The sequence below is a fragment of the Orcinus orca genome, chromosome 2 (genome assembly GCF_937001465.1).
Source record: "Orcinus orca chromosome 2, mOrcOrc1.1, whole genome shotgun sequence".
NCBI lineage: Eukaryota > Metazoa > Chordata > Mammalia > Artiodactyla > Delphinidae > Orcinus > Orcinus orca.
Genome location: NC_064560.1, coordinates 175,445,062 through 175,588,745, shown reverse-complemented (window position 1 = coordinate 175,588,745; position 143,684 = coordinate 175,445,062). Strand labels below are relative to the sequence as shown.

The 143,684-nt window shown below is 49.8% G+C and overlaps 1 protein-coding gene across 2 annotated transcripts; it reads right to left on the bottom strand.

The window, feature by feature from the left end:
* Positions 1 to 30,158: 30,158 nt before the first annotated feature.
* Positions 30,159 to 136,761, bottom strand: ESRRB (estrogen related receptor beta). 2 transcript variants are annotated; one of them, XM_033425398.2, is made up of 7 exons: positions 136,712 to 136,761; positions 82,417 to 82,826; positions 63,860 to 63,976; positions 47,196 to 47,306; positions 46,233 to 46,394; positions 37,791 to 38,060; positions 30,159 to 32,218 (listed from the first exon to the last, which is right to left on the bottom strand). In XM_033425398.2, the coding sequence occupies exons 1-7, from the start codon at positions 136,759 to 136,761 to the stop codon at positions 31,974 to 31,976; spliced, it is 1,365 nt and encodes a 454-aa protein (XP_033281289.1). In that variant the 3' UTR covers positions 30,159 to 31,973. The 2 variants fall into 2 exon arrangements, with proteins under 2 accessions (XP_033281289.1, XP_004262313.1); XM_004262265.2 differs by lacking the exon at positions 136,712 to 136,761 and adding an exon at positions 106,502 to 106,532.
* Between the last annotated feature and the right edge of the window lie 6,923 nt (positions 136,762 to 143,684).

Genomic DNA, 143,684 nt, shown 5'->3' with positions numbered 1-143,684 from the left:
GGTCGAAGCTGCAAGGGATGCAAGTAATAGAAACTCTGCCTTGAACAACAAAGAAACTTATCTCACATGGAGGAAGTAGAGAGGTAGGGTTAGCTTCAGGCACAGAGCGATCAGGGCTCTGGCTTGGTTTCTTTGCCATTTGTTGGCTCTGCCCTCTCCCACATGTTAGTGTTGTCCTCAGGCTGGCTTTCCTCCAGATTGGAAAATGGCTGGGATGGGGTGAATGGTGGCCCCCCAAAAGATATGTCTATGCCCCAGAACCTGTGAATATGACCTTATTTGGAAAAAGGGTCTTTTCAGATGTAATTAAGTTAGGGATCTTGGGATGAGATCATCCTGGATTGGCCTGCTGAGTCCTAAATCCAATGACAATTATCCTTGTAACAGACAGAAGAGGACTTAGGCACAGAGGAGAAGGCCACGTGAAGACAGAGGCACAGACTGAATTATTCAGCCACAATCCAAGGAACGGCTGGAGCCACCGGAAGCTGGAAGAGGCAAGGAGAATTCTCCCCTAGAGCCTTCCAATCCTGCCAGTGCCTTGATGTTGGACTTCTGGCCCCTGAACTGTAAGAGAATACATTTCTATTCTTTTTTTTAAGCCACCGGTTTGTGGTCATTTGTTACAGAAGTCTCAGGAAATGAATGCAATGCCCGCTAGGGAGCGGCGTGGCTTTGTTCTCGAACAGACTAGCTTTGTGTGGCCGTCTGGTGAGACTGAAGTTCTTTTCCCGTGATCCCCAAGCAAGCCTCTCCCCACATCTCACTGGCTGACATTAGCCCAGCCTTGTCCCTGAATCAGTCACAGGCAAGGGGCTGAGACCATGTCGCATGGCTTCCACTCACCAGCTGGGTGGAATGGGCGACACCCAGTGACTACCTTCAAGATGATGGAGCCTCGCAGCCAGCGTCTCCTGTGAGGGTGACGTGGAGCAGAAACTATCGTTCTCTGTGATGAACATGTGACGTATGTGAGAAAGAACCCTTTCCTATGAACCCACATGTCACCGAGATCTGGGGGCTATTTGTTACTGAGGCCAACCTGACTAACACAGAGGGGAAGATTATTGATGTTACCTGGAAGAACTGGCAGAATTTTGACAGGAAGATATGAGAGACAGTCCAGGCAGGCAGAACTGCATGAGCAAGAGATGAGGGGCCAGTGTATTCAGGGAAAGATGGATGAGGAAACAAGTGCTAGAAAGGAAGAATAGGGCCCTGTCAGGGAGGGACGAAGGCTCCCAGTACAGAATTTGTATGTGAAAAGGAGGGAATACCGGGGTGACAAGATAAATTTAGGAAGCTGTTGCCAAAATCCAAAGGTGCTAAGGACCTGACCCAAAGAGGGGCAGTGAAAACAATAGTAGTAGCAATATTGTAGTAACAGCAGTAATAGCTACCACTTATTAAAGCCTCGTTATGTTCGGGGCACGGTGCTAAGTGCTTTATCTTCATACCCTAATGGAAAGGAGGGTTAGGGTTGAGGTGGAGGCAGCCAATGCAGATCCGACACAGGTTAGCCCCGAACTAGCCAGGCCCAGTGCCCTGGGCCGCAGTACCTCCACTTTGTCTCCGTAGAGCTCCCACCGCTAGGCCTGCAGACAAGGAGAGTTGCCCTGTTCTCTAGGCTGGGGACCCACTGGGGAGGAGACAGACAGGTCCGGGGGGCAGCAAGCCCAGGGCCACAGAATCACAATCCAGGGAGGTGAGCCCTCTCTTGTCTTGATCAGAGATGCACTGTTCAGAGGTGAGGAGGAAGAGTGTGCTTCTCTCTCCAGGGGCTGCTGGGCTGTCGCGTTTTTGTGCACTCGGCCACCTTGGAAGCGGCAGACCCAGTGAGACAGCACAAGAAACTCCCGGTGTCCTTTGAAGACAGTCACCTCCGCTGGGGTCATGAGAAGCACAACGTTGTAAGCAAACTAAGGGTTTTATCAGCTCATGTCATGGAAAGGTCCATGGGTAGGTGTGCCTTCTTGCAGAGCTGGGACCTGGGTGCTTTCATCCCTCCCACCGTCTCTCAGCCTTCTTGGCCTTGGTCTTTCTCTACTTGGTGATGAGGCTGAATCTGGGAGCTGCAGGCCTTCCTGGTCTTTGTGGCCAGTGACCCCAGTGAAAAAGGCTGTCCCCTTTTCCATACGCTATCAGCAAAAGTCACAGGGATGACCCTAGCCCCTGCCTTGAGTCAGCTCCACCTGAAATGCATGAACAAAGGATGGTGAAAAAGTGAAGTCTTTGGCTGGGTTCCCCCAAAGACCCTGAGACAAGGGTCTGAGTGCAGGTGTTTTAATTGGGAGGTGGTCCCAGAAAGCATCATTAGGGGCATGGGAAAGGGAGACAGGGAGAAACAATTGAAGTGCATTAACAGGCAGGTTACATGATGGGCAACTGGGGCTCAGCTCCACCGAGGCCCTTGGGAGACTGTGTGGAAGCAGATTTGAAGTTGTCACACCCGAGGGCTGAGGAAGTGGGGCATTTACCCACCACTGCACAATTTATCTTTAGTTGAGGATTGTTCCTGGGGACATTAACTCCCCAGCACGTCTTACCTGCTCCATGCACGTGGGCTGAACATGCTTCTGGGGACAGAGAGCCCTCTGGCAAGTGCTCACAGTGAGAAGTCACCAGTGTGTTTGGGAAAATTGGTACTCTCTGTTGCAATTGGTCCCCAAGGGGAAGTAAGAGGCTATTACCAAAAACAGAGGATGGGGATGCAGGGCAGGCATAAAGAGCAGATATCCATTGTAGCCAAGCTCCTGACAGAATGTACTCTGACAAGGCAGGGAAGCTGATTTATGACACTGCCTCCCCCCAGATTTGTGCATGTTTCTGGACAGAACATCCATAGATTTCATCAGACTCTCAAAGAAGGTCTGGTCTTAATTCCAGAAATATTAAGAACCATTTCTCTAAGGGATAACCTGATAAAACTGAAGGTATCACCACTCCCAAAGGATTCATACTAATAAAGAATGATGATAGATCCAAACAAGTACATCACTAATGGTAGAATTTCAGACTCCACAAAGTTGTTTACAGTGGAGAGATTCTAGGTGAGGTCCTTAGCATTGATACCCCACAGGAGGTCATCCTCCATGGCTAATTAGACATAAGGTGATAGGACCACAGCTAATAACAATCATCACTAACCTTGTTTAGCTCTTTTAATAATCTCTGAGGCAGAAGGAATAAGTATTATCCCACACAGAAAATTGAGGCTCAAAGAGGTCACACAGCAGAGCAAGACTCTAACCTGGCTCATCTAACTCCAGCTGATTCCCCCCTTGCTGTCCCACAGGTGACAAAGGGCACTGGCAGGAAAGTGTTTGCAAATGGGGCGTTATGCTCCAACTCAAAGCACATTCCTTTAAGACTCTTCCCTGTGGTCCTAAGCCTTCCCCCAAATCCAGACTCCACATGGGGGCTGAGTCAGAATGGGACGAAAGCATGGGGCCCCCTGGAGCCAAGTGTAGAAGAAAACTCAAAAGAACACCATATAATAATAATGGCAACCCACGTTAGACTAGGAAGACAGGAGAACAAAGGTCTCAGAGTCTCTAAAAGCATCCAATTATGGATTTTGCAGTCACTTGATTGAGCATTTTTGCCCTGTCTGTGCCCTCTGATATATGCACAAAGCAAAGTTCTCACGTGTTCCAGAAAGCATTATCTTTCTTGGTAACTGCTGCACCCTCTGGGCACTCGTGCCAGCAAATTGTGCCCCACCCTAGCCCATACCGTCCAAAGCGCTCAGATCAACTCTCCAATGTTGGTATTCACAGTACAGACACACCTCAGCTAGAGAAAAATAACTTACAACACTCGTGTACGCCCAGGAGGGTTTGCTGGTGTCCTGTGCACCTTTGTGTGTTATAGCAGAGGTCCAGAACGCTTGGCTCTGAAGCTAGACTATCTGAGTGTGGATCCTCGCTCTGGTGTGTCTAGGTTTTGTGATCTTGGGCAAGATTCTCAACTTCTCTTATTTCCTTAAAAGGCGGATAATAACAACACATACCTCTTAGATTGTTTGGAGGATTAATTGAATATATATATGTATATATATATTGCTTATATTTTTAAAATTTATTTTAGAGATTTTTAAAAATTAATTTATTTATTTTATTTTTGGCTGTGTTGAGTCTTCCTTGCTGTGCACGGGCTTTCTCTAGGTGTGGCGAGTAGGGGCTACTCTTCGTTGCGGTGTGCGGGCTTCTCATTGCAGTGGCTTCTGTTATTGCGGAGCACGGGCTCTAGGTGCACGGGCTTCAGTAGTTGTGGCACGCGGGCTCAGTAGTTGTGGCTCACGGGCTTAGTTGCTCCGCGACATGTGGGATCTTCCCGGGCCAGGGCTCGAACCCGTGTCTCCTGCATTGGCAGGTGGATTCTTAACCTCTGCGCCACCAGGGAAGGTATTCAACAAATGTTAGCTATTTGGATCATTGATAAGTGAGTGAGGATGTGAGAGGCATCTAGCCCTGGAATAGAGCTGCTATTTGCAGGAGGGGTGTTCCGTGAGGGTCCCTTACAACTTCTAAGGTGTCCTTATTCTTGCACCATCAACGTTAGGTGAGCTGCCTGTAAGAAACATCACCTCTGTTTTCCTGCCCAGCAGCTCTCCTGGCGAAGAGGCACCAGGATGTGGAGTGGCTGTCTTGCATAGAGAAGCTTTAGATTTGCTTGAATTTCACTCCTAAAAGGAAAGAGGGCAGGCACCCTCCCTTAGTTCAGTGGGGGATATTAGACAGAAGACCATGGCCAGCTACTACCCCACCTCCAAGAACTTGTAGAGAGGAAACTGCCCTGACGTGAGGATAGACGTAGGTTAGTTATTGGATCAGGCATATTTCGAGGTCTCCTTCCTGAGAGTCTTGAAGGTGAGTGTTGGCTGCCTGTCTGCACTGGGGACAGCCAGTTTTATTGCCAGGACCACTGCCCTTCCTAACTCTACTCACCCCCCAGAATTTTTTTTTTTTTTTTTTTTTGGCTGTCCCTCGAGGCTTATAGGATCTTAGTTCCCTGACCAGGGATTGAACCCAGGCCCTCGGCAGTGAGAGCACGGAGTCCTAACCACCAGACCTCCGGGGAATTCCCACCCACCCTGAATCTTGCTTGGCCGATTTTTTTCCAGGGCAGAAGTATCTCACTATTTTATTTGATCTTCACAATAGTCCTCACGAGGTAGGTATAATTTTGTCTCTATTCTAGAGTTAAAGAAACAGAAACACAGAGACGTTAAGTAACTTGCCCAAGGTCACACAGCTATGAAGTAGAAAAGTCAGGTTTCAAACCCAGGTCTCTGAATCCTATTCCAGAACTTATGCTCTGAACTACTGCCTGCAGTTGCCAAGGAGAAGAATGTCTGTAACTCCTTTCAGTGCAGCCGTCAGTGATCTGCTCTAAGCAATTAGGACATGAGCTGCCTCATTTAGATCCCTAACCCTTGGCTGCTCTGGTTCTGCCCTTGTGTGTTGCAATGATGTATAACACCCGCAGAAGAAAGGAGGCTCCAAGGTTCCTGCGTTCTGTTAATGGGAGAAGAGATCAAAGAGGTTCCCCCCAAAGTTCCTAGCTGGATGACCCAGAGATGGTGGCAGTGCCATGGAGGGGAGAATCAAATTCAGAAAGGGGAAGCCAGAGGCACAAAAAGCAAACTTCCCACAAATTCTCAGTTTGCCAAAGACTGGCTCCGCCTGGCACTTTCCTTCCCAGGCATCCCTTCTGGCCTCCCCAGCCTCCCTTTCTGGCCTCCCCAGCCCCCAGCCCCTGATCGGGATGCAGCATCATAGTGGGCTGTTTTTAATCCTTGCTTGATCTCTTTTATTTTTTTCCCCCTTTGCCAGCCTTGCTGGGCTGTAATTTTTCCCTCTGTGTCATCCATCACAGACACAACGTCGCTTGTGCAAATTAAAATGCACCTCAGAATAATAAAAAAGGGGCCTTCTTTCCCCCCTCCTTTTCCTTCCCAGCAGCAACTCCTCAACACAAAACATTTGTCTCTGGGCAAGAGCCCGAGCATTAACCCTGCACGTGCCATCACCAGGCCCATATAGTCCCAGCAGCCTCGTGTAACCAGTGATCAGGGCCAGGGGACGGCTGGAGAACCGAAGAGCCTGGTTCCCACCACTTCACTGTGTGCTGACTGTGTACCAGGCACTGTTCATACATTGCCTCTTTAGTCCTTACTATAACCCGATAGGGCAGGAGCTACGCTGTCTTCATTTTACAAATGCAGAAACTGAGGGGGGTGTTTAGCGACGTGCCTAGTTAGTTGGAGCCAGAGCTGGTATTTGAACACTGTCTGACTCCAAAGTCCATATTGTACCCTTGTTACTCAAAGTGTGGTCCGTGGACTGGTAGCACCACGGGCATCACTTGAGAGCTTGTTAGAAATGCAGAATCTTGGGTCCTATTCCAGACCTACTGAATAAGAATCTGCATTTTAACAAGATGCCCTGGTGATTCACATGCACATGAAAATTTAAGAAGTGCTGCTCTAAACTATTTTGCTATCCTTGCTCTCACCTGCTCCCCACTCCCACAGCTTTGATGTCCCCACCTTGACCTGCCAAGAAAGGGCCATTTCTAGGGATGGGCCAGGAGCTCCAGTGGACTCAGCTCAAGCATCTCCTCCTCCATGAAGCCAGGCCCCAGGAGAATTTGACCAGATCTCTTTACCTGGGCCTATTTCTATCACAGCAAGTGTAACAGGTATTGTACTTACTTACCTATGTGCTCGCTTCAACCCTCCAGGCTGAGCTCCTTGAGACTGGAGTTGTGCCTTATTTTGTTCTGTCCCTGTAGTGCCAGTACAGTGCCTGGCAGCTAACCAAGAGGCTGACAATGAACCTTGATGTGCCTGTGTCTTTTTTTTTTAATTAAAAAAAATTTTTTTTGGCTGCGCCAAGTGTCAGGCAGAATCTTAGTTCACCAAGCAGGGAGTGAACCCCTGGCCCCTGCAGTGGAAGCGTGAGGTCTTAACCACTGGACGCCAGGGAGGTCCAATGTACCTGTATCCTAACGCTCCCAAACACACTGACACAGGCACACACACACCCGTATACACTCACTGTTTTTTCTAATTTTAAAAGTCATGCAGTAGGACTTTTGCCTCTGGGAAGCTGGAATAGACATACTTTCCCCTATTACTTCCACTAAGTAAAACTAGAAACCCTGGACATCCCGTATAAAACAACCAGTAAAAGGCTCTGAAAGGTGAAGAGAAGATGGAAGACCAGGTAGGGATGTCGAGGCCCAAGGAACAACATGCTGGTGCATTCTCTGTGTTTTCTTTTTGCCTCATAAGCCCCCAAATTGAAGCTGAAGAAACTCGCAACGTGAAACACCAATAAGCACAGATTTTTAAAAGCCCAGACAAAAGCCTGCTCTCCCCATCCAAAGGATCAGGAAAGGCAAGACAGAAAACTTACAGACGATAACTACTCTAGCCAAATACCACCGAAAAAAATGAGGCCACATCCCCTCCCAGCAGCAAAGACAAAGTGCGAAGCCTAGATTTCCATCCTTGCCAGGTTGTGATGAGGTACCCTGCCCCTCAGGGTAGTGTCGGAGAAGGCCATGTAGGGAGCTGGGAATTTTACCCCATCAGTTGGTAATGAGGCCACTCCCTCACTCTGTGGTGTCAGTGAGGCCACATGGAGAGCAGTAACGAGGCACTCCTACTCCTCCCAGCCAGGGAGGTGTCAGTGGACGGCTGGTGAGGAGCCAGAGCTCCCACCCCCCACCCAGGAGTAATAAGAAGCACTGTCTTCGGGCTTCCCTGGTGGCGCAGTGGTTGAGAGTCTGCCTGCCGGTGCAGGGGACGCGGGTTCGTGCCCCGGTCCGGGAAGATCCCACATGCCGCCGAGCAGCTGGGCCCGTGAGCCATGGCCGCTGAGCCTGCACCTCCAGAGCCTGTGCTCCTCAACGGGAGAGGCCACAACAGTGAGAGGCCCGCGTACTGCAAGAAAAAAAAAAAGAAGCACTGTCTTCTACCCTCACCTAGCAGTACAAGGCTGCACCCCCTCACTCCCTGCTGGAGTGGAGTCAAAAGAAAAGTAGCTAAAAGAGAAGGCTTAAATAAGATCCAGAGTTTCATAATATAATACCAAGTTTTAATGAAAAATTATCATACCAAGGTTCAGGAAGATCTCAAACTGAAAAGAAAAAGACAATCAATAGATGTCAGTGTCAAGATGACAGAGATGTTAGAATTAGATGACAAAGATTTTAAAGCAGCTATCATTAAAAGGCTTCAATAAGTAACAAACATGCTTGGAATAAATGAAAGAAAAACAGTCTCAGAAAAGTAATAGAAAATATAAATTTAAAAAGTGGACATTTTAGAACTGAAAAGTTCAATAACCAAAATAAAAAAAAAAGACAAAATTCAATGGATGGGCTCAGTAGCAGAGTGGAGAGGGCAGAGGAAAGAATCAGTAAACTTGAAAATAGAACAACAATAGACTTTAAAAATGAACAGTCACAGGAATCTTTGGACTATAACAAAAGATCTAACATTTGTGTCATCAGAGTTCTAGAAGGAGAGAAGGAGGGTGTGGTTGAAAAGTACTCAACGAAATAATGCTGAAAACTCCCCAAATTTGACAAGAGACATAAACCTACAGGTTCAAAAGTTAAGCAAATCACAAACAGGATGAACCTAAAGAAATCCACACCAACACACATGATAGTCAAACTTTTGAAAACTAATGACAAAGAAAAAATCTTGAAAGCAACAAGAGAAATGACACCTTACTTATAGGTGAAAAATAATTTAAATAGCAGCAGGTTTTTCATTAGAAGCCATGGGGCCAGAAGGAGGTGGCACAACAGTTTTCAAGTGCTCAAAGAAAAGCACCATCAACCAAGAATCCTATAACCAGAAAAAATATCCTTCAGGAATAAAGGAGGAAATCAGGACATTCCCAGAAGAAGGAAAGCTGAGATAAGTCATTGCCATTAGAGCTAACCTTGAAAGAATGACTAAGGGACTTTAGTTAAACAGAAAGAATAAAAGAAGGAACTTTGAAACACAAGGAAGAAAGAGAGAATACAGTAAGCAGAAATTCGGGTAAATACAACAGACCTTCCTTCTCCTCTTAGTTTTTCTAAATTACATTTGACAGTTGAAGAAAAATTATAACACAGTCTGATGTGGCTCTAAATTGTGTAGAAGAAATATTTAAGAAAATTATATAATAGAGGAGGGTAAAGGAATATAAAGGGGAGTAAAGTTTCTACAATTCATTTGAACTTATAAAATGATGATACCAGTAGATTGTGATTTGTACATATAATGTAATCTCTAGAGCAACCATTAACAAAGCAATACAAAGAGAAATACTCAAAAAATAGATGAATAAAAATGAAATTCTAAAAAATGTTCAAGGAACCCAGAGGAAGTCAGGAAAAAGAAAATACAGAAACGAAACACAGAGAGAACACAAAGAAAAAAACCTCTAGCATATCTATAATTATATTAAATATAAATGACTCAAAGATACTACTTAAAAGAGAATGGGGACTTCCCTGTGGTCCAGTGGTTAAGAATCTGCCTGCTAATGCAGGGGACACGGGTTCAATCCCTAGTCTATGTGCCACAACTACTGAGCCCGTGCTCTAGAGCCCACAAGCAGCAATTACTTAGCCCGCGCACCTCAACTACTGAGCCCGTGCACCAAAACTACTGAAGTCTGTGTGCTCTAGAGCACATGTACCACAACCACTGAAGCCCACGCACTCTAGGGCCTGCAGGCCACAACTGCTGAGACCGAGTGCTACAACTACTGATGCCCGTGTGCCTAGAGCCCGCACTCTGCAACAAGAGAATCCACCACAATGAGAAGCCTGTGCACTGCAATGAAGAGTAACACCTGCTCACCGCAACTATAGAAAGCCCACGCACAGTAACAAAGCTCAGCCAAAAATAAATAAATAAAATTTTTAAAAAAATAAAATAAAAGAGATCGGATAAAATAACATGACCCAACTGTCTTAGCTCAAGCTACTATAACAAAATACCATAAATTTGGTGACGTAAACAACAGAAGTTTATTTCTCACAGTTTTGGAGGCTGGCCATCCAAGATCAGGGTGCCAGCATGGTTGGGTTGCCTCTTCTGAGTTGCAGACATCTGACTTCTTTTATTCTCAAAAGGCAGAGAGAGCTAGCTAGCTCTCTGGCCTCTTCTTACAGAGGCCCTAATCTTATTAACGACCTCATTACCTCCAAAAAGCCCCACCTCCAGATATCATCACATTGGAATAGGGTTTTGACATATAAATTTGGAGGGGGGACCCAAATATTCAGTCCATGACACCAACTATATGCCATCTACAAGATATTCACTTTATATGTAACAATATAGGTAGGTTGAAAGTAAAAGGATGGAAAAGATATGTCTTGCAAATACAAATCTGGAGAAAAGAGAAATGTCTATATCAATAACAGACAAAGTAAATTTCAGAGCAAAGAAAACTATTGGTGACAAAGAAGTACTTTACATAATGATAAAAGTGTCAATCCACCAAGAACATCTAGCAATCCTAAAAGTGTATGCACCAAACAACAGAGCTGCAAAATATTGATAAAAATGCAAAAGTTGATAAAACTGGAAGGAGACATAGGGAAATCCATAATTAATGTTGGAGACTTCAATACCCCTCTCTTAGTAATTGATAGAACTAAACAGAAAACCAGCAAGAGTATAGAAAAATTTGACAACACCATAAACCAATAGAATCTAATCCACTCCACTCCACAAAGCAGAATACACATTCTTTTCAAGTGCCCATGGAACGTATATCAAGACAGATCATATTTGGGGCCATAAACTAAATCTCAACAAATTGAAAAGAGTTGGAGTCATTCAGGGTGGTTTATCTGACCAAAATGGAATCAAACTAGAAATCAATAACAGAAATATAATAGAAAAATCTCCAAATATTTGGAAATGAACCATTACAATTCCATGCAATTCCATGTAATCTATAGGTCAAAGAGGAAAGTCTAAAGGGAAATTTTAAAAAAATCAAACTGAATGAAAATGAAAGTGGTTAAAACTTGTGGTTTTGCAGGTAAAGCCATGTTGAGAAGGAAATTTATAACATTAAGTGCTTATACCAGAAAAGAGGAAGAGTCTTAAATCAATAATCTAAGCTCCCACCTCAAGATCTTAGAAAAATAAGATCAAAATAAATGCAAAGCAAGGAAATAAGAAAGATGGACCCAAAATCAGTGAAATTAAAAACAGGCAAAAAATTTAAATCAATGGAAAACAGAGCTGGTTCTTTGAAAATATCAATAAAATTGACAAACCTCTAGCAAGACTGACAAAGAATAAGAAGAGAAAATGCAAATTACCAATATCAGAAATGAAACAAGGGGTAACACTATAGACGCTGCAGATATTTTTTTTAAGTAAAAGGATACTACAAACAATTCTACACATAAATTTGACAACTTAGATGAAATGAACTCATTCCTCAAAAAATACCAACTACCACAGCTCACCCAATATGAAGTAAGTAATTTGAATAATCCTATACTTCTGAAGAAATTGAATTTGTAATTTAAAAACTCCCATATTAGAAACTCCTGGTCCAGAAACCTTCACTGGAGCATTCTATCAAATGTTTAAAGAAGAATTAACACCAGTTCTACAGTAATCAAAACTGTATGGAATTTGGCAGATGGATAGACACATGGATCAATAGAACATAATTTTTACAAAACAGAAACAGACCTCCCATAAACATGCCTACCCTTAATTCTCCTTTGTTATATAACGTAACCCCCCAGGAATTAGGACATGGGCATCTTTGGGACGCCGTTATTCTGCCTACCACAAATATATCTAGAGAAATAAGTTTGAAGTAAGAGCAAGGAGTATGAGAATATAAAGAACAACTTAAATAGCTGGAAATAAAACAAAAGGAACTTGTAGAAGTGGGAACATAATAATTAAACTTAGAATGTCAATGAAAGGATCAAACAAAAAATTAGACACAACTGAAGAGAAAAATACTAATAATATGAAAGATAGATTTAAACATTTTCCAGAATTTAGTTCAAAGAGACAAAGACGTGTAAAATATGAGAGAGATGTTAAAGAGGCATGGAGGGTGGAGTGAGAAGATCTAAGATACACCTGTTTTGAGCCCCAAAAGGAGAGAAGCAGAATGAAGAGCCAATGCTTGATGAAATAATGCCTGAGGATTTCCCGGAGTTGTTGAAAGACATCCTCACATCCTGGATGTCCAATAAACTCTAAGTATAATAAATCAAAACACATTCATTCCAAATAAATCAGAGTAAAATTGCAAAACATCAAAGAAAAAGGGATTTAAAAAATAGCCAGAGAGGGCTTCCCTGGTGGCTCAGTGGTTAAGGATCCGCCTGCCAATGCAGGGGACACGGGTTCAAGCCCTGGTCCGGGAAGATCCCACATGCTGCGGAGCAACTAAGCCCGTGCACCACAACTACTGAGCCCGCGTGCCACAACTACTGAGCCCGCGTGCCACAACTACTGAAGCCTGAGTGCCTAGAGCCTGTGCTCTGCAACAAGAGAAGTCCGCGCACTGCAACGAAGAGTAGGCCCCTCGCCGCAACTAGAGAAAGCCCGTGCACAGCAACAAAGACCCAATGCAGCCAAAAAAAAAAAAAAAGCCAGAGAGAAAAGACAGATCACTTAAAAAGGAACTGCAACTGGGTGATGGCTCACTTATCAATAGCACTAATGGAAACTAGAAGACAGTGATGATATTATCTTCAAAATGTCAACCTAAGATCTATACCCAATGAAACTATCTTTGAAAAACTGAAGTTAAGTAATACATTTCATATGAATAAATTCTCGGTTTACCTCCAATTAATATTTTATTAAGTACCTACTATGTGCTAGGCACTCTGTGTGAGCCATCAGTCTGATGAGGTAAGCATGATCATTCCCATTTTAAGTATAGAAAAACTGAGGCTCAGAGAGGCTAAGAGACTTTCCCAGATCCTTCTGATTCCAGAGTCCATGTTCTTTACCCCACACCAAGGAGGTGCATCTTACATTGACAGTGGACTTTCCAGGATCATCCTATTTCCAGGCTGGATATAGGATGGACATTTTGAAGACAGGAAGCCACCTATTTGAGGAAGTGAAGCTTCAGACTCCCAGATCTCAAAGAGTTTACCACTTGCATCCAGCAAATCTGGGTAAGTCTGTGCAAACAAGCGATCAGGGCTTGGGTGGAAGAACTTTCTACACGTGGTGGTTGTGTGTGCGTGTGCGTGTGTGTGTGTGTGTGTGTGTGATGCTGCGGGGGGAGGGCTCTGGGAAGAGCAGTTCAGCTCCATTCTCCCTTTTCTCTCCTCTGCTTTGCCCTCTCATACCCACCTTGCAGGTCCAATGTTCCCCAGCTTGGACAGTCCTCATGATAGTTATAATATCATTTACCCTTGGTTGCCATGAAAACTAAGTGAGCAAATGTCCAGGAGAGCAACTCCCAATGTGTACACCCCGTCAACGTCACTCTCCTCCTCTCTGTCCTGTCCCCATCCCCATCAGCAACATTTGATGCCATGTTCCGTAACTGGCACTGAGAATCCAGTGACAAAAATGCCAGAATGGGATGAGAATCACCATCATCACCCAGCCAGCATCTTCCCAGTCCCCAGGGGAAAGAAGAAAGTCAAGCGAAAATTCATAAGGAAGCAAACATGTAGCCTTTCTGTGGGAGGAGAGGAAAAGGAGATGGGGAAGGGAAGTGGAAATCACCATTATTCTTAATCATTACATGGGGCATTAGAATAATATGATTATGCACTGGCATTCTAATTGGGCTTAATGGGTATGAGAGAAGACCTGGAACATACATGGTTTTATATGCTGTACATACTCCCCTGCCAGGGAAGCACAGGACCTCACATCAGGACCCCAGGACTCAGAGGCTAGAACAAGATGGCGCCCAACCATAACTCCCTACATGTGTGGCTGATGGCATTGGTATCTGGGGAACCATGATACCAATGTGTTCAAGAACAGACAGCCCATTTCCCTGGTGGTCCAGTGGGTAAGACTCCACACTCTCAATACAAGGGGCCCAGGTTCCATCCCTGGTCGGTGAACTAGATCCCAAATGCCGCAACTAAGAAGTCCACATGCTGCAACTAAAAGATAACGCACGCTGCAGTGAAGATCCCACATGCTGCAACTAAGACCTGGCACAGACAAAATAAATAAATATTAAAAAAGAAAGAACAGGGTGGGGACTAGCAGAGGGCCATTTTGTGAGCTGTGAATGTTATGGACACTGGCTGAAGGCAAGCTGGTAGGTGGCATGGGTGTGATATTGTGTGAGTTGTGACCTCCTCCCCCCTCAGGGTGTGTATACCTACCTATAAAGGGTGTCTCAGGGTACATATGAGTTAGGAGTGGGATGAGGGTCAGATTTAGAGGGTAAACGCACTGTGAGTTTTAAGGATCCCCAAATAACTGGCTATATAGAGGACAGAGAGGAAAACTACCCAGCTACCCCTTTGCTGTCTGAGGGTGGGCTGGGCTGTCTTTATGGCAGTGAACTCACTATGGACTTCACAGTTCTTTTTTTTTTTTTTTTTGTGGTACGCGGGCCTCTCACTGTTGTGGCCTCTCCCGTTGCAGAGCACAGGCTCCAGACACACAGGCTCAGCGGCCATGGCTCACGGGCCCAGCCACTCCACGGCATGTGGGATCTTCCCGGACCGGGGCACGAACCCGTGTCCCCTGCATCGGCAGGCGGACTCTCAACCACTGTGCCACCAGGGAAGCCCTGGACTTCACAGTGCTTGAGGCCATGTCTCCCAAGTGGCCATTCAGCTGGGTTCCTGGTTAATGGTATGATGGCTTTCCTTCCTTCCTCCCTCCCTTCCCTCCCCCCTTCCTTCCTTCCTTCCTTCTTGTTTCTGGGTGAGAGGGGGCTGGTTAGGCAAGGGTCAGCATGAGCAGTGAACTAGACCAGAATGAAGATAGAAGGATAGAATATAGTTTAGATTAAGTCCTTTGGGCCCCAGGGGCTACATGGCTGTGTTAGTTGTGATAGGTAACGCTGGTTAAACAAAAAAAAATCAGAAACTTACTGTAACAAAGGCTTATTCTCATTTATCCCACATGTTAATCACAGGTCAGCGGGGGGCTCTACTTGGCATTGTAGGCACTCTAGGATTCCGTCTGATGGAGAAGCCACCATCTGGATCATTGCAGGTTTTCAGAGCAGAGGGAGGGAGAGCTCTGGCATTAAATGCTTCAGCCTAAAAGTGACTCTTGGTAATTCTGCTTATAACTCATTGACCAGAATAATCACATGGTCCCCACCATGTGGGGGGCTACAGGGGGGCCAGGGAGTGCAATCCTACTGTGTGCTGAGCAGGTGGGAAGTTAGAACTACTTGGTGGATAGCACTAATGAGTTTAAGAGGCTCCATGGTTCCAAGCCCCTTTGTCATGAGCTTTCCCAGGACTGTGGCCATCAGCTACTCAGTTGTCAAATATTTGCTGAGGGCCTATTCTCAGTCCATCATTGGGCTGGGTTCTGGAAATATAAAAGTGAATAAGCTGGGCTTCCCTGGTGGCACAGTGGTTAAGAATCCGCCTGTCAATGCAGGGGACACGGGTATGAACCCTGGTCTCGGAAGATCCCACATGCTGCGGAGCAACTAAGCCTGTGTGCCACAACTACTGAGCCTGCGCTCTAGAGCCCGTGAGCCAGAACTACTGAGCCCACGTGCCACAACTACTGAACCCCACGCGCCTACAGCCCGTGATCCGCAACATGAGAAGCCACCGCAATGAGAAGCCCGCGCACCGCAACGAAGAGTAGCCCCCGCTCGCCGCAACTAGAGAAAGCCGGCGCACAGCAACAAAGACCCAACACAGCCAAAAATAAATAATAAATAAATAAATTTTTAGAAAAAGGTGAATAAGCCATGGATCCTGCCTTCAAAGACTGAGGATTTATGAGGCAGGTGGACAAACAAACAACTGGGACTTATTATTGTAAGTACTAGGATGAGTAAGGGCAGGTGCTGTGGGAACATGAAACCCAAATTGAAAAGTCTGGGCTGGCTTCTTGAAGGAGGAGAAGCTTCAGTGGATCCTGAGGATTGAGGAGGAGTGAGGCAGAAGAAGAAAGGGAAGGGCAATTCAAGCAGAGGGATTGGTGTGTGCAAAGGCCCAGACGCATGGTGCTTTCAGGGAAAACTACAACATGGCTGATGAGTGGGGTAGGGAATGCAATTGGGAAGAGATAATGTTGGAGAGCTAGACAGAGGCCAGGTCACGAAAGGCCTTGTCTATCATTCTAAAGACTGTGAGTTCAACCTGTGAGCAGCAGGAAGCCATCAGGGGGTGGAGCTGCATTTTGGAAACAATCCATTGGCTGTTGGGTGAAAAAAATGGCTTAGATGTGGTAAGACTGGAGACAGGGATAGTAGTCAGGAGATAGCAACAAACAATATTTCAGGTGAGAAATATTGGTGGCCTGACCCAGGCAGTAGCAATGGGGATGGATGGCAGTAGACAGAAGGGGTGGTTTTAAGCTACTTATCGAGTGGTTGGGATTGGTTGACCAGTTGGACAGGATAAGCGTGCTGTGAAAAAGGGCTAGAATTTGTGTCTTGCTTTGTTTCTGTGCACGTCTACTCTGTGTCGTCTGCTTTAATTGTTTTCTAGAGCAAGGCAGGGCATAAAACTATTATTCAATCTGTCAGTACTTCCCATTTGCTGGCTGTGCACTAGACACAGAGGAGTCAATGTGAACGAAGCTTAGCCCGTGCCTGGAGGAGCTCACAGACTCAAGATAGGTTCCTCACCCAGCCACGCAGAGGCAGAGACGTTGGCTGGAGGTGGCGAGGGGGCGGGGCAGGAAGTGGGGGGAGGCTCAGAGCTTCTCTTACACAAGTGCTGCCCAACTTCAGTTACTCCAGCTCCACCTTCGCAAAGGTCACCAAATCCATATCCCACTTATACTGTTACCTACTTGATATCTTTATTCAGACGAACTCACTTTTTAGCCTTATGGACTTACTTTAGCTTCTTCCTAAGCAAAATATCTGTGGATCGTATTTGGATAGGTTAGTAATATTTTCTCTAATACACATTAAAATAAAATAAAGCAAAACAAAATTTAAAAATAAAATTTCTTTTTTGGCCACACCATGTGGCATGTGGGATCTTTGTTCCCTGACCAGGGATCGAACCCGTGTTCCCTGCATTGGAAGTGCAGAGTCTTAACCACTGGACAGCCAGGGAAGTCCCAATGAAAATGTTTTAAATGTCCAAGCGTCATGAGAAAATGTTTCATAATCACACTTTGAGAAACGCTGTCCTATAGAGAAGAACTAGAAAGTCCAAAATAGAGTTCCTTTTCAGGTCTGCTCCCTAGGTGGCCAGGAGACCTCCCTTCATCATTCTTTTTTTTTTTTTTTTTTTTGCGGTATGCGGGCCTCTCACTGTTGTGGCCTCTCCCGTTGCGGAGCACAGGCTCTGGATGCGCAGGCTCAGCGGCCGTGGCTCACGGGCCCAGCCGCTCCGCGGCATGTGGGATCTTCCCGGACCGGGGCACGAACCCGTGTCCCCTGCATCGGCAGGCGAACTCAACCACTGCGCCACCAGGGAAGCCCCCTTCATCATTCTTATTTAGCAAAGATGAAGTCCCTGACCTCCACTCTTGCTCCAGTTCTTTTCCTTCCAGCTACCTAAGGTTTCAGACGTTCGACAGCACACTTGTTCAGGGCTTCTTGTAAGGCCAGCTCTATAAGCCCATGGAGGGCACTCAGTGGCTCCTTCCTTGTTGACTTGTTAAATGCTATCGGGCAGTGTTGGGTCAGGGGCAGTTGCTGAGGTTATGTGAACTGCTGACTTACCTGGCCTGGCCTGTTGGAAGCATCATTCAGGTCACAGGTGCACCCATGTCTGGGCTCAGGCACAGAGGAATACCCTGGGTGGGAAATGCCAAAAGACACTGGCATATATGGCATTCTCTCAGGGAGCCTCAGAGTTTTCTCAGAATTCTCCAAGGGATCCCCAGTTGCTGAATAGGCACCCTTTTCTCTCAGGAGCAGACAGTAAAACTTAACAAGATTACTCCCTGTTTCTCTATTAAAAGTCTCCCCAGCCGGGAGGCAGCTTTATTGACAATTCAATCTGCCATCTCCAGTCACTTTCTGATCCTGGATTCAGGATTCTAACAATTTATCATCAAGGTCACTGATTGTAAACACCAGACATTGACCCTGGAGAAAAAGGGATTTTATTGGAGCAACACTGGAGAGTTTGAAGAGATGGACAATCTGACCTCAGGCAGGGCAGGAACTGGGGCAGCTGGGTAGCTGGACCCACAGCAGGTCCCTTGGGGGGGCTGCCGACACGTGACCCTGTCCCAGAGTCTGATTGGCCGAGTTTGGATCCTGGCCCCACCCCTTGTTGGGGAGGGCAGGATGGTTGACAGCCTGGCCAGGACTATGTGGAAAGGGAATGGTGAAGTGGGGTGCTGTTATCATAAAGACAGAAATGGGTTGAGAACACCACAGATGCCCACTGCTGAGTTGCACAGGAATAACAGAATAAGAAAATAGGAAGGTAACTCGGGGTTCATTTACTCAACCCAACAAGTTAGGGATTAGGAAATCAAGACTCAGAGACGTGAAATAACTTTTCCATGGCAAAGCCAGACCCCGAATCCAGGCAGGTTTCCTGACTGTCAGAACAAGGCTTCTTCCACTTCACACCCTACTGTGGACAAAGGAAGAAAATATGCCACAGTTAAGTCTCTGGGATCTTCTCATCACCCCCAGCAGGTGGTTTCAGTTTGCTTATTCTTGGAGCATTTTTACTTTAATATTTTAGTGCTCCATAAAGAGGGTGGGACAAATGCCCTGCAACACGCATGGGAGCCAACACCATCTGGTTGACCCCAGGCAAGGAAAGGACCAGTAGGGTCACATGAGACCACTACTGCCCGGGAAGGGGACGTTGAAGAGGACAGCTGGCTCAGGTTGACTTCCTTCCATCTCACCAACCCCAGGATACACATCTCCCCCCAGTTTCAGAAGACACCCCAAGGAAGACGAGCAGAAGGGGACTGAGAGTCTGTGCCTGTTCCGAAAGCAAGGCACTGCCAGGTGCCCGCGTCTTGGAATGTGTTGGCTTCATTGCTCTGACAGCATGAAAGATGTTTGGTTTTGTTCCCAGCGCTGCTATCATTTATCATCCTCTTATAAAAGCTGGCACCCTCTGCCTGTTCCCCCTTCCTTCCCTCTCTCTCCCCACCCCCATCTCCAATCCAACCTCCTCATTCTGCCACTGAGGGGAGCCCTCTCACATTTACCCCAGAGGAAATTCTCTCACATTTGTTCCCAGAAGTGTCCCAAGAGACACCCCAATTGAATTCAACTCATAAATATGTACTGAGCGATTCCTCTGGGCAGAGTAATGTGCTTGGGGCTTTGGGTGGTAGAACATAAGACAAGTCCCTGACTTCAAGGACCTTGCATTCAAGCAAGGAAATAACATGATGTCCCAGGCAGCAGAACACAGACCTGTGCAGAGGGTGAGGGAGAAGAACCACATGTTTAGGAAGTCTGGGAAAGGCGGTACTGATTGCCTTTCAAAGAGCAGAGGCCATTGGGTGGAAGATGGCAGAAGACAGAAGGCATGCGTGAGGAGTGAATCAGGAGGGAAACAATGAAGACATCAATATCTTCAGAACAGAACAGCTAAGAGCACAAAGGAAGAGATGAAAGTCACAGCTGGAAGAGGAGCTATCAAGTTTGAGCTAGTTTGAAGGTGAAAGAGGAGGAGCCAGTGGAATGGGCAAGGTTGAAAGTACAAGACAGAGGAAATAATTGATGAAGCAAAGGCCCCAAAGGGGCTGGGGGGAGGGCTGGCTATGGAGGGAAGTCAGAACAGATTTCAAGAACAAAGGAAAGGAAGAAATTGGTGTGTGACCACGGGAGGAAACTTGGTAATAAAAGGAAGTGTGTTGCCTCCATCTTCTTAGTGAATCAGGAGGTGAGGTCACCTGCTAAAGGATGAGATTGGCTTGGGATCTTAAGAATACTGGAAGTCAGAATATCCACTGAAGATAAAAATAAAAATATAAAATAAAAATTCTGGGCAATGAAAGAGTTGGCTAACATTAAGCCCCACTGCTGAGATTCATTCTTACCCCAGGGCCTTTGCACATGCTGTTTTCACTATTTAGAACATACTTCCACTCACTCTGCACAGTTAACATTGTCTCATCTTTCAGAGCTTGGCTTTAATGTCATCTCTTCAGAGTGACCCTCCCCAATAATCCCACCTAAAGTAGCTTTCCTCCCCATCCCATAGTTCTCCATCTCAGCTTCCTTATTCCTTTCTATCCCTCACACTTATAATTACTTTATTAGCTGCTGCTACTTCTTTTTTAAAAAATCTGTCTAACCCAAGTAGCATGGAAGCCCCAGCGAAGCAGAGACCACAATCGTCTTTTGTACTACTGGATCCTCAGTGTCTACCCATGTGTCAGACACATAGCATGAACTCAACAAACAGTTGTTGAGTAGAGGAATGAATATTGAAGACAGTGTGTTTGGAGTGGAGCTCACAGCAAAGCTGAGCGGTTTTTCCCCAGGGTTGAGGACCACAGGCAGAGGCTAAGATGGGGTTGGGAGTGCAGGACATTTATGGGTGGGGGGAAGTGGGGGGAACCTGTGAAAGATAAAGGGAAGGAAGTAAAGTTGTTGCATGTGGTCTGGAAGGCAGAACCGGGATGGGCTGGGATGCGTAGGAATAACGAGAAGGCAGAGGTGGGCTCAACCCATGACTTAGTGATTAGATATGTGCAGAAATGGAATGGATCGTCCAGGCTGTAGGGTTGCCAGATTTAACAAGTAAAAATACAGGACACTGAGTTACATTTGAATTTCAGGTAAACGACAAAAATCTCATGCAATATTTTGGGCATGCTTATACTAGAAAATTATTCCTTATTTATCTGAAATTCAAATTTAACTGAGCATCTAGGATTTTACCTGGTAATCCTGCCAGGCTAAGTTTTTTCACTGAAGTTATACAAGCCGAGTCTGGAACACCATGATGAGAGCAGGTACGGTGATTGGCTGAGATATCAGATGGTGGGTTTGAGTTTAAGAGCTCCACCCCACCCCTAACCAGGCCTTCGATTTCCCCAGTTTTCCCGGGGCAGAGTGTTCAGGCAAGGGGCATCCTCCCCGCTCACCCATAAGGATTTAATTCACTGTCCCTGAGCCTGTCAGCTCCTTGTTTAGAGCTCTGTCCTTCTATCACCTGCAGCAGCATCCCATGCCCCGCATCCCCATCCAAGAGCAGCTCGCCTGGGGCGGGGGGTGGGCGGTGTGCGCAGGTGGCAAAGCTATCATCCCTACTGCTGGGGATCCACAGACACCCCGACCCCATGCCCAGGGCTGGGCTCCCTCCTCCCACCCCCTTATCCAGCCCACCCTTGTACTGCTCCCGCGGCCTGCCGTCACCACACGCACTCGATTAGGGGATCCGAGTGACTTACAGGGGCTCCTCTTCCCCAGGGTCTGTATTTGCATAGGGTGATGGATGCTAAGATGTCATCTAAACACATCTGCACTTTGCATTTTAAACAAAGCAATTTCCAGAGGAAGCTGGGGGAGCTTTGTCTCCTTCCAGGCACATTGCCTCTGAGTCAAATTCTCTCTCTCTCTTTTTCTGTTGGCCAGCTTTTCACATCTGTCTCAGGTCCCTCTCCTCTACTGGCCTCCTACTCACTCCCCACACCCACCCCACCCTCATGGTAGTGATCTCAGTGTGGAGCAGGGGGTTACACGTGCCGTAGGATGAAGAGGGCGTAGGACCTGGCCAGGGACAGGCAGGGATCGCCCATCCCCTCCTCTGTGCTGGACACTTGTACCCCCTCCCCATGTACACTCTGCAGGAGACCTGTGACTAAGAAAGTGACCTTAGGCAGAACCAACCACCTACCAGACATGGTTTGAGGGACACAAAATACCTGCCCCAGGCATCCCTGTCTACCTCCACCTCCCAGGGTACCCTACGATCCTCCGTGTTTTATATGGGGACAGAGGATCCCTTCTATCTAAGCTCTGACCTCTGGTAGCCTATAACTGAGGCTTTTCCTCTTAATGAGTCTATGCCTTCCATCCAGGGACCTTTCAGATGATGACAGAAATGTCATCACAATATTGGCCCATGAGGCAAGGCTGAAAGTTTTCAAAGACAAGTGGGTAAGAATAAGGTATGGAGATCCTGGAATTTTGTCCCCAGTAATGTGGTCTGAAGGCCAGCGGCGTCACCCCAGCTACCTGCAAGGGGCATGACTTTGGGTAAAGTCACTTAACTGGCACAGCAAGACCCCCTCCAGAGGCCCCTTTGCGATCGTGCACATGAGCTGACCTGGATGGGCGGCAAGCTGGCCCTGGCAGGGGTGGGAGCAGACATCTGTGGCTTGGGGTGGCTCCTGTGAGGCCATGTGGCCCCCTGCTGTGGGAGGAGATCTGGGAAAGGAACGGACACTTGCTGAGTGCCTACTGTGTGCCTGGCCCTTAAATAATTAGTCTGAAATGTGGTGTGGTGGCTAAGAGAAGAGAGTTTAATTGAACTCATACAGATCTGGATTCAAATTTGAGCTCTGTGACCTTATGCAAGTTGGTTAACCTTTCTGAGCTTTAGTCACCCATCAAAGGAAGACAGCAGCATTCGTGTCACACACTCATCATGAGGAACGAATGGGATAATATGTGTAAAGTGTCTGGGATGTAGCTGGGGTCCCACGAGTATGTAACTTGTTAGCATCTTTACAGGGTATGGTAAGCTCCATTGTGCAGATGGAAAGGGAGGTGCCTGGCCTTGGCCAGTGAGGGCAAAGCAGGGACTTCTGAGTCTAGGCCGGTCTGAACCCAAAACCTGTGCTTCATGACCGGAGCCAGTCCATGGAGGACAGAAAGCTTGACCCACTATCTCTAGGTGGGAGAGACGGATCTGACTATGTCCCTTCCCTGTTTAAAACTCTGCCAGGCTTTCCCATTTGTTCTGGGATAGAAAGCAATGTCCTCAACAAGGCTGACCAATCCCTACCCAGTCTGGCCCCTCTGACTTCCAGCCTTCTCTCCTCTTCCACCCCTCTGCCACCGACCAACCAATCAAATGGTCTTCTTCCAGTTTCTTGAGCAAGCCTGGAGCACATCATCCTCTGTGTGTGTGTGTCTCTCCTCTCTCTATTCTGGAAATTCTCTCCCCAAGGCTCACCTGGCTTCCTCCTCTCCTACAGGTCTCAGCCTCCACCTGCTCCCAAAAGATGGTTACTTGCACACACCCCACTCCCCCAAATACCAGGTTGGTTGCCCTGTTACACATGCCCATATGTTGCTGAAAGTCTCCTGGATAAGATGACCTCATAAACCGCTAGTTCGCCATCTATCTTCTCTGCTAAATCAGGAGCTCTCACCATACCCCCAGATCTAGCCCCATGCCGGGTGATGAATGTATGAGTAAAGAGAGCAGGCCAAAGTGACTAGAATTAGCAAGGAAAAAGAGGGCTTACTGGGAAGAGACAGCACATCCTGGATCGGAAAAGATTTGCCTTTCTGGGTGTTTCCCTAAAACAGCTGCCAGCCTTTGAGCCTGGAGGTGGGTTCCTGGATGGGCACGTCCTGGTTCTGTGGGACTTCAGTCTGCACGGCAGAGCCTCGGGGCAGGTAAGGGGCAGCTCTCTGGGATTCCAGGTAGCATCTGCTCCTTTGGGGGCGAAGTGAATTTGCATCAGAGGCAAAATAAAATATGTGAGGTGGTGAGGTTTTCAGTCTTCTTCTACTGCCCCCACCCCAAGCCCTCTGCTCAAGAAGAGATTTTGCTTCCTGGGTCAGCTTCTAACTCCTCTTTAGCTTGTGCAGAAAACTGAAAGAAGCTGGGGAGGCTGAGCTGATCTAGGCAGCAAAGAGCCGAATCAGGGATGCGGCAGCGGAGAAGGGGCGCCCAGAAGACTGCGTTAGGGGGAGCTGGGACGGTATGGAGATGCACAAGAGAGGTTTCCAGGAGCAGGTGCTGCCTGGGAGAGAGAGATGTAAAAAGAGGTTCCTGATGAAGCTTTGCTGTACATTGATAATTTAACATCCCACTGGTGGTGTTAAGGGTATGCTAAGGATAAGACTACAGTCACTTTTAGTTATTTTGTGGTTGCTGGACTGTTGTTTCTTTGGAAGGGACCAGCTGGGCATTGAATGTGGTATTGCGGCTTTACCTGGAACATGTATTTAACGAGGGGCCTTGAGAACGGGGTCTAGTGCAGTCCGTGTGGCCCATGGGTTGCTCCGGAGTCTTCTCTCCTTTATGCCAGCCCCTGTCCCAGCCTTGCTCCAAGCTTGACTGTAGGGCTTGTCACGTGCGTGTGTGGGAGGAAGTGACGGGAGGCTCTGGTGTTCCTTCTTCTCCGCAGGGGAGGTGGGGAGACTCTTCAGTACCCAACTGAGAGCCACAGTGCCCTCGCTTTGACTTGAAACAGCTGCCAATGGGATCTTTGCACAGATGGGCTGGGCATTTGGTCTGAGAACGGGGGGATGACTGCAGAAGTGAGACCAACTTCCTGGAAAAAGTAAATTGGAAAAAAAGGTCTCCTGTAGAGAAGAAGGCTCGGCATCTGACCATCGGACACGGGATTTTGAAAGGCTAAGCCCCAGGTTCCCTGCCCATCCCAGGCCAGCGAGGGAAATGATGAGAAAAAACTCACAGATGGAGCTGAACTTGTAGGGACAGTCATGGGAGGGCCACTTGAGGCCTAGAGGAGGTGGAGGCACCTTCATTCTCAGCACCTTAAACAGGGAGCACAGGGTTTGCCAGCAAGGCTCTCCACTTCTTCCAGACAGGAAGCCACAGGTGTGATCTTGCTTCCCCAAACCAAAAGTTTACATGTAAAAGGAAACCAGATCGGCCTGACTGCAGTACCGGCCCCCTCTCTCCTCGTACCGCTAGGTCGAGTCTAAGTAGGAATCGTTCACGTAGAGCGTGGGACGTCTGCCCCCGACAGATGTGTCGGGGCCAGAGCAAGACCAGGTGAGGCAGAGGTGGCGTCTAGTGGTGGGAGGGGCTTGGTAAGGTGAGTTGACACCCCCAAATTCTGTTCCCTGGAACTCAGAGTGGGGGGTTTCCTTGATAATGCCCAGAATGTGTGTAAATTAGGGTTTTTCAACCTCAGTGCTGTTGGCATTTGAGGTCAGATTATTCTTTGTTGTGGGGCCTGGTCTCCACCCACTAGATGCCAGTAGCGCCCCCCTTTGTGACAGCAAAAGATGTCTCCAGACGTTGCCAGTGTACCCCTGGGGACAAAGTCGTCCCCATTTGAGAACTTCTGGTCTAAATCAAGTCAAGCAGCTGTGCATGCCTGAGTCCAGCACCCCGCACTGTTTTTGAGAATCAAGGGTGAGGTTAGAGTTTAGGCTCATTTCTCACAACTGTCAAATAGGGATATAAAACGGTAGTTGCTAAGCCCCTTCTGATCCAAAAATCTGTGTTTCTAAGATGAATCTACTTTACTGCCTTAGAGAGCAACGGCTGCTGTTGGCTGGATGTGAGAAGGAATCCACAGCCGCTGAAGATGGTCAGTGCTAACATCTGCTCTCCAGGGATGCTCTCATTCCCTGGTCCCCATTTAGCAGGCCCCACACCTGCTGTCTTCTTGGTGTCTCCGCTGGACTTTCAATAGCTTCTCAAACGTAACACAGTTGATTGCCCCCCTCTGGCTCCCAGAGCTGCCTTCTCTGAGTCTTCCCACCTCAGTGGATGACAACCCTAGACCAGTTGTCGGGGCCAAAATCTTTGAAATCCCATATGTCTCCTTTTTTCCCTCACATTCCACATCCAATCTATCAGCAGATCCTGATGGTTTCGAAACTGATCCAGGACTCAAGCACTTCTTAACCCCTGCTCTTCCCTGACCCCGGTCTAACCCACTGTCACCTTACCTGTGGTCTCCTAATTGGTCTTCCTGCTTCCATCCTTGTCCTTCTATGGCCTGTTATTAACACATCAGCCAAAGGCTCCCACTGAGACATGAGATCATAGGACTCCTTTATTCAAAATCTTCCACTTAAAGTGAAAGCCACACTTACTGTGGCCTCAAGCCCCCTTGTGATTTCCCCACTCCCCCTCGCGTTACCAATTCCACTTCGGCCACATTTGTTCCCTTGATGTTCACTGAACGCACCAGGCATACTCCTACCTCAGGGACTTTGTACGGGCTGATCCCTCTACTTGGAGAATTTTTCCTCCAGACACTCACATGACCCTCACTTTTTCAACTTACTGTTCAATGAAACAGTCTCATTGAGGCTGCTCTGACCACTCCTTTAAAAATTGTTTTTGTGTTTGTTTGTTTTTGCGGTACGCGGGCCTCTCACTGTTGTGGCCTCTCCCGTTGCGGAGCACAGGCTCCGGACGCGCAGGCTCAGCGGCCATGGCTCACGGGCCCAGCTGCTCCGCGGCACGTGGGATCCTCCCGGACCGGGGCACGAACCCGTGTCCCCTGCATCGGCAGGCGGACTCTCAACCACTGTGCCACCAGGGAAGCCCTAAAAATTGTTTTTTTAATTAATTAATTTATTTGGCTGCGCTGGGTCTTAGCTGTGGAATCTTTAATTGCAGCATGCTGGATCTAGTTCCCTGACCAGGGATTGAACCCGGGCCCCCTGCATTGGGAGCATGGAGTCTTAACCACTAGACCACCAGGGAAGTCCCTCCTTTTAAAATTATATCCCAACCCCCCCATTCTTGATCCCCCGTATCCTGCTTTTTTCCCCTCATGGAACTTATCACATTCTAACAAACTATATAATCTGGTTATTTATTGTGCTCATTGTCTCTCTCTTTCTCCCACTAGACTGTGTGTCCATGAAGACAGAGACTGTGCTTGTTCTCTTTACTGATATAGTCTAGTCTCTCTGCCCTGGCACAGGGCAGACGCTCAGTAAATATTTGTTGAATGAATGAATGACCCTCAGTTGTGTTTTTTCCCCTTTCTTTGAAGCTTCAATTCTTTTGCTAACATGAAGGGGGGAATATTTGGAGAACGAACAAAGAGATAAAGAAATGGATAAGGGTTAAGCCTTTGAAAAAATGAGCTATTAGCTAGTCTGATCACAATTATCTAGACAAATTGAAGACGTAGTACAGAAAATCCTAAAATAGAGTCCAATAAAAATTTCTGTTTTGATTGCATTATATGATGCTCTGGTTGACTCTTTCCTAATTATTTTTTCTTAAGGTAGTAGCATGAATACCAGCTGTGTGTTTGTGTACACACATGTACACATGCACCAGATGTAGGTGAATTGGGAATTTACCTAAAATAATCCACAGACCAGGTACTTTCATTCCCACAAACAGTTTATGTATCAAGTGCACAATACTTGCTAGGTATTGAGTTCAAAGACTGCCATGTGGATCTTCTCTTCCAAGAGCTTCAGGAAACTTACAAAGAGCCCACTGAAAGTTGACCAGACCTTGAGTCGTCTAGGTGTGTGGGTTCTGTGGGCATCATGATTGGTTGGTCACCTCCTAGACTTTCAACCTAACCCTTTTTGTGTAGCAGCTAGACTGATGTGTGGGACTGGTCCCACCCCCAGGTGGTCACAGTGGTCCATTAACGGATAGGCACAAAAGCCGCTAGGATTTGGAATGAAGCTCTCAGATATTTTCCATGGTTGTAGGAAGAGATTTTTTTCTCTCTCCCCATGATGTTAAATAAAAATCTGGCAGCCTTCTTGCTACTATGAAAGAGGCTAGTTTGAGGACAAAGCATACAGACAGAAGAGGGCAGAACTGAGAGAATCACAAATGTAGAGCCAGAGCCCTACTGATTTTGTGAACCTCTGGATCAAACCCTGCCTGAAGCCTGATCCACTTTTAGACTTCACATATCTCCAAGGCAATAAGCCCAGTAAGCCTTATAAGCTCTGGTGTCTTTAACTTGCAACAAAAAAAATCCTGATATAGTCCTCTCGATTTCTTTCAGGCCCTCCCTTCTGCCTCTCACAGGTCCTTAGTGTGTCCTGGTACAACACGTGGGCTTTCTGCACTGTCTGCGTCACGTGCGTGCATACACAGATGCATTTCAAAATCCTTAGGCCATGAAATGTTTTTGGTTCACATATACTTGATGCTCCATTTCTCTGACATTAATGAAAATAATAAAGGGCCTCACCATTAATACTAAAAGTCTGAAAAGAAGAAGTGGTTCTCAGACCTGTATCACACTGCTCAAGTTACGTCCCTGAGTTTTGCTGCTGAATACACATTTTAATGCTCACTTGAATCCCCAGAGGACTCTGAGGCTGAGGTGGTTCTCCTGACGGTCTCTTCTAGCATCAACCTGAGACCTGAGGGCAGTGCTGTCCAGGGGACAGCCAGCCAGCAAAGATAATGTGTGAAGAAACTCTCCGATAGGCCGTTCCTTATTTATTAGATTCCAGATACATGGGACCCGGATGGAAGCATCCTAGGGTGTTTGGGAGAACATATACAGAGGTGGAAGTACGTACAGGTGGGTGATGCAATGAGGGACCGCCATTTTAAAAAATATATACATCTTAAGAAGCCATTCCAGCCATATTATCATTATTAGAAAATAAAACAATCTCCACATAGTGCTTTTCTTTGGTGCTCTTCCGTGGGCATGGGCCCCTCTGTCTTCTGGTCACGAGTTTGTCACTACCTCCCCTCGCCACAACCCCCCTCCACCTTCGCCAACTGCGCAGGGGGAGGGGAGAGTCTGGAGGGAAGGGAGACCCCTGACACAGGGGTGGGTGCAGATTCCGGCTCCTCTAAGGCCCTGCCATGGCCTCCCACCCAACATCCTACTCTGGTCTTCCTACTCGGTTCTTAAATTGTGCCCTGGGAAACCACTGAAGTTTCCCCTATGCCCAAACCGGGAGCTTCATCAAGGTTCACATGAGACGAAACCAGTCTAGAATCTTTAGAAAGGGTGGGGACATGGGGACCAAACAAAACCCAGCCAATACCACCTTCTCCATGGTTGGATTTTCTTCATTTTATTTCTTGGTTCATTTCAATGACCTGTATCATGAGAGTACAACTGAGAAGGGCTATTTCCTCTTTACAGATTTTCCAGGAAGAGCGGATTTGTGGGTAAACTTCAGTTTTGCTCTGTTTGGGGGGATGGGGTGTCCTAAACTCTCCTTGCTCCACTGTCTTCCACTAAGTCAGGCCCCCCCCGCCTTCCCAGGGAGGTCCCAAAGCTGGCTAGACTTCCAACTAAAAAGCTGGCTCGACTTCCAACTAAGAAGCTGCCTCCTGAACTTTTTCTCTGAACGCCAATGGAGCCTTCAAGTACACACCAGGCCCTTTCCCATTGGACAGAATTCTCATCATTACGGATACATTTCCTGTCGCCGTTGGCGTTTTTTAAGTGTAAAAGCAGCAGCAGCAGCTGGAGGATCCACCTCCTTAGCACCAGGCCATCAGGACCACGGCCCCCTCTTTGCTTTAAAGGGGCTCTGATGCCGGGACACTTGCAGATGTGTGTGATCCGGCGAGGCGAAGCTGCCCTGCGTACAGAACACCCACCCACCGCAAACCAGTTGTTGCACTGTTAGCCAGAGATGCTTTTTCTAGAAAAGATGGACTGCAAAGGCCAGCTGTGCACAAGTCCCTGCCGCAGCTCACAGCTTGGGTCCTCATGCTTGAGCAGGGACGCTACAGACAGCGGGGGGATGAGGTGCGACTCTCTGCCCCACCTCCTCGAGCACACAGCACAGTGAGGGGCTAGGGGAGGCTCCCGCACAGCAGACCCCAAGTTCTCGCACCGTGCCATCTCCCTAGTCCAGACTTCATGGCATGGTCCCCAGTGGCTAGGTTAGGCCTGGGTTTTACCCCTGGTCCCTTAGAGGCACCTGTGCGTCTGTCCGCCCAGATTGGAGACTGCACAGAGAGCTAGGGCTGAAGCATCCCGGATCATCCCAATGCTGACTGACAAGTGACTGTGGCAAAAGGGGGGGGGGCACACTTTGCTGGTCTGTGAAGTCTCTTGGAACCCCTGACATTTTCTATGTGAAGGTATCTGAGAGCAGCTGCTATGATTTAGCCAACCCTCCTGCCTGGGGTGACCTCAGCACGTCCCAGCAAAAGTTCAGAAGGAGCGGTCTCTGGGGGTGGAGAGCTGGAGCCAGCGGTCGCTGCTTCCCTTGGAAAGCTGCGAGGCTGTGGCGGAGGGCGCCTGGCCTCCTGGTCCTAGCGACGGGTGGGTGGGATCTGCCTGCCTCTCCAAGTGACTAGAGGTCCGGTTAGAATGTGTGTGTGTGGATTCCCCAGGGATGTGCCCCAGGGGGGATGCTCTTATCCCTGCTTTAGAAGGCAGCCGATTGGAAGCAGCTTCTCCATAACGCTCAAAACCATTCATCCTCGGGCGATCCCCTGAGCGGCCCTCAGCCAACCCCGTGAGCACCGGATGGCATGTTCAAGGCTGCCCCCGACCTACCACAAGTGGGTGAGAACAAACTTTCAGAGCCACTCGCAGAAATGGGTGACCAACTGTCCCCATTTGGGCAGGACTGAGGGGTTTCCTGGGAAATGGACTTTCAGTGCCAGAACCGGTCCTGGGCAAACTGGGGTGGTTGTCACCTTACACAGCAGCCTGGAGGACTGATGGGGCGCCGGAGTGGTTGTCCTGCCAGAAAGCTGGTCTTCTAAGTGCACCAGGGAGCTACGCTACACCTCCTTAGGCCAAGGATGGCAGGAGCAACCCCTCCTGTGGCGCTGATTCACCCAGCCCTTGGGATGCAGGGGCGGGGGCTTCGGTGTCCACTGCCCCTGGATACCAGGAAAGATCAGGTGGGCTGGTGACCTCCACTGAGCCTCTGTCTTCAGGGTTCCCCCGCCTGCTCATCTCTGCTTCCGGGCCTTTCTGTGCTCGGCAAAGATTGGTTTGGGCTCTCCCTACCATCCTGACCCGGTCCTTCCAGGGCTGCCAGAATCAAGTGCCCAGGGTGCCCTCAGACGGGGTCAGGCCCCTGCATCTCCCTCGCTTCCCAAGGCCTAGCTGCTCTGGACCTGCCCCCGGGGAGTGGGAGAAGCCAGAAGAAGGGGGAGCGCTGGGGAGTGTTGCCTGGCCCCTGCTCTTCTCCGAGCCAGCACCAGTCCCACCCACGGGCCCTGAGGTCTTGGCTGGCTGAACCCACTGTGGGAGTGAGCTCTGAGGTAGGGCAGGAAGTAGCAGCAGGACTCCTGGGGGAGAGAGGGGGAGGATAGGCCCTGGGGCCGTGGTGACAGGCGGGCGGGGGGCGCACCGAGGGGTGGGGTCACCAGGGAAACGCATGAGTTCTGGCGCTACTCTCCTGATGGTGAGCCGGGCCTGGGAGCTTAGAGGAAGGATGGAGGGAGGGAGCCGTCTGGACTGTGGAAGGCGTAGGGCCTCTTGAGGGGCCCCATAGAAGCCCAGAGTAGGCAGCACCCCTGCAAGAAAGTTAACTGCACTCTGGGAGAGGGAAACCTCCAGAAGGTACCCCACTTGAGTATGCTGGGCGCTACGCACTGCCCACGCAGGCCACGGACAGAGGACAGGGGTCGGGCATGGGGTTAGGAAGTGTGTTCTGCTAGTGCTGCCTCTTGGTGGTTTGGCAGGGAGAGGGGGCACTTCCTCGGTGGTCTCCAGCCTCAGGGGAGTCAGCTCTGGCCCAGGCCTCAGCGTTGCCCGTGGCGGAGGAAAAACATACCAAAGAAAAAGCCAGTTATAGATGAGCCCCGCGCCCTGCCCTCCCATCCCCGTTCCCTACCCCACAGCACCCAGGGCTCTGCACACAGCCAGGAGGCCAGGAGCCCCTTCCCCTGGGACTGCTCGCGGCCATGATACAGGACTTGAATGTTGAGGCTGGTGGCTGTGGAGGTCTCCCCGTCGGTTTGTCTGTCCTTGGGCGGGACTCGGTCCTTGGGCCAGGCCATCAGACCTTGGCCTCCAGCATCTCCAGGAAGAGTTTGTGCATGGGCACCTTGCCTTGCAGTTTGAGGCTGTGGAAGTGCTGCACGGCCTTGGCAGCCGTCTGCCGAAGCAGGGGCAGCGTCAGCAGCAACTTGCCCGTCCTCCGCGGCTCCTCGTGGCGCTGGCTCAGCTCGTAGTCCTGCAGCGCCTCATGCAGCAGGTCCTGCAGCTTCTGGACCGCCTCCAGATCCTCGATATACATGGAATCTGCGGACACAAGGCAGAGCATCAGCGGGCGTGGCCGGAGAGCACTGCCCTGGGCGTGGGGGCCACCCCGGGGTCCTTGATCTCTGCTTTGGAGCCTTCCAAATCCTCACTCTACAGAGAGAGAAACCCAGGCTCAGAGAGGTTAAGGTGCCAGTCTGAAGTCACAGAGGCCAATGACGGAGCTGTGGTTCACACCCAAGGAGAGATCTGTATCCATGGAGGACTTTTCTTGAGAACCCACCAAGAGGTGGCAGTGGAGACCCTGAAGGGCTTAAACACGAGCAGACCTGTCATTGTCCTGCAGATGCCAGGTGGACTCTGGACCCAAACTGGTGGAATTGTAATCTTGCGTCCCTCACCTGCTAGCTCTGTGACTTTAGACAAGTTATTTAATTTCTCTGTACCTCATTGTCCTAATTTTTGAAGAGATAATAGCCATACCTACATCTCAAGAGGTTAAGTGAGTTAATATAGATCAAGGGCTTAAAACAGTACTTGTCACAAAATAAGTGCCCAGCTAGTGGTATCATCATCACCATCACCACCACCACCACCACCAGCATCATCATTAACACCATCACCATCATCATCTTTTCACCACCATCATCACCGTCAATCATCATCAATACCACCACCACCATCACCTTCATCATCATCGCCATCGCCACCATCATAACCGTCATGACCGTGACGACCTTCACCATGATTATTATTGTTACTGCTGCCACTAGGCACCAGCTCAAGTCTTCAGCGCATTCACTAACCTTACAAAATAGCTGTTACAGTATACATACACCGATAAAGGGGCTGAGCTCTGTGTCTGCGTGCCATGTGGTGGGGGATATGGGGGCGCTAAGAGAGCATGGCTGGACACATGGGGCACAGTGATGGAAGATGCTCTTGGGAGTTCTACAGAATCCTGGGGAAGGCTTTGGGCTCAGGCCATGAACTGCAAATGAAATTTACCTAAATCCCAGAGGGGCAGGGAGGTGCCTGCTGACAGCTGGGTCTGAGCGGAAGCAAAGTAGAACCCACTTCATGGCCTTGGGGAAAATAACCAGCCCTCTGCTGATGTGCCTGAACTGCAGCCCCCAGGGCCTGCCAAAGGTGGGAGGGGATGGGTGCATGTGAATCAAGGGAACTTGAAGCTCTGGGTGGGTTGTCAAGGAAGACTGGGCAAGTTTCCTGAATTCTTCAAAAAAAAAAGCAGGGCAATTCCTTTGCATGCTGGGTTGGTTTAGATGCCAGACTGCCAAGGGCAGTTGTACCAACTGGCTAAGCCCAGTAATTCCCTCTGACATTTTGGATCTATACTCAGCCCATGCCTCCAAGGGTCCTGTCTCTTTTTCTTAGGAGAATAGCAGTAGAATGAGGTGGGTAAGACTCTGGAGTTTCAGATGCTGTGTGACTTTGGCCAAGTTACTTAGGCTCTCTGAGATTGTTTCCTGTCTGTGAAATGGAGCAAACGAGAGTGCCTACCTCACAGGGTAGTGGTGAGGGTTAAATGAACTAGCACGTCATCAGGCACTAATAAATGTTGTTATTATCATTACTGTGAAAACTCAGACTGCAGGAGAGTGCTCTCGCAGGGCCGGCCCCATACCTAAGACTCCTCCACATTTTTCTGCTCCTTGTTACCAAGGCGGTGAGGACTCTTCCTTTGCCAGCTGGGGATGAAGCGTGGCTCCATTCCTACACTCTTGGCTGATTCCAGAGCGTGCAGCCAAGATGCACTAGTCCCTGTAAGGCTGGGACCTGGCCGTCCAGATTCCTTTCCTTCCTGCCGGTTTCCTCTCCCCACCACCCCACGCTCCCCAAGGAGGCCAAAACTGGCAGCTGCCTTCGACCAAAACTGAAATAAAATAACATTGGAAGATTAATTCCTTTGCAATCCATCAGCGAGTCTGTATCGATGGCATTGATAAACTGTTAATTACAAAATCAATGGCTATGAATTTTTTCTGCTGTCAGGGAGCCTTGGAGAGGCCGGGAGGTGGGGTGAAGACAGCCAGCAGGCTCCGAGGGGGCGTGGTTTGGGGCCAAAGCCTCTGACCTGCCACCGCCCACTCAGCCTCCGCAGTGGCACCCGTGGTGGCCCTCGGGGCTGCCACCAGCACCACTCCAGTGATCTCCTAGCCCCTGTCTCTCCTGCAGCTAACACGCTGTCTGCCTGGGTGACTGTCCTACCTCGCTGCTGGGGACAGGTCGTTCCTCCACAACCTTTCACGGCTCCCTATACTGACCCTATTCCACCCCACTCCCTTCAGAGTCCTGGAGCCTCTGGTCTGACACCAACAGCTCTTCTAGCCTAACCTCCAAACAGGCCTGTTCTCTCTCTGTTTCCTGCCTGCATCTGATTGCTCCATGACGTAGCCAAGGCCTGAGGCATCACAAACTCCTCTTTTAACACTTGGAGCTCTTGAACCTGCACAGAGCTGCAGGATGGCCTGGTAAATGCCACTGGGGCAAGAAGTCCAGGTTCCCGGCACTTTGTCTCTCATGGCAAAGCACCTACTCCGGCAAAGCTTGATGCTAGCGGCAGCTCCTGCCGGGCTCCGTCAGTCCTCAGGTGTTTTATATTTGTATGTGTGTATGTCTGTGTGTGCGCATGTGCATGCGTGCATGTCTGTATGTATTGAGATCTAAGGCCAGAGCAGCTGGCAGAGCTAAAGAGTCCTCTGAAAGCTTGGCGTTGAGGAGTGGGTGGAGGCGACAGCTGAGTGGCCTCCTACCTCCTCACGTTCCTCTCCTGGCCTGGGCAAGCGTGAGCTCCGGGTCTTGTGAGAAGTGGTCAGGAGAGTCCAACATCCAGGAGGTGCCCTCCAGGGTCTGGGCAGCCTTGCTGCATCTCGCTGTGCTTGCGCTGTGTCCTCTGATTTCACTGGTTCCCTCTCCTCCTCGGCCCACCCAAACCCCCAGCCCCTCTACAACCGCTGATGACAATGCTTCCCTTGGAATAGCAGAGCGCAGGGAACTGTGACGGTGTGAAACTATTCTGCATGATATGTGATGACGGAGATTTGTCGTGCATTTGTCAAAACTGATAGAACCAGACAACACAAAGAGTAAGCTCTGAAGGCAACTGTGGACTTTGTTAATAATAGTGTATCAGTATTGGCTCATTGGGCTTCCATGCTGGCTCAGTGGTTAAGAATCTGCCTGCCAATGCAGGGGACATGGGTTCGAGCCTTGGTCTGGGAAGATCGCACATGCCACGGAGCAACTAAGCCCGTGTGCCACAACTACTGAAGCCCGCGCACCTAGAGCCCGTGCTCCGCAACAAAAGAAGCCACTGCAGTGAGAAGCCCGCGCGCCACAACAAAGAGCAGCCTCCGCTCGCTGCAACTAGAGAAAGCCAGCGCGCAGCAATGAAGACCCAACGCAGCCAAAAATAAACAAATAAACGAAACTAAAAAAAAAAAAAGCCGTCAGATTAAAAAAAAAAATTGGCTCATTAATTGCAACAAATTACCAGACTAACGCAAGATGTTAATGGGAATTGTGTACAGGGGCTGGGGAATGAAGGTGGGATGGTGTATGGAACTCTATATACTATCTGCTCAGTTATTCTGTCAATCTGAAACTGTACCAGAAAGAAACCAACAGCGTTAGCATTCTCTAACAGACTACATTACAATTTTGGAATCAAGGTGTGTGTAAATGGTCTCTATAGAAGTATGTAAAATGTTTAACTCTTTTTTTGCATTAGTTTTTTAATAAAAGGGATTTGAACTAAAAAAAAAACCTTCCTTCTGTCTATTAGGTCATATTCCCTGGAAGCAGAGCCTGAGATGGGGGTTCGGGTGCATGGGATTTGTGGCGAGTGTGCTTTCAGGAGAAAGGAAGGTGAGGAGGCGGGATAGGGCGAGGGCGGGGCAAGCACGGTAAGGATGCACGCAGCCTGGCTTGCGCCTGATCCCACTCCAGGAGTCCAGCCTTTGGCTCCCCTGTGTGGGTCCGCTTTTGGCTGAAGGTGAGAAGGGGGTCGGGGGTTGGATATGTAACCCTCCAAGCAAGGCAGGTGAGGGTAGGTCTCTGGCGAAGGGGGCAGTTGTGTGCTATCAGCAGCAAAATTCAGCAGCTGGGGCACGGATGCACTAACCCAGTAAAGGGGGTCTGAGTGGGGCAGTGACAGCATCCCCTGTATTCTCTGTGAAGCCATTTGTTAGGGGACCAACTGTCTCAGTTTTACGGGGATTGAGGTTTCCCAGGACATGGAACTTCCAGTGAAAGTGTGACAGCATTAAGCAAACTGGCTGGTTCCCCTATTTGTACTGTCTCCATCTGGAACCAGCTCTCTCTCTTCCATACACTGATAACACTTGTTTTCTCTAATATTAATAATAATGATAATAATTAATATTTATTGAACATTTCCTCTAGGCCAGGCACTGGGCTAAGCGTGTTATCTTCAGTCAATCATTTAAAAAAGTGCTTGGAGGAGGGATGGGGACATCCCAACTTTACACACAGGACAGAGCTACGGAAGGTTGCCAACTTGCCCAAGGTCACACTGCTACGAAGTATCAGAGCTAGAATTTGAACTTGAGTCCACTTTGAACTTGACTGAGATCTGAGCAATTGACTACTGCATGCGCCCAGCAGCAGAATTATGTGTCTGCGTGCCTGACACTCTCTCTTTAGGACAGGGACCCTGCCTTTCTCCTTCTTCTGCAATCCCCACCACAACCCCTGCACCTGGCCTGGTACCTGCAGAGTGTGGACACAGGTTACATTGAAGCTCACTCACCTGAGTTACCAATGCCCGGCCCCTCTCCCCAGGTAGTCTAGCTAGAAGTTGGTGGGCGCTAAAAGAAATGGAGTGAAGCCTCCTTTTTAATGCCAGGAAAGTTTTCTCTCTTGGGCCTAAGCAATTTGAGTGGGAGATTCAAGGAGTGTGTATAAGCTTGGAGTTGACTTTGGAATCAGAGGACCTTGGTTTGGGTCCTAGCTCTGTCTGACACTCTTTAACTGTGCGACCCTGGGCAATTTGCTTCACCTTTCCAAGCCCCAGTTTCCCCATCTGTAAAATGGGGTTAAAATAATAACTTTGCTCATAGGGTTGACTGTAAGATGAAATCAGTTCATGGCTAATTGATTTAACAGACTGAGTACTTATTATATGCCAAGCATAGTGTAAGCATAACTATATATAAATAAATCCCTTCCATAGTCTTCTGGACTGTTTGTTGTTCCCATTATACTGATGAAGAAACTGAGGCACAGAGTAAAGTGCAGCACAGACTTGCCCAAGTGGCAGGAGCAGGACTTGACTCTTAGCAACCTGCCTCTGAAATCTGTGCCCTTAACCCTGTGCTGACCTTCATGGCAAGGGCCCAGCAGGATGCCCTGCAAATCAAGGCCTTAGGAAATACTCAGCCAATGCCAGCCTCCATCACCATCTCTTTGACTCCAGGCCACCCCTTGCACAATCTTTGGTGACAAGAAGCTCTGGCGTCCTCACACCATTCCTGCCCCTTACAGAGGTCCTGCTCACAGGCCCCAGAGCTGTGCTCCCCAGGCCCAGAAGACCTCCTGGAGCTCCCCCTGGACGCCCCACACCCGCCCGTACCTGAGTTGGCCAGGGCCAGGGCCTTGAGCGTCACAAACTCCTCCTTCTCCACCTTGAGCTTCTTGTACCTGCGCACCAGCTGTAGGATGGCCCGGTAGAGCTCCAGCAGGCCTGCGAGGCGGGAGCGCTCCTCGTCCATGATGTAGTCCTCAGCGTACACCAGCTTGTCGTCGTAGGGCAGCGAGCGGTACACGATGCCCAGGATGAGGATCTCCATCCAGGCACTCTGCAGCAGACTCATCTGGTCCCCCAGAGAGAGGCTGGAGAAGCCTGCAGGAAGAGGGCGCAAGCAGGGCAGCGGAGGTCAGGGGGCCTCCCTGGCGCTGGTGGGGAACCTCTGGACCCTGCCCCTCCCTTTTACCTGCTGGTCTCATTGTCCTTCCCTTGGTGAATGAGTCAGACATGGAATTCATGGAAAAGACTTAACAAAGCAAGAGCTCAGTCAATGTTGACGGTTGTTATTATCATTATTATTGTTAGTTCTATGGCATTTTTCGAATGTGCAGAGAGGCTTTTTGATGAATGAAATGCATTTGTAATTTAAGGAGTTACTGAATTCATAGTAGAATCAGGAGGTGGCAGTATAGGGTGCCTTCCGCTCAGAGGAGTTTCCATATCCCCCTCTCTGCTCAGTGTAGGGGACGCTTTAGTGCTTTCGAGTGACGCCTGACCTCAATGCAGTCTCAGCTGTGCCGAGACCCAGGGGCCCAACCAGGAAGAAGGAGGAATCAGCTGTTCCCGGCCAGTGACCACAGCCTGGGGCTGCTAAGAGCTCAAGAGTGCCCAGGGTCAGGGGGCACTTTCTCACAGGCAGCCTGTCCTCCCAGAGGTCAGACCCCCCCCTGGCCTGGCCATCACTCTCCACCTAACAATGACCCAAGCAGTCCTGTATTCTGGGAGCTTGGATCAGGGGCGTTTCCCCCTCCCTACTAGCAAGGAGGCTGAGTTCAGAGTGAAAGAAGGATGGGGGCAGGGGCGGCTCCAGAGTTATGACACTGTCTTGTTCAGGGTGCTCTGCAGGTTGCCTGGGCTTGAATCCCGACTCTGCATTTACTACCTGTAGGCTGACCTTGTAAGAGCTGTGCTACTTCCCCAAACCTCAGCTTCCCCATCTGTGAAATGGGTATAACAGTAGTGCCTGCTTCAGAGAGTCACTGTGAGGTCTAAATGAGACCATGATTACAAAACATACATTTACTGAGCTCTTACTATTATTATTAATGATGAGAAGAAAGTCTTCATCTGCAAAATGAGAATGACGCGCTGGAACTGTATTATATATGCACTTAACTTAGGTAAAGTCAATGAACATCTTGATTTAAGAGAAAGAAAAAAAAAAAGGAAGGAAGGAAGGGAGAGTGAGGGAAGCAGGGAGGGAGGAGGAGAGTTGATTTTCAAATATCTTGGTCACTAAACACAAGGCAGTAACTTCAACCAGAAACTCAGTGATGGGTGCCACGACTGACCACACCCGATGTGCCAAAAAGGAAAGGTAGCCACAAAGCCATTGCACTATGCACCCGTCACGGACAACTGAAATTAAGGGAGCTCCATGGGTAATTTTGCTTATGTAGGACTCTTTACTTGCTGACCTAGAACCTAACCCCACTTAGATGCAGTGTTCTGACTCAGGGTGCGGTGAGGATGAAAAGAGATGGCTGCGGGAAGCACCTAACACCTCCCCCTGCACACAACTGGTGCTCAGTACACGTGAACGAGGAAGGTAGGTACTATTACTGTTGTTGTTGTTGTTGTTAGCACGCTATTGACGTGATTCTTCTCCCCCACCCCCAGACTGGAGGCCCGGGGCGGTCCCAAGCCTCTGGATTGGCCCATCTCTCTGGGTTTTCTTGGAGTCTATTCCACCCTCATCTGCTGTCCTCTGTCTCTAAAAGCCACTGTCCCTCCCTGTTTTCCAACCAGCGCAACAACCAGTGTCCAACTGTAAGGGGCATCCAGGGGAGGAAGCCCCCCTTCGCTCAGCAGGTACCCCTTTCCCAGTAAACACCCTTTTTAGTCTGACTATCACAGTTCTCAGGCCGATCTGTACCACCCGGACCTGGGATCACCACCCGGCTGCTGGCATCCCCGGGTGATCGCCCACAGAGCTGGAGCGATTATACTGCCGACACGGGGTGAGCGTGGATTGATGCGTCTTCTCGGGGGAGAGGCTGTGGCACAGGGGGGTCAGGTGCTCGTGTGTTGTCGTCCAGATCCCAGAGTGGGAGCGGGTGTGGGCTGCCCGTGGTGGCGGGGAGAGCCGGGTGGTAATGAAAGATAGATAGAAATGGACATCCAATTTCCCTTATCGGGCCTCTGAGCAGGAGAGGCCTGGGGCGACATTAATTAACAGATAGCAATCAGCCAGCACGGGGGGTGTGTGTACGTAGGGACGTGTGGGACTGCACTGGGGGTGCGGGTCTGAAGGCAGACAGACTGGGAGGGAAGATGTAGGAGGTGGACGGGGCAAAATTAATAGACAATTGAACTGGAAGGTGGCAGAGAGGGAGGGTGGGGTAGGAGCTAGGCTTCTGGAAACGAAAGACAAAAGATTCACGAGAGGCTCACGGCTAGGAGAACATGGGCAACACGCTCTGCCCCCTCGTTCACGCCCCACATACTTTCTGAGCACCTACTAAGTGCCAGGCACCAGGGACAGAATGGCCAGCTGGAACCAGAGCCGATCCCTGCCTTCCAGAGCTCAGTCAAGAGGGAAAGCCACACCCCAAGTTACGGCGTGTCCCCATGAGGTTACAGCTGTAAGAAGAGCTCCAGTGAGATGAAGGGCTGAGAACATGCAACGGGGGAATGTGGCCCAAATGAGAGAGTCCGGGGGACTCTGCAGAAGAGGAGACTTTGGGGCTGAGCTCTGAGGGGCGAGGTGGAGCCCTGAAGGGGTGTGTCTGCACGGACCGCAGTCACTCCTGTGCCCCGGGCTCCCGGGAGCACAGGCACCAAGCCGCTCACCTTCCGAGCCCCACTGCCAAGTGCCCAGCCTGGTGCAAAGGGGCCCCACAAACATTCCTGGCACAGAGGCAAGAATGGACAGATGCCACCGGGCCTCGACTCCTGGGTGACGAGAAGATGGGCCAGAAGAACATAGTTGGACCCTCTTAGTCCTCTAGACATGAGTCCGGATTTAGCTGCCTTTCTTATCATGCCTGAGTCAGAGGCAGGCCTACAGGGCAGGTCGGTGGCAGAGGGTGCGGTGGAGGGGGGGATGGAGCAACTTGGGGTTGTGGGACCACCACCTGAGGGTGTCCTGAGGCCTGTGTGCACCCCCCTTGCTAGGCTGGTTTGAGGAGTGACTCAGCCCCTGACTCTTCTCTTCTTCCTTGAGCTTCTTCAGAAGGATCTAGAAATAGCTTTGAAAATCCAGGTGCACACCCCAAAGTGCTGCACAGCGGATAGAGGCTGCTTGGTTTTGTGCAAGGTCAGGGGGGAAATATTGGATATTTTCTAATGTTTGAAATAGCTCCAATATTTTCTAATGTTTGACAAAAGAAACACAAGAAGGAAAAATGAGAAATAAAAATTATCTCTAGGAGAAAGGAGGGGGAGGGGATGGGGATGGAGGTGAGAGTTCTGCCTACGCGTTTTTGTCTCGTTCTGGCTTTTGAACCTGTCCGTGTTGAAGAAGTGACATTAAATCAAGCATGACACAAAAGGCATTCTCCCTTCAACCTAGCAACCTCACCGCTAGGAATTTCTCCTAGAAAGAAAGTATGCATAAACATAAAAAGATAAATGTGAAAAGGCTGTTTGTTTGATCTGTTTGTAACGACCCAAAGCAGGCGACCACCTGAATGTAACCAATGTACTATATGTACTTATTATATAAATGTAATAAAATGTAATTATTAGCTGGGTGAATGGAACAGTAGAAGCCACTAGAGAGAATAAGGAAGAACCATGAATGTGGATGTAGAAAGATACTCACTGCCCAAGAGAGATGTTAACTATGAAGGGCACAGATGCCAGAGCCAGCCTGTCTGTTGGAATCCTAGCTCTGCTGACCACTGGCTGTGACCCTGGGCACGTCTTCTGTGCCCCAGTTTCCTCATCTGTAAAATGGGAATAATAATAGTACTTACCTCATTGGGTTGTTTGGATTAAATGAGCTAACGTGTGGACCGCTTAGAACACGGCTTAGCATATAGTAAATGCTACTATTTCATATAACTAAATGAAAAAAGCAGAGTGTAAAGCAGTGTTATAGTATGAACGATGGCAGGGAGGGGACACACACACAGTGGCTATACACATACACAAATTCCCAGAATGAGGCTTAAGAAAGATGGGTATTTGGAACACATCACTTCCACCCCTCTGCCACATCTTTACTGGAAGCACGTATTCTTTCTTTTATTAAACCCAAACAAAGGAACTGAAGCACTCCTCCCTGCCCTTCAGCAATGCACCCTTCACTTCTGCGTTCCTGTGCTGGGCTGAGTCTCCTCCATCAACTGATCAGCAATTCTGGGGCAGAGGGGCTGCTGGGAGAGGCTACGTGTGGCCCGTGCCCCTGGGGCTCTCCCAGCTGGCTGCCTACTCCCACCTCTCCCACCTTGAGCTCTGCTGCCCCCGGAAAGTTGCTTTATCTGCACCAACTGATCTAATAACATTCGGGCTCTTCCCAAGCCCCCATCCCCCAGTGATTTGACAGCATGAGCTTCTAGAATTTAAAAAAAAAAAAAAAAGAGCACATAATTTGTGGCAAGTGGAGTTCATAATCTGTTAATTTATTATCGTTTCTGTCGACCTGGAGGGCCATTAGCAGAGGTAATAAAGGGAGATGTAATTATAGGATCTGAGGCCACTCCAGACACAGCTGCTGTCACTCGTCAGCCCATATTTCATCGGCCGCTGGTGTTCTTCTTTCCCCTGTGTGAGCCAGACAGTGGCTTCCTGGTAGCAGGGTCTCTGAGGGACCCTCTGCTAGGAGGCCCCTGGGGGGTGTCCCCTGCAGAGGCCGTGCACATGTCAGCCTGGGCTGGGCAGGGCCAGCTGGAGGAGGCTGTCCTGGCTGGGGCACCCTCGGGGCTGCCTGGGCTGGGAGGGTAACACCTAATAACATCTGCAGGCTGCAATTCATCAAGTGATACCCACTGCCTGTGAATGTTTGTTGCCTCTTGTTCTAATCTCCTGCTCATGGGGAATAAGAGGCGGACACTCTAAAGACTTGGGCTTGTTCTCTGGGCAGCCCAATACTTGGAAAATTCAACTCAAGGGAAAAGCCTGTGCTGGGGGGGGCAACTTCAGACTGACTCAAACGAAAGAGTGGCTGCTGCTCTGGGGGAATCACAAGCAGCCTCAGCTTTCCCACGGAACTCACCCTTGCAGAAGTATCCTGTGTGTTCAGTAATATGGGGAAAAGGGAGGGGAGTGCTGGGAATGAGTTCGTGCTCAAATGAGCCTTCCTTCCAGCTAAGCTGACCACTCAGTGCCCGCATGAATATGTCCGCTTCTGTGCACAGCACTTAATGTCCCTCTGGACTTTTCTTCCATGGTCACTTGCCCATCAATCCTGAAGGCCTCACTCTTGTTCTACTCTCTCCCCCCAAGCCCGTGGCATCCCTCCTGCCTCTGCGCTCCATCCTGTGGTTCTTCCTGCTGCATTCTAACTAAGCATCTGCCTTCTCACGTCTGAGATACAGGAGGTGGGAAATGGGTGGGTAGAGAGGAAACAAGATTGGCAGTTGAGGGGATAACTGTTGAAGCAGGGTAATGGGGAGGTTCATCATATTCTTTGGTCTACCTTTGTTTGAAATTTTCCATGAAAAAAGGTTTTTGTTTTGTTTTTTTTTAATTATCTAACTTATTCCCAAATGAGATCCTTAGGGCAGCAATTAATCTAATTCTTTAGATGGGCCACAACTCCTAGCAAGAGAGTTTACATACAGTTAGTGCTCAATAAATGCATGCAAAAGCAAGTAGGAAGCACCCTCTGTGTGCCAGGCTCTGGATTAGACAATACTGACGCATGAAATGTGGTATCCTGTGCTTAATTCAGGGCAGTGGCTTGGGCTCCTCTCCAGAGCTCTAACCTGAGCCGTCTGAAGAAGCCAAGCCAGTCCTTCTGTCTGTCCAGGGACCAAGACGGACAGTTGCTGACAAAAGTCCCAGGGTGGGGCCCTGGCTTGTATCCTCCCTACTCAACCTGCCCTGTTTCTCATTCTCTTTCTCATTCTCTGACCAGGTCTTCAGATAAGTTTTCCATCTAATCTGAGATGGGATTAAGTCAATTAGTTTAACTATATCAGGCACTGGATTATGTCATCACCCTTAATATGAGGTTTACATGCAGTAGCAGGAGACCCTATTAATTAATTTTACCTTAAACACTAGAAGGTCAGGCCCAAATAATTCAGCATGCAAATGTATGCAAAATAGGCAAATTAGCATCTGAGACAGACAAATGAGCCCCTATGTTTATTTTTTAAGCAAAAAGAATTCAGCTTTGGACAAGTAGAAATGATGATGTGAAAGGAGGCTTTTAATACTATTAGCAATGACAACGACCATGGTCACAGTCTCTGCCATTTATCAGGTGCCCACGCTGTGCGGGGCCTGGGCTAAGCGAGCCAGGTCCTCCCAGCAACCCAGTGAGGGAGGCGCTACTACTCACAGGTGGGGACCCTGACGCACAGAAAAATGAAGCAGCTCGCACAGAGCCAGTAAGGACGGAGCTGGGATGAGAGGCCAGGTCTGCCTGAATCCGAAGTCTGTGCCCTCAGCAACCATTCTGCTCTGCCCACTGCCCTCTTGGTTGGGCACAGACGGGAGGTGGGCTGGCAGATGAGAAGGAAAATGGGTGCAAGGGAGGCACTGCCTCCTGGTTCTACTCTACCCCCTGGGGGTTACTGTGGGCACGAGGTGGTAGAAGAAGCGGGCAGTGACCCACGGGCCCGCCAGGAGCCACTCCTGAGCCGTGGCTGCGATGCAGTATCTGCTCAGCCTGGAAGAGGCGTGTGTGATGGGAAGGGGGTGTGTGCAGGCGGAGCTGTGCCTAACCTGGCCCTGGGTTAGTGGAGCAATCCAGGCTGAGGTGTCTTAAGCAGTGGCCTGACCCCACAGTGGTGCTGAATCAGCGCAGGGCAGATTCAAAAACTACTGAGTGTGTAATCCCAAGAGGCTGAGCTCCTTAGTAAGGGCGCTCCAGCCCAGATCCCCAGGGAGCCCACCCGTGAGTCAGGGAGTCCCTGTGGAAGGAATTCTAGGCTTCCTGCCAGCTAAGTGACACCAGCACCCCCTCTGAGCCGTTGTCCGCAGGAAGGCTCCTTCCTGTAAGCTGTGCCCATAACATCTTATATGAGGACTTTCTGACTTGCCCCAATCAACTGTGGGCCTTGGCATCTAAAGTTTCGGACACCTTTGCTACATAACCATGCATGCAGTATTCATCTTTCAGAGCCGGTGGCAAACACAAAAAGGATCTAGAGACAGGAAGATAAACTGTCCCACATTACAAATCTAGGAAGAATCTGAGTCCATGGTAGGTCACTGCCAGAGAAGAACAGGACGTCTCCCCGACAGTATGAGCCAAGCCGTTAGGACCGCAAAGGAATAAGCTGCACAGACTTTAGAAAGCCCCCCAAGAAGGGTGTGATGCAGAATGTGTGGGTATCGGAGTCTACAAAAACGAATTAAAAATCAGCTCCCTCCCTCCATCCAGAATGAAAAAGACTGAAAGAGGGGTTTGGGGCCACACGCAACGAGGAGAAGTCCGGATCACCCAAAACACATTCGTAACATGTTCTTTTCATGCCAGAAATGATCTTAAAAATCACAGAATCCCAACTGAGAGACAGGCCTCCCGTAAGATCAGGCAAATGGCAAGAGCGAGCACGCAGCTGACGTCAGGATGTGCCAAGCATCGTACACACGCTCGCATTTCAGCCCCACGTCAAAGCCCACGAAGGAGGTACTGCTGGTGTTTCCTGTTTGCAGAGAGGTCGGGCGACCTGCCTTGGGTTACACAGCTAGCAAGTTGCAGACCCAGAACCTGAATCCTAGTCTGATTCCAAAGCGCATGTCCTTAACCACTCCACTTCACCTGCCTCTAGTAGGAAACAAGAGTCAATCCCTCTTCTGTGTTGTTTTCCAGTATACAGCCAATAAGATTTAGGATAAAACCCTGTTCTTTGGCCTTTAAGGATTCAAAGAACCTGCTCTGATTATTACCTATTGTAGAAGCAGTCATACCCCTGCTAGAATGACAATCCGTTCTGAAGAGCCCCCAGCAGTTCAGGAACATCACTGGACCTTCCAAACAACGGCTCGCCTCCAATCCCACAAAGAGAAAGGAGACCAGAGAAAAATAGTTTTGCCAAGATTCCACAGGGCTCCTGGGTCACGGGCTCCCATGCATCAGGACCAGAGCCACGGAGAGAGCGGCTGTGAGCCTCTGACTACACTCTCCCCCAGTCCTCTGGGACTCACCTGGGATGTGCTTGGCCCAGCCAATAATGACCACGAGCTCCCTGTCTGCCAGGTCACAGAGAGTGGTCAGAGCCTTGATGTCGCCCTCTGGCATGCCAGGGGGTGGCATGGCGTAGAGTTTGTCCGGCTCAGCCACCAGCAGGTAGGAGACGATTTTAGTCACTGCAACAACAAAACGGAGAAGGTAAATGCCTGGGAAAAGAGGAAAGGGGCCAAGGTGGAATCTGAGATGGCTCAGGAAGAAAAGTCGGGTTCCCAGGAGCCCCAGGAAGCTCAAACATGGCTAAAACCCCCCCTCCATTCCTCCCTCCCTCTTTCTTTCTCTCTTTCTTTCTTCCTCTCTCTTCCTTTCTCTCTCTTTCTTCTTTCTTTCTTTCTTTCCTTCTATTTTATTGGTGATAGTTGATTTATGATGTTTTAATTTCTGCTATATAGCAAAGTGACTCAGTTATACATATACACATTCTTTTTTATATTCTTTTCCATTATGGTTTATCCCAGAACATTGACTATAGTTCCCTGTGCTATACAGTAGGACCTTGGTGTCCATCCATTCTATATGTAATAGTTTGCATCTGCTAACCCAAAACTCCCAGTCCATCCCTTTCTGACTCCACAGACTTGCTGGCAGTGATGGTTTGGGCTCTTGGGAGATATCCCAACAAGGGAAGTTGCCTGGTGAATTCTCCTGAGATGAACGTGATTCGAGTGGGAGGTGAGGGATGCTGGGCCTGTGCCCTCTTAGGATCATGCTGCATTTGGAGCTACATTCTGTAAATGCCACAGGAAAGGTCTTCTGAATGAAGCCTGAAGTACCCGATACCAATGCCAGACACTGATGCCCCTCCCCGTGACCCTCAGTGCCCCATAACCCAGCAGTGTGAAGATGGCATTTCCCCAAAGGGACGCCAGATGTTCCAGGAACAGATGCTGGCAAGAGGGGCAGGGATGCCCTGCACTCACATGGCTTTTTAGCAGGAGGAGAAATCTGTAAGCTCAGGTACGGGCTGCTCTCTGAGTCCAGCCGTCGCTTGTATTTCTGGCGGCCTCCACGCACTCGATCAAGGCGCACACCTTTTGGGGAGGAAAGGGAGAAGGTCTCAGAGTTGTTCAACGTCACCAGGGGTGTTAGCGCTGACTTTGGAATTTCAGCAATGGCTGAATCTTCAGGGCTACGCGCCGATGGCCTTTTTTTACAGCTGCCACATGGCCAGCCTCAGGCCAGGTGATTGGACAATCCTAAGATAACTGTCTTCACAGTAATAATGGCCCATCCGGGTTGCCCTAGGCCTGGTCCTGCCTCTCTGGAGTCAACATCCTCCTGAAATCCATCCCAAGCAACCTTCAGCTCTTGAGTCTTTCTGTCTCCAAAAGACAAAGCACAACAAACACACTCCTCCAACGGCTGGGGAAAGAAGACACATCATTTTAGATCTGCCGTGAATCCAGGCAGGACTGAGTTAGCTTCACCAAGAGAGGAAAGGAATCCCTGCCATGTGCGGCCCCTCCAAAGAGCTATAACAAAGACTTGCAAACTGCTCACATAAAAAGCATCTAGATGGGCACTCGTTACAGATGTCAGTTTCTGGATCCTTCCCTCAGAGATTCTAGGATTCAGTTCTGTCTGTCTATACGAACGCCCCACGGGATGAGCATGCTGTTTGTCCTGGCCACACCAGGAACACCGGTGCCCGGAAGGCTCTCAACAGCAGGTACGAAAGCAGCTGTGGCCATTCCACCCTGACGTCCCTTTCCAGGAGTGAGGCCCTATCCTAGGGAGACAGACCCCTTATCGTCACTGGGTCCATACCACCTTCAAGAGTGCTGCCCACCCACAGCTCCTGCTGTCTGGACAGAGCTGTTGGTACCATTTGACAGCCCCACCATTAGGCAGGGTGGACAGGACCTCCAGGGGGGGTCCTCACCCAAGGCTACACAAGCCTGTGTGTAGCCACCAACCTATGTGACCTGACATGAAAAGATGGATGGGACACATCGACTGAGCTCCAAGTGAGAACGAACACAGAAAGCAGAGCGGCTCTCCTTTCCTTACCATGAAATGGACCTTGACTAAAACACATAAGAAGTCAGAGACAGAGCCAGCGTCCCCAGAGGGAGCAAGCTCGGTGGCTTCAACTCCTCCTCCTTTCCCCAAAGGTCAAGAGCGTCACGGGCACAGAGCCCCAGTCAGGTGATCTTCGGGGCCCTGTCTTTCCCCGGCACTTCCTCCTGCTGGTCCTACCTTCTTCCATCTTCCTAGCTCACAGGGGTGCTCGGAGGGCCAGGAGGATGCTGTAAGCACACCCAGCCAGACTGCCTGAGGGGACTGTCTTTTGGGGGCCAATCAGTGCTCGCCCTTTCACCAGCAGCATCCTTTTTACCCCACAACCTGGCACTTTTGTGTTTGATGCTGAACATGGCTGTAGTGAACTCTTTTCCCCAGGCAAGGGTCTACCCAGCATCCCACCCCTGCTTCCTATTTCAAGGCAATTCCCCTGTTGTGAGTCATCTTACTGGGGAGGGTAGCAGTAGTGCTGTCAGCCGCAGGGGTGTGGGCAGCCCTGGGCCAGACTCTCCTGATGACTGCATCTCCCGTGCCTGGGCTCTCAGGGGCTTCCCTTGGTCCTTGTCTGGCTAAGTGTGGTCCTTGAGCCTCCTGACGGGTGTGCAATGAATTCCCCTTCTGCTTCGAGAGTCAGAATGGGTTGCAAATGACCACCTCTACAGTGGGTTCTCTGGGACAAGACACTGCGATAAGGACATGAATGTAGGCACGTTTATTCTGGAGGCGTTCTCAGGAAGAAAGTCAATAACGACCACCGCTTCCTAGCGGATGTGGCTGTATCATCCACGTCCATCAGTACCTCGGACCTTGAAGGGGCAGCGGAATCCCATCCAGCACAAGACCACACTCACGTGCTGATGGGACTCTGGCTCACCCCTCCCGGCCCCTTCTGTGAGGGCAGAAGGAGCAGGCACATAAGGGCAGGAAGGAGGACAGTTCCTCCCTTTGGGGAAAAGGTTTTTGGGGAGAAGTGCCCTGTTTGCAAGAGTCTTCTTGACCCCATCCTGTGACAGAGCCACAAAGCAGCTCAGCCCTGCCTACTACACCCGAGGCGAGTCAAACCCTCCACCAAGCTTCTCCCCCTGGAAAGCTGGCAAGACCAAGAGTGAAAATGCCAAGCGTCAGGCATAAAGGGCCGTGAGGACCCCAGTTTCCTGAGCACCTACTGTATGCCAGGGTCTGACTTGGAGTCCAAGATGAACCCCTTCCCCGCTTCACTGACTCTGTCTGCTAGATGCCAGTCGCATGCTGCCTGATCCCAGACAGATGTCAGCAGGAGAGTGAACTGCTCCACAAAAGTAAAAAGAGGCGCCCATCCCTCAGCAAGGCGAGAAGATGGGCAGATGCCACCTCTGTCGCGGCATCCATGTGAAATACTCTCTGTCCTGATACAGGGCCTGGCTCTTCGTGGGTGTTCAAGAAAGTCTTGACACATACAGGAAGGGATATGCCTCCACCCAGGCTGGGTGCTTCTTCCTGGGCTCCAATAACACATCGGGCTTCCCCTCACGACTAGGCGCCCCTTACAGCCAGAGGCTGCTCACCGTGCTACTCCAGGGACTGTCGTGGCACCCGACATGCCACGTGTTTGCTTAGAAAATGTGAGCTGTTACTATGATCGTCGCTGTCATCATTATTATTGCTCTTCCCCTGTGCTGCGTACAACCCTCTGGTAAGTCACATTGATAATGACAATGAGAACAGCCTAACTTACGGAGGACTTTCTGTATGCGTCGCCCTATTTAAGCCACAGCATATAAAGCAGGTGCTATTATCCCCATTTTACAAACGAGAAAAATTGAGACTCACAGAGATTTAGCAAGTTGCCCAATAAATGAGCCAATATCCAAGCTCTTTGCCATTCCAGGGTATGACCTCCCAGGGCACAACAGGTATAAACTCTCTAAATTTTCTCCACCAGATCTTTATAGCACAATGGTCAATAGCGCCAATCAATAAGTGTATCAATTAACAGGTTATTCTGTTTAAAAAAAAGAGTAGCCTGTTGCGTTTGATTATGCACAAATTGATACCTGGTATGAGGTGTGTTTGTCCTCCTTGCTACCTGTCTGCTTTCCAAGTCCTACTCTGAACACAAACCCAAGGCACTCAAGCCCACGGGATCCAGTGATCAAGGTCCCTTATGAGTTGTGTGGCCTTAGCCAAGCTGGCGCTCGTGGCCTTGGTCTGGGATACAGCGGAGGGGGCAGTGGTAGTAACAACTCTGCTCACCGCATGTGGCTGTTGTGACAAATGACATCATAGTGGGAAAATTATTGGTAAATTGGGAATTGGCTTCAGTAGCCAGGTGAGACCATCACTCCCATGGCTCTGTGCTCTGACACCCACCTGGTACTCCACATGCCACCTCCAATTCAGTGGGCTCTTGGAGGACAGGGCCCAGGTCTGCCCCATTTTCTGAGTTCTCCCTTCCCCCCCTACACTGCCCCACAGTCAGGGTTTATCAAAGACCATTTAGGGTAGAGGGGTCCTGGGGCATAGACCCAGGCTGGGGTTGGGCCAATGGGCCCCCACCTAAGTGACCTGCCCATACCATCAAAGGTACCCTTGAAGGCCCCGTTCAACTATTATCTCTACCGGGAAACCTTTCCAGACTCCCCTGGCAGAGCTGGCCACGCCATTCTTGGGCTCCCTTTGTTCTTTCTCTATACAGCAACCAAGGTCAAAACAACTCTTCACCATCATGCACTATGTGCCCATCTCCCTGGCGGACTGTGGGCAACTTCTGGACAAGGACTTTCATTTATCGTTGCAGCCCAAGCTCAGCACACAGCCTGTGGTCAGTAACCAAGTGTCTGAGTAAAATGACGTGCCCAGTTAAAATGAAGCTCTTCAGAGTTAAGAAACGAAAGAATCTCAGGGTCTGATCCTTGCCCCAGCTTCCATTTGTCCCTCCAGCCTCCAGAAATTCATTCTCTCAAGGCAGCCTATTCCTCATGAAACTTTCTGCTTGTATTGAGCTAAATTCTTTCTCCAGATCACTCCTTACCCTGCATCCCATCCAACAAGGCCACCTCCCTTCCATAAGACAACCCTTTATGGACTTGAACATCCTTGGGCATCCACCTTCCATGCTTAAGTACCCTTTATGTTCTACATTTGTACAGTGTCTTAGGCCAGCCCCCTCCTCGCCTTCCACACATTTGTCTGTACTGATGAGACCTGATGCGAGAAACGTCAGCCCCTCAAGGGCAGAGACAGTGGACAGAGGTCTGAATTCCTTTGCACTCTGCCTAAACAGACATTGGTCTATGTTTATACTTATTATCTGCCAATGTGTGTTTTTGGGGGGACTTCCCTGGTGGCACAGTGGTTAAGAATCCGCCTGCCCACGCAGGGGACACTGGTTCCAGCCCTGGTCCGGGAAGATCCCACATGCCACGGAACAACCAATCTCGTGCGCCACAACAACTGAGCCTCTCCTCTAGAGCCCACGAGCCGCAACTACTGAGCCTGCGTGCTACAGCTACTGAAGCCCGTGTGCCTAGAGCCCGTGCTCCACAACAAGAGAAGCCACCGCAATGAGAAGCCCGCACACCGCAGCAAAGAGTAGCCCCCGCTTGTTGCAACTAGAGAAAGCCAGTGCGCAGCAATGAAGACCTAAAGCAGCCAAAAATAAATAAATAAATTTATTAAAAAAAAAGAAAGAAAGAAACAGCCCCTCCCCAAGAGGTAATACAGCAAGACGTTGTATCATGAATCCTTTAGAAGTGCATCACCAAATATTAACAGTTGGATCTGGCAGACATTATTAGTTTCCCACCCAATTTCATTCCATTCCCCCTCTTCCATGCTAACAGAGACTGGATTTTCTTCATAGGCACATAGGGCTTTCTTCATAGAGAGCCCTAGCCAGTCCCAGCATTCCTGTTGCCCACTTTCCCAGTTTCCCTGGTAACCAAGGCTGGTCATATGACCTGGTTCTGGCCAATGGGATGTAAGGTGAAGTCCATGGTGGGGGCTTCTGGGAATGGTTTTGTTTTTCTGATAAAAGAGACAGACATAAAAAAAAAAAGAGAGAGACAGACATAGTTGGTGCAGCTCTTTTTGCCCTTCTACTGCCCTGACCTGGAAGATGAAGCCTAGAGCTGTGGCAACCACCTTGTAACAATGAGGCAGCCATGTGAGGATACCAGAGAAGAAAGGCAGAGCCTGAGCCCTTGATGCTGTGGCTGAGAAGCCTGTGCAACTGGCCATTTCTGGTCTTCTTAGGTGGGGCAATCAATCTCATTTATCGATGCTTAAGCCACTAGCAGTCAAGTTCTCTGTAACTTGCAGCAGAAAGCAATTTTCACTGATAAAATGGGCAATTACTTTTTAAATTAGGATGCTTAAGTCTTACAAACAGCAAATGGAAAAAAATAAAGGCGGGGACTTGAACCTGAAATAAGAGTTGCCTTATTGTTGGTGTTCTTATGTTAGTGAAATATCTAAAAAAGTAGGCTCAGGGAGCATATTAAAATACTAATTAACTTAAAATTGCTGTCCAGGATTATTAGATTATATCATCTTATTGATACTTTCTGAATTTAAAAAAGCATCAATAATATTCTCATGTAAAGTATACCAGAGCTCCAAATACTATAATAAATACTTATCCTTTGTTTTAACTACAGTTCAACACTGTGTCACCTTTTAACATGTGCAGGCCAAAAATTTAAGTATTCATAAGTGTGTCATGAATACATAGTGAGTGCTCAATAAATGTTAGCCAATGTAATTCTTATTAAAAATATCAATACTTCACCCTTGAAACTGTTCCGTATCTTGACTGTATCAAAGCAAATATTCTGGCTGTGATATTGTACTATAGCTTAGCAAGATGTTACCATTGGGAGTAACTGGGTAAAGGGTACATGAGATCTCTCTGTATTATTTCTTACAACTGCATATGAATCTACAATTATATCAAAATTTAAAAGGTTAATTAAAAATTTGTTTCACTACTTGTGGAAATGTAACCCAGCGATTCCACTCCTAGGTCTATACTCGAAAGAATTGAAATCAGGACCTCGAACAGATACTCATCCGCAAATGCTCATGGCAGTATTATTCACAATAGCCAAAAGGTAGAAGCAACACAAGTATCCTTTCTTTTTTTTTCAAAGGTCCTTTTAAAATTTTCTTTAATTTTAAGGTTTTTTTTGGCTGAGCTGTGTGGCTTGTGGGATCTTAGTTTCCCGACCAGGGATCGAACCCAGGCCCTGGCAGTGAAAGTGCCAAGTCCTAACCACTGGACCACCAGGGAATTCCCCAACCTAAGTATCCATCGACACACAATGTGGAATTATACACACAATGGAATATTACTCAGTCATGAAGAAAGAATGAAGTTCTGACACATGCTATGGCATGGATGAACCTTGAAAACATTATGCTAAGTGAAATAAGCCAGACACAACAGGAGAGATGTTGTGGGATTTCATTTATAAGAAATAACTCGAATAGACAGAAAGTAGATTGGAGGATCCCGGGGTGGGGGGTGGGGGAGAAATGGGAGTTATAGTATAGTTTCTATTTGGGATGATGAAGAAGTGTCGGAAACAGGTAGTGGTGATGGTTGCAAAACACTGAACGTGCTTAATGCCACTGAATTTTATGTACACTTAAAAATGATTTTTAGGGAATTCCCTGGTGGTCCAGTGATTAGGACTCAGCACTTTCACTGCCATGGCCCAGGTTCAATCCCTGGTTGGGGAACTAGGATCCCACAGTCACACAGCTCAGCCGGGAAAAATTAAAAGTTTTTAAAAGGTGAATTTTGTTGAATCTGTTTTGCCACAATTAAAAAAAATGTAATATACCTAAAACCACTGGATTGTACAGTTTAAATGGGTGAATTATATCTCAATAAAGCTATTAAAAGATTTTTAAAAATACTTCACTTTTCTCTGATTAGTGGAATTAAATAACATAAAATGTATGAAACATAGTAGTGTGCTTAGTACACAGTAGGCCCTCAATAGTCATCTCTTTCCTCTCATCTGCCTATGAAAGTGGTAGTGTCTGCCTTAAACTGCTAGCTTTCTTCATGGGAAGAGAGAGAAACACACCCCTTTAGTTATAACTACCGTAGGTCAGATGTGTTAAACAAAACTCTCAAGAAACTAAGGTTCAGAGAGGTTGGGTATTGTGCCCAGGGGCACACAGCACCAACACAGGTATTCTCTTGAATATGCTCCGCTGCAGCCATATAGTCCCCAACCCCCAGCGGTCTCATCACTAGGCGGGTGGCCCTCTATCTACAGCGTCCAATCCCACTTCCCAGCTCAGGGCACAGGAAAGAGCAAAGAAGCTGCTGGGCTGCTCTGAGGAAGAAACTGCCTGCGGGGAGGGGAGTGGGGCTCCCCCAAGCTCCTGCCCCATCTACTGACCTATCCACACTGCAGGCACGTCAGAGCAGTCAGAGCCTGCGGCTGCCGTGTCCTGGATCACATGTCCACTTGCTGACTTGATAAGATGAGGCTTCTGACTTTTTTCTTAATGGAAGTAAAATAATTCCTGCTTCCCTCCAACTCCCCCCTTTCCCCTCGGTCACCCGCCCCCCCACTAAGCTGGATGAGATCCCAGCCTTTCCGAAGTAAAAATAGCAGAGTGTGCAGGGGCGGCAGCAGCGTGGGGGCAGTTTTAAGTTTCTTTCTTTTATCCCAGGCACTAAAAATAACCGGTTAAAGCTCAGAAAAGCCTGGCCCTACACCTGGCCCCCAGCCTGTCCCAGGTGCTGCCCCATCACATTTCTCTTCCCACAGGAAAGGCTCAGACAAGGCAGAGAGGGAGAGGTTCTGAGCCTGTGTCCTTCTCCTGCCTCCTCTGCAGAGCTGCCGTCCTGACACTGCAAAGCTGTCATGGTCAAGACTCTTCTCTTCCCCTTACCTAGAAACCCGCCCCCACACACACACACAATTTAATGTCCTTGGTTTATGAAGGATGTGTGCAATGCTTTACAGTTTACAAAGCTATTTCCATATGTCATTTGATCTGTGTACCAAAATTGAGGGAGGGAGAACACATGATGATGATTATTATTCCCATGTGAAAACTGAGGCTCAGAAAGGGCAGGTGACTTTCTCAGGGCCACTTTCTCAGCCAGGAAAGGTCTGAGGGAGGATCTGAACCTTAATCTCTAAGTCTTATCTCCTTTGCCCTGAACTTGAGACCACCTACCCTGTATGATTGTCAGAATGCCCCGAAAGCCTTTGAACTACACAGACCTTAAGGACTTACCCACTTCGAGGTTCTAAGTCAACAGGGGAGATGTACAGGAATGGATAATTTTGCAGTGCTCCTCTAATGATTCTTACTATCTACCAGGTCTGGGGAGCATGCACTAAACCTATTTTATGCAGTACTTTTGTCTAACCAGTGTTCCTTCCAGGAGACTTAGGTGTTGACTCTCTACCTATAAGTTCTACCAAACTATAGCTGACCCATCTCCAGAAAGAGGAGCAAATCACACAAAAGGTGAGAGGAGTACTCTGGGCTCCTGAGGGCCCAGGGGCTGTGGGTCACGTGGACACACTGATGGACACCCCAGCCCAGCAGAATGCCCTCCTAAACACTCACCTACACCCCCCGCACGATCTGAGCTCCCTTCGACCACCCTGTCAGGCAGGAGGTCCTGGGTGACAGGTGAGCTCACCTGGCTGCCTCCGACAGGACAGCTATCTCGGGCTGCCCCTCACCCTGGTGCTATATCATAATGGTGAAGAGTGCCTCACTCCTGACTCACTATAAGCCGAGAGAGCCTTGCGGGCGGGTAAACACACATGCCACCTAATATTCCAGGGCTTGTGCCAGCTGCTCCAGGATGGGTAAGATGGTACTGGGTGATGAGACCCTGGCCTTCGGCTTATTAAGGAAGTGTCCGCTCTCCTGCTGCTCTCTCCTCTGGACCCTTCTCACCCAGGGCACTGTGTCCCCAAGGACATTTCAGTAGGGCTGTGCTATCCTTGCATTCCCAGCTGCCAGAAAGTCTCTAAAACTGAACACCTCACCAGGAAAGACTATTTCAGCTCAGCCTCCCTTTCCACTCCCTTCCTCTTTTTCCCACTTTGAGGAAGGGCTACAGACTTTGCTACTGGCCAAGGCATCTCAATGAGTTGGATTGGGCTTCTTAGAAGGAATTCTTGTATAACCAAGGAGACTAGATTCCACCCAGCTCTGTTATTTACTAGCCACGTGGCCTTGGGCAAATCACTTAAACTCAGTTGCACTAGATCAGTCGTGGCAAAAAGCTGTCAGCTGTGCCACCACCCTCCATTTCCTAGTCTGTGGCAGACATTGCTAATCAGTCACAGCACTCTTGCCTACTGATCCCAGGCACTGCCTAAGAAGCCTTCCAATCATGCATTCTAGGCGGCTGCTCCCCACCCTACAGTTGACAGTCCAGCTGAAAGCAATTTGCCATCCTGGAGCCAGCTCATTGTACTCAAAAGTCAAGTCCAGCAGGATCCAAGACCAACATGGGTAAGGCAGATTAGGAAAGCATCTTTACAGTAGCAGGTTAAGTAGATAAATAATATATATTTTAATGACACAGAAGTGCAAACATAAAGGAAAAGACTGATACATTCAATTTATTAGAATTACTAACTTCTGTTCATCAAAGGATGCCATAAAGAGAAGGAAGCTACAAATGAGATTTTTACACCACCAGCTACTGAGAACATGACTCATAAAAATGACCAGAACATATAAAGATTTCTAAATGAAGCAGAAAATCTGAGGAAAGGCTCAGACAAGTACCTCACAGAATACAGCTCTGTTTACTCCTCTACGTACTGTCTGTGGCCACTTTCACATTACAAACAGCAGATTTAAATAGTTAAAAGCATTTTAACTTTAAAAGTATAGTTAAAAGTATTTTAACTTTAAAGTATTTTAACTTTACTTTAAAATACTTTAAAATACTTATAAGTATTTTAATACTTTTAAATACTTTAAAATACTTTACTTTAAAATACTTTAAAAGTATTTTAACTTTAAATCGTTAAAAGTATTTTCACTTTTGGCCCACAAAGCCTAAAATATGTATCTGGCTGACTCCTGTAATACAGAAATGAAAATAAATGAATGATAGCACCATGCAACAGGAAGCATTCATCTCGGAAATACTGATTAAAATAATTAAGATGCAGAAGAATATGTTTAGTATAATTTCATTTAAAACTGAAAAATATGATATGATTTGGGATACAAATATATGATAAAACCATAAAGAACGGCAAGGGGAAATAATGTGGAATCAGGATGGTAGCTGCCCCTGAAAGTAATGAATGCGGCTCAGGCACAGAGGGAAGCTCAAAAGTAAGGGTAAAATTTCTTTTTCTTAGACTGGGTGGAACGTTATCAATATTCTTCCTACTTCACATATATTTTTGGCAAATGACAATGCCTGTCCTTTAAAATACGTTATTCTTTTCCCATCCCAACATAGTTTTAGCTGGACACATGGCATCCCAGCTAAAGACTACAATTCCCAGACATCCTTGCAAAGACGTGTGGCCAAGTGACTAGATTCCACCAATGGGCTGTGAATGGAAGGAACTTGTACTACTCTGGGTCCTGCCCTTCGAGGGATCGGATACAGGCTTGTCTTCCTTTTGGCTGTCTCGGAGATGGGTCCACAAGTGGAAACCACTTGCTAAGGATGGCAAAGCCGCCAACCAGTCCTGGATCACCTTAGACATATTGGACTGTTATATGAGAGATGAGAGAGAATTAAAGTTCTATCTTGCTTAGGTTTGAGTTTTTTGCTTTGAGGGAGGGAGTCTCTTTGTACAGAAGTTTAGCCTTACCCTAACTAATATAACATACTATAAATATTTTTCTGGATCTACTTGATGCTTACTTAAAAAAAAAATTATTTATTTATTTTGGCTGCGCTGGGTGTTAGTTGTGGCACGCAGGATCTCTTAGTTGCGGCATGCGGGTTCTTAGTTGCGGCACGCATGTGGGATCTAGTTCTCTGACCAGGGATTGAACCTGGGCCCCCCGCATTGGGAGCACGAAATCCCACCGACTGGACCACCAGGGAAGTCCCTCAATGCTTACTTTTTAAGGAAGTGTTTTGTTTGTTTTCATTTTTATTTTTAAAGTGGATAGATATATAGTAAGTGCTGTCAACCCTTTAGGAAAGTTTTGTTGAGAAACGGAGCAGGGTAAGGTAGCAGCAGCTGAACAGAGATAAAGTTTGGATCAAAATACACTTGTGGGTGTTTTAAATTAAATTCTGTTTGAGTGCTGATGAAAATGATCCAGCAGTGAGGAAGGGTTTGATGGGGTTGGAAGCAGACATGATACTATAGGAGTGAAGTCCCTAATAAAGAAAGAGGAATGCGATTCAGCGCAGAGATGGGGAGACTGGCTTTTGATAGGAACAGAAATACCTCTAACGAGAGTGAAGACAGAAAACAAGTAGGTAGGTTTGTGGATTCAACAGCAGGAGGTTTAGAAATTCCCCACTTGACTGTTTCTATTTTCTCAAGCAAATATGAAGCAAGGTCATCGGCCAAGGAGCAGGGAAAGAGGCTACAGGAGATTCACAACTGCCTTCTGAAACACAGAAGAAACCAGTGATGTAACATGATGCAGAGTATCTTAAATCGGTGACTAACATTTTACTCTGTGGTACAACTCCAGGGGTTTTCCCTGGTGAATCAGGAGTAAGACGAAACAGCAACTAACTACTATCATTCCCATTTTACAGAGAAGGAAAGGGAGGCTTCAAGAAGTTAGTAAATCACCCAAGGAGCTTATACGTGGTGCCGCTGGGGTTTTACCGGGTCTGTGTGACCACTGAACCTGTTATCCAATGTCTGATGAGCCAGAAGCCCTGAATGGACAGTAATAAGGGCTCAGCACAGACGAGACCCTCTCCTGTGACTTCATTCAATTAACACTTCCCCAACCAGAGGTCATCAGATCATCGTGCCTGAGTGGCCCAAGGCGTGAGGCCACATGGGAAGATCTTGTGAGGCGTCAGATGTGTGTGCGTGAGCATGTGTGTGTGTAGGGTGGAAGGTGGTTCAGGGGATGCAAACAGCCATCAGAGTTCTTGGGCTCTAGTTCAAAACTATTCTTTGAAGTGCTCGAGAGTTGTTTTGTTTCAGAACACTAATGTATTTTGGAAAAGAAAAAGAATTTTTAAAGGCAAGTCATCTCTCATCCTCTTTCTTCATTCACAGGGCCAGAAAAGTGGTATTTCTGGCATGGGCTAGAGGCGGGATACTCTATAAATACAAAGCCATTAAATCCCATGCAGCGGGAACCTGATCAGGGCCTCCTTTTAATTTCCTGACATGAGCTGGCCACTAACCCAATTACCCAGAATCCCCGGAGGAGCCCTCCGCCTTCCCAACAAGCACAAAGAGATTGAGAGCGTATTGCATGGATGTCAGCCCAGCTTTCACTGAAATCAAATATCTTTTAGAAAACACTTGGGGAAAGGCAGACCAGGGGCTGAGGGGAGGAGGAAATGAAGCGGGCCCGGGAGGCTGGTGGCCTGAGGGAGGTAAAGTGAGGTGAGCAGAAGAAGTTTGCGGGGACAGTCTGTGCGGGAAGATCTGCCGAATTCCCGGATGCACGGGTGCCCCCTGTGACATGCAGCAAATGGTCTTCCAGGTTCTCCTGGCTTAGAGGCTATCAGGCCACACCCTCACCTATCTGGGGAGGGCTTCTCCATGGTCCTCCCAAGGGACCCTCTCATCCTCATTTTAGACCCCAGACGGGGTCAGCCTAAGGCGATGCCACCTCTAGGTCTCCCACCAGCCAATCCAGGAGGAAACTCAAGGCAGCTGGACACTAGTAGGCCCCACCTAACACAATGGGCGCAAACGAGAGCATCTTTGAATCCAATACTACTTTAACACGCCCAGGAAGCTGACATTTTAAAGCGGTCCCACAGCAGATCTTACCAAGGAGTCGTCCCATCCGGTCCTCACCTTGACCTAGTGATAGAGAGCAGGTTTCAACACCCCTGCTCCACAGGTGAAGAAATGCAGGCCCAGGCTCGTAAGTGAGAAATCATAGACAAAGCAAGGATACCTAAGAGCCAGGAGGGGACACAGGCACCGACACCCAGCCCAGAGCAGATTTTGTATTCAGTTTCCTATAAAGAGAATCATCACTCTTTTCTCTGAAAATACAGATTTTCATACACGGGATTTGCGTGAAGCAAGACAGACCCTTGGACATCACCTGTGCTCCACAGCCGACGCTTCCAGAACTGACAGCAGCCTCGAGGCAGAGGCTGAGCCAAAGAAAGCCCCACTTCTGACCTTTTCCCTGGCAGCTGCTGGGCCCCCAAATCGCGTGGCGCTCTCTCAGGTTATTTTACTTAAGAAAGGAAAGACCGAATAAGGCATCCAGAGCTGCTGGACAGAAGAGGGAAGCAGCGTTCTGATGTGCAGGTGAGATGCGGAGGAGGGGAGGCTGGCCTTCCATTCTCCCCTTCTCCATCCCCCTCCCCCAGAAGACCCAGGACCCCAGCCCCTGGCTCCCCCGATGTCGAGGAGCCTTGAAGATGGGGTGCGGGGGGGCACCTGGGGAAGGCTAGGGTCTGCATTTCAGAGTCAGGTCAGAGTCTGAGGGAGACAGAGGGAGGCTGGGTGCCTGCACATGACGGGGGGTGGGGGGACGGGCACCTAAACAAAAGCAGAAGCCAGGGCAGCTCCCTGGCAGGGACACAGGCTTCTCAAGGAGGCGCGCTCCTCTTAAGGGGCCGGTCCCTGGGGAGCTTCAGAGCCCGGGATCTTGCCAAGGCTCTGTACTGCGGGGACGACCTAAGCGAAGGCGCTGGGAGCCTTTGTGTCATCTTCCCCCGTCAGCAGCGGGGGCAGGGCAGAGCGGGGGGAGGGAGCGTTCTGGGGACTGCCCTTCTCCTGGGGCAGAGCTCCTGAGGGCTGAGCCCCCGGGAAGTTCACCTCAGCACACCTGCCTGGCTCCCGCCAACAGCCTCAGACGCCCACCACGCGTGTGCTCCCCACCTGAGGCTCTCGTTCCCCCAGCAGCCCACACCATCATCCTGGGACACAGCGTCCATCTCGCTCCTTTTAAGTAGCTGGCGGGGTGCCTGGCCTGCTGCTGCCAATGGATTGCGCCCCTGGCCACCTGCTTCCCTGCCTCTGTGGATCCCCTCATCATTCTGCCTTTCTGGGGCGCCACTGGGAAGTACCTCTGCTCTCTTCCCAGCACTGGGTAACTCCTCAAGAGACTCTGCTCAAAGGTTGCAAGGTGGTCCCGGGATGTCAAGTGGCGGTCCCCACTTTTTCCTTCTCTCTCCCTCCCTGCTCATAACCCTGGGGGGAGGGCGAGGTGGCCTGGGCTTAGAAGCCTCCCCACCCCTGACCTGGGCCACGCGGAGCAGACACAGCACAGCAGGGAGAAGCTCCAGGCTCTGGGACCAGCTCCCCTCAAACCAGCGTGAGTCGCTGCAGGACTCAGTTTTGTCTCCCTTCAAATTCGGGAGTATATTGATAACCATCAGCTTCTTCTGTTCCAAGCTCCTCAGACGCTGTGAAGTAAGCCAGGAAGGCTACACGCTCCAACCAGGAAAGGCTGTTGGACAGCTGGCCCCTGCCCGAGTCAGGGCCCTCACCCCTGGCTTCCCAGAACATCCTTACACACTTAAGAGCAGAGTCTCTCCAAGGCTGACAAAGCCTTCGGTTGCTTCTCAGCAGCAGGCAAAGGGGGGATCAGGAGACCAGCGCTGAGGCACGCTTCTGAGGGCCTCTGTGCCTCAGTTTCCTCATCTGTGCACCCCAGGATGCTCTGGAGGAGCAGAAAGAACCCGGTACAGAAGACAGAGGACCTGGTTCAGCCACTAGCTGGGGTCACACCCTACACGGGGGTAGACCAAAATTGGGGAGAATCAAAATGAACAGACACAGTCTTTCAGCAGGTCCAGCACAGCCTGTTTCTAATCTAGAAAGAGAGCTGTTTCTTCAGTTGGTTCTCCCGGTGGAGCAGCTGGCATGTGAATAAGAGCTGAGGGGCCTCCTCCACGTCAAAAGGGTTGCATGAAACAACTAGTAAGAAACGCAGTTTAAGGGTCAATGTGCCATGTTGACACAGGGGCGGTGGAGGAACCGGGCTCAGCGGAGGTGAAGGGGGCGCCCGGAATGGAAAACGGACGGAGTCCCCGACTTCCACATCACAACAACGTCCAAGTCGTCCTACTAACAAAGCACCTTAGATTCGGGCCCTCTTCCCAGAGGGCGCCTGGAAGCCAGGATGGGAGGAGGGCCTCGGGCTCTTAAAGGCTGGGCTGGGCTCCAGAAGCGCCCCCCAGTGAGGGCCTGCATTCCAGTCCTGCCCCTTCCTCTCCTCTCCCAGCCCCTCTGGATCCCATAATCTGATCACCAGCACACACCTCTTTTCCTGACTCCTCTCATTTCTGGAAGGATCCCAGGGCCCAGAATCATAAAAGCTGATCTGTAGAAATTGTCACTGGCTCCCCTTGAAAGCAGGGGAAGGGGAGAAACACACACACACACAGACACACACACACACAGACACACACACACACACACACACACACTACCCGTCTCCAAAAATGGCACTAAACGAGGTTCGTCAGCCTGAGCAGATCAACAGGGAAGGCGGTGCGGGAGACCGAGAGCCGTGCTGTCCTGATAACGAGAGCCACAGGTCACTTACAATTCTCTAGTAGCCACGCTAAAGAAGGTAAAAAGAAGCTGTGGTATCAATGTCATAATACGTTTTGTTTAATCCAATATGTCCAGAATATCATCATCTCAACATGTAATCATTTAAAAAATTATCACCACAATATTTTACACTCCTTTTTATCATCCTAGTAAGTCCTCAAAATCTGGTGTGTATTTTACACTTAGAAGACGTGGCTCACGCTGCCGTGTTGGATGGCAGGCTCTAGAGGAGAAAGAGAGGCAAAAGGTAGAGAAAGGAAAGGGAAGAGAGAGGATGGGGGTGGGGGCAGGGGACAGGAGGAGGAAAACACTGGCCAGGTGACAGCCATGTCCTGTGCACCTGCTGGAAAACAGAGGTTGACCTTGGCAGGTGAAGGGTACGTGACGTGTCATTCTGGGCCTCAATGTCTCTGCTCTCTGCATGCCCACACTCCATGGGCCACCGAGAGGTAATAAGGCATCCCAAGGCTTCCTTCCCAGGGTGGAGAGGGTTCTTGGCCCCGACGAGGGCCTTCCCCAGAGCGCCAAGCCAGCTTTTCTAAGGCCCAAGTGGGGTCATGATTCCCCAAAGGATCTTTAATGGAGAACTTCCAACTCCTGTTGCCCAGCAGCGTCCCGAGAGCGCGGAGAGCTTTAGCTGCCCACGGGGACTGGAGGCTGCACACCTGCCTGCAGGGTGTGTGAGACAGGCAGCCCGGGGGGCAGGGCCTTCACCCGGGCTACGGGGAGAGACCTGTTCCCGTGCGCCGCTCAGGGAGAAGGTCCTGAGCTTGCTGGCATTTCCCGGGGGTCTGAGACTTCCCGTGGGAAGAAGAGCTTGCCCAGGACCCAGGCTTCGGTTCCGCCTCGCATGGCCAAGCGGGGCCTCTTACCTTCCTTCAGCATCCCCACTTTGAGGCATTTCATGAAGCGACAGGCCTGGCAGGACTTGCGCCTCCGTTTCGTGATCTCACACTCGTTGGTGGCCGGGCAGCTGTACTCAATGTTCCCTGTAAGCAGACACAGAAGGGTTGCCAGGTACTGCCCCCATCTGCCAGCCACAGGCTGCATGGGGATTCAGCGACCAAATCACTACTCTCCAGCCCCGAGGTTCCCACAGGGCAGCGGTTCTCAAAGTAGGAGGTGCTCCAAGACACATGTCAGGGTGTTTCCTACTCTCCTAAATACAGAGATCCCAGTGCCAGAGGTCAGGTCGGCCAGGCAGCCACAGCTTTGAAGCCACCACTGAACTGGGACATCAAAACTCACTGAGCTGACATTTTATCCCAAGCAGAGAAATTTTATCCCACTGCTGACCAAAACGTCAGTGTGGCCCACCGGCCCTATGCCCTCCAGCCTGGGCCCCAACTCATGGGAAAAACCTCTTGGCAGCTCTGAGCCCTCAGGGACCAGGGCCTGCATCCCACATCCCACGGCAGAGGCCCAGGCCACCCAGCTTGGCTGACCTTGAGAAAATCACTTTCCTCTCACTGAGTTGCAGTTTCCTCATCTGCAAAATAGTGTGATATCTGCTAGATGAAGGATTAGCAAGATCAGGTATATAAGATTGCTTTAAAAATTGTAAAGCACGATTTGAAGTGAGCTGGTGATTTTATAAGCACAGTTCATTACTGCAGAGGGAAACTGTGATTAATTTTCCATGTCACCCCTTAACTGGGTGATAATAATGGCTTCCGTGAACCTGACCCCATGCTCCTAGTAGGCTGTGAGCACCACGAAGGCAAGAGGTTCATCACATCATCTCTATTGCAACCCCTGCTGCACAGAAGGCGTGCAAGACAAACCTGCTGAATAAAAAATCTACCAAATCCTCATAGCAACTCCATGAAGTAGGTACTGACACCATCCCCATTTTACAGATGATAAACCTGAGGTTTACAGAGTGGTTTACAGTCTTATTCAGGATGAGCTGATCTTCGAATGCTCTGGGGAGGCCATTGTCCCTTTGCAGGGCCTCTTCCTGGGAGGGCTGACAGCACGGTCGGGAGAGGCTGCAGCTGCCTTTCTAACGTAGGGGCACAGCATCTGCCCTGAGTGCTCTTACGTGTCTGCACTCATGTCACAAATGTGCACTGTGCAGCTATAACAAGCCTGGAGGCCAAAGGAAAGGCAGTGGGAGGGGGAAAGGGACTGGAATTGTTGGGGGTGGGCGGAGAGACAGGCAATAGAAAGATACAAGTGCAGGACAGCGGACCACTGTGCCGTTTTGGATTTTATCATGTCTCCTCGGCCCCCGTCCCAGTCAGTGCAGTCTGCTTGAGTCTGTGGTTTTCAGAGAACAGACTCTGAACTACTGCAAACCTTTCATCCCAACACCCATCCAGCTGCCACCTTCTCAGGGAGCAGGGACAAGTGATGCCCAGCAAGCCGCTTGCCCGGATTCCCCTCCTGGGCCCAGCTCACCCAACAAGGACACTGCCTGGCACGGAGCAGCCTCCAAAAGGCCACTCCCAGCCCTGCACCGTGCTAGAAAGGGCAGCTCCAGGCCTGCCTGTGCCCAGAACCCCCCCCCCCACACACACACACACAACCCATCCACTTTAGCAGCAATAAGAGCCACCTTCATTGTGCACCTGCTAGGAGCGTGACCTGCCTCAGATCCCTCCATCCTCACGGCAACCCTCTGGGACCCACCAGTGCCCCATTTTACAGACCAAGAAACTGAGAGTCAGGGAGCTGAAGTGAGTTACCCGAGGCCACACAGAGCCGCTGTGCCACCCCTGCACCCCGCAAGAAGCTTGGGGACTTCAGACAGGCCCCTATGCTAACCCAGCTACTGAGGTGGTCTAGAGGAAGGGGAGAGGGGCTGTCCTCAGGTGACCCTGTGCCTCAGCCTCCCCAGGTAGCATTTGGATTTTCTGAGAACAAGCATGAACCAGGTTCCACCACTGACAAAAGTGTTTTGAAGCACTGAAATTATTGAGCCCTGATTACAAGATGCCTAATTACACTGAGTACTCACAACGTCCCAGTGAGGATTCCGATCCTCATTTTGTACAGGTGAGAAAACTGAGGCTCACAGAGGTCGATTTGGCCGGAGCACCTTACAGATCTCTCTCTCTCTCTCTCTCTCTCAAGTCCAGCCGGCACCATCCTTCTGTGGGGAGGGGGGTCAGAAGCCATCCTCTGTGCTGGAGGATGGGAGGTAAGAGGAAAGGGGAGGAATAAAGATTCCGTGTGCCCCTCCTTCCTATTACCTGACCCTAACCATTTCTTAGGTCACTCTCTTTGTGACTTCTTGGGAAATAATTTCAATATTCACATAAGCATGGTAAGATTAAAAAGAGAAACAGGGGAGGGATAAATTAGGAGCTTGGGATATACAAATAAACACTATTATATATAAAATAGATTAACAGGGCCTTCCCTGGTGGTGCAGTGCTTGAGAGTCCGCCTGCCGATGCAGGGGACACGAGTTCATGCCCCGGTCCGGGAAGATCCCACGTGCCGCGGAGCGGCTGGGCCCGTGAGCCATGGCCGCTGGGCCTGCGCATCCGGAGCCTGTGCTCCGCAGCGGCAGAGGCCACAACAGCGAGAGGCCCGCGTACCGCAAAAAAAAAAAAAAAAAAAAAAACAGATAAACAACGAGGGCCTATGTATAGCACAGGGAACTATATTCAATACCCTATAATAACCTATTATAGAAAAGAATCTGAAAAAGAATAGATATATATGTATAACTGAATCACTTTGCTGTACACCAGAAACTAACACAACATTGTAAAGAAAGAGAGAGAGAGAGAGAGAGAAACAGAAAGGAGGAAATCCCATAGGTAAGCTAGTTCATCCAGGTCTATCCCGGCTTAGAAGGTTCTGTAGAATTTGGCCCCGGCCTCCACCCCACTCCCCTCCTCTCTCTCCAGCCTCACCTTCCCCATTGCTCTGCATAACTAACAGTTCCTGGAACTCAGTGACCTCCTAGGCTCCCAGGCCTTTGCTGCTTAGGACAAGGCCACTCTGCTCCCTCCGCCTCCTGGCCTGGCCTGCCCACACCTCCTGGTCCCCCTTGGGAAGGTGACCCTTCTTTCCATCACCCGGTCGCCACTGTGTGTCTCCTCCTCCCAAATCAGCTTTTCTCTGTAGTCCCAGTGCCTGGCACACAGTAGGTGCTCAATACACACTGAGAGCTAACACTGACGAGAGCTTGTTATGAAGCAGCTGCGGTTCTACTTTTCTTATGTTGAATCTTTAATTTTCCCAACAACACTGGAGGTAAACATCTTCCTCTCCATCTTACAGATGAGAAAGGTAAGCAGAGTCCAGGACAAGGCAGAGCAAGGACTTGAAACCAGGGGGTCTGGCTCTGCTCTGCTCCCCTGGGCGGTGAGTTTACAGGGCCTGGGGCCTGGGGACTCGGGCCGCCTTGGGATGCCTCTTGCAGGTGGCTAACTCTTCACGTTCACTGGTCTCAGCCCCCCAGCCAGCCTGTCAATCCCTTGAAGGACAGATCTTAGGTTGTCACTCCAGCAGGGGGTCCATAAGTATCTGTTGATTTGGCACTGCTGCTCTCCCAGGACAAGAGACTGAGCATTAACAAGAACCTAGGGATGTTCTTGACTCTGTGGGTGTGGCTGTGTGTGTGTGTGAGAGGGAGAGAGATCTAATTTTATTTATTTTTGTTCCTTTCAATTTGTTTTATGGCCCCAGCGGCTGACTGCCAGCAAAGCCAGGCTGGTGGCCCTGCCTTGTAATTTCTGTAAGTGCCTCCTTGATAAAGTGATGAGATTAATTCATCAGAATTCCTGTGGTCTCTGGAGGGCAGTCTAGGAGAGCACAGGAGCAGGGAGGGGCGTGTATACACACACACACACACACACACACACACACACACACACACACACTCACTCACCAGGGGCTGAGGGGTGGCAGGGTTGGGGATGGGCTCTCACAGGACAAGGACACAGCCAACATCTAGCATAAATTCAGAGTTCTAACCTGGGAGTGTGCCCAGTATAGACATATGCAGACTCTACCTCAGGCAAATCACCCAACTTCTCTGGGCCCCAGCTTCCTCATCTGTAAAATGGGCACAATATGTTCCCAACTATACAGTCCTGCGGATTCAGCACATAAAGGGCTTAGTGAAGTGCATGCACTGGGTGGCAAGCAATCAAAGTGAACATGCTTATTTTTACATGCATCAGGGCTGCCAGGGTACATATAGCCAGAAGACCCCAGGGTAAGTCCTTTCCAGGTGTCAGACCTGAGGCCAGCCACCCATTCTGCCATTTAAGAACATTAGGACCAGGCCTCCCATAGACAGACCTCAGAGCTGATGCTGCCTGTGGGAGGGAGGGAGTCAGGAATGATCTGGATTTCAGTGTGACCTCAAGGCACAGGGGAAATCCCCACCATCAACTCTCTTCAATCCTGTGCCCCAGGAGAAGGAAAGCCCAGGGGCGTCCCCATCAGCTGTCCTGAAAGAGCTGCAGGAAAGTGGGCAGTCCCCGCCCTGGGGCTCAGGGATGGGGGCTGCAGAGCTTAGATAAACAGCTCGTGAGGAATTTATGGGCTCAGGGGCTGCTGGCTAACATTCTGAATGGCCACCATTTTTAGCTCTGGAGTGATAGGGCTGGGCTGGGAGTCACTTGGTTCCACTCCCTTATTTATCTCACTCCTGGAGGAGAGAGACTCTCCCTTTCATCTCTGCACGGTCCGCTGTCCTCCGCTCTCCACCCTTCCCTCCTCCTTACCCTCCAGCTGATGATCTCATTCATGCCACTGGCTTCAGCTTATGTAATTGGCAAGGACGGGCAGCAAGAGGCACTGTCTGTGCTTCAAACCCTTATATCCATCTGCCTGCTGGCTACTTCCACCTGGAATTCCCTTGGGTTCTTCATACTTCCTCCACTTGAACCCATCCTCACCCAGACGTTCTCTTACTGTGTTCCTTGTCTCAGCAAAGCCATCACTAAGCCACCCGCCACCTGGGTCAGAAACCGAGGTGGCATCGTAGATTCATGCCTCTCCTTTACTTCTAAGGTCCTTTTCATCCCACCTGCCTGATATTTCCACCCTCCTTCCCCTCCTGCCGCAGCTAGTTCCCACGCCCGTCGTCTCTTCCCTCTCCTCTAATGCACTTGCTTCCTCTTGTCACCATTGCCCTTTCCAATCAGTCTACCCTCCACAGCGCCCCTGGAGAGACGTGAATAACTCCTGTGCAAACTGCCTCAATGGATCACCCACTTCTGTCTGCATGCCTTCCCAGGAGCCCACCAAAGGGCAGCAAGGGAGTGAGAACAGTCACGGAAGAATGAAGGAAGTCAAAACCAAAGTAACCGGAGGGGATTCCAGATAAGAAATAAGCCCTTGTACCGCAGAACCTCAAAAAGCCTCAGGTGTTGAAGACACAGTAGAAGATGGAGTGAGGTATGGGAGTAAAAATGGGAATTTGCTGGAAGTCTGTATTTAAGGAGTACTTAGCTGCCACAACAGGTGGCCACCAAGGATCTCCCCACAGCCTGCACAAGAGAAGCCAACTTCATCTCTGGAGAGTCTAAGCAAGTGAATCCGGACTCAGGGGCCCCAGGCTCAGCTGAGGGCAGAAGGGAAGCTGAAGTTTCCGAATACTGCACACCAAAGAGCGAGACCGCCCAGCCCCACTCCCCAAGCTCACCCCCAAAATTCTAGCAGGCAGACATCTACTCCACACCCTCACTCCCACCCTCCACTCTCCACTCCCCTAGCCTGAAGATGGGAATTTGTAGCAATCTTCTCTGGAAAAACAAATGGCATCAGAGAAAAGACCAGCAGGTATAGGGGCAGGACAGGAATAAAGACACAGACGTAGAGAATGGACTTGAGGACACGGGGGAGGGGGAAGGGTAAGCTGGGACGAAGTGAGAGAGTGGCATGGACATATATACACCACCAAATGTAAAATAGATAGCTAGTGGGAAGCAGCCACATAGCACAGGGAGATCAGCTCGGTGCTTTGTGACCACCTAGAGGGGTGGGATAGGGAGGGTGGGAGGGAGGGAGACGCAAGAGGGAAGAGATATGGAGATGTATGTATATGTATAGCTGATTCACTTTGTTATAAAGCAGAAGCTAACACACCATTGTGAAGCAATTATACTCCAGTAAAGATGTTAAAAAAAAAAAAAAAGACCAGCAGATAAAAAATAAGCCAAAGGAAAGCTCCTTCTATGCTTTTTATCCCTGTTTGCATTTAAGACAGCCAAGGGTTATCACTACATCTGTGAAAAGCTTCAATATAAAAACTAACCAAGATAAACAGGGGAAAATTATGTGGGAAGAAACCAGGACAAAGCAAGAAGGAGAAATAAACCTCCACAAGCAATACTCAGTATACTGTTGACTTGAGAAGATAAAAATACTGCATTCATGAAACAAGAACAGCATGCAATAAAAATAAAGTATAAAATGGAGCTCAGGGACTTCCCTGGTGGTGCAGTGGTTAAGAATCCACCTGCCAATGCAGGGGACATGGGTTTGAGACCCGGTCCGGGAAGATCCCACATGCCGCAGAGCAACTAAACCCGTGCGCCACAACTACGGAGCCTGTGCTCTAGAGCCTGTGAGCCACAACTACTGAAGCCTGCACGCCACAACTGCTGAAGTCCGTGCACCTAGAGCCCGTGCTCCATAGCAAGAGAAGCCACAGCAATGAGAAGCCTGCACACCTCAACCAAGAGTAGCCCCCACTCGCCACAACTAGAGAAAGCCCGTGTGCAGCAACAAAGACCAATGCAGCCAAAACTAAATACATAAATTTATTTTTTAAAAAATGGAGCTCATAGAAATTAAAAATACAAAAAAATTCCAAAGAATCAACTAAGCAGCTACTCTAAAATAGAACAAAAAATCAAAGAGATGGACAATAAGCCAGAAAAGAGGTAAGAACTAGAAGATTGGTCCTGGAAACTCAATATCCAACCCTGAGGAGTTTTTGAAAGAGAAAACAGTGGAGAGGAAGTTATCACCAAGGGAGAAAGGGAAGGCGAGAAGAGGGGAGGGACGAAAATGTCTAAGACCAGAAGAATATGAGTTTCCAGGTCAAAAGGCCTGCTGAGAGTCCAGAAGAATGAATGAAAATGACCTGGACAGCATTATAGAGGTGGAGAACAGGTCAGTGGCTGCCAGGGTCAGGGAGGGAAGAGACAGGGAGGTGGTATGGCTGTAAAAGGGTAGCACCAGGAATCCTGTGTGATGGAACCGTTCTATATCTTGACTGTGGTGGTGCTCACAGGAATTTGCAGTGATAAAACTGCACAGAACTTAACACACACACACACACACACACACACACAGATGAGAGTGTACGACTAGTAAAATCTGAGTAAGGCTGATGGATATCAATGCCATTTTCCTGGTTGTGGTATCTTGCTATATATACTTATGTTATATAGCCCATATATGTTATGTCATATAGCTACATATATTATATATGCTACATTGTTATGTAAGATGTTACCACTGAAGGAAGCTGGGTGAAATGTATGGGATCTATGTACATGGAATCTCTCTGTAATATTTCTTATAACTGCATGGGAATCTACAATTACCTCAAAACAAAAATATAATAATAATAATAATAATATAGGGCCTTCCCTGGTGGCACAGTGGTTAAGAATCTGCCTGCCAATGCAGGGGACACAGTTCGAGCCCTGGTCCAGGAATATCCCACATGCTACGGAGCAACTAAGCCCGTGCACCACAACTACTGAAGCCTGTGTGCTCTAGGGCCTGTGCTCTGCAACAAAAGAAGCCACCACAATGAGACGCCCACACGCTGCAATAAAGAGTAGCCCCCGCTTGCCGCAACTAGAGAAAGCTCACGCGCAACAACGAAGACCCAATGCAGCCAAAAATAAATAAAAATTTTTTTAAAAGTATCTGAAGGTACTAAAAATAATAATAATAATATAAAGACCCTTTTTTATCATGGAAGACCAAAAAAAGATCCTAAAAACTTTCAGCAAGAGTGTTAAAAACAAGTCAAGGGCTTCCCTGGTGGCGCAGTGGTTGGGGGTCCGCCTGCTGATGCAGGGGGCGTGGGTTCGTGCCCCGGTCTGGGAGGATCCCACATGCCGCGGAGCGGCTGGGCCCGTGAGCCATGGCCGCTGGGCCTGCACGTCCGGAGCCCGTGCTCCGCAGCGGGAGAGGCCGCAGCGGTGAGAGGCCCACGTACCGCAAAAAAAAAAAAAAAAAGTCAAATACAAAGGATCAAGAATAAGATTGGCCACCATATCTCAAACCATAAGGGAAAAAACCCTCTCTGTACACACACAAATACACAAAACTAGTGCACATACTCACCACTCTTTTTTCTTCTTAGCACTCATCACCTTTTGTTTATTTAGCTTGTTTATTATCTGCTTTGTTCATTGCTGTTTTCCAACACCTAGAACCATGTCCGGGAAAGAGTGAGGCCTCAGTATACATTTTCTAAGTGAATGAATTAAACTTCTTGACAGCAGCACTAGAAGCTAGAAGACAAAGCAGCAATGGTGTCCAAATTCTCGGGAGAAATTATTTTCAACTAGCATCTAATATATGGGTTGAAGGATTGAGTAAAGACATTTCCACACATCCAAGATGTCAACAATTTTACCTCTCCTGTGCCTTTCTAGCATGAGCTTCTCTCCCACGCCCCAGCCCAAAAGGGAAGGACCCAAAAGAGGAAGAGGACAGAGGATCCTACCAGGAGAAAAGTCAAGGGGACATCCAGGAGGAATTGGCAATAGACAAAGAGATTTAAGCAAAAATTGTGATATAACCATATTCAGACAATGGGAAGACGGGAAATGTATGTGTGTTGGGATGGTTTGTATAATGGGAACTAACTCTTCATCTTCCATAATAGGAAGTCAAGAAATAATGTAAAATTGCTGTCAGTAAGTATAGCTGTAAAATCATAGTAGTAATTAAGAAGACAAAGGGCTAGAAGAAAGATTTTCTTAAATGGCTAACTCTAGATCACGGAGGGAAAGGGAGAGAATGGATAGGGTCAGGGACCCTTATTTTTCATTATAAGAGTTATACTTTGGGTCTTTTTAAACTATGTGCATACATTATTTTGGTAAAAGTTAAAAATTAATTTAAAATTAATTTGTTCATTGTGTAAAGATGAAATCTAACCTCCAGGGAAAAGCACATCGGGCCCTTTATGATCTGGCCACCTCTGACCAGTCCACTGTAATCTCCCTCCACCTAGGCCCCCGGTTTGTAGGCTCCAGAAAATCACATGGAACCTCTGGGCCCTCTCATACCTCCCTCTAGCTGAAACCCCTCCTGGCAAACTCTTCCACATCCTCGGAGCCTCGGCGCGCATGTGGCCTTTTCAGTGACGCCCTCTTCCCTTCTGTCCCAGGTAGGCTTACATGCCCCTTCCTGTTTGCCCCCATAGGCCTCATCCATCACCCCGCCTGCCACACACATACACACACTGAAAGCAACTAGCTTCATGTTTCATAATCAGGATTTTGCATGCTGTCCTCCCTTCTGAACTGCATGCTTACTGGGGATAGAGATTGTTAGGTCTTTCATTTCTGTATCTCAAGTACAGTGTCTGCCCCCTGAAGCACCCGTTGATCAAGGCAAATAAATTGGAAGCAAGAGTGCCCACCCAGAGAAACCTAGAATTCAACAATGACCTTCCAGTTGTCAAGTGCAATCCCCTCCCTTGGGCCTTCCCCAACCTGGTCCTTCCAGAAGCAGCAGACACCCATCACACCTCTTAAAACCCACTCTGTTAGATTTCATCTCCCTTCTCTCCAGGGACTCTTGTAACGTCTCTGATCGCTTCTATATTTGTTGCATAGAATCTAAGATGCTTTTCATGGTAAGATTGCACCATTATTTTATATACCACCAAGAAAGAGAGGAAAAACATCTGCCAATCAAAGTATGGCTGTGCTTCCTCGCCACTAGCATTTTCTCTTTTTTTTTTTCTTATTAAAAGAGCTCTTTGAGACTTATTGATAGATACAGATTTGATCATACAGCATTCTTGTGGATACATGAAAGGGAAAACATAAGACAAATAAATTGAGGATATTGCTAAAATTTCTCAGAGTGTGACTCTTCTTAATCCTTTTTGATCAAAGTCATTGTCTTTGTGTTTTTCCACAGATCGGTCCTCTTTGCTGACAAAGGAGCTGAGGACGCGGTGCTTCTTGAATGTCCCTTGTTCTCATAGGGGTTTCCTTCCAGGTCACTGGCCCCTTTCTGCAAGTTTTAATGTGCTTGTGAGGGCAGTGACAACCACATACATCTGTCGCCCAGCAGACAGTAATCGGCCCAATTCAGAGATGTTACATGGGGGAAATGTGCATCTTAGAACTGACAAAATATGGTATTTCTCAGTCTCCTTTCAAGGCTCTGACCCCTTCCTTTCACCAGGGTCCCTCTTCCTGGCGCCTTATCCCTTGACCCTCTCCTTCAGAGCAGCTTTCCCTAGAACAAGCTCTCCCAGAGGGCCTGTTAACTCAGAGCCTCAGATTCTGCAGGCCTGAAATCTGCATTTCTAACTGGCCCCCTAGTGAAGCCTGTGCTGAGGTCTGGGGACCATACTTTGAGAACCCCTGCCCTAGAGGATCTCATTAGACCCAAAACCCCACTCGGATTTTACTCTTGGGGTCTAGCCCTGCATTTCCAACTGCCCAGGTTAAGCCCTGTGAACTGATCAAACTCAACATGCCTCAGACTTCATCCATTATCCCAACCTCTCCTCCCTGCCCACTCCCCTTCCACCAGCAAAATTATTCTTTCTAGGTTTCTCCCCCGCCAATGGCCTGACCATCCTCTAGTAGCCTAAATTAGACATCTAAGAGCCAGTCTCACAATCCAGTTACTATTTTTTTATACTGAAATCACTTTCAAAATCCTAACCTCTCCTTTTAACCCTTCTGCCACTGTTGGGGTTTGGATACTTCTAAGTGGACTGTTAACTAGATCTCTGAACTGGACTGTTAAAATCGCCGCCTAGTCTGCCGGCCCCTAGACTCTCCCATTTCCAGCCCATCTTCCCTATCACTGCCGGTATTATCTTGCTAAAAGGAGATGTGATTAATTCCCTGCTCAAAAATCTTCAATGGCTTCTCGTTGCCAAGTATAAATAACAAATAACAAATCCTATTTATCTAATGGTTATCATAGGCCAGGCACTAAGCTAAACACTCTACATTCACGTCTCATTTAATTTCTGCAAGAATATCCTGGGAGCGGGAACTATTTATTAGCCCCATCAGTCCCCTTTTACTGACAAGGAAATTAAGGACCAGAGAAACGAAGTAACTTGCCCAACTTGACACAACTACGAAATTGTAGAGTTGGGATCCTAAGCCAGGTGAAGCAGCCCAAGCAGAAATATTACTCTATACTTTTCCTACCAAGGGCCTGTGAAAACCTTTGACATCTGGTCCCAGCTTCTGTTCCAGCCCCTCACCTACCACTGGTCCCCTCTTGCTGAGCAGAGCACACTCAACTCCTGTGGGCCTCTTCCTGCTGTTCTTTCTACCAAGAATGTTCACTTTCCACTCCAGCTTAAATGTCCCTTCCTCTGGGAAGCCTTCCCTGCTCTGTCTGGCTGTGTCTCACCTGACTTTCACCCTGGCTGTGCCTCTGAAAAGAGGAACTGTGATTTGTTCTTCCTCTCATTGCCTCAGTGCCCGGCAGACAGCAATGTTTTGTGGGTTTAATTGACTCTTTTTATGCATTTGTACAGATGAGGAAACTGAGGCCAGAGGATCCTAGGCCCTGCTCAAGGTCAGCTGGCTGGCGAGTGGCAGGGCTGGGACAGCACTCCACTCCAGGCTCCCACTTACTCCTGGCTTGTCTCTGCATCCCTGTCATAGTCTCTGTCCCCTGGGATCCCAGGCCTCATTCACCAGGACAAAAGGCCTGGAGGTGGTCCAAGGCAGGATAAGCCATCAATCATCCCCCCACCCCTCTCCTTGGGGAGTTTCCTTCCAAGCCTGCATCGGGGCCCCATGTGAACAGAGGGAGCTTGGTGCCAGGGCCTCGTTCTTGCTTGTTCCTCCTCATCTTAAGGAGCTACTCAAGGGGCCTCCTGGTGACCTGCAAAGTTGGCCACTTGCCCTGGGAACACAGGGAAGGGGACGGAGCAGTTTTACCCTCTGCACAGCCCCTCATGGCCACGCAGCATGTGTTGTCAACAGCTTCCATCCCACCTAGAAGAAAATCCAAGTGCTGCACTCACCACGGCCTGAGTTTTATCAGCCTCTCAGCCCCGTCTCCTTCCACTTGGCCTTTACTCACTCATAACAGCCACAATGGTCCTCCTTCTGGTCCTGAAACAGATCCGCTGTTTCCCCTGCCTGGAACGCCTGAACTTCCCCTTACCTTGAAAGTCGCCTTCTTAGCACGGCCTTACCTAATCCTCAGACTAAATTAGACCCCCTCTCTCAGCCACCTTTGCTCCCATCACTGGTTTTTCTCTTTCACAGTACTCACCTGGGTCTGTCATTATGCCTCTTTGTTACCGTATATACTGTCTGCCTTACCCCGGAGAATACAAGACCACAGAGTAGGGCCCATTGTTCTGTCTTCAGCTCCCAGCACAATGGTTGGGACTCAGTAAAGTATCACCAAAGAACTGAACAAGTGCTTCCTAAGCTCAGATGTAAGGCAGGAGTTTTCCCCCAACACTGTCCTTTAGAAAAGAGGAAGTGCTTCCCTGGTGGCACAGTTAAGAATCTGCCTGCCAATGCAGGGGACACGGGTTCGAGCCCTGGTCTGGGAAGATCCCACATGCCGCGGAGCAACTAAACCTGTGAGCCACAACTACTGAAGCCTGCGCATCTAGAGCCCGTGCTCCACAACAAGAGAAGCCACCGCAATGAGAAGCCCGCGCACTGCAACGAAGAGTAGCCCCGCTCGCCACAACTAGAGAAAGCCCGCGCACAGCAACGAAGACCCAACGCAGCCAAAAATGAATGAATTAATTAATTTTAAAAAAAAGAAAGAGGGAAGAGGAAGTTGCTTAATATCTGCGTCTTTGTGAAGTCTCTTATCAGAGGTGCTGTGTCAGTCCCTTCATATTGAACAACTGCCTTTTGGGGAGACTCAGTGCCCTGAGAAGACCCCAATCAAGGCTCGTCACCGGACTGAATCAGTAACAAAGGCAGAAAGAAATTTAGCCCAAATTTAGTTATTGCTGGGGATATGAACCATAATTAACAAACACTGAGAGTCAAAAGCAGTATAGGGGCTTCCCTGGTGGTGCAGTGGTTGAGAGTCCGCCTGCCGATGCAGGGGATACGGGTTCGTGCCCCGGTCCGGGAGGATCCCACATGCCGCGGAGCGGCTGGGCCCATGAGCCATGGCCGCTGAGCCTGCGCGTCTGGAGCCTGTGCTCCGCAACGGGAGAGGCCACAACAGTGAGAGGCCCGCGTACTGCAAAAAAAAAAAAGCAGCAGTATGGTACTGATATATTGTGGAAACCATGACTATAAATTGACCCAACTATATAAAATAGGTGAACAACAAAGATCTACTGTGTAGCACAGGGAACTATACTCAATATCTTGTAATAACCTATAAAGAAAAAGAATCTGAAAAAGAATATATATATATATACACACACACATACGTATGTATAACCGAATCACTTTGCTGTACACTTGAAACTAACACAACACTGTAAATTAATCAAACTTCAATTAAAAAATACTGACACAACTAAAAAAGAACTATCCTAATGGTCTAGGAAATGTACTTAGTGCTCAAAATAAAAATCTGAGGGACAGCAGCACATACATGCTCATATTATCTCCCATAACCAAGATGAAGTGAAGGGGGTGTGCTCTGAAACACTGCACCAAATGATGCGGAAAGTGGCAAAGACACTTTCATCAAAGAGTCATGTGAAACATTTGATAAACCTTGCCTTCCAAAATGTTAAGAAAAAGTTTTTCAAAAAATAATACATGGGGCTTCCCTGGTGGCGCAGTGGTTGAGAGTCCGCCTGCTGATGCAGGGGATGCGGGTTCGTGCCCCGGTCCGGGAAGATCCCACATGCCGCGGAGCGGCTGGGCCCGTGGGCCATGGCCGCTGAGCCTGCGCGTCCAGAGCCTGTGCTCCGCAACGGGAGAGGCCACAAAAGTGAGAGGCCCACATATTGTAAAAAAAAAAAAAAAAAAAAAATACATGGTCTTACATAATATGACTGAAAATATGCAAATTTAACAAAAGGGCATATTGTTGTGGGTTTTGTTTTGTTTTTGGCCACGCAGCTTGCAGGATCTTAGTTCCCCAAACAGGGATCAAACCCATGCCCCCTGCAGTGGAAGCACAGAGTCTTAACCACAGGACCTCCAGGGAAGTCCCAGAAGGGACTTTCTTTTAAGACTGGAGATACTAACAGTATTTAAATGCTGATGGAAAGGAGCCCATAGGGAGTGAGATGATGAAAGAGAGGAGATAATGGGTAGGAAGGTCTCTGGGAAGTGGTGAGGAGATGGATTCCACGCCTGAGAAAAGCTGAGCCTGGGGTGGGAGCCACCTCTCCCCGCACGAGTGGGTAGCAATGAAGACGTGTACCATCAGTGAATGAGAGATGCTGCCGAGAGTGGGCAGGGCTGGTGGCAACAAGCTGAGGGAGTGCCCATCTGAGGGCCTCCACTTTCCCCATGGGACAGGAGAGGAGGCAGGGTGGCTGCTGAGAGAGGGTCAGAGTTTGGGGGTATAGCTTAGCAAAGATCCCCCAGGTGGCTCCCCGAAAGGCCCCCTCGTCACTGCGGTACTCATGACAAAGGTTTTCATTACTGTGGGTCAGCGTCCCAGTCCAGAAGCTGGCGCTTAGCCCTATGATCCAGAAGCCTGACTGTGTCAGCCACAGAAAAGGGCTCCATCTCTCAGGGGCTGACTCCCATTGCCCCAATTCAGGGACCAGATGTATAAGCCCAGGATGCCTGCACACTCAAGTATGATAAGAAATTGATCTACCCAGCCAGCATCCTGCCTAACCAGCAAGGTGGCTCCAAGCAGAAGACCAACAGGGTACCCAGATTATAATCAGAAAGATGTTAATCAAATCCATTGAATGTTTAATCACAATAGGCTGTCCCAGGCTGACTCCCTTTACCTTGGGCGGGGACTTTGCCAAAGTCAGCTTTCTTTTTCTGTGCCTCCAGGGCTGATCCATCCTCTTTTTTTCCCATAGATATGCTAGTAAATTCAATCAGGTTGAGGGTGGTTCCTTTGCCATGGAGCCTTTCTGTCCCTTCAGGACTGTGCCTTTTTGTCTATCTCCGAGCTCATCTACTCTGGGTGAGTGACATAAGCCCCAGCACTGACGGCATAGAAATGGGCAAAGTGTAATGAACACTTAACATGCATTACTAGGCATTGAGGGCTAGTGGGCTGCATCTACCTGTTCAGTGCTGAAGTGCAGGGCGGGGGTTACAAGTTTTTACTGTAAAAAGCCAGAAAGTGTCAATGCTTTCTGCGTGTGGCCAGGTCTCTGACAACTACTCCACCAAAGCACCAAAACAGACAATATGTAAACAAATAGGTGTGGCCCTGTTCTAATACAACTTGATTTACAAAAGCAGGAAGCTGCCGGCAAACTGTACTTTGCCCACCACTCCCATCCCCTCCCCCATCCACACAGCACTAGCCCCCGGCACAGACAAGCACACACTGAGTGCTCGATAAATATTTGTAGGCAAGGAATGGCGGTCTGAGGGCTTTCTCCCTAAGTCTATCGTGACTTCTTTGTTTCCATAAATTTCTTCCCATGTTGACGTAACCACCGAATTGGGCAGATGGAAGGGATCTAAGGAGGGAAGGGGGGGTTGTGAGCTAGAATGATTTTCAGAGCTGTCCAGGTGTTTACTTTGCGAATGGATCATTCTGTGACTAAAGGCCTTTTTAAAGATGGCCTATATACCCTCCTTAATTGGGGAGGTGCTTAGAAGACTGCCCTGGCTGGGCTAAGGCTCTGCCTGCAGCCTCGTGTGCTCTAAGCCTCAGATTCCAGCTTCTTGAGGGCAGGTACCCTGTCTCTTTCTCTCCCTGAAGCACCTTACTCAGGGCAGGGACTAAATTAATGCTCTCTTGGTACTAAACTGACTCTGGGGTTGTCCAGTTGTAGATCATTTGTTTCCTCTTTATATTTTCCCCATTTTTCCAAATTTCCTACAACTATTATGCTCAGAAACAACAAAATCAAAATCTTTGTTAGAAGAAAACCAAAGAATTGATAAGATAACCAGAGCAATCCGTCAGCCTTAGAGTTCACCGGTCCCTGTTTCAGATAGAGACCTTTCTGGTTGGAAATGAGTAACTCTTCTTGTGACAAAGAAACGAGAGTACTTCAGTTCTGATCGCAATAAAGCCTGCTGTTTGTCTTTGGACTTCTAGGAAGAGATCTTTATCCTTTACGTGGTAGCAAATAACTAAGACTATTTACAAATCCTTCCTCTGGGCTCTTTATTTATTTAAAAAAATTTTTTTTTGGCTGTGTTGGATCTTTGTTGCTGTGCGCGGGCTTTCTCTAACTGCGGCGAGCGGGGGCTACTCTTGGTTGCGGTGCGCGGGCGTCTCATTGCGGTGGCTTCTCTTGTTGCGGAGCACGGGCTCTAGGCACGCGGGCTTCAGTAGTTGTGGCATGTGGGCTCAGTAGTTGTGGCTCGCGGGCTCTAGAGTGCAGGCTCAGTAGCTGTGGCGCACGGGCTTAGTTGCTCCGCGGCATGTGAGATCTTCCCAGACCAGGGCTCGAACCTGTGTCCCCTGCATTGGCAGGCGGATTCTTAACCACTGTGCTGCAAGGGAAGTCCCTTCCTGTGGGCTCTTGACTTGCAGAGGATGTTGTCAGCACCCAGGCCGCTGTTTTAGGAAAACTTACTCTTTACTGTCTTATTCCTTCGTACTGTTTGAATTTTTACCATGTTTATATTTTTTTAAAGGGTTCACTTAATGAATAAATTTATCTGTAACTAAAGTAGCTAAAATAGTTTAAATCCTGTTAAGTCAAAATAGTGATCGTACTGTTTCATTTAAATGTACGTTAATTACAAAGGCCTGCTCTGGAAGATAAAACAAATTTGGTCTGTTGTCTTAATAATATGTCCTAAGCGATGTTGCGAAAGTGAAAATAATAATTGCAAACATTTATTTAGCGCTTACTAAGTGCCAGGCAAAAGTATGAGTGCTTTATAGCCATTAATGCACTTAAGCCTGTTTTAGCAGCTCTATGTGAGGTAGGCGTGACATCATCGCACCTTACCCAAGAGCAAACTGAAGCAGAGAGAGAAACTGAGGCAGGCCCCAAAGGCATTAAGCTATAAGGTAAGGGATGGAGCTGTGTGACCCAGGAGCCCGCCTGGCGGTTGGCCAGGACACCACACCATCTCAACTAATACATAGAACTGGAAACATAGCCAATCCTAGTGCCCTCAATTAGTTTAATAAATAACTCGTCACAAGAAATTGAAACAAATATTCGCTGAATGAACAGGCCAAGAATCACCCCAGGGAAGCTCAGCCTGCCTCTTCCAAAAGTGAAATAGGGGAGTGGCGGAAGGGAGGACACCCTCGGACCGCCGGGCAGGACGGGGACAGGATTGGCACCCCTGGGTTTCCTCCAGTCTGGTTTGCAGTTTCTGTCCCCAGGGGTCGGCATCTGCTCATCTCAGTGACCTCCACGAGCAGGGCTTTTGGTCTATCCTAGCGTCAGGCTGGACGGGAGGGAACGCATGAAGCAAGTGCCCCACACGTGACCTACTGTAGAAGGAATCTTGGCTGGCATGCCCAGCCATTCCTCTGCGCTGCGCCCTGTGCCATGACCTTCATAACAGCCCTGTGAGGGCGGACCCATTGTTATCCCCAATTTGCGCAGGACTGACTTCCTCAGAGTGAGTACCCACCGAGAGAGACAGCCACCTCATGGCCTTTGGAACATGACTCAGCTGATATGCACATGCCCTCAAAGAGCGGCCCCACGGGGATGGGACAGGATGAGTAGTCAGGGGGAGATTTCCCTTGCTCTGTGGCCCTGACCGTTTCACGATGAAGAAAATAGTCACATTCCATTTGTGCAATTAAAAAAGATAAAACCAAAAGGAGAGACCCATTACGGTTCAAGAGGTCTGGAGTTGCAGGGCAAATAGGGCTTTTTCTCCAAAACATTCAGCTTTCTCGGGACACTCATTTGACAGCGTTCCCCATCCTAGCGAGAGAGACACCTGTGCTAAGGCATTTGTGTGGATTTTCTTTGGGTCTTCTGGGGCTCCCTGTGGGGGTGCATGCCATTTCAACAAAAGCCTGGGACTTAGAACCCTTGTCCAGAATCCCAAAATGAGAAAACCTGGGATACAGAGAAGGGAGCCTCCAGAACTCGGGCTCCAGTGGCTCCCAGACCCAAGCTGGCAGCTCGCGAGAATCACCCGGTTCCCTGCCGGGCCCGCACCCCGCCTGGGCCCACCCTGCTGCCACGCACCTTGGATGGTCCTCTTGAAGAAAGCCTTGCAGGCCTCGCAGGAGGCCACACCGTAGTGGTAGCCGGAGGCGATGTCCCCGCACACGAGGCACAGGCGCTTGGGGATGGCGTTGAGCATGTACTCGCACTTGATGGCCGAATCCTCCATGATGCCGCCGGCACAGTCCTCGTAGCCCTTGCGGCAGGGGGTGCCTCCCAGCCCGGCGCCCGCGAACATGGGCGGCGAGTCCAGACCGTTGGCGTGGGCGCCCAGGGCCAGGCCGAAGCCGCCGCTGGCGTCGGACGAGCCGCTGGGGCTGTGGTGGCTGAGGGCATCGATGCCCGAGGACGGGCTGGATGGCTCGGTCTTGATGAAGGAGCCGCAGCTGGAGACCAGGTGCCGGTCGTCTGCGGACATCCTGTTCAGCAGCCTGGGGACACAGAGCGCAGGAGTCAGCTCGGAGAGGGTGCGGTGGGTGTGACGCTGTCCCCAGGAATTAGCTTTGGGCTCCGGGCACCGGGTGGGCGGGGTGGCTGGGAGGGGCCCTACATTAAGGCATCGGTGAGATAAAATGCTGGCCGAGAAGGTCAATTGGGCTGAAAAACGGCACAGCCCAGAGCAAGTTTCTGGCACTACCCACCAGAACCTTCTGAGTCCTCCAAACAAAAACTACATTTTGATCGATCAACAAACTTCAGATGAGGCCCCCCAGTCCTTTGCAAATTGCTGGTCTGAGGGTGACAAAAGTGGTAATAATTCAGCCAAAATATTTGGCCAACCTTCTGGCACAACAATAATACATTTGAAAGTCCAGGGGTGCCAGCTCCTGGCCCAGACACCCTCAGTACAATGACCTGATGACCCACTTCACCTGAGCCCCGGGGGCAGCAGGTAAGCCCGAGCTTGGAGCTTCCCACAAATGCCACCATCGCTGAGATTGGGACCAGAGACGCCAAGCCACCTGGCCAGGGCAAGAGGCAGGGCTTGTGGCCAAGGCGTCCGCCCAACTGGCTGCCCTCCGGGTTTTGCCTCTGGGCCAGGGCACATCTGGTGGGTGGCCCCCAGCCCCCCTCTTTCATTCCTCTTCATAGCCCCGATCCGGCTGGCCTCCCCCTCAAGAGACTGTGCCTCAATCATGCAGCATGAGGAGGCCTTCCAACCCCAACTCCGCGCATCCCCCAGCTGTTTCTTAACCTCATACTTCAACCTCTAAGGCCCCTGCCTCACTGCAGAGTCAAGGGAGCATTAACAGTGAGGCAGGATCACGAGGAAGGGTCATAAGACATTTCCCAAAACGAAAGCCCTCCTCCCAGAACCATGCTGAGAGGGTAAGAAGGCAAAGTGCGACCCTCACACATCCTAGCTCCCAGGAGGAGGGGAGGGGCTTCTCTCCCACGTGAGCAAGGAGAGGGAAGGGCCGGGAAATGCATTCAGGAAAGCCCAGCTGCAGTCCATGCCCAAGAGCTCTGGGCCAGCCAGGCCCTGGAGTCGGGAGGCTGGGTCAGGGTTCATCTGTCCATGTCCTGGCCTGGCTGGGTGGAGGTAAAGAGGAGGCCAAGGCGGATGCCTAAGGAGCAGGTGAAAGTTAATAGGGAAGGGTCCTGCAAAGGTTCGATCCCTGGTCTGGGAAGATCCCACATGCTGCGGAGCAACTAAGCCCGTGCGCCGCAACTACTGAGCCTGCGCTCTAGAGTCTGGGAGCCACAACTACTGAGCCCGCGTGCCGCAACTACTGAAGCCCACGCGGCTAGAGCCCGTGCTCTGCAACGAGAAGCCACCGCGATGAGAAGCCCGCGCACCGCAACGAAGAGTAGCCCCCACTTGCCACAACTAGAGAAAGCCCGCGTGCAGCAACGAAGACCCAACACAACCAAAAATAAATAAATAAATAAAATTGATTCTTTAAAAAAAAAAAAAAGAGAGGGAAGTGTCCTGGAGAACGAAAAGGGCTGGAGAGGGTGGCAGTACAGCCCCATTCATCGAAAGATGGCCCCAGTGGGGAGGGAGGGAGTGTCCCAGTGCTGGAGGGCCCACTGGGGAAGCAGCCACAGTCCAACGATGCTCAGAGGTAGCCCCTGTTTTCTGAGCAGATCACTGGGGAAAGGATTATTCACCATGTGGGGAAAGGCCTGTCTTACCACACCCACAAAGCCCACCCTCCCAAGAAAACCTTGGCCACACACTTGCACCGCCAAAAGCAATCTTATGATGGGGAGGGGCCTCCACTGTCCCTGGTCCCACCAGTGATTTCATAGTCAATACCCCTCCCAGGGCACTGTCCCATCCATCTACACTTGAACATGTCCGGAGGCAGGGAACACATTGCCCCGCAGACAGTTCTAATCAGAAGCTGGGAGCTGCTTCTGATAAAAAGATAAAAGATACCTATAAGGATCCTACTGTCAAGAAGTTTATTATCTACTGGAATGTAGTGTTTGAAGATAGAGGCTCCCAGGTCTGTTCTGTTCCAAACTGAATATTCCTGAGTCTTCTGAGATACCTCTCCTACTAGCCCATCCCTTACATTGGCAGAGGGTACCATACTGAAAGTCTTCTCTGGTGGTTTTTTTTTTTTTTTACATCTCTGGCTGGTGCCCTGTCATGTCCCCAGCCTCCACAAGGCTACCTGCCACCCCCTCCATCCACCAGAGGCTCCCTGGTGTGTTCTCAGGAAATGCCATTGGCCTGAGAAACACAAATGCACCTGTGGGTTAACTCCCCACAGTGCCTTGTGCTGGGCCTGCAGGGAGAGCAGACCAGGTGCTCTTACATTTGTAATCCCCTCCTCCTGCTGCTTTAGGCTCTGCAGTGCCCAGGAACATCCCAGGCCCACTGTGACAAACACTGCAGGACAAGGCAGCTCCCAGACCCAAACCCCCCATCCCACTCCTCTCCCAGGCTGTGAGTGCCCCTGAGATTTCAGGAGATACACTTGATATAAGCAGTAATGATAGCATCTGCTATTTAGTGAGCACGTGTTATATGCCACCCGCTTCAGATCTGTCCCTTGGACGGATGAGAAGCTTGTGCCCTGAGAGACGCAGCTGGGGAGACCTACAGCCATGCCTGGTGGACAGCAGGACACAGTTTCCCCAGCTGTCTTCCCCAGACTCACGGCTCAGACAGCCCTGAAGGACACTCAGGGCAGGCAGTGGTTTCATACCCTAAGCCACAGGTCTCCCCTCCTGCCTCTCTCCTTATTGGTTCAAAGCCTTCTTTAGTGACCGCTGCCCCCAGGCCCTGGTCAGAGACTCTAGGACTGAGAAGGAAGTAAACTTGACCCTGGCCTCAGCGTTGGCACAGAAATCCACCTACTGGTTTAGTGCCTGAGCCCCAGCTGAGGAGGGTCTGATGATTTCATCCCTGCAGGTGTCTCACTTCTGTGACCATTATTTTGGCCCCTAGAATGTCTTTTCCAGGGTGAGTCAACAAGTACTTCGGGCACCTACCATGTTCCAAGTGCTGGCCAGACAGCAGGACGTGACCAGCGCAGCCCATGATGTCAAGAAGCTCATCCTCTCACCGGAAGGACGGACACAAAAGAAACACACGTGTGCAGAGCGCCAGCAAGGCAGGGGCTGGGGGTGTGGAACACGACACCGACAGGGCTCCCTCCGCCCCCCCCGCCATGCCCCTTTGGTCTGACTTCATTCATTCACTCATTTATTCATATTTGCCTTCATTTTCCCTCCAGGAAACCTACCCCTCCCTCCACCCATCCTTGACCTCCTGGACGTTGTTCCTTTACTCAAAAGCAAAATTTAAAGGAAGGACAGAGGGAAAGAAGTCCAAGAAGAGGGCAGAGAAGAAGTGGCCAGAGGAGCTGGAGGAGACGAGAGAGAGTCGTGGACATGCAGTGAGGAGAGCCATCGTGAGGGAGGTGGCGGCACGTCACGTGCAGCCACAAAGTCAGGTGAAGTCAGGAGTGCAGTGTCCCTTGCAGTGAACAGTCAGGATGTGGCTGGTCAGAGCAGTATCACGCATGGGGGGATGGGAGCCACAGGGCCGGGTCTGCAGGAGGCATTGAACAGCAGACAATCCTTTCAGGGAGTTTGGCCATGTCTGGCCGAGCCGGGCAGAGGAGGGAGTAGGGGTGGCGTCCTCCTTGCTCACCTGTAGACAGCACCATCCCCTTGAACTTAGGGGCGGTGGCGGCAGGGAAGGAATGTTTTTGTTGTTATTGTCTGTAATTTATCAGCCTCTTTGATGAGGAGGGGGTGTGTCAAGAATGTAAGGAATTTAAAAATTACTTTCCAGTTTGCCCTGGGCAATCGTGATCCCACCTACTGACCCCGTATAATTATCCATCGCTCCCCATTACTCCCCAGAGGAGGCAATGAATTCTATGGTGACTCCATGTTACATGCTAATGGTAAAGAGCGAATCAAGATGGAAAGATTGCAATCACAAAAGATTTTTCTCAAATTCCAGTCCAATCTTCATCAGAGTCAGCAAACGTGCTGGTTGAACAGGTAGCTTCCTGGACCCAACCTCACCCCAGTCATATTCTGGACACTCAGCCCTGCAGGAGGGGCCCAGAAATCTGCATTTAAAAAAATCTTTTTAATTTATTTATTTTAGGCTGTGTTGGGTCTTCATTGCTGTGCGTGGGCTTCTCATTGCGGTGGCTTCTCTTGTTGAGGAGCACGGGCTCTAGGCGCGTGGGCTTCAGTAGTTGTGGCTTGTGAGCTCTAGAGTGCAGGCTCAGTAGTTGTGGCACACAGGCTTAGTTGCTCCACGGCCTGGGGGATCTTCCCGGACCAGGGCTTGAACCCGTGTCCCCTGCATTGGCAGGCGGATTCTTAACCACTGCGCCACCAGGGAAGCCCCTGCATTTTTGGTTTTGCTTATTGCTTTGCTTTCAGCACCCCAGATGTGAATCTTAGGGGAGTCAAGTTTGAATCCTACAGGAATAACACATGCAGTCAGGGGACCTGGTGGGAGTTTGCAAGGTATCTGGATGCCCTGGAAGAGAAGAGAAACGAGCCAAAGCAGTAAGAGGGGGAGGGAGGGTTGGCTGTGCAGAGGGGAAGTTTGGAGGTGGCCTCCCTTGCCCCCCACGTGGCCTCTCCTCACTCTGTGAAATGGGAGGTGAGGTCAGGAGATCCAGGAAAAGGAAGAAAGTTTGCAACAGCAATTGTGGGAGGAGGAGAGAACACAAATCAGGGGCGTAAAGCTTTACCAGGCCCCTTAACTCACTCTGCAGGGGCAGCAACACAGGGGAGCTTTGATCTGCGTTTCTCAACCCGGGCACTGCTGACATTTGGGGCCAGTAATTCTTCACTGTGGGCCATCCTGTGCGCTGCAGGACGTTTAGCAGCACCCCTGCCCTTTACCCACTAGAAGCCCACAGTAGCACCCCCAGCCCCAGATATGACAGCCCAAACCTTCTCCAGACACTGCCAGATGCTCCCCGGGGGTCAAAATCACCGCCAGTTGAGAACCACTGACTTGGACGTTGGCGGGAAAGGGGTAGGCACAGGGCCCAGGAGCTGAAGCATGGGCACATGGTGTAGTTTGGGGCTAGAGTGATGTCACAAAGAGAGGAATTGGGAGAAAACGGAGCGCCCAAGAGCATGGGGGTTTCCAGGCGGGGGAGGCTGAGGTACAGCAGGAGGAAGGAGCAGGACAGCTGCAAGGATGGGAGATTGGGTCAGGGAAGATCTCAGAGGTGGAGCCTGGATGCCAAGGCCCAGGAGGATGTGGCCACTGGGTAGGTGGCTAGGATGGGCAGCAGGGAGAGCACAGCCTAGGGGTGAAGGGGAGGTGGCTAACACTTGTGCTCTGGGGAGGAGAGGGTCATGTCGAGTCCATCATCTGTGGTTGGCTGGGTCCCAGTTCCCAACTGGTCGATGACTATTGACTTTACAGGAGGGGACCGCTGCCCCATCTGAGCCGCCTGTGAAAGAGCAGTAGTCAGTGGTCGAAGCCCCTCGAGGCATCATTTTCCGTCTGATCCATCTCGTAACAGGAGCACAGCCAGAGCTGCCCTGGCCTCAATGTCACCACCATCTGATTAATGTGGGTCCCCTCCCCCACCTAGGCCTGCCCCTCTTAGCGTCCAGTGTGGGACCCTTACCCCAGAGCGGCCTGACCTCCAGGGACGCCTGAGCTTACTGGGGACTCTCTGCCTCTGCTGGACATCACCTTGCTGGACAGTGAAGTGGGTTGAAGTTTTTCCGAATACAACAGAATCTTGGAAGTTCTGAGGGAAACCCAAACTCTTCAGCTATTTAGCCACGGACCTCTAGAGGAAGAGAAACTCCAGGATATCAGCAAGAGACAGTCATAAATCTTTAGGTTGGAACAACTATACTGCAATACATTTTTTTTAATAAAAAGAAATAAAAATAAAAAATTTTAAAAATGAAAACCTGAGCTGGAATCCCAGGGACCTACCCCCCTCAAGGCTGCCTACTGGTGGGCAGGCAGCAGAAGAGAAGCTTCCGGAGGAACAGAGGCTCCTGGAGGGAAGAGGGGTGTGATGGTCTGATTAGGGCCTGGCTTGTTGTCATCTACTGAGTAGAGTCCACCCTACAACACGCCAGAAGCCGGATCACACGCAGAGGGGCTGCCCTCACAGCCGCCTTTCGGCTCTGTGCTGGGGTTGCCCCTGGAACAGCAGAAACAAGCCACTGAGTCACTTAACGGTTAAGAGCCATCACTCTGACGTCAGATGAGCACCGCAGTTCACAGTAGCTGCTGACTTTGCGTTAAATAGGTCACCCTCTCTGGGCCTCAGGGTCCTCATCTGTAAAATGGGCTCCACCACAGCACCTCCTTCCTAGGGTTGTTCTGGGCGAGCAGGGGCTAATGCAGGCAAAACGTTTAGAACGTGCTAGAGCCCAGCAAGCTCTCAGGGGACAGTGGCTGCTGTTGTGATTCTCCCAGGAAGCCCCTTCCAGAAAATCCAGCAGCTGGCGGCGGCCTGGGGTTAAACCTAGCAGAGCTCTTCCCTCGGCCAAGTATAATAATTCCACAAGGAACCTGCCATTTACCAGGAAAGAAAGTAGCAGGTTAGGTGAATTAAGAGGATAAATAAGCCTGAACTGGGAATCCACTCTACAGAAGAAAAATGGTTTCCCTATACTTGAGAAACTCTTACGTACATTTCCATGATTAATTTGCTAACCAGGGGCCACTGAGCTATTCATTAAAGCAGACCTTCAGACCCTCCAGCAAGGCTTTATTTGTTATGAATCAGCCCCTCAGGCACCTGAAAGTAACACAGCTAAACTTCCTTTAAAAATATTATTAGACAATGCACAATGGGCCTTTAATGGACGTGTAGGATGGGGGGGACCATATGGCTAAATTGACAAGGTCCCAGTATTCCTGTTGGGACAGGGATCCAGGGGTACTTATTACACGGGAGGGAGGGAAGAGAGGAGGGAAGGAGGAAGGGAAGGGAGGGGGAAGGAAGGAGTGGGAATGGGAAGCCAGTGATGAAAAGTATTACTAACCAAGGATTATAATTAATCCAATTCCATGCATCTGAGTCTATTTGTTATATATTCTTTCCTTAAACTCAGATATTTCTTTAATTCAAATTGACCTTTCCTCGGAGTGGTCTGAATCACCTGTTTTAATAAACAGTGTTTTTATCACTCCTTGTGAAATCCTGCAATGACTATCTTTCATCAGTGGATCTATTTTTCTGGACAGACAGAGCACAGAGGGAGTCAGTGAATCGGAAGTGCTCAGAGATTCTCCTGCCTGGCCTGGTGGCTTTCAGATGAGGAGCTGAAGGCCCTAGAAGTCGTGACTCACTCAGAGACACTAACTAGAGAGCCAGGCTGGCTGGGGGCTGGCTGGGGGCTGGCTAGGGGTGTAGAGACACGGTGGGTAGGTGACCTGCGCAGGGGAGCAGGTTGACTCAGCCCACCTGCTACCCTCCATCACCATGTCACTACCACAGCACCGGTCCTGTGCTGGTTCGATTTTGTCTGGTCTCCTCAGGAATACTTTCCTCATTCTTTCTTTCTCTCTGTCCCCTCAGGGGACCCTCTGGGACGTAAGACTACAAAATGACCTGATAGCAAACTGGCTTCAGTGAGAGCTGCCTCCCCCTGTACGCCAGAACTCAGGCAAAAATCTGTAATTAAGCATCTTGTCGTTAGAAAGATTAGTCAAAACCAGGTTGATCCCAGACAACTGATTGAAATCTCGTTCCATACAAATTACAGCATGGAAAATAATGATGGGTAATTAGTGCCTTTCAATCGGGGCTTTTTATCCATGATGTCCCAGGCTGCATCCATCATCATGAGAAGTGAGAGGCTCGCCAAAGCAGAAGGAGACCTCTGGAAGCAAAGTGGCTGCCACGGGACAGCTGGGAGGGCCCAGTCCCCCGGCAAAGCTCCGGCCCACAATGGGCAGCCGCTGCTGGCTCATTCTGTGGCTGTGTGTGGATTAGAAAGAGGGGCCCCCTCTGGGGAGACCAGCCCTCACCTCGGTCCTCTCAAGGGAGTGTCCTCATGCAGGAGCCAAAGGTACCTGATGGCTCTTACTTTAGCCCATATGGCCAACTCTAGCCTCTGACACCACAAAGGGGTGTGTCTGGAGGAAGGACAGCTCACAATTTCAGAAGATGCCCCCAAACACACCTCTAGCGATCTTCCTTTCAATATCTCTTGGAGACCTGACATCTGTGAATTTATCTTAACTCTACTTGAATCTGTTTTATTTTTACCCCATATCAAGCAGTGATACAGCATAAACATCCCACCTACTGTCACTGAACAAATTCAGCAGTTTCCAGATGGCATTCAGTCCTGGAGGAGCTGAGATGCTGGGCCGTAGAGCTCAGTGGTTGGAGCTGGACTGCCTGAGTCCGAATTCCAGTTCTGTCTCTTACAAGTTATTTAACCTTTCTGAGCCTCAGTTTCCTCATCTGTACAATAGGGATGATAATAATTATTGTATTCATCTTATAGGGTGGTCTTGAGGGTTAGCGAGTTAATACAGAAAAGAGCTTAGAACTGTGCCTGGCGAAAGTGCTCAATAAATACGTTAGCAGTTGTTACTAGCACCCTTTTTAGTAATGAGGAGATGGCTTCCATTCAGTCTCTAAAAAGTCCATTCCCACAGCAAGCAAGACCGTCTTGCTCCCTCTCTCCTTCCCATCACCCATCCATCCATGCATCCGTCCATCCACCATTTAATCATGCATTTGTGGGCCTCTCTGCATGCGGGAACTTCCACTGAGGAAGTCCCTTTTCAGACAAAGGGATTCCTTATTCAGGTACTACTAGAACTAACTAGCCTCTCTTCTAGGAGCTGACAACCGACTCCAGCCTCCTTTCTCTCTTATTCCTGTGTGCACGCCAAGCTCCCACAGGAATCGCCACATTCGCATGCATCTCCACCTGCTACCCAGCAGAGTCACCCAGGGCTGCGCAACTGACCCAGGCTGGGCAGTGAGTCTCTCCCATGAGACCCTGGTGTCGTGGCTGCCTCTCCAGGGACAGAGGCAGTAAGACGGACAGCTCAAGTGTGAGCGAGGTCATACTTCACACCAACGTGCAGCGAGAAAGAAGAATACGGAAGCTGGCAGCAGAGAAGGGTGCCAGCCAGGGGCAGGGGCCCGGGAGCCTTAGTTAGCAGCTGCGCGGCAGCGCGGCAGCACCTCTGCTCAAGTGAGCGACGAGGCCTGACTCCCCGGTGTGGCAGCTCACACAAGGGGGTTCTGACAGCTAACCAACTGACACGCCGTCTCATTCGTTCATCCACTCGCTCCTTCCCTCCCTCATTCATCCCATTGCTATTCCTTGAGTACCCTCGGTGTGCCAGATACCGTTCTAGCCCTGGGGATGGTTGGTGCCCAAGGTGGACATGTTCCTTTCCTCAAGGAGTGACAGCACCATATTTCATTGACTCTAAACTACACCCTTTTTTCACTTTTTAACATCTTGGCAATCAGAATGCATCTTGAGTGGATGGCTTGCCATAGTTTAATTTAATTAGTGGTTCCAAAAATAATGGTGTCTATGATGTCAAAGATTCAATGAAATATGATAATGAGTAGAGCGGAGACTGCCACGAGGTCATCAAAAGCAGTTTCATGTTCTTTCTAGACCCAGGAAGACCACATTTCCCAGTCTCCCTTGCAGTTAGCTGTGCACATCAACCGGGTCCTGACCAATGGAATGTGGGCAAAAGGATGTAAGGCACTCCTCCCTCCGGCCCGTAGAAATCTCCCATGGCCCTCCCCGCCCCCACTTCCTCCCTCTCTCTGTCCTCCCCCATCTGCAGGCCACACAAGATCCATGCAGAGGCTCCAGGAGGGGACTCCAAGGCCCTGGGGGATGGCAGAGCCACAAGTTGGAAGGAGCCTGGGCCCATGAAAAACCTCACGAAAGGTGATCTGCCAAGTACCTTCACCAAAATGTTATGTGAGCAAGACGTAAACTGTCATCCTAAGCCACTGAAAAACTGAGGTTGTATGTAACGATAGCTAGCGTGACCCACTCTAACTAATAAATAAGTAAACAACCAAATAGTATAAATTCAGTTAGTGATGAGCGCTATGAAGAAAGAGCAGGGCTGGGGACAGATGGCAGAGTGGAGGAGTGTCCAGACACAGTGGCCAGAGAAGGCTTCTCTGAAAGGGTGACATTTAAGCAGAAGCCCGAGGAAAAACAGATAAGGAGGCATGCAGGGAGAGCTCCGTGTTGAAGGAATAGCAGAGAGATAGGGAGAGGTAGGCGGGCAGCGCCCTGTCCCAGCCAGGAGCACTTGGACCAGGCCAGGACCTCAAAGGGCTCCTGGTCTGTCCCATAGGCTGCCTGCCTTTGCTAAAGACCCCAGTGATAAGGAGATCACTAATTCAGGCAGCAGCTGTTTCCATCTTTGGACAACTTAGTTTTTTTTTTTTTTTTTTGCGGTACGCGGGCCTCTCACTGTTGTGGCCTCTCCCGTTGCGGAGCACAGGCTCCGGACACGCAGGCTCAGCGGCCACGGCTCACGGGCCCAGCCGCTCTGCGGCATGTGGGATCCTCCCGGACCGGGGCACGAACCCGCGTCCCCTGCATCGGCAGGCGGACTCTCAACCACTGTGCCACCAGAGAAGCCCTTTTTTTTTTTTTTTTTAAGTTCTTTGTCAAGAGCCAAAATATTTCTTCTTTCTGGAGCTTTCAGTTATAGTTTATACAGCTCTCTCCCTCAGGACCTACAGAACAAGTCTAACCCCCCACTTCCATCTGACAGCCCTCTAGATTGCTGAAGGCAGCTTCCTGCTCCCTGCTGAGCCCCGTCTTCACCAGGAGCACATCTCCTGGACCTAGAATCACTCCTGCACACATTTTGCCCTCCTTTGAGAACAGTCCATCTGCTCTGTTTACTCCTCACAGAAAGGAGCATCAGAATACAGCACAGCCTTCCAGGTGAGTTCTGACCAGTGCAGAGCAGTTCTGACACCTCTCTCGTCCTAGATACTATACTTCTGGGTTTTTTTTTTATCCTCTAAAGCTAAGATTGTTTTAAAAAAAAAATTTTTTTTTTGATACTATACCTCTATTGATGCAACCCTAGATGGGATCAGCGTTTAAGGCCCTTGGTTCACACTGCTAACTTCCCCTCTGCTCCTTATGCAATCACACACCTGAGTCTTTCATGTGTGCTGTTCCTGCGTGTCACCACCCCCTTCTTATGTGCGTTCCTGCAGGGCAGTATGCAAACCCAGTGAGAGGGACCACTCTTCCATATATCACCTGGTCACAGCAGTGGCCCTTTCCATGTGGCCTTATGCATAGCAGGGATGACACAGGAAGCTTGGGGCTCCCAGTATCCATTTCTCTTCCTGACCCAGTTTTTCAGTCTTTGTGCCAATGGGCAGCCTGGGCAGATGACAAAGATACATCTTAACTCGGGTGAACAGGTGGGGACCTGACACTGCAGCCAACTGGGAACCTGCTTCTGAGCTCCATAATGGTGACAACAGAGGGCTCACTCTGCACTGGGCATGAAACTATACGCACGAGGTCAGCGATTCCTTTCAACAACCTGTCGTCATTTTGCAGATGAAGAAACAGAGGCCAGAGGGGCTAAATATCTTGGCAGGGGTCTCACTGCCAGAAAGTGCTGGAGTGAGTTCCAAAGCAAAGGGGAGTAAGTCACAACACTCCCCTGCTCCAGACAGCCAGGGACTTCCCATCACACCCCCAGGAAAGCAGGAGTCCTTTCCACAGCTGCCCACTCCCCCACGGGGCCACTCCGGCTGTTTCTGGACCAGACCGCATGCTTCCACCTCGGGGCCTCTGCCCCCCGCACAGGAGGGCAGAGGCTGCCTCTGCTTTCCTCTCTGTTGCTCTCCACTGTCTAGGACGCTACCGGACACAACAGATGCTCAGAAAAGATTTGGTGAGTGAACAAATGAAGCAGGAGGTCTGAGATTTGGGTGGGATATGAGTCCCCAAGGCCTGCCCCCCCTCGGGCTGTGTCAGTCACAGGCCTGAGCCACAAACAAGATAGGGCCAGAGTCAGGGCAAGGGAGTCAGCCAGCACCTCAAGAGCAGAGGCCCAGCCAACAGTCCCACTGAAACCTGCTCCCAGTTCCCATCAAATTCCACTAATCCTGGTGGAAAAGGCTTTGCTTATGATGTATGGATTTTTCTTACTTTTATTTATTTTTTTAAACACCCGAATGCCTGTCATGTGTTTGGAAGGAACTTAGAGAAGCTAGCATCTCAGACCCACTTATCAAGAAATCTAGTTTTGAAACGTTAAAGAAGATATTTTAACACAAAAGGCAAAGTAATTCATGAAAACCTGTGGGAAGTGAGGTTGGAAAAAGCTCGCCTTGACTTCAGAGCCAGGACCCCGAATCTGTATAAATGAAAAAATAGCCACTGCCTCTCCCTGCCCTCTAGAGGGGACAGAACCAGGCCCAGGCACAAGGGTTCTGGGCCCAGATCACCTGGGTTTGAATCCTGCCTTTGTCACCTCCAGGCTGTACAACTGGTTGCTTTACCTCTCCATGCCTCAGTTCCTTCATCTGCAAAATGGGTAATATAAAGATACCTACCTCCGAGAAGTGTTCTGAGGATTAAATGACACAATAAATGGGAAGCACTGACACCAGCGCCTGCACATAGTAAGTGCTCAATAAATGTGAGCTGTTACTATGATTCCTCAGGCCTCTGGGATGCAGGTCCTTCCAGCCATGGCAGGTATGGTCTGACAATTTGGCTCTCAGTCGTCTCCTCTATAAACTGGATATAAGAAGAAAATGAGGAAAGGGGGAAGCAGTGGTGGGTCACTCCCAGGCTCCTTGGCTCTCCTTAATCTAAACCTTTGGGAGTGAGGGGCTGGATTCACCAGGCTTGCCCTTGGAAATGCTGTCACTTATCACGCGGACTTCTCCAGATGGGGCATTTTGACTATTGATCTGATAAATAAACAGCCTGCTGGCTCGATCAAAATGTTATTTTGCATTCCAATTACTGCTCACTAATGCAACCTTCATCCCGCCAAGATGCTGCTGGCAATGACACCAGCCCTGCCACTGGCTTGAGAGGTGGAGCCACCCCCTGCCAGTACTAAGCAAGGATTAGGGCCCTTCTCCCTGGGAAGTCACAGCCGGGGTGGGGAAGACAGCTGCTCCAGGAAGGCGAGACAGGAGGATGACAGGAAATTGTCCTTTTCCTTCATGAGGGGAGCCCCGGAGGGGCAGGGGCTGCTGTCATTCCGGACAGGAAAGGCCCTTGGGGCTGCAGGTATGCCAGACTGGGATACCCCTAGGGACCTCAGGGTCAGGCCTCAGTGCCTCCACTGCCTTGTTGAGTGGCCTTGGACAAGTCACTATACTCCCTGCATCTCAGGTACTGCACTGGTAAACTGGATCCAAGAAAAACCACCCTACTTTCCTGGGTGGTTGTAAAGACTCAGTAAGAAAACAGACGTGGAAGCCCTTTAAAGGAATAAAAAAAATTAATGCCGCTGTATTATTTAACGCAGTAATTATACTAAGTTTCCTATCTTGTTTAGCAGGCATTTACTATGTGCGAAGCGTTTTGCGCATACAAGCTTATTTAATCCTCCCAATAATTCTGGATTTTTAGTCCTGTTTTACTGGGAAAACGGGAAAGTCTATGGGGGCACCGATGAGCCTCACGGGCCACACAGCTTCTATGGTTCACTGAAGGTTGTATGTTAATCCAACCTGACACCCACGGTGAGGGGTTCAGCCACTCTGCCCAACCTGCCCCCTTCCAAAGATCAAGGACTATCTCTGGAGAAGTGTGATGACTCCAAACAGTTACTTTTTCCCTTTCTTGGCCAGTCTGATCTTTAAAGTTGGCAGAAGAGAAACTCTTTCCTCCTCCTAGTGGGTCTGGCTGGTAAGAGGGGCAGAGGCTACTGACAGCCAGAAAGAAGACAGCAGGTGTCATAGACCCAATGTGTATGTCCTCAGCCCAACATTCATACGTGGAAAACTAACCGCCATTGTGATGGTATTAGGGGGGCCTATGGGAGGTGACTGGGTCATAAGGGAGGAGCCCTCATAAGTGGGATCAGTGCTCCTATAAAAGAGACCACAGGGCTTCCCTGGTGGCGCAGTGGTTGAGAGTCCGCCTGCCGATGCAGGGGACACGGGTTCGTGCCCCAGTCCGGGAAGATCCCACATGCCGCGGAGCGGCTGGGCCCGTGAGCCATGGCCGCTGAGTCTGCGCATCCGGAGCCTGTGCTCCGCAACAGGAGAGGCCACAACAGTGAGAGGCCCACGAACCGCAAAAAATAAAAAAAAAAAAAGAGACCACAGAGAGCTCTCTCCCCTACCCCTTGCACCACGTGAGGCCATAGGGAAAAGACAGCTCTCTGTGAACCAGGAAGTGGCCCCTCACCGGACACCGAATCTGCCAGCACCTTGATCTGGGACTTGCCAGCCTCCAGAGCTGTAAGACATAAATTTCTGTTGTTCATAAGCCACCCAGTCTACGGTATTTTGTTATTGAATCACAAACAGACTAAGACAGCAAGTCTGAGCAGAAACTCTTCTCTGGATCACCCAGGTACGGTGACCCATGTCCCAAGGCCAACCACCAGGGCCAAGAGGAGGAGGGAGCGGGCGAACGCTCAGCCCGCTCCGTGAGACGCTAAGCTTCTCAGAGATCTGAAAACCTGGGCACACCTTGGTGATGGGGGACAGGCAGAGGAGATGTCACTTAGAACCAGAAGAATTGCCAGGGCCACGTCATCCTTGTGCAGAGCTACGAGGGGCTGGGGGCAGCCTGTGAGCCCCGAATGTAGCAAGTTCAAAGAGGATGGAATGGGAACCTCAAATATCAAGGGAATGGCAGCCACAGGCCCCAGAGGTCCTTTCAGAAAGGACTGCCCACCCCTCCACCCTCTGTGTGCCTTGGTGGAATAGAGGGTACATTTTGGCTGTCAGGTTTAAATGCCAAAATTGCTTTGTTCTCTGTCCTCATAGTGTGCATACACACACACACACACACACACACACACACACACACACACACACACACACGCCCTCCAGCTCCCTTTTCAAGGGTGGAGTTGCCATTTTGTGTTTACATTTCAGGTTTTTAAAGAAATAGTAAACAGCACAAGGGTCTTCTGAGCTCTTATTATGCCAGGTAGAAAGAGCCCAGTGACTAATAAGGCTTCTGCCCCAGCTCCAAGGCTGTGTGTTCTTGAGACAGTCATTTGCCCTGTCTGATCTCAGTCACTCCATTTCCCTTTCTGCAAAATGGAGACAGCCTAGCCATCTGCAGGAGAGGCCTGAAGACACATGACACAGGAGGTAGCACAGTGGGCCCTCTGGGGGGAAGCTGGAGCCACTGGTCCCAAGATTGCCCCAGGAAGCAGGCCCCAGTCACAAGCTTTTGGCTCATCCCAGTTTCACAGGTAATTCAAGGGTTAAAAATGAAATCACTTAAAGAAAAAAAAAAAAAAACCCACATTACAAAATGAAAACACTCCCTGGGGCTTCCCTGGTGGCGCAGTGGTTAAGAATCGGCCTGCTAATACAGGGAACATGGGTTCGAGCCCTGGTCTGGGAAGATCCCACATGCCACGGAGCAGCTAAGCCTGTGCGCCACAACTACTGAAGCTCGCGTGCTTAGAGCCCGTGCTCTGCAACAAGAGAAGCCACCGCAACGAGAAGCCTGCGCACTGCAACGAAAACCCAACACAGACAAATAAATAAATAAATAATTTAAAAATAAATAAATAAAATAAACCAGGGTTAACTCATCCTGCTACCTCATGGAGTTACTGTGGGGATCAAGTTAGGATCTTAGTTTCAAAAGCTTTGCAAAGTGTCAGCTTCAGACAAAGTTGTCACACCTTCCCGGCCATCCTGCTCGCTCTGGCATTTCACAACCCTGGCTCCTGGAGAGGAAGTGAACAAGGTCTTCAGGGCAATCAGTCCCAGCAGGTGTCCATCGAAATGAAAACGAAAATGAAACCTGAATTTCTGAGCACTTAAGCAACCATCCAGTGAACCCTCACCAGGTCCCAGCGGGAGGCAACTCACGCCCACTGTAAGGGGGGAGGAACGGAGGATAAAAGGGTTCCTCAGTCGCCTCCTGGGTTGGGGGCACAGCCAGGATTTGAACCCAGGCCCTTCCAACTCCTGCGTTCCCAACGTCACGATTTCAGATGGAAATAGAAAGTTTAAAAATGCAAAAGCAAAATACCTAGCCAGCAAGCTTCAAAGCTGTCAAGGTCATGAAAACTAAGAAAAGTCAGAGAAGCTGTCACAGACCAGAGGATATTAAGGAGACATGACAATTGGATGCAGGGTGGGGTGGTGAGCTGGGTCCTGGAAGAGAAAAGGGACAGCAGTGGGAAATGAATGAAATCTGAACAAAGCTCAGTGTTTAGTTAATAGTAGTGTCCCCATGTCATTTTCATCATTGTGACAAACGTACCATGATAACGTTGTAAGAAGTTAGTGGCAGGGAAAGCTGGACAGGGGTATACAGGAACTGTCTACACTATCTTTGCAATTTTTCTGCAAAAGCAAAACTATCCTAATAAAAAGTTTTTTAAAAAACTGGAAAAAAAATGGGGACTTCCCTGGTGGCGCAGTGGTTAAGAATCTGCCTGCCAATGCAGGGCACATGGGTTCGAGCCCTGGTCCGGGAAGATCCCACATGCCACAGAGCAACTAAGCCCGTGTGCTACAGCTACAGAGCTAGCACTCTAGAGCCCGCGAGCCACAACTACTGAAGCTCGCACACCTAGAGTCTGTGCTCCGCAACAAGAGATGCCACCGTAATGAGGAGCCTACGCACCGCCATGAAGAGTAGCCCCCGCTCGCCGCAACTAGAGAAAGCCTGCATGCAGCAACGAAGACCCAATGCAGCCAAAAATAAATTAATTAATTAATTACTTTTTAAAAAAAACTGGAAAAAATGTAAAAGCTGCAACTTCGCCTCCTGAAGAGAAGGTGAGGAGCCACGCGTGCTGACTGCCCTTAGGTGGCCTCTACCTTCCCATCGCCCTCCGCTCCTTCAGGGCCAGAGGCCTCCGGACAAGCCTTATTCTTCCTTGGCTCTGCTCCTCTGCACTCGCACATCTGCTGGCTGCAGTGCCTTCCCCTCTCTCCACCACAAGTCACAGCCTGGCTGTACTGGTCTAGTCACACAAACGATTGATCACCAAACCGGTCACCTCAACGCCTACTGCTTTAGACTAAGAAAGTTCACCAGAAGCCAAAAGCCATATGCCTGAAATGCAACCTGTAGTGTTCCCTTCAGACACACATGAGTGCACACACACACACTGCACACTCACTGCCCCCTGGAAACAACCTCAGTGTTGGTAAATAAGGTCACATCCACTGGGTTGACTTTTGAAACAACAGGAACTGGAAGACAATGGCAAAACCTGCTGGGAATAAAACCCAGCCCCTACCAAGGTCTACAGAGCCCTCACGCCCTAGCCCTGGCTGCCTTTCCAACTTCACCTTCCACCCTTCTCCCCATGTTGCAGCCATCCTGGCCTCCTTTCTCGTCCCCAAACACGCCAAGGGCATCACCACCTCAGGCCCTTTGCACTGGAGAGATGTATATATTCACAACATAAAAAGGGTATGCGTGGAAGATAATGTACAAAAAATGAAAAGAGAAGTGATATTTGGGGAAATTAGCTGAACATTTTAAAACCCTTTCTCAAACTACTGAACACTGTACATGGTAGAAAACTATATAAAGAGGACATGCTTTCATATCGTTCTCACCTCATTTACTTGCTGTGTAGCTTTAGGCAAGCCATTTAGCCCTGCCAAGTTTCAAGTGTCCCGTCTGTAAAATTGCTATTGCATTCCCCTAGTCACAGGCTTGCTGTGAGGATCACAGAGGAAATGAGAAGAAAGGGCTTAAGCACAGTACTTGGCACAGAGGGGTGACCTCCATAAAGGTCACTGTCCCCCATCACAGTCTGTTTTGTTTCGCTTTGCACTGAGGTCACCCCCTCTACGCTTTCCAGAGTTAGGGACTCCCCTCAAAACCCTGTTGAACCTAGAACACAGGTAAGTTATAAATGCTGGAATCTGCTGCTTGTCAGGCTATCCCCACCCCAGCTCCTGGAAGGCAGGGCCCTGGTCTCACTCACATTTGGATCCCACCACACCTGGCTGAGTGCTGGGCACAGGGTCTCAGTGACGCTTAATGAATGAATGATTCACAGCCCAAGGCGGGAGCGGGGGCAGGGGTGGGGGATGGTGGTACTTAGATGTAGAGTTTTTATAGCATTTTTGGGCAGGAAAGGATCAGAAGGCTCACTGAGTTCAATCCCCTTTTTACAGAGGAAGAAATTCAGGCTCAGAGAGGGTAAGGAACTCACCGCAGGTCACTCAGCCAGGTAGGGTCAAGTGCCTGGCTCCCAGCCCACCGAGCCATGCCACTGCGTCCCTAGGGCAGGAGTCCTGGACCTTAACAACCAGCCCAGGTACTCTCTGGGCAAAGGTACAGGCTGGGGGAGGAGAGGGTTACAGAGTATCTCCTTCCAATCAGTGATTGTGCTAATCAATCAACTCAATTAAATCTCGAAGGCTTTAAAAAAGTAATAAACAAAAACAGCAGCAGAAAGTAATGACTAATAATCAAGTAAAATTGGATTACTTCCGTGCTGACTGGTTGTGGTGGGGAGGGAAGTGAGAAAGTTCACCGGAACGAGGGGAGAGAGAGAAATGGCAAGCTCAGCAACTTGGGGGCGTGGGAGGGGGTGAGGGTGGGCTGGGAGGATCTGCAGGGGCAGGATTCCAGAGCCCTCCGGAATGAAATCCACCGCCTGACACAGAACGATGTCCAGGCCCTGTTCTAAGTGCAGCACTTACTTCATCTTAGCAGCAGCCCTAAGAGGTCTGAACTATTACAGTCCCATAGGAAGGGTGGGGAACCTGAGAGGCAAAGTAATTTGGTCACAGAGCTGGTGTAGAGCCAGGATTAATTTCGACTCCCATGGTCTAACACCAGGGTTTGGTTCTTAAGGACATGCTGTATGCTTCCTGGGGGATGTGGTGCCTGGGGATGAAGCACATTTACCTCGCATAAAAAAAATTTCATTTACTACAAGTTTACTGAGTCAAACACAAGGACCCTGCCCCTAATCTCAGCAGCTCATAGCAGCTACAAACAAGTGAACGCTGACAGTAAAGTGTCCAGTAGCGTTCTGATAGAGTCACACATGCCTATGCACGGGGACTCCTGAAGCAGAGAGGAAGGGTGTCTAACCTTCCTCAGGGGAAAGTGGGTCAGGGAAGCCTTCCTGGAGGCGGTCTCCTCTAGGCTGTCTTCAAGGACAAGGTGTTCGCTAGGCCAATAAGGAAAGGGGGTGTGGAATGGCCTCTAGGTAACGGGACCACCACGTGCAAGTCACAGATGGGAAACAGCAGTATACATCGCGAAATCGGAATCTGGAAAGTCTAGGACAGGGGCAAATGAGGGCACGACAGGAGATCTGGATGGAGAGGTGGGCAGGGGCTCGTTCCAGAAAATCCCTGGGGGCTACGTTAGGGCGTCTGGACCTCTGAGCTTTTGCGGGGCGGCTGCGGGGCTCTGGAGCATCTGCTGGGCTGGTGCATCACACCCACAGCGCGTGAGGCGGGTCTGTCCCCCCCGCTGCGGTTCGAGCTGGGCGCCTTAGCTGTGCAGCGCAGCCTTGACACAGCGGTTGGCGGTCCTCCTGCCGGCACCTCAGGGCAGACGCTTCTCATTTCCGTCAAGGAAACTGAGGCTCCACGAGGTAAAATGCCCGTCACGCGGCAGGCGTAGAACGAAGACCTTCTGCCTCACAGTCCTGTCCCCTTTTTTCTCCCACCCCCTTTCTCTGCAGTACAAATGCATTAGCAAAGCCAGCTATTTAAAGGAACCCCGCAGCTAATCCTTGTGTAAGCAGAAAATCTTTAAGCAAAGCTAATAATCGCCCCGTAATCCAGCTGTTACATAATTGTGGGTTTTACACTTCAGCGTCAGGGCTGAGGTCTTCTGGTCCCTACAGAATGTGGGGAGAGGGAGCCTAGCCCTTTACCCCATGCACTTCCCAGTCCCCCCCAAACAGCTTGGACTGCGATTGACTCCCCTGTTCTCATTCTCCCCTAGAGAAATTAGATTCAGAATGGAGATAAAAGAGAACCAAGATCTCGATTTAAAGCTGGTAAAGGGAAGGGGAAAAAATGCAAAATCACATTTATTGAGCGTTTCTTGTATGCCTATCATTACACTAATTCTGTTCTTTAAAAGCTCTGTTATGTAAACAGAATTATAATTTAAATAATATTAGCTATTAAGTAATAGTAAATAACAGTATAATACTATAAGAACAGTACTATTCTTATATTTTGGTTGGGGTAACTTGTACAGAGTAGATGAGTAATATATGAAAGTTTACCTAGGTAGTATTACTAATAATTGCTAATATTTATTGAGACGTTACCATGGGCCAGGTGCCATGCCATCATACCATTCAGACCTCCCAAGAACCTTATGAGGTTGGCACCAGTACCATCTGGAATAAGCTGGGCGCTGACCCTGGGTTCTGAAGCCACACTTACTTTACAGCCTACACTGCCACTTGCACACATTTCTTCCCTCCTCCACACACATACAAGTGCCTGGTAGGGAAGGGGACAGAAGGAGGCCGCCCACCATATCCTGATACAACAGACAAGGATTCACTCAAGGCGGTCTCATGAGGGCTGTCGAGTTGAAGGAGTCTCCCACCAAGATGCCCTTGCAAGTTTCCATCCTGTTTTGAAGATTCTTGGGTAAAAGTGGACCAAATGACAGCACATGAGTGGACTCAAGAGAAGAGCTGGAGAAGTAAAAATCCAAGGGTTTAGCTTTAAGCAGTCCCCTCTCTTTTCAGGACTGACACATGATTCCATGAAAAGACTCCAGGATTTAAAGCCAGACCATTGACAATTTGGATCCTGGCCCTGCCACTCACCAACTGGCATTTTACCAATCTGAGCCTCAATTTCTCCATCTGTGAAATGAGACACCCAGGCTCCCTTGCAGGTTTGCTGGAGGCATTAAGAAAGCTCTGTATGCCCATGGAAAATCTGAGAAAACATAAGATGCATAGAAAACTTGGTAACAATGGTTACTTTGGGAAGGCTGTCTGTGGAACCAAGGATTACGGGAGAAAGAATAACTTACCAGTCATTGCCTATACTCTCAAACTCTTTGACTTTTTTGGTTATACATGTGAATATTACTTTAAAAAAATTTGTAAAATGAAAAAAAGATACATATAGGGGCTTAATAACTTGGCAAGCAATGCAAGTCCCTTTAAAAGTTTGCTTCATTCTCCTGGACTGGCTAAAACCATCAAAAATGCACACCCTTGGCAATGCTGGGTACGGCTACACCCAGGACCTGTGCAGAAAGCACCTCTTTCATTTCCTCAGCCTTCCCACCATCTCCCTGCCTCGTCTCCCCCAAACCCTCTCCCCAAAGGAGCCCCCTCAGCTTGTTTGGCTAATGTATTCGCAAACCAAATTAGGGGCCCTGGCTCCCAGGGAGGTCCCCAAGCCAGTTGCTAGATGCAGGGAATTAGATACCATCTAGTGTTCAAATCCGATTAGGTCCCCCCCACTCCCACCCAACATGCAAAAGCCCACTTTCTAATCAATTTTACAAAGGGCCCTCTGCAGATATACACTAATGGTATTGAGCTGAGATCTTTAAACCAAGTCTGCAAGAAGTCTGCAGAGATAAAATGTACACACTGTACGAAGGAGGAGGCCTGTCGCCACAGTGTCCTGCCCCTCAAAGAGAGGGGCAGGGGTGCAGGGGGACTGTCCGCTGCAGACAAATGCCATTCCTGCTCTAGGGATACCAGCCTCAACACTCTTTCTCCTCCCAGACTGAACCCTCACCCCAACTCCTTCCCCTTAAGGTTCCTTTTCACTTAACCTTTACACACTAGAGCCCAACAAGTGATCCAGAGATTACTATGTTATTTCCCGTCTCCTAATTCTTGGTCCCCTAACAGCCTCCCCACAGTAACCCCTGCTACCAAGTTTTTTTGTGAATCTTGTATCTTTTCACAGATTTTCCATGTGCATTCATGCATAGCTTTCTTAATCCCTCCAGGAAACCTGCAAGAGAAGCCTGGGTATCCCATTTTACAGATGGAGAAACCGAGGCTCAGACTGATTAAGTACCAGTTGGTGAGTGGTTTAACACCTGGCTCTACCACTTACTACCTGCATGGCCTGGAGCATTAACTTAACCTCTCTGGGCCTCGGGCTATGCAACTGTATAATGGGAGTGATAGCAATCTCCAAGGGTTAAAGAGATTGCTCTCACTCCCATTATACATTGGCATCGCCTGAGGGTTAAGAGCATGTGTAAGAACACTGCCTGGTTGGGACTCAGTGTTTAATAAAAGTTATTCTCTCCTCTACACTGCCACTCACACCAAATTTCTTGGCACTCCCCGAATATTTTATGACTCTCACACCTTTGTCTGGAATGCCTTTTCCCTTGTCCTTCGAGGAGAAGCCTTCCCTTGCGCCATTCTCACTCCCTCCTCAACGTCCCCCTGCACCTCTCTCTTCAGCAGAGATTTACTGGGTGTCTGCTGCGTGTAGCACCGTGCATTCAATGGCTGCTTGCTGCTCTGTAAGTGCTTGTGCCTTGGGCCATCATTTATTGGTTAAGTTCCTTGAGGACACGGACTGTCTTATTCATCTTGGTGTCCTCATAGAAGGTGCCTAATACATTTTTGTGGAATGAACAAAAGAATGAGTCAGTGGGGCTTCCTTGGTGGCGCAGTGGTTAAGAATCCGCCTGCCAATGCAGGGGACATGGGTTCAAGCCCTGGTCTGGGAAGATCCCACATGTCGCAGAGCAGCTAAGCCCGTGTGCCACAACTACTGAGCCCGCGTGCCACAACTACTGAGCCCGCGTGCCTAGAGCCCATGCTCCACAACAAGAGAAACCACCGCAATGAGAAGCCCGCGCACCGCAACGAAGAGTAGCCCCCGCTCGCCACAACTAGAGAAAGCCCATGCACACAGTAACAAAGACACAATGCAGCCAAAAATAAATATAAATAAATAAATTTATATATATAAAAAAAAGAACGAATCAATGAGTGAGGCCAGAGTTCTGGCAACGGCCACCTGCACTCCTTTTGGGCCAAGTCCCGATGGCCCCTCAAACCGGCCTCATGACTCGGGGGTCCCAAGTCTGCTCTGCAGATGTGAGTAACTGTGGCCAGATACCCTGTCCTCGAAGATTACTGGTGCATCTGTGACCTGCACACCATGTGCTGCCTGGTGTCTGTCAGAGGGCTGGGCAGCCAGGACCCCCAGTCCAGTGGCAATAGTCACCCAGCCAGGGGCTGCACCAGAGGAATTCACGGGCGCTTTGCACAGGCAGATCAGGCTGGGAGGATCTGTCCTGCTTCAGAGAAGCAGCCAATCAGCTGTCTCCATCCACACTGGGCTCATTAGCTGTGGGCCGTTCAGCTTCCGATGCCAGCAATTCTGTGCCTCGTGCCAAGGGCTTCAGGCAGTAACCGGTTACCTCTGACCTCCTGGGGGCACCCAGACCTGCTCCTCCAAGACAGTTCAGCCCCTATCAATGTTCAGTGGCCTGGCTGGCCCCGCAGGACCTGGTGTGCGCCCTGAGCTGCCTGTGTGGTTGGCAGCTCCCAAATCCTCTGGTCTAAAAAGAAGAAATAGGCAAACCAGAACTCCAGCACCCAGGGGTACCAAGCCAGAGTCACGGTTCTCAGTGCAGGCTCCTGGGACCTTCAGAGGGGCAGCCCCATTCCCGCCTGCCACCAACTTTGGAACCATGGGCTCTGGGGTCACGCTGCATTCCAGCTTGAGACAGCCCAGGGGCTCTGGGATCTTGTCTTGATCTGCGAAATGAAGCGACAGTTACAACTAGTGCTCGGTGAGGGCTTCTCGCAGTGTGGTCTGGTGACCCGCAGCATCAGTATCACCCAGAAAGTTTGTTCAATTCAGATGCCAGGGCTCTGCCCCAGACCCATGGAATCAGAATCTCTGGGTGTGAGGCGTCAACCTGCACTTCAACACGTTCTCCAAGCGACTGTTACCAAGATGGAAGTTTGAGAACTGCTGTCCTGTGAGCCACGTAGTGAACACCTGGAAAGCCCTCTGCAAACAGAAAATGTGCTCTGACTCCTGGGGCCCCTGGCACATCAGTTTATCATTTGAAGAGTGCATCTCTTCTTACCTGATTCTCCTAACAGCCACTGGAGGCAGGCAGACAAAGATCATTCATTCGCTCATTGATGGAGCCAACAAGCATTTACCATGTGGAGTTATTAGGTGCCAGACACTGTCCAAGGAGCTGGAGACGCCGCCATGAACAAAACACAGTCCCACTCAGGAAAAGGGTCCAGACAGACCACACGCAAGTAAATAAACTAATGCACGACAGTGGACACTCCCTACTTCCTTGTCCTGATTTATCTGTCTTCATAGTATTAATGGCTTCTTAACACTGCATCATATATTGGAGAAGGATGAGGTACCATTTTAACTAAGATGACATTTGAGTAGGGTCTTGACTGAAGAGAGGGAGGGAGTTAAATGGCCGTCTGGAAGCTTGGAGGAGAAGCACCCCAGGCAACAGAACAAGGCTTCAATGCCTTTTTACAGATGAGATCAACTAACAATCAGAGAAGACTCCAGAACACAGCCCTGACTCTTAGCCCTAGCTCCACCCCAGCTGGCTCTCAGAGACCCTGGGCTTCTCCAGCCATCACCTTCCCCTTCCCCACCTCCCCCTCCTGCCCCTTCCCTACCCTGTAACTCCCAAGGGTGGAACAGGGTCGGTTTGTCCACTCAGCTCTATATACACAGAGCCTCTGGCCTGTGAATTTTTTCAAAGACCTTCATATGTTTGAAATATGCAAAATATTATTAATCCCCAAATATGAAAAGGAAAAAAATGCAAAATCAAAAAATTTTTAATGTTTAATTAAATGTCCACAAAGCATAACATGATGTCAACTTGCATCTTTAATGATTTATTCATAAACATTTCATCACATCTGAAAATAATCGGTAGGTTAGATTGTTTTTTTTTTGTAAGAATATCTGAGTTGGCTTAATGATTTCCAAGAAATCAGAGTCTATTGTAAATTCAATGAGTTATTTGCATCCCTGAAATTCCAAATGTTTTTCAACCTTTCCAAGTAATTTTTACAATAAAAATTATATTAACGAGGCATTTAATATGAATGCTTTGATATGGATTTGTGAAGATCTCAAACAGCCTTGGCTGGGAGCGTGCAAGGCTCTGTGCTAAGCTGTGAGAGCAGCAGCAGGGGCAATGGCTCCAAACCAGGCTCAGTGCCCAGTGCCCCAGGATCAGGGCTCCCGGAGCTTGGGCAGAAAGTGGCAATGCAGCCCAAGGGCCAGCGCTGTAGACAGAATGAAGGGCCTGCCCAGCAAGAGGTAGTCTGTGAGGCAGGGCACAGCCGTTCTGTCCCACTCTAACTACGCCCAGGGGTAGCAGGGCCAACCTCTGCCCTGTGGGGGTCCATCCGTCACAGGAGAAGGGCCTGGCTTCCTGGGTAGCTGCTCTCCCAGGCAGGTAGTGAGCACAGGGTGGAATAAGATGCAAGCCCAGGAGAGAGGAAATCAGAGTGGGAGGGGTCGCTGCCGAGGTCCCACAGTGACACGTCAAAGGCGGAGGGAAGGCTTGGCAGAGAAGAAGAGCTAAATTAACCTTGGTTTACCAACCTGACCAAAGCAGGCCCTTGGAGATTCTGGGCTTTGTCCACTTCCCTCTCCCCTCTGGGATCTGTTTGCTGAAGTTCACAGAGCCTCACCCCCAGGTTCACTAGGAAAAACTGCCGGGAAAACTCTACCCTCTTCTGATCATGCCCATAAACTCAGCATCCAAGCTCCCAAACCACCTCAAAAGGAAACTTAGAAGGCAGCTCATCCCACCCTCTGGGCGCTGGGCCGTCTTCCAAAAGGTATTAATATTCAAAAAAATATTAGTCTGATTACTACTACACTCATTTATCATCTCTCGGTTAGTGACCAACTTGGCCAACAAACCAGCTCATATGCTTGGTTCCAAATGACTTTTGTCTCTTAGAAAAAAAGGTAAAAATCGTCATTAAGGATATTCAAGAGGCTGGGCTGAAGCCAGAGATGACTCTGAGCACCAGGGACCTGGAGGGGAAACTGAGCAAGAGGGAGGGGGAAGAGGAGACGAGGGAGGGGGAGGAGGAGTAGGGGGAGGGAAGGGGAGATGAGGGGGAGGGGAGGGGGAAAAGGAGGGGGAAGGGAGGGAAGGAGGGGAAGGGGAGGGGGAAAGGAGGGGGAAGGGAAGGGGAGATGAGGGGGAGGGGAGGGGGAAAAGGAGGGGGAGGGGAGGGAAGGAGGAGAAGGGGAGGGGGAAAAGGTGGGGGTAGGGAAGGGGAGATGAGGGGAGGGGAGGGGGAAAAGGAGGGGGAGGGGAAGGAGGGGGAGGGGAAGGAGGGGGAGGGGAGGGGGAAAAGGAGGGGGAAGGGAGGGAAGGAGGGGGAGGGGGAAAGGAGGGGGAAGAGAGGGAGGGGACAGAGAAAGGAGGGGGAGTGGCAGGGGGAGGAGAGGAGAGGAGGAGGTGGGGGAGAGGAGGAGGGAGAGGGAGGGGGCACAGAAGAGAGGAGAAGGGGAGGGTGAGAGGGAAGGGTAGAGGGAGGGGAAGAAGGGAGAACTGGAAGGGAAGGAGGAAGGGGAGGGAGAAGGAGGGGAAGGGGAGGAGGAGGAAGGGAGGGAGAGGGTGGGGGGGAGAGAGAAGAGAGAGAAGGGAAGAAGGGAGGATAGGAGAGGAGAGGGGAGGGGAGGGGTGGGGAGGGGAAAGGAGAGGGGAAGGGGAAGAAGGCTGAAAGAGCTAACTGAAGTTTCCGAAGGGCTCTGCTGAAGGGGTGCAGTTCACATGAAGGTGTAAATTTCAGGACAATTTACTAAAAGATTATACCTAGTGGTCTGTCCATTCATCCATTCATTCATTCATAATATTTTTTGGGTACTTCAGTGCTCTGGACACTCCCTGGCAGTGAAAATAAGGTCTGTGACCTCAGGCAGCTTTTATTCTCTTGGGAGGGACAGATGATTAACAAGGATATAATACAATATAATACATACTTATAATATAATTGAAATAACTTAAAGTACTGTGTGATGCAGGAACACATTTATGTGTGGTGTGTACGCAAGTACGCAGACACACTCCTGTGGGCACCTCTGTGGCAGGAGCCAGCCCCTCCCTGATGGGCACCGACTGCTGCAGACAGACATGGTCACACACGCATGCACACACACCGCCCCTCCTCTGTGGAATACCCTTGTGCCAAATCGGACGCAGCTGCCTTGCTCACCTAGCAGATAGGCAGACAGCACGCCAGATATTTGGGAGCACCCAGCGTGTCCAAGCCAGGCCTATGATTGGACCAGACGTCGTGCTCCCGGTTAGCAGGACCTTGCTGCCTGTTACCACCTCAGCCCACTGGCGCTCTCAGGGATCATCTCCAAGGGCACCAGGCCGTTCCTGCACCAAGTGAAACACACAGCTGAGCAGGGTCTGTCTGTCACCAGCAAGGGGGACCGTGGGCCAGGACATCCTAAGCTGATGCTCTTCTGCCTTTCCCTCTGGAACATGAGCACATTTTACAAACACAGTCTCTCTTCCCTAACTGGCATTATCTTCCTCCCCTTCCCTAATCTCTCCAATTTTCTCTTTTGCCATCAATAGACGGATTTCAAACTACATGCCTGTGAGAACTTTGCTTCCTTTGTTCCTAAAGGTTTCCCAGTCACACATTGCAAATCAGGGTAGCACGGTGGTAAAGGGCATGGTTCTGGAGCCCATGGGCTCCAGAACCCATGTTCAAATACTGACTTCCCATTTGCTAGAAAGTAATGGAAACTCTGTGCCTATTTCTCTCTTTTTTTTGTCTGCGCCACGTGGCATACGGGATCTTAGTTCTCCAACCAGGGATTGAACCCGTGCCCCCTGCAGTGGAAGTGCGGAGCCCTAACCACTGGACTGCCAGGGAATTCCCACCGTGCCTATTTCTTTATCTGTAAAATGAGATACCAGTTCCTAACTCAAAGGGTGGTTGGAACAATTAAATGAGATCATGCATATAAATAAGGCACTTAGCACCAAGCCAGCACTGAGTAAGTACCTAAGAAAAGCCACCTAAATAAGAACTCTCAGAAAGTTCTCTCCTAAGTCGTTTTACTTTTGGTTGCAGTTTGACCACGATAGTGCATGAAATCTTCTACACGCACAATAGCCCCAATCATGGACAGGCCACCTTTGTGCCAGCTCAGCATGGGGGAGAGCAGGGAAGAGAAGCCCAAGAAGCCAAATCAAATACTTGCAGGGAGGCAGTTATGGCAGAGGAAGTTCTGAGGACCAGTGATGTCTCAGCTAATGTCTCCAGGGCAGTGTTTCCCACTGCCTGGTCCACAGAATCTAGTTACCTGAGATTTTAACAGGTATCTTGTCTGTTCCCCACACCACCTCCACAAAAATAAAAGAAAGAAAAAAATCATTGTCAAATAAATAAGCAAAACACTTGGGCGAACAAGTCAAATAGGTTTTTTTAACTGCAGAACTTCTCCGAACCTTTAATATACTAACACACACTGGAAGGTGTGAGACACAGCTATAGTACACAGAGTATCCCAAGTTCATCTGACCACATGATGGTTAATTTTATGTGTCAACTTTACTGGACAACAAGGTGCTCAGATATTTGGTCAAACATTTTTCTGGCTGTTTCTGTGAGGGCGTTTCTGGATGAGATTAACATTTGAATTAGGACACTGAGTAAAGCAGATTGTCCTCCCTTATGTGGGTGGGCCTCGCCCAATCAGTTGAAGGTCTGCATAGAACAAAAAGGGCCTCTCCCAAGTACGAGAGAACTCTTCCTGCCTGACTGCTTTCAAACTGGGACATCAGCTTTTGCCTGCCTTTAAACTCAAACTGAAACAGCAGCTCTTCCTGGGTGTCCAGTCTGTCGGCATTTGGACTGGAACGACACCATCAGCTCTCCTGGTTCTCAGGCCTTTGGACTAGCTGACTGACCCGCAGGTCCTGGGATTTGCCAGCGTCTGTAATTGCATGAGCCAATTCCTTAAAATCTCTCTCTATATACATATATATGTGTGTGTGTATGTGTATCTATATGTGTGATACACACACACACACACACACACACACACACACACCCTCCCTATTTGTTCTGATTCTCTGGAGAACCCTGACTAATACAGCCACAGAAACCTTTTTTCCCCCCGAGAGCATCTTGCCGTCCCTAAGTTCCACGAATGCTTCAAGGAGCGCTGTAGCTGAGGGTCAGAATCGAAGAGCGCTGTAGGATCTGCTCCCACCCACTGCCCAGAAAGTGGAGCCAACCCCAACCTAAATCCTGGGGTGCTCTCTGAAGTAATGTGTCACTGTGGTCACTATTCATCATGGCCCTTTAATCTGAAGTCTTCCAGGCTGGAAAGGCTGGAGTGGGGATTAAGAAGACATGCTCTTTCACGGATGACAATTCCCAGTCTGTTTCAGATTTTCCTTCATTGTTCCCTTCTCCTTTGACGCAAGGAGTTGCTTGCTTTTCTCCTCTCGATCCTCCCACGTGAATATCTGGGGCTATGCTGGCCTCAACAGTGGCCTGGCCCTGAACTGCCATTACCACAAAGGGTAACAGGAGCCTTTCTTCTCAGACACGCAGCTGCTGATGCCTCGCAGGAGGCCAGACCTTCGGGCGGAATCCAGGGAGGGTGAAGACAGCGTTCTCAGCAGCACTTGGCCAAAGCCGAGAAGAACTCTCCTCTCTCTGTGACTTCTAGTCAGCTGCCCTTTGAACAGCACAAAGGGCAGAGCTTCAAGGGGGAAGAAGATTCCTGGGTGGACGGAGCCCCATCTCGTAGGAGCCTCCACTTGAAAAACATCAGGTGCGAGCACTAGTTCCCCGTGTCTGCACTTGCTGCCCCAGGTTCCCTGCAGAGCCCGTGGTCCAGCCTGAGGACAGCTGGTGTCTGGGTTCTGTGTTCTAGGCCAGTGGGTCCCCATCTTTCAGTCTCACAGAATGAACCTCACTCTACCCCACTACCACCAAATTTGGGAATCAGTACAAGGTTAACTATTTTGTCAGGTAAGAATGTTAATGAAAAAAAAAAAAAAGAACCTAGTATGACCATCATTTCATAAAAGAAGAGCCATTTAAAAATAAAAATCTCACAATAAGGACAATCTTGCCCTTGAAGTGAACGCTTTTGGGAGGTTCGTGGTACTGCTCCTTTCCCATTCTGTTCTGATCTCTAACGGTCTTCAGACCAGCATTTGAGGTCCACCTGCCACTATTCAGGGTTCTCTGCCCCCGTACTCTGCCTTTCTCCCCAGGTTATGTTCTTGGCTTGCTATCTTCTTATTCAAAACTTCCGAATTTCTACGTCTCCCAGAACGGTTTCTCTGGAAGTTTTCCCAGAAGCAAAATGCCAGGGGATGGCAGTACCAGCAAAGGGGAATGAAGTGCCCATTTTTAGGGCTCCCACTGCCAGGCTAATTCTCAAGAGCAAATGATGTCCTGGGGGTCGGGAGGGGCTGAGTGTCCTTTTTCCCTTTTGCCTCCCGCTAGACTCTCCAAAGCTCCGGCTCATTTGGCCTTCCTGGCTGAAGCAGCATGGGTTCTGCTGCGTAATTTGCAGGTTTGGCTGGTAAAACGAGAAAGTTATAGGCATCTTGCTGGGCCGTTACTTATTCTGCATGGAGCAGGGACTGAGACTGACCCGTGGCTGCCACAATTACCCAAGTTCCCCTGGATGCCAGCATGAGCCCCCCGTCCCTCCCCCGCCCCGCCCCAAGTCTGCTCTGCCAACGGGGGCAGCTCGTCAGGAGCAACGGAGTGTGACTGTGAAGTCAGGAGACCAATTGTGACCAACCGATATTTATACACCTGGAGAGTGCTGTCCCCTTCCACGTGGTCACCTTGGGCATCCCTTCCCAGTTCCCAGCGATGCTGTCTTTGGTCAAAGCCTTTTTGAAACTCCTCTTGGGAACTGCCTTGAGAGCTAGATTACCTGAGAGAGAGTCACATCCTCACTTTTCCTTGTAATCAAGAATCGCTTTGTCACCCAGCTAATTCCGTACACTTGCCTCCATATGACCTTGGCTACATTAAAAATGAAATCACCCCCGTAGGAAGAAGACTCGCCACCAGCGGGCAAATTCAGAGAAGATGATGCAGACTGTGGGGCCCACCAAGGAGGGGTGGGGATGGAGGCACTGCTAGGCTGTGCCTCCCAGGGAGTCGCATCTCACCGTTGTTGGAGACTTGATTTCACCTAACCCTCGCATGTACCCAGTGAGCTGGGGTGATATTATCCGCATTATACAGATGCGAAAATGGAGGCTCAGAGGCTGACTAGTTAAGATGACAGATCTACCAAAGGGGCTGAGCTAGGGCCTCAGACTCCACCACAGGGAACTTCCTGTTGGACTGGCCAAAGCATTCCACCTGTTTAAATCGGGATGTGAGTACTGATTTAAAAACAAGCAAAAAACAACCAGCCAGCCAACACATCATCCAGTTTCCTCCCCTTGCACACAGCCATGTGACCATTTCCTTCAAATTATCAGCATCTACTGTTTGGACCCCTCTGCAAAGAGAACAGACCGGAGACAGGTGACAAGGAGGGGCCTGGTGGTAACTTTGGTCCCCAACCTCTGACTTCAACAAGACACTCTGGGGCCTCACGGTCTTGATCTGGAAAAGGAGGATTAGAATAATCCCTCACTCACCTACGGAACTGCGTCTCTTCTGTTTCCCCATATATTCCCTCAACAAGAGAGCAGAGACTGATCTCTACGATATGCAGGATGGCAGTGGAGAGACTGAGTTAGGAATCAGGTAGATTCTGATCTGATCTGAATCTGACTCCACTGTCCACTAGCTGATCAACCACGCAGCCAATCTGGGCATCAGTCTCAGTGTCCGTGCAGCGAGGCACAGGAGAGCTTCTGCTCCACTGCGTTATTGCAACGATTGGATGAGCGTGTGTATCTGGGGCCTGGGAAGGCTGACCCTGAATGAGATGCCCGACGCTAAGCACCCCCTACCCCAGGTGAATGCCCTCATGTGGCAAGAGTGTTGCCCAGAGAGTCCTCTTCTCGGACCCCCTCCCCTGTAGCCCTGCCCTCCTCCCAGCCATTAGGCCTGCCAAGGCAGGAAGCAGCAAAGCAGAGACCACCCAGTTTCTTGACTGCCTTTAAACTCTGATAGCGTAAACAGTGACAAAAAGGAGAACCAAACAATTTCCAACGGGGAGCAAAGAATACAGAGGGAGCCATTTGTCATCCACAAGTGTGTCCAGCAGAGTGGACTCGGAGGTGGATCTGGGTTCAAATCCTGGCTTTGCCTTTTATTAGCTCTGTGACTTTGGGGATGCTACTCAACCTCTCTGAGCCCCGGCCTTCTCATCTGTCAAATGAGAAAAATATATGTGCCTACCTTGCAGTACTGTTGAGATTCAAAGATGAAAAGTAGATAAAAGCATGCAGTGCTGTGCCTGGCACATAGTTAAACACATAGATATGTGTTAGCTATTAGGGTTATTGAACCAACTTTCCAATAAGTGCAAAGTAGCTCAGAAGGCGCTGCCCCATGCTGGAAAGATCAGAAGTAAAAAAGTGAGATGCTGTCCAATGTGGCCCTGTGCAGGTGCACCGTCTCCTCCCCACCGATATGAAACAAAGGGGGTTTTTCTAAAGAGCAAAGTGTACAACAGCAAGCTCAATCCAAACAGGTCCCCTTTCCACTTACATGCCCCTAGTGATGGAGAACTCACTGCTCAGAAGATAGTCCAACTTTGAGTACCAAACATCTAGGTTAACCAAAGACCCTCTCCTTTGGGACTTCCCTGGTGGTGCAGTGGTTAAGAGTCTGCCTGCCAATGCAGGGGACACGAGTTTGATCCCTGGTCCGGGAAGATCCCACATGCCGTGGAGCAACTAAGCCCCTGTGCCACAACTACTGAGCCTGCGCTCTAGAGCCCGCAGACCCTAGAGCCCGAGTGCGGCAACTACTGAGCCTACGTGATGCAGCTACTGAAGCCCGCGCGCCTGGAGCCCGTGCTCCGCAACAAGAGAAGCCACCGCAATGAGAAGCCCGCGCACCACAACGAAGAGTAGCCCCTGCTCGCCGCAACTAGAGAAAGCCCGCATGCAGCGACGAAGACCCAACGCAGCCAAAAAAAAAAAAGACCCTCTCCTTTGCACAAAATTACTTTACCCCAAATCACTCTGTTTTGGAATTACTCTAAAGCCAGCAACCTCTGCCTTCCTAAAGCAAATACGGATCTGAGACTAAAGCCGATATTCCCAGGGCCAAGGTCAAACTCTACACATTTGCTGACACCCCAGATTGGGTACCTGGCACTTTGGCTATTTTGTGTGGGAAGAGTCAGACTGCAGGGAAGGAAGCCCAGAGCTGGTAGCACCAGGAAGTTCTGGGGCCAGGCCTGGCCCCGTGGGACTGGCCTGCCTGGGGCGGTGAGTAGGGTCTTGCCCTCTCTGCGGTCCTGGGCCTCCCTGAGCAAGCCCCCTCCTGAGGCATCCACAGGACGGGAGGCCCCCGGCCCCGCAGGCAGCCTCTGGAGGCTGCATCTACCTGTGACCTTGAATCAGAAGGCCCCGCCAAAGGAATAACAATGAGAAATGTCACCAGACACAGCTCTATTTGATGTGTCCCGACCTGGGGAATTCGTGTCAGAAGACACACAGAAAAGCCAGATGGTATGTTCCAGGGTCACGGTCCACCACAGAGAGAAGCCCAGGGCCCCTTTCATGTCCTTTCCCGAGTCCGTCTGTGCCAGGGCAGCGGGGGTGGGAGGCCGAGGAGACACAAGATTAATGGCTTCTGAGGCAGGGGGGCAGCCGCCCACTCATCCAGCCAAGATCCTCCAGCGACTCCCCCGGGCTGGCTCTGCGAGGCGTGAAGCAGAGAACGGCTGTGGTGAGGAGGCCAGCCCTTGCCAACCCGGGAGAGCCCGGCTGCCTCATCCACTGTCAGCACCACGCCTGCGAGCCCAGCCTGCAGGCGGACCTGCACCCAGGTTCGTCTCTGCGGCTGCTGCGGGCAGAGGTACCCACCCCTGCGTGGTGAGGCGTGCACTGCAGGGGCCAAGGGGGAGCAGGGGGGCAGGGAGCCCGGCAAGGACGGAGCCCCATTTCTGGAAGTCTGTCTGTCCAGAGCGCTGGCTTCCAAGCTTGTAGAGGACCCTTTTTTATTTCGATGTTTTTCTTGGGAGCATTTGCCAATGTGCTTGCTTAAGTCGGTTTCCTTAACTTTTAAATTACAATTGTTTTCATATAGAACCCATACTCACATATGACCAAAAGGGTAAGGTCAAAATAAAAATCTTTCCCAATTCCAGGATTCCCAAGCAGACTCCCCAGAGGTAACTCAAATGACAGCTTTTTGTGTCTCCTTCCCAAAATTCCCAAAGCATATGCCCAGCATTTGGAACTTAAAAAGCCATAAATGTAATTTTACTACATATTCTGCTCAGCCTTCTGCTTTTTCACTTAACTCTATGCTGTCTATATTTCTGCATCAGTCCATATGGACCTAGGAGGGCTTTTTAATATCAAAACATTTCCTGATTCTCCTGTATCATAATCTTGGTACCTTTATTCTTCATCAGTTGGAAAAATACATAATAAATTCACAATTCAGTCATACTTTAAAATGAATTTGCACGTTTCCTTTCAATGACCACAGAATGTTTACAGAGAATGCTTGGGGCATAATGGACATTGTGAGGTCCTGTATGAACATTTTACAAGCATTATTGTATTAAAGCTTCTCACAACCCTTAAGGGAAGGCTTATTCTTTCTTTTTTTTTTTTTTTAGCCGCACCCCGTGGCATGTGGGCCCCAGGGATCGAACCCGTGCCCCCTGCAGTGGAAGCGCAGAGTCTTAACCACTAGACTGTCAGGGAAGTCCCAGAAGGGTTATTATTTCTATTTTTCAGATGAGGCCAGCATGGCACAGGGAGGTTAGGTGACTCTCTCAAGGCTGCACAGCAAGGGGAGCCAGAATTACCAGGTGAATTCAGACCAGTCTGACATCAAAGTTTCCACCCTCTCCAGCACATCACACAGGGCTGGTCTATTCCTGCATGGCCGCTAGTGTGAGTCAGATGTCAGGAAAGGGTGCCCTCTCCTTCCTCCAAGGAGCCCTTCTCTAGCCTCGCCAGCCCAGCCGGGTGCGTTTATGTACCCGGGAGTATTACAGACCCTGACACTGACCTCGGATCAGGGATGGCCAGTTAGGTGCTGACCTTGGACATGGGCTGCAGCAGCTTGGATGCTGCCTGAAAGTGCCCACAGGCAGCAGGGCAATGTGTTCTTTTTTGGTGCCAGCCATGGGGTGAGGCACCAGGAAGGCCAGTGTGAGCCAGACAGAGCACATGGTCATTACTGTCATGTGGCTCAAATCTCCCACCTTCTCCTCCACATGGGGAGATCCTTGCTGTCTCCACCTTGGTCACCGAGAGCAGAGCCCAGTCTAAGAGATGCCCTGGGAGGGAAACGTGAAGGAGCTCACAGGCGTGCATCGGGGACGGATGGCAGGGGAACCACGAGGAGTGGGGGGCCTCCTTGCCCAGGACCACCAGCTCATCTCTCTTCCTGCCAGTTTCCAACTATTGAAACTCTCTCAATCCTTCGATGTTTTAAAATGATTGGAATTGTTCATGTCAGTCTGTCCAGCACCCCTATGATTCTCTGTCTGGCTCCCGCCGGCTCCTGCTGTTGCCTGACCCGGCCCGGCTAGGGTGGGCGCACAGGGTAACAGTGGAAGAGAGAGATGGTGACGAGCACTGCTCGGCCCTGAGGCTCACAGTTCGGGTCCTGGAGGCCCTCCCTGAAGCTGAGGGCAAAGAGGATTTCCATCCAGAAAGATAGGCAGTGCACGACCAGGTGCTGGGTGGGGCCTGGGCTGCATTCTGCACATGAGCTGCAGGACTGCAGACAAGACCCTCATCCGCTCAGGGCCTCAGTTTCCCATCTGTCAAATGAGGGCTGAGGCGCCCATGAGCCTCCTGGGTCTTCCCCAGCCCCCAGATTCTGCCTTCTCCCTTTATGAAGTAGCGAGTCCCACACGCCACCCATGTATGGTGCTCAGGGGCTCCCAGGGCTGAGTCTTTAGAACAGAAGGTCTGGAAAGAGAGGACGGAAAAGATGCGAGTGTCCACAGGAAGCGCTTTGCACGGTGCCTCACTCATAGTAGGCATTCAGCAGATGTTAGTGATGATGACTGTGGCCATGAGCAGCAAGAAGAGAAAAATACAGTGAAACAAGCCTAGGATAACAGAGGCAGGACTACAGGGCTGGGAGGCAAGTATGATGGAGAAACAGAAAAGAGCTGCAGACGCGGAGAGAAAGTGGTTTAGCCTGGAGTGGCTGGGTCTCCCGGTCATGGGCACCATCTCTGGCCTCACCTGCATGGCCAGGAGTTGTGGTTACTGAATAAACCAGGATCCAGTGACCCCCCGAGAAGACTGCGGCTATGGCGTCCCTCGCCCGAGTCCCCGCCTCTACACCCCTCGGTCCTCCTGCATGCCCGTGGAGAGGCCTCTGGTTCAGATCCTGCAGGTATCTGCTGCACACGGCCACTGGCTGCTGGCTGGGCCCCTGCTCGGCAACACTGTAGACCCACCGACCCATGAGCAGCGGCCCACACCGGCCACACCCACGATGACGACCTGGCATGGCCAGGACCCCTGCCTCCCGTCCTGACCTCTGCACTCCCTGTGGGCCTGGCTTGGCCGCCAGGGGTCCCTATTTTCTGGGACTGCTCTGATCTCAGGTTACTTTAACCTCTGCCATAAAGGTATTTCATGCACTATCTAGATGTCACAACATGTAACAGTTTTTAGATAAGTATATTTACAGACCAAATTAAAAAAGATCCATTGCGGACCACTATAACTATAGTTTTTACTATTACCGGGGGAAAGTACCCGGCAGAGTAAAGACTTAGGAGGTTGCAGGGGTGGAGGAGGGGTGGGCAAGGCTGACAGCCATGAGCACACGTGCAGGTGTCTAGTTGGGCCAAGCTGGGGCCCTTCCCAAGGCGATGCGAGCCTTTTTGCTGAGGGGTGCCTGTCCCCAGGGAGGGCAGGGTGGGTCCCCCACTGTTGCCCCAAGTCAATCCTGAGACTGCTCTGCTGGTCGGGGTGGAGCTGCGGCGATGGGGAGGTTGGATATACAGGAGAGGGAAAACCTCAAACCCAAACCCAGGCCTGCTAAACACTGGCCACAGCACAGACAAGCCAATGCAGGCTCCCTTTCCACTGTGCCCTAAAGGCTACACGCAGGACCCTGGCCTCTGGCACATCCCCTCCCCCACGGACCTGCATGGAGGCCCCTGGAGGCACCAGCCACAGGCCTGAGTTCCAACTCGAGCAGGCTGACTGCTCTCAGCAGCTCCAAGGCAGCTGACCTGGAAGCAGCGAGGGTGGGGGGTACTTCATTCCTCCTCTTCCCTTTTTGGCGAGAAGAGGCACTTCCCTCAGCCCAGCACAGACATCCACAGGCACCTACATCCACACTTCCGGATGCCCTGACCCTCTGCTCAGGTGCCCCGGGCAGCTCGAGAGCCACATGCCCTCCTCAGGGGCTCTGAGCCCAGGGGCAGCTCGGGACCACGTTATCGTGACAGGGGAAGTGTCAGGAGGGCTGGTCTGGAGCGCCGCACTATTTCAGGCAGGCTTGGATTCGCAGCCTGGACCTTTAAAGTGGACCCACATGTCACCTTGGGCAAGTCACTCAATCTCTCTGGACCTCCAGCTCCTCGTCCCATAAAGGCGGATAGGACCCCCTACTTTACTGAGGTGTTACTGTAAATTTAAAGAGACCATGCCTGCGAGCACCCGATCAAACGCTAACACAGCAGTTCCCTTCCCTTTCAAGTTACTAAGCTCCAGCGCTCCCCAAAATCTACTCACCGAGGCCCTTGGAGCCCAGAGACCATGTGAGACTCTCCCCCTAACATGCCCTGCCAGCCAGGGCCCCCGCCTGCCCACACCCACACACCACCCGGCCCCTTGAGTCTGGGAACACAGGGGCCCAATGTGTTGGGCAGCAACAGAACAGGGCCTGGGTGACCCTTCCTGGTCTTGCCTATGGAGAACTCTGGGGGCCCACTAAGAACTGCAGTTAGACAAAACAGAAAGCTTTCTGAAGACCTTATCAGGCTCTAAATTCAGGCTGCAAGGATGGTGCTGGGCAGACAGAAACACAGCAGCTTTTAGACAACCACGGCATATGTTAGTTAGGGGGGCTGTTCCCCTTGTGTGTCAGAGCCTGAGACTCCTCAGCCCCTCTAGGCCCTGAACTTGAATACTCACCGCCTCTCCTCCCTGCCATGTGTATCTTGGGGTTAATTAGAACAACTAGGTTCACACCCTCAACCAGGAACTCTTGGTCAGTGAACAACCTGTACAACTGTACAGGTGGCCCATCAGCAGCTCAACTCAGTACACAAATTTTCTCAAATTGTATCCAAGCTTTCACCTCGTATTTACTGAAGTCTCCTCCATGCCTGGCCCTGCACTGCAGATTCACAAATAAATTGGACCCAGGCCTTTAAGGGGCTCAGGGTGATGGGGCAACACTCATGGAGATGTGGGAAAGAGGGTTTGATTCTCAAGGCCGCCTCTTCCTTGACAAGGCCACTTCTAAGGGCATTTCTCTACAGAACAGGGATTCAGAGAAGGAAGTGAGCCCCCAGCGATGAGATGCACCCCTGGCCTGGAAAGTTGTGCAGATCTAGCTGTTACCCATGTCTGCAGGCTTGCAGGCCACTCAACACTGAAAGCGGGCTGGCCTGGCCTGGGGGCTGTGTGTGACTGAGTCATTGAGCTGAACCTCCTGATGCCAAAGGTCTGAGCCAGAAGCAATTTCCAGGGAACTGCCAGTGCAGAGACCTCCTCTGGGGCCAGAGTTGACTGCGGCCCGAGAATCCAGCCGAGGAAGAGTCCAGGAGAGCCTAGCGCACTCTGGCCTCTCCTGGGCCTCTGCTGTGCTGAGAGCTGTGGATTTTCCTGCGGCTTCCCCAGCAACTGCAGCACGGCCCATGCAACTCCAGCTCAAGCTGATTACAGCATGTGTGCTAACTTGGGGATAGTCTGGAATATTCCTTCAACTCCCAAACCAGGGGAGCCCTTGCCTCCGCAGGCATGGCTGCACTGCCCAGCATTTCCTGGGAGACGATCTGCCCCCTCATGTGATCTAAGGGACCCATTGCAGCCACTGCACAGCCTCCCTTCCCCCTGGTGCTTGGCTATTCTTTGCATCTGCTCTGTTTCTCTCCTGACTTCACCTGTGCCCACCTCACCTGCTCAGCCACATTGGTGGCTGCTGTGGTCCCAGTTCCTCTCTTGGCCCGGAGGCTTGAGTGTGCCTCTCCACAGGGGCCTTTCCCCCTGGAAGATTAGTGCTTTCTGCTTCCTGCTCTTGGCTACCACAGTTAAACCCCATGGGCAAGGGTCCAGCAGGGAAAAACGATAACCTTACACTCTAAGGATAAAACTCACACTCTGCTATCTGGGAAAGTCATTAGTTTTGATAGAATTTCAATAGGGACATGCTTGGAACCGTGAGGAAGAAACACTAAAAAGAGTCAAAATTTCTGGAGCACTTACTGTGTACCAGTCTCTGCTTTAAGTACCTTATATTGATCAATTTTTAATCTTTACAGAAATGAAGGTCGTCACTGATAATGAGGAATCGGAGGCACAGAGAGATTAAGTAACTTATCCGGGGTCACAGAGCTGGGATGTCACACAGCCAGGCAGTGGTGTGACAGTAAATGTTTAAGAACTGGATGGAAGAAGGGGAATGATTTGCCTGCTTCCATAGTGTAAATACCATCGTGGCCAGCCTCAAGCTACCAATGTGACATCACTGATGCCGTGTTACTGTGAAGAGATGGGCAGTTAACAATCCATCATATAGTATTCCTACCATGCAGACATACTAGATGCAAATTTAGTTCAAGAACATAAAGGTAATAAAATATTAAAGTAGTGAGTTTTGAGTATTTATTACCTTTGGTTTTTTTTGTAAAAACAATTATTTTCTACTTAGCTTTTTAAAAAAATTTATTTATTTTATTTGTTTTTATTTTTGGCTGTGTTGGGTCTTTGCTGCTGCATGCGGGCTTTTCTCTAGTTGCGGCGAGCAGGGGCCACTCTCCGTCACGGTGCGTGGGCTTCTCACTGCGGTGGCCTCTCCCGTTTTGGAGCACGGGTTCTAGGGTGCGCGGGGTTCAGCAGCTGCGGCACGTGGTCTCAGCAGTTGTGGCACAAGGGCTTAGCCACTCCGCGTCACGTGGGATCCTCCCGGACCAGGGCCCAAACCCGTGTCCCCTGAACTGGCAGGTGGATTCCCAACCACTGTGCCACAAGGGAAGCCCTACCTTTGTTTTTAAGACAATGTATTTACTAGTAAGTTTATATAATTTCATTTTTAATGATGATTGTGTTTAACAATCAGCTACAAAATTCCTGAAAATGTAATGGTCGGTTCTCCCGAGCCAGTTTGAGCTGGTTCCAGCACACCACTGGGGCCAGGATTTAGACTCAGTCATTCTGGAGCCAGCGCTTTCCCCCCTAACCATTACATTATACTGCCCCCAAGAAGGGCATGGAGGCCACCTAGCCAGCCAGATCTGCCCTCATCGGTCAACAGGGCGATAGGTGCTGCAGAGCCAGGCCCCTCCTGGCCACTGTTTCCATGGCCTTCTACCTCCCTCTTATGCCTCCAGAATTCCCCTTTACCCATATCTGATCTCCCTAGGTGAGCCCCACCAACATGCATTAAGCACCTTCTCCATACCAGGTGCTGTTCTAGGCGGTGGGGACAGAGATGAGCTTGTACTCTAGGGGCTCATGAAGTTGTGGGAAAAGATAAGCATATATTCAAATCCAACAGGTTACAACCCAGTCAAGGGCATGGGCCAGACTGTAGCTGCAAAAAGAGAGAGATTACTTCCCCCTGGGAGGCGTCAGGGATGGCTTCACTCAGAGGGGGACACATGAGCAGGGTTTAAAGGATAAATAGAGGGGACTTCCCTGGTGGTCCAGTGGTTATGATTCTGCACTTCCACTGCAGGGATCTCGGGTTTGATCCCTGGTCAGGGAACTAAGATCCTGCATGCTGCGTGGTGCGGCCAAAAAAAATAAATAAATAAAATAAATAAATAAATAAAAATTTCAAAAAGTTGAATAAAACTTACAAAATTAAAGTTTAAAAAAATAAAGGCTAAATAGAAGTTTGCCAGGCAGACTGGGGGTTGCGGGTATATAATAGCACAAATAGGAAACAGATCTGAGGTGTATATTTAGATAGACGCTCCATATCCTAGCTGCGGCCCCTGCATCAAGGGAGGGCGAGACAAGGGAGACACGGGGAGAAGCAGTTTGGAGGGCGATGCCGCAATTCTCTTTTGCACGTGCTGGCGTGAGGTCCAGCCAGGAGCCCAAGCTGGACACCAGAGTCCAACCCTGAGATTCAGACTTAGGAGTTGCTGGAGAGCGGGTGATGAGAAAACAAGGGGAAGGCATGAGATGGGAGAAAATTACAGCTTCAACATACATTGATGACGGTCTCAGAGGGAGGCACAAAGGGGGTGCCCCTGGAGGTTGGCCATGGGCTCTTGGAGGATGAGGTCAGGAAGACTAAAAGTTCCTTTCTCCAGCCTTCCCTTCTGCCCATGACACAGGCTAAGGGGGGAACAGGGCCCAACCCGCTGTGGCCATTCTTCCCTCTGCTTTTCTAGGAACAAGACATGAGGCCCAATTTTGCCCTCCACCTCCACCCCAAACTTTACCTATGTGTTCGACCCACACAGCTAAGAAGGGGTGGTGTAAAAGCTGGAGTTAGAAAGCTAGAATTCTAGACTCAGTGAGTGACATACAACACATATAGCACTGGCTGGAGTGCAGGCACACAGCCAGATTGCTCCTGAGCAAATCCCAGCTTTGTCAGCTGTGTGACCTTGGGCAAGTGACCTAGCATCTCTGTGCCTTAGTTTCCTTACCTGTAAAATGGGGATAGTAATTGGACCTAGTTCCTATTTTCTAATTAACCCCAATAGGGTTATTGTGAGAAAGCAGTGAGTTAATACATGAAATGTTCTTAGGACAAAGCCCGGCACCCAGTAAGTGCTCGATAAATGTTAACGACTGTTATTATTAGTAGTATTACAGCTGTCCACCTCTGACCCTGCAGTTTATTTTCAGCTCTCTTGTCTTCCCCCAAATTTTTCTTCCAGCAAACCCTAAATGATCCCCAGGGAGTTAGGCGTCTTGGAGAAGACAGTCTGGACACAAGTGTCAATTGGGCTCTGAAAATAGCACTGGCTGCGGTGACGCCTGGAGGGCATTCCTTAAGCTGAGTGAGGCCTGAGCACTGCTCAGCCTGTCGGGAGGTCAGGGCAAGCCACGGAGGCAGAGAGTCCTGCGTGTGTATGTGTGCGTGGGGGGAGGGCACTGGCATACCACACAAGGAGGCAACTGCAGTGCTAAAAAGCATGGAGCATGGCTCCGAAAGGCGATTCCAAAACCAGAGCTACTTTCTGAAGCCGGGATCCTAACCCTAACCCACTCCTCCAGGATCCTGTGTTGCTGCAGGCTCACCTGCTGGGATCCTCCACATTCCTTCCCACCCTCATAAGGCTCTGTAAGTGGGAGTCGCCCACGAGGTGCAGTGCCACTGATGGCCTGCAGGGGGCTCTAGAGCTCTTCCATTTCCCATATTCTGGGCTGCGAGGGTACCACGCTTAAAACAATGGGTTGTGTTTACCGGGCTGAGCAACTATGCTGCTCTGGGAGGTGAGTGAAGAGAAGCTGGGATTTGCTGGTCCCTCGTATGTCCCAGTTCATCCATGCCCCCAACTGACTGTATCAGGTTCAGCCCCTTGGCCTTCCTACTCCACCACCTAACACTACTTTGGGCCGTTTCCCTCACAGCCCCCTAGGGGATGCCTCCGAAAGGTCAGCCTCTTGTCCTTGTGTGGGAAGGCAGGGAGAGGCCGCTGCTTTGGCCTCCCAGGTGCAGCAAGGGTAGCTTCCAATTGCTGGGTTGTCAGGTTCTAACAATCCAGCCCCTCAACCTGCTTGTCAGGGAAACATCACACAGAGGCAGGTTCCCGAAAAGACTGTGCTTACCCTGTTTCTCCGTAAGGCAAAATTCAGTAGCTCTGGGTGCTACGCTAGGAGACCTCATTCAGCAGATCTGTTTACCTGATTGCAACTCTATCAATATACTCTGGATGACAGAAATCACTTCTACGCACTAACTTCTAAGGACATGGCCAACCTAACAAGTTAATATTGGCAAAAAGTTAAAGATAGTCATTTAAAAAACACTTTGAAAAAACTACACATAATTGTTCTTTGGGGCTTTGTCGAAAGTAGAAAAGATAAGGGAAATGTGTTTTTTAATCAGACCAGTTTAAGAAAAACACCCATGGTAGGGTTGCCAGATATAGCAAATATCACATGGGACATACTTATACTAAAAAATTATTTGTTGCTTATCTAAAATCCAAATGTAACTGAGTGTCCTGTATTTTACTGGGCAACTCTACCCATGGTCCAAGGATATAGGGATTCATTCAGAGGAAATTTCCTATTCATCACCTCGGCCCCAAATCGTAATTCCCTCTGTAATCCCCTTGTGTTACATATGGAAACCCAAGCCACATTGATCGCATTAAACAAAGTAATCAGTTCAAGCACCCCAATCTCACTGCTGAGTAGGAAGGACTTTCATTGTGAGGTTATATCAAAGGAATGAAAAGTAACTTCCAATAAGATAGCATCAAAAAATTAACAAGAACATCAAACATTTAATGTACACCCACTATGTGCCTGACACTTGTGAATTACCTTTGTTTAATCTTCACAATAACCCTGGGAGGAAGATAGTATTCTGGAAACTAAAAAGAGTATCTACAAGTCTAATTTCTCTACTTCTTGCAAAGGCATGTAAATTTCTAGTCAATTACTTCCCAGGGAAAGAAAGGGGAGGGAAATCGAGAGACAGACTCCATTCCATCAACAAACTGGCTTATTCATAATGCAATGCCGGGTCTGTTGCTCTTTGGTTATGTGCCACTTACACAGGAAACTGTCTTAATTTCAATGAATGATCACTGACTTGCGGTATGGGATCGTGGGAGAGAACTGGGTGGGAAACCCGTAATGATCTTCAGTAAGTTGGCCTTACAACTGAGGAAGACGTGTTACACTTCGGGATAATAAACAGCTCATTTGCTGTGAATAAAGGCACGCTCAAGCCACCCCGAACACTCGGTGACAATGACACGCAGATTCCAAATGTTCTCTGTAAGAAAAAACACCCTTTCTCCTAATCCTTCTTAACTCAACAAGGCTGATTGGTTTTTATTATTCATGAATTAATTTTTTACTCAGGGTCCAGCAAGGGAATTGAAGCTATAACGTTTCTCACCGACTGAGGGGGAAAAAAGCAGATCTCAGTCTCAGCAACACAGCCAGATCCTTGCTGGGATTCCTTGTGGGGTAGGATGTTTTGTTTGTTAAATCAGATAATAATCAATTAATAACCCAAAAATTTAGGTTGTTGGGTATTTTGGGGGGGAAAATTGAGTAAGAACACGAGTAAGAATACTGAAGTAGAAAAATAATACTGTCGTGGGACCTTGTATATTAGGTGTCTTCTGTTATGTTAGGCTGGTATATTAGGCTGTCTCCTATTTCCAAGTTGCGCATACAAAAATAGGGGGTGGTGGTGAGAGAGGAAATAACAAAGGCAGCACCAATTTCAAAAGTAATGCGCAGATGAGCAGTTTGCAGGTGAGCAGGTCCAGGCCTGGGTATCGGCATGAAAAGTCACAAGAGGGGTCTCAGGGATCCAGAGGGGGCGGCTCCCTGGTGCCCTCCCTCTAATTTCTGCCTCCAGAGAACAGGTTGAGGTACCCAGGAACAGGGACAGCAGCCCTGGGAGACGCTGAATGGCCAAGAAGGTGATCAAGGGTGGTGAGGTGACTTTGCCTCTCTCTTCACCCAGTTCTTTTCCCAGCTATTCACATGTGCCAAGTCATAACCCCTCTTGTCCTCTGTGTGCCTTTGGTCTGCAAACTTCTCCTGAGATTGCAGCCAGAGGAACCAAGGAACGTTGGGGGCAATGGAGAGGCAGAGCCTGGCATGGACCTCAGATGCTTGTGACAGGAGGGTCAGACCCGACCCAGTGTCCTTTACAAGAAACATTTCTCCCTTCCCAGTTCAAAGGCAACACACCTAGCATTTCTGAGGGGGACCGTGTGGCTGACACCATATTCTCCTTCACCAGTCTGTTCAAATTGCAAACACCAGGAATTTTTTGCTCTTGGATGAATTTAGACATGCAAACCTGAAGCCTGTGCAAGTTATGTTTGCAGAAAAACATTTATGTTCAGAGGCAAGACACAGCAACCCTCACCCAGTTACTACGAGGAAACTGGTTATGAGAATTGCTTTGCGCTTTTGGGGAAGAAAAAGCTGCAAGCTGTTATTACTGTTATAATTATTACAACCATCCCATTCTTGCTATTATTTCTGTGAAAGCGGTGTTCTTTCTGCCAAAGCTTGTTAGCCTGACTGCTTAGGTAGACAATGTCAACACACCCAAGGGACAAATGACAAAGAGTGAGGCTAAAAGGAAAAGGATAAATACTGCACTCTGCATGCGTGCTGAAGATATGTCTCACCATCAAAAGGGAATGTTTTCTGCCGATCGATTAGGAAAGCAAAAACAAAAGCATACGCTAGCTCATTCACTCAGCAACACCAGGATCCCAAACTAGAGCTCAACGTGCTAGGAAGTGAGATAAGAGAGCAGACAGATGGAAAAATAGACTTCGAATAAAGTTCGGTGCGTCCTGACACCCCTCACCTGCACCTCCTCAGGTAACAGACAACCAACCTGGAACGTGCGGTTTTTACCCTCTTTGGTGTCCCCACCACATGCAAGCAGGCCATTGACAGTGGGTCAAGGCCTTGATGGCTGTATCGGAACAGGGTGGCCCACGACAGCCATTCTGCTTTGGGACTTGTCTCGGCTAATCGCGCGCAGCAGCTCAAAACGGCTCCAACACACCCTCACACTCAGACACACACACATGCACACACGCTCAGGTAGACACACAGACGCACCACCCTACACTCCTTCCTCCAAAACATAGAAAACCGAAGAGGGATGAAAGGACAAAGGCAAGCTAGAGCAAGTTGGGATGAAAATAGAGGGAAAAAAATAAGACAAAGGAAAATGTTAAATTGTAGAAGACATGAGAGAATTTCATCCGAACCACCACCCTTCACATCCTCCACCCTCCCCTAGAGCATTTTCTTACGACTGTATTTCCTTGTTCTTTGCCCTTTGGAAACCAAGAACACACGAAAAGACCAGTGATGATCAAAAACCTTTTGCCGGGTATCTTTTTAAACATACAAGCCAGGTGAAAAAACTGAAAGCATCAATCTAAGTAAATATAATACTTTAAGAATTTTATAACAGTGAGAAGAAAAAAACCCAAATTTATGAATTCAAGTTAATTCAATTAAAAAAATTAATTAATTAAAAAAATTAATTAAGCAATTAAAAAAAATAAAGAGCCACGTTAAAGTAACACTTAGCATTTGGGGTTTTGAAACTCATGGCTTCCTAGATAGAAAAGCTTGACTCTAATTGGGCACTTCACATCTGTGCAATTTTAATGTAGTGTTTCAGTAAACACCGATGAGGCGTGAGGCTGACTGCTGCTGTAATTGGCAGGAGAGGATTCTGATACAGTTTTAAATGAAAATTGATCACATTTGAAACAAGAAGATAAAAACAAAAGCTTGTTGGAGTTTGTTTAACTGTCTTTTGACCTCTGGATGAAATGACATTGAGAAACAAAATAACATTATCCAGAAAACCATTTCCAGAAAAGGCTCAATCCCGGGGATACCAAATGACAATATTGAATAGAATATTTTAAAGTCCTAAGGAACAGAGGACAGAAATTTAAAGAGAGAGGGAGGGAGAGAGAGGGGGGAAGGGAGAGAGAGAGGAAAAGAAGGGGAAAAAAACTTCTTTGGGACTACAATGTGTATAGGTTAAAAAGCATGGCAAAATGAAGATGAAAAAACTTATGTCTGTAACCCCCAGGAAAACTTTTGCTTGGGGCTTATTTTAACCCAAGCACACACAACTCTGAATTTAAGATATTTTGCCAATAGATTTTTCCCCCATCTTGTCCAATTCCATACTGAACCAGTCTGATTTTCCTTAAGAACACGTTTGACCTTTTTAGCGATAGACTGTCAGTGGCCCTATCCAGGGAGAGAAGGGTTAGTCGGGGACCTGGGGCAGAAATCCCAGTGCTCCTCTGAGCGTGGCCATCTGTTCTGCTGGAGAAGGGCAGTACGGCCTGCTCACCCTCTCTGGGGTCTGCCAGCCTTACCCAGGCCCAGAAAACTCGAGAGAGCCTCTAAAGAAAGACTGAACTCCTCTGGCAGCAGGGACAGCCAGCCCTTGAGTCTCTCTGCGCTCCCTCTCACACCACGGAAAAACCCCAAGGCTCAGCAGCCCCTCATGGAAATGTGGCCACAGCCTGACCTCAGTCTAGGCAAGGGGTAGAAGGCAGGGTGGCCGGGGCTGTGTTTAAACAGCAGAGCCCATCGCCCCCGTGACGCCCATCTGAAAGGGGAGCGCCACCATAGCACGCTCTCACACGCGTACACACACAGACACTCTCCTAGGAACAGATGCGGCTCTTGATGTTTCGGGGTTCAGAGACATCCTCTATATCAAGGGTGTTGACGGCAACAAGAAAGGTCTTGACACTCCCTTAAGCCAATGCTTACAACTAAAGGTGCTATTAAAAATCCTTTCTGTTCTAATCCTGATCGGTACAGAAAGGCCCTCTAAGTGGGCAGAGACCAGTACACTCACAGGAGGGGCTGGGGCTAGGGACCAGGCGGCTCCAAGTTTCCCACTCATCTCGTTTGTCAGTGTCTTTTTTTTTTTTTTTTTTATGCAGTACGTGGGCCTCTCACTGTTGTGGCCTCTCCCGTTGCGGAGCACAGGCTCCGGACGCACAGGCTCAGCGGCCATGGCTCACGGGCCTAGCTGCTCCGCGGCATGTGGGATCTTCCCGGACCGGGGCACGAACCCGTGTCCCCTGCATCGGCAGGCAGACTCTCAACCACTGCGCCACCAGGGAAGCCCTGTCAGTGTCTTTTGCTGGATGGTTGCTTGGCGGTCTCTGCTCCTAGGGACAAATTGAGCCCACGCTGTCCTATGGCGTGCCTCCCCGTGCCACATCCGGAGTGGGGGCAGCCCCGCAGAACCTGGGAGCCAGCAGGCATTCACTCCCCTCTGCCCGCTGAGCCCCAGGAGCAGTCCTCCGAAGCCACAGGACGCCCCCTCCAGAGCCCTGCTTTCCCCAACAAGGCGCCCAGAGCCACAGACCAGCACGCACCCAAAGTCTTCTGGTGACCTGCTTCCAGCGTGGCCCAGGAAGTGCACGAGGAAATGCCCCAGGGCAGCCTGCCATGTGGGGTCACACTGTCACTAGTGGTAAGGGTCACGTGCTCAGTGGCCTAGGGAAAAACTACACCCTCAGCGACTGACCTCTCCCAGGCATTGCCCTGACAACCTCTCCGAGGAAGGGGTCTGGCCCTGCCATCCCTCCCCCGGGACAGCCCTGCCATTATCAGTGAAAGGTCAGCGGCCTCACCAGAGCGGGGGGGGGGGGCAGGCTGGCCCGGGGAGGGTTAATCTGCCAGCCAGCCAGCACAGGGGTCACTGTGATGTGCAGAGAAGTTGAGCTTCCCAGTCCCCCCAGAGCTGGTCTGCTAATTACATTTGCAATTATAAACACCGCAACCTCCCTGCGCAGGGACCTGGCCATACCAGCCGATGGGACAACCGGGATGTGATCCTGCCGCAGGCCACCCCAGCCATGCGGGACACCGGGGCCAGCAGAAGCCTATGGGCCCCTCCTCCGAGGAATGACCATGCATGTGACCCTTCCCCGGAGGTCTGAGGCTGATGGGACTGAGAAAGGGGATGCTCACCAGAGATGAAACCCAGTCAGGGGTCAGCAGCACTTAACAGCGCTAAAAAGACCTTTGATTTATCCCTAGAAATCAGCAAATGGCCTCAAGGGCAGGAGGTGGGCTCAGACTTGTCTGGTCCCAGCATCCCCAAGTTGAGCCTTTCCAGGATTCCTGGCACGGTCTGTGGACCCCCTACTAGCAGCCCCCTCCTGGGCCCACGCACCCTCTGGGAACCACGGCCACTGCGGAGGACATCAGAGGCTCAGCCCTCAAGCCATGCTGGGGTCCCCCATGGGATCATTCAGCCAAAAGCCACCCGATACCAAGAAAAAAGCTCCCAGCAAGAGCTGTGAGGAGTCCTGACTAATTCTGGGCAGACCTCCTGGTCAAGCTGGAAGAGACTGGGAGGGCCTTGCTTGCAGAGAGAAAAGGGACAGAGCCAGATGATGGCTGGTAGGTGTGGAAAGGCACCAGCCTGGGGTGTTCAGGGTGTGGGCTGGACTTTACTTTGAAGGAGTGGATTACGGTCTAAGTATCTGCTATTCCTTCCCCTTAAATTAGAACCGCGAATAATCTTAATCATATTGAGGAAACCACTTAAAGCATCCGCGAAGACAAGTTCTAGGGAACAGCGCTGCAGAACCGCGTCAAGAGCATCCGCCTCTTATCTAACTGTTCGGCTGTCTTCCGAACTGAACTTGATTTCCTTTTGAATCCTCACACAGCCAGCTCCATCGCCCACCCGCCAGGCAAACACGCTCACAATGTCTGTCTCACAACCCACCCCTCTTTTTGGGGGCTGCCAGACTTGTACAGAGCTTCCCAGTTCCAACTGCTCAAAAGAAACTAGGCATTTTGCAGAGCACTGAGGAAGGTGACAAACTTTCAATGAGCATGGATTATCTTAAATAAAAACCATTTGGCAAAATGTCCCATTATCAGGAATACGGACAAGGTCACGAAGGCCCCCTGGGCTAGGGCCGGGGTGGGGGGGCGGCACTCTGAGAAGGCAGGGTTGTGACATGAAATCTCTATCACAGCCACTTCCCTCACAGAGCTTTCCCCGAAAGTCCCCTCTGTCCCTCCTCTCTTAGACTAAATGGAATAGGTATTGATTACTCCAAATCAATAGAATGAAAATGTTCTTGTTTGGTGGGTCAGTTTGTTTCTTCATATATATTTTTTTAAGAAACATATTTTTATATGTCCCAATTATTGGTAAAATCGAGGACTGTTTGTAAAATGGAGTTGGGGAAATAAGCTCTGAGAGGAAATTTCCAGTTGATGTCAAGACCTCACTGAGCTGGAAAGGGCCTTACCAGGGACTGGGGCCCTCTGCGCTGACCCACTGTTTTCTCCTAGTTTATCACCCTCAGGCCTGAACGAGCCCACCCTCTTCCATGGCAGCCCACACCTCCAGAAGTGTGGCAGGCACGTAAAAATTTCTTTCCTAGAGCCCCTCCCTCAGAAAACCAAGACTAATGTCCTCACTCTGATTTATTTTTACATGTACCATTAAAAATTAATTTCCCCCTTTGTTTTTCTCTGGGTCACTGATTCTGGAATTACCATGTGGCATTTTTCCTACGTGTGAACCCACATATTTTACCTTCAGGACAGTTTGTTCTGTTTCTTTAACATCAGCAAAGTGGTCACCGGACGCTGGGTGACGCAGCGCCCCCTGCTCCCTGGATTTTATGCCGAGGGTCTCCATCAGGTCTGTCCCCGACGCATTTGTACACAAGCCCACACAGGCCAGCACACTCACTCCCACTCTAGCTGATTATATATGTACATAAAATATTGATTAGAACTGGTAATGGAGTCACCTACAGGATTGGCTACAGGAAAATGAAAATGAAGGAGAGAAAGGTATGAAGGTCCGGGTATATCTGTGTGTGTGTGTGTGTGTGTGTGTGTGTGTGTGTGTGTGTTTGTGTGTTAATTTCTCACCTGGAAAGTGAAAATAACACTAAAGCATTAAAAAAATGCTCTCCGTGTATCAGCAGGTGAGAAGGAAATATGGGAAGTTCTTTCTCACTGGACTGTGGTCCCTGCACCCTTGGGTTTTTTCCAGTCCAGGGATATCAACTAAGCCAAAGAGGTAGAAATTGTGTGTACAGAGCACTCGAACCCACTCTTGTATATGTTCCCCAAGAAACATCGGCACCGTAATGGATGGATTCATTCTATGGTCCTTCCAACAGACCAAAGAATGCAGTCCTCTGTCTCGTTACTTTGCTACCAGTGGCTCTAAAGCTGCTTGTGAAGCACCGGGGCTGAGGTCAGAAAGATGCCTCCCCCCAAAGCAGCCTCTGACCTCCGCAAGCTCGTCCTTGGAAATTCTGGACCCCTGTGACTACAGCAGTGCCTCACCAGGAGGCACACACCTGTATACGGGGCCAGCTCACTAATGCTTCGGCGGTTGCCCAGCAGGTCCTGGGCTCTGAGAAACAGCATCTCACAGGGATGCTTAGCTCCTCTGTAGAAAAAGCAGGCATGTTTCCGGCTTTTCCTCTGTCCCATGGAGCGAGAAGCTAATTCCTTGCAAAGAAACCAAGAAGGCTAGGGGGTCCAAACCACTCTCAGGCTTACTTTATAACTGATTTTCACTTCAAACCTTTCCCAGACACCCAGGACCTCAGCTCCCTCTCTCCCCTTTGCCGCTTCCCCGACATTCCTTTTTCGCCCATATTTCTCCTCAAACTCAAGCCAGGGTTGCCATCAACTCGATGAATTACCCAACTGCTAAATCCCCCATCTCTCCTTGCTTTCTTGGTCAACATAATCAAAAGATGTACTTCCCCATAGGAAATTTCATATTTATTGACTGTGACTTAAGCCAGGGACAAATACATAGAGATTTCAAGCTCAACTAAGGAAGGCACCTCTGGAGAGAGTGACCTAAATAATTTAAATATCCAATATTTGTCGTACTTGGTAGTTTTACGTGAGGAAATGCCCCCACAAACATCCTACATTGTTCACAGCTTCGCCCACGCCGGAGGTTCCTTTGGGGGCTCCCACTCTCTTACGGAAGGAGCACCACCGTGTGAAACTACCCCTCACTCCACCCCCACCAGCCACGCAAGCTGGGATCAGTGTAACCTTTAAAGAGAATGAAAAGCCACTTTTCAAACTGATGGAAATCTGAATCCATTATAATTAAAGATTCCCCTCATCTCCCAACGCAATCGCCGCCTTCTGACACTCTGTCTAAATTCCGGCGGCATCTAAAGGACCCTCTGTCGAGGGAACCCCCAAAACTACAAGCAAAAAGGTCAGCGTGGAGGCTGGACAGTCCGGTCACCCCCAGGAGATGCTGCTGTGAAGTTGCCTCCTCTCTCACGCGTGGTCCACCTGGGGTGGAGGTATTCTGTGCAGCGAGGGGGATGTAATCACACTTCCTGGGACCCCACGTTATCCAGAGTATTGTTGTAGGGATGTCGCGGTTCTTGGGAGGAAGGGGTGGTACAAAAATGAAAGGATGGCGGTACGAGAACTGACTTTGGTAGTTCTGTTTGCTTCAGGAAAAAAAAGGGGGAGGAAGAAGAGGAAGAAGTTAAACAGTTCCGCGAGAACCTAGAGTTTTCATTGTATTATTGTTTGAAGCCTTCCGAGGGACCACTTTGCACGCGCCCACACCCCGACGCCGGGACACCAGCCCGGAGCGCGGCGGCACGCGTAGAGCCCGCGGGGAGACCAGGGCAGGTACCCGGGCAGGTGGGACGACAACCGCGGAGGGCCCTGGGAGGGAAACCGCGGGTGGCCGGGGCAGGACCCCGGAGAGCCCAGGCTGGCCGCGCGGGGCAGCCTCCCACCGTTCAGGGAATCAGTTCTCCGCTTCCTCACTCTGCGCGCTCGGCACGCTGCCCAAGCTCGGGGACCCGCGGTTACTGCGAGTCGCTTCCTGCAGTCCCCGCCGTCACCCACGCGCACGCCGCTCAGACAACCCCGGGTTCCAGGGAGGCGAGCGCTAAGCCGCCCCGGGGCACGGAAATCACGCCAGTCTGTTTCGCAGGGCGCAGCCTCTCCTAAAGCCGCGAACCAACTTTGCCTCCGCCGCTGTGCTGAGCCGACTGTCCCCACTCCCAGCGGGATGCGGGCTCCCCTCGCAGGGCGTGCGGGGCGCAGTCTGCCCGGGCCGCGCCGCCCGCACCCCTGGGGTGGCTTGAGTCCACCGCGCCGCGTGCGTGCCCTCGGGGCGCCCCACTGGGACTGCGGTGCGAGACAGCGCTGGCCGCCCACAGTTTCCAAACCTGCGCGGCACGTTCGATTTCGTCCCCTTGCCGGGATCGTTTTTGGTCCCCAGTATGGAAATAAACATTAAAGTCAAAGGGCTCGCAGGGAGGCTTTCCCGGATGGGACCCGGTATCCTTGCGACACTCCCGCACCTGTTCTAGGCTTGCTCCTCCCCAACCCACAGAAACGCAAAGATTTTCTCCCCGCGGGGAAGGTCTGAAAGAGTGAATGAGAAAGCTCCGCTCTTACCTAAAAGTGAGGGTTTGTAAAAGGGGGTGAGGGAAAAGTTAGAGTCGGGTTTATCCCCAGAAGGAAACGCAGGAAGTGGGTGGTTTTCCCTTTCCAACCTCCCCACCCCCCCAAGTGCCCCCGGGGTCCCTGCCACTTCAAGAATGCCTAGAAGAAGAACTGCGACACCCAGACGGAAGGACAGACACAGACGGAGAAGCAGAGGACCTACTGGTTGTGGTAGCCGAGGGGGTCCGGGATGCAGAGTTCTGACACGTCCATCAGTCCCCTTTTAGCATTCCCAGTTGGTAGAGAAAGGCGGCGGGGAAATCACGCGGAAGAGCGAGTGAAGGGCACCGGCGAGGTGCGAGTCCGGGCAGGGGCACGGTGAGCGGGAGAAGGCAGAGTGGAAGGAAGCACCGTGGTGGGGCGAGAGGGAGGCAGAGAGCCTTGCGCGCCCAGCCCAGCGCTCTCGCTGATGCACACACTCCGAGCCGGCAGAGGGGATGGGGAGCCGTGGAGGAGGCTCGGGCACCAGAGACTTGGAGCCCACTAACCCTACTGTAGCTTTAAGGCTGGGAGACTGATGTATGGTTTGGCTCCTATTGGCTATCTCTCAGGGGCTGGACTTAAAGTGACAGAATCGAGCTGGGGTGGGGGGAGGGGGGTGAGCCAGAGAGACTTCAATGGAATCAGACGCTCGCGCGAGGTCCCCACCTCCTGAGGAGTAGGATTGTGCTGTAGAGCTGCAAGGCCTGTCCTCTCGCCATTAAAGAAAAAAAAAAAATTGTCCAACTGGCTGGTGGGTTTGGGGGGATGAAAGAGATGCCCCTTGTATATCTTCTCACCCCCATCCTATCTTTTAACTGGCAGGTTTAGCAAACTCACCTCTCAGCCTTTCGGAAGGGGTCTGTTTTACAAATTAAAAATGAGTCACATTTCTCCTCCCTCATATCAAGGAGAAGAGGCGCCTTAGAAATTCATAGCCTCAAACCTGGTGTTTGGTGCACAGAAGTGCAAAGGGTCAGGCCAGCAGGTGAGGCCCAGCAAGAGAGAACAGGATAGAAACTGATTCCCTTCCCAGCTCTCATCACCTGGGCCAGTGGGTTCTGAAAGGCTCTCATATGGCGAGACGCAGGGCACGCTTCTATAAGACGCTCTCTAGATATATAAAATCATGCTCACTGGCAACTCTCAGAAACGTACCCAGGACACAGACACGAGCAAATAAATTCCTGTCCGCTTAGAAAAACACAGTTGTGGTTAAAACAACCGACTTACCTGCCACATCCACTTCGAGGCACAAGTAGACACTTCAACATACACACCTGAATCCCCAGCTACAAACACACCTGCAATCCCTGCCTGCTGCTCCCTCCATGAACCTGAATGTTATGGGCTGCCACTGTACCAAAACCAGCTTTACGTCGAGCCCCAATCCTTCTTCTGGGGCTTGTCATCTTTTGAGATGTGACAGCCACAGGGATAATCAATTTGATGATTCAAATGAGTGTGGGGAGAGGATAGGTATAGAATTATTTAAAGAGGGGGAAAAGCCCTCAGGAGAGACCACCACCTTATTCTCCTCTATTCTGCAAAAGACAATGAGCCCAAGGGGGGGGGGAAATTTCATTTTATCACCAAAATAATGTCTAAATGGAGTGTAACTGCAGGCAGTGTCCAAGCACTTCAGGAATAAAAGCAGGAGGGTTGTGAGCAACCCCAGAGGGGCTGGCCACTCAGAAGGGGCTGGGGAATGGGCAGCAAGACAGCAGATGATACTTGACTTGGATAAATGGAAGCTTGCGCAGGCTGGGAAACAAAGCTGAGGTTTTTCCTATGTGCTGAAGTGGAGGAACGCATGGGATTCTCCAGGCTCGGGGCGCTGGCAGATATCTCACAGAGAGATGGATGAAGATGTCGACTCTGTCAGCAGAACCCCTGGCAGCCCGGATTGTTTTAATCACATAGGTACTTGGTTACGTTGGAGACGGAAAGAGAGGTGCAGAGACACAACCACCATCTCTTGCCAAGACCTCAGTGACTGGTTTCTCTGTATCCTTTCTGGCCCCTGGAAATCCACTCTCCAAGCCACAGCAGCCAGGGAGTGCACTGTAAGATGCACACCCAAAGTCTCCTTTGCAATTTGTTGCAATCAGGAAAAAGGCCCCAGTCCTTCCCTGTGGTCTACAAGGCAAGCCCCAGATGACAGGCTCCTGTTGTCTCCCCACCTCTCCTCAGCCCATGCCGTGTCCCCCTCAGGCTCTCCCCCTGCCACCTAGAACGCCCCACCTTCCAGATCACGCCAGAACCTTCTGCTATTTGCCTTGCTTCAGGTAATTTATTAGTTTGCAATTATACGCATATTGGTATGAATAATACCCCCTACCCCGGCACACACACACTAGATTGTAAGCTCCATAAGGGCGGAGACCTTGTCTGTCTTTGCTCACTGGAGAATCCCCGGTGCTTACCGGTGCCTAGCACACAGCAGTTGCTTGATAAAGACTTTGTTGAATGAAATGTTAGACCACAGCAGTTTGGAGGGTGGGAGCGGGCAAAGCCTGCTGAGGGGACAGGCTGGCTACCCTGGAGGGGCTTAGTCCCTGACAGGTTGTAGGAGATCTGTTGGCTCCTTGCTTTGGGTGGGTGCACCTTTTTTTAAACTGGAGACAGAGCACAGTCGATGGAGCATGAAAAGAAAGACAACTTCACGGCCCGGAGCAGTGGGTGCAAAGCCACTGGGGGCGAATGAGGGAAAACAGGCTCAAAACACACACACGCTACTATATATTATATAAAGTAGATAATTAATAAGAATACGTACAGCACAGGCAACTCTACTCAGTAATGACTTGTACGGGAATAGAATCTACAAAAGAGTGGCTATATGTATATGTATAACTGATTCACTTTGCTGTACAGCGGAAATTAACACAACACTGTAACTCAGCTATACTCTAATAAAAATTAATTAAAAAAAAAAAGCTAGGCTAACGCCCACACAACTACTGTCTGCATCCAAGGCACAGGGATGCAGGAACTGAGGGCCTCATCCCTGGGCACAAGCAGATTGTCCTCCAGGGCGAGAATGAGGTCCCTAAGATCTGGTCCTCTTCTGACCGTCTTCTTCCGCGGTGCCTGTCCAGTCCCCTTGCACGTGGCCCTGGGGCAGAGTTCTTCCTCCTTTCCCTCCCTGGCAAGTGTGAGCCTGTGGACTCCACTGCAGGGGAGAAGAGGACCCACCAGCAGAGACATCCTGGTGACCTGATTCAGCCTGGCAGACCCAGGCTTCTCCTGTGGTTTTTCCAGGCAAACATGGCCAGGACACACACTATTCATGGTACCAGCTTTTCTCCCTCTCTGTCCTCAGCCAGCTCATGGGGGGATGGATTTCCTTCCTGAAGCTAGAGTGGGTTCCACGCCTGTAGCTGGAGAAGCGGTAGTGTGGGAGCGTGCAGAGGACTCCGGGATCTGGTCCTAACCACTCCGCATGGCCTTGCTGATGTCATCTCTTCTCCAGAAAACAAAGGGGGTAGAATGGGGTGGGCAAGGCTCTTGTGCTCCTTCAAGCTTGAAATTCATTCAGCCAATCATCATCTCAATCTTCCACTGCTCCCCTGGAGCAGGGGCTATTGGTAATCCACCCCAGCAAAAAACTCTAAGCCACCCCTTCACTGTCCCGTGTCCCAGTACTGGCACGCCTAGGTGGGCAAGTCAGCCCAAAGGGAATGGAACAAAATGTATTAGGCACAGTAATTGTGGAGGGTAGAAGGGGACAGCAGCTGACTTTCTCTTGTGACAAATTCCTTTAAATAGATATTTATTACATTCACAGGACCTTACGGCTGGGGAGTGGGGGTGGGGAGGGTTCAGGGAATCATTTAGAACCATCAGCAGACTTTATAAATACGGAAATGCGTAAATGGCCCTGTGTGGTGAAGGGACCTCCCCAAGGTCACATGGCGAACAACTGGCAAAGCACGGGTTTCTACTTATTCAACTCCTAACTCTCTGTATACAAGTCTCTTCACTTTCCCTCCTCCCTGCTTGCCCAAGTTCAAGCTCTTTCCTAAGGAATATGAAGACAAACCAGAACCATGCCCTTGGCAACAACACTCCACACACACATCACCTGGGAGATGATGGGGACCCAGCCTTCTGTGTCCACACCCTTCCCCAAGTGGTCTCCTTGGGGTGGGGTCCGGGAGGTAGATAAGTAGGAAAACATACCCAGACACAGCTCGGAGTGTTCTGTCCCCCAAATCTATGTTCCTCTGGGTACAAAAAGCACCAGGTATCTCATGCATAGCCGAACCCAGGTCCACACTAGCCACCCACTCTTTCCCATCCCAGCCTGGCTAAGTCCTTAGAATGGGCTGTCCGAATGCCTGCACCTGGATCTCGAGGGCCACTCAAGCTGTCTGGCCATGATCTACGCGGCTGACCCCAGTGCAGCACCCCTTGCCACAAGTGTGGTGAAGATCGCCACCTTGCACTGGTCTTGGTGTGTATGTCCCTGTCTTGAGGTGCCCCCCTGCCCCTGACACTGCTCATTTCTGCACATGCAAGGCAGCAGCAAGCGGTGTCTCTCGGGTTCTTGAATCCCCTCCCTGGACGGGCTGCTTCCAGCTCAACCATGGGGACGCTTTTCTCAGCTTTCAAGCCAGGCGACCTAGCAGGAGGACCTAATGGCTTCATCACTAAAAGACAAGAGCAACGAGAATTTCTGGCAATTCCACCACGTGCTCCCTAAGCATGGTGAATGCGGGACACTGATTGTTTTGTTACAGCGTCCCTGTCCCTCAACCTTATCCATGTTCCCCGAACCAAGTTTCCAGGTGAGAATGATGCCTTGAGAAACACAAGGTGTATAGTTAATTCTTACCACCAGCCCAGGAAGGAGAGGATGCCTCCGTGAAACTGAATCACAGTCCAAGCCTGTTTCTGTTCCACCCCAGGGTAAGCGCTGGGGGAGGTGAGTCGGGGAAGCACAACCATTGACGGTCCATGAGGACTATGGTGGGCCCAGCCTGGAGAGTGAGCCTAACCTGGACATCTCCGGATACTGTGCTGATCAGGCCAGGGCTCCATGGACTCCTGGCCAGAGACAATGTCCCAACCACACACCCCTGTGGGCCCACTCTCTTCTCAGTGCTTGAATTTGGGGTGTGGAGTTATATCCCCGAGTGCTGGTCAGCAGACTGGCAGCCCACTGGCTGGCACGCGTCCCAAGAATCATAATGAACTGATAACGCTAATACAATGCGAGTTTGTGCTCCCATAATAGTCTCCTGCTGACAGATAAATGCTGCGGAAACATGATGGCTTTTCCTGAAGCTGTAATGGGCCATTATTGGGGCAAGAAGGCTCGTGTCCTATTAGTGCTGCCGCCATGACACCAAAGATAAAATGTGAAGGGGATGACGTCTTGAGTGGATAAATGCTTGGGTTCCCTCCCACCACCACTATTAGCCGTTTCATCATCTGAAATCCTTACCAGGGGTCTTGGAATAACTTCCAGATATTTCAAAGCTCCATTTTTTTTTTTCCCCTGAGCCTCAAGATCCCATTCTCACCAACATAGCTGAATGGCATATTGAAGTTCTCTGCTGGCCAAAAAGATTCCTTGCCCTGTGCAAGATGGGGACTGCAGTGAGTGGGCCAGCTGTGGGGTCAGGAGGGTGAGACATGTCTCTCCTTAGAAACAAAGATCGTTTTCCTTCCTCATCACCAGGAGAATAAGAACACATCATGACTCTAAGAGCTTTGTCACCTGCCAAATTTGGGGGGAAAGAAAGATGATCCAGAGAAGGAGTACAAAGAGAGGAAGAGAGGCAGAGAAGGAGGAGAAGGATGTGGGGAGGGGGAGGGGGGAAGAGAATGTGCCTTGATAGTACCTGCTACCTAGGAGGCATTAAACAACCAGCAATTAACTGAATGAATGATCTGTCTAATGAAATATTTTCCATTACAGTGGATTGTGGGGTTTTTTTTTTTTTTTCTTCTTCAGTTCGTGGGCCTCTCACTGTTGTGGCCTCTCCCACTGCGGAGCACAGGCTCCGGATGCGCAGGCTCAGCGGCTATGGCTCACGGGCCCAGCCGCTCCGTGGCATGTGACATCTTCCCGGACCGGGGCACGAACCCGTGTCCCCTGCATCGGCAGGCGGACTCTCAACCACAGCGCCACCAGGGAAGCCCTGGATTGTGGGTTTTTTCGTAACTAATAACAAGGAGATTTGACCTTATTTTCATTTGTCACATATTAATTTATCATCTAATTTCTTGTGACTTTTGCATCAATTTAAGCATAAAACATAGTTGATTTCAAATACCAAGCAGACAATTTGTTTCTAGGGCCTCATCATTGGTAGAAGGCAAACTTTTTCTTTGATGATAGTTTTAACTGCCAAAATCTCACGGTCAACACTAGCCACAGAAAGAGTGAAGAATTTGCTTTGCAAACTCACAGATTACGCCTCCTAGTTCATTTCTCTTCTCAGGGATCATTATCTTAAAGAAATCATGAAATACATGAAACTTTGGGCAAATTAATTCTAAACTACCAAACACATGTAAGGTGTTGTTATTTACTGGGAACAAAGAAACATGTTGGGGCTTCCCTGGTGGCGCAGTGGTTGAGAGTCCGCCTGCCGATGCAGGGGACACAGGTTCGTGCCCCGGTCCGGGAAGATCCCACATGCCGCGGAGCGGCTGGGCCCGTGAGCCATGGCCGCTGGGCCTGCGCGTCCGGAGCCTGTGCTCTGCAACGGGAGAGGCCACAACAGTGAGAGGCCCGTGTACCGCAAAAAAAAAAAACAAAACATGTTGGCTGAGCCTGTGTCCCTAGCATTAATGACATAAAAGTCAACCCTGGGAACATTGAACTGTGTTTTCATTTCCTAATGGCTCAGTTAAGGTAAAACTTATTTCATTATTTTTCAGAATAAAATGCATTTTATTTTTGTTCTAGTAAAATGTTTTATGGAGAGGGAAAAATAGCAAATGCTTTTAGGTTTTAGGAAAAGTCAAACATAAGTGTTTTATAAACTGTCAAATGCTCTAGCTATGTAAAACATGATTAAGATCATAGCTTTCGGCTGTGTTTTTACATGAGAAAAGTGCTGGCCAACTGTTAGCTTCCCAAATGTATATTATTGTAATGAAACCAGTTCCATGGGTGAAGTCCCCACTGCTCTGAATGA

Excerpts from the sequence above, each read along its gene's own strand:
- ESRRB (XM_033425398.2), bottom strand. The coding sequence starts at position 136,761 with ATGGACGTGTCAGAACTCTGCATCCCGGACCCCCTCGGCTACCACAAC. Across the intron at positions 46,395-47,195 it reads TCCTCCTGCTAAAAAGCCAT|TGACTAAAATCGTCTCCTAC; the intron begins GTGAGTGCAGGG and ends TTGTTGTTGCAG. Across the intron at positions 38,061-46,232 it reads CTGGGCCAAGCACATCCCAG|GCTTCTCCAGCCTCTCTCTG; the intron begins GTGAGTCCCAGA and ends CTCTTCCTGCAG.